The sequence below is a fragment of the Lepisosteus platostomus genome, chromosome 6, assembly GCF_059453375.1.
Source record: "Lepisosteus platostomus isolate fLepPlt1 chromosome 6, fLepPlt1.hap1, whole genome shotgun sequence".
Taxonomy (NCBI): Eukaryota; Metazoa; Chordata; class Actinopteri; order Semionotiformes; family Lepisosteidae; genus Lepisosteus; species Lepisosteus platostomus.
This window is the reverse complement of record NC_142616.1, coordinates 68,023,428-68,143,363: the sequence shown is the minus strand read 5'-3', so window position 1 is coordinate 68,143,363 and position 119,936 is coordinate 68,023,428. Positions and strand designations below refer to the sequence as shown.

The 119,936-nt window shown below is 49.8% G+C and overlaps 4 protein-coding genes and 1 long non-coding RNA gene across 21 annotated transcripts; 1 reads left to right on the top strand and 4 right to left on the bottom strand.

Moving 5' to 3' along the window:
• Positions 1-9,787: 9,787 nt before the first annotated feature.
• cidec (cell death inducing DFFA like effector c) lies at positions 9,788-19,294 on the bottom strand. Of its 4 annotated transcripts, none has more exons than XM_088637245.1 (6): positions 19,153-19,294; positions 15,311-15,386; positions 14,903-15,044; positions 14,626-14,775; positions 14,242-14,429; positions 9,788-12,917 (listed from the first exon to the last, which is right to left on the bottom strand). In XM_088637245.1, the coding sequence occupies exons 2-6, from the start codon at positions 15,361-15,363 to the stop codon at positions 12,743-12,745; spliced, it is 708 nt and encodes a 235-aa protein (XP_088493371.1). In that variant the 5' UTR covers positions 15,364-15,386; positions 19,153-19,294; the 3' UTR covers positions 9,788-12,742. The 4 variants fall into 4 exon arrangements, with proteins under 4 accessions (XP_088493371.1, XP_088493373.1, XP_088493374.1 ...); XM_088637247.1 differs by lacking the exon at positions 19,153-19,294 and adding an exon at positions 19,029-19,127; XM_088637248.1 differs by lacking the exon at positions 19,153-19,294 and adding an exon at positions 18,951-18,969.
• Positions 19,263-33,405, top strand: LOC148662277 (uncharacterized). 2 transcript variants are annotated; one of them, XR_015939705.1, is made up of 4 exons: positions 19,263-19,400; positions 19,732-19,856; positions 31,138-31,294; positions 33,190-33,405. It is a non-coding gene; the product is annotated as an uncharacterized LOC148662277 (long non-coding RNA). The 2 variants fall into 2 exon arrangements; XR_015939704.1 differs by lacking the exon at positions 19,732-19,856 and having other exon boundaries at positions 19,326-19,400.
• Positions 22,624-25,637, bottom strand: LOC148662278 (urocortin-3-like). 3 transcript variants are annotated; one of them, XM_088637256.1, is made up of 3 exons: positions 25,412-25,637; positions 24,373-24,570; positions 22,624-23,445 (listed from the first exon to the last, which is right to left on the bottom strand). In XM_088637256.1, coding segments are annotated over exons 2-3 (414 nt in total). In that variant the 5' UTR covers positions 24,374-24,570; positions 25,412-25,637; the 3' UTR covers positions 22,624-23,032. The 3 variants fall into 3 exon arrangements, with proteins under 3 accessions (XP_088493382.1, XP_088493384.1, XP_088493383.1); XM_088637258.1 differs by having other exon boundaries at positions 24,373-24,567; XM_088637257.1 differs by lacking the exon at positions 25,412-25,637 and having other exon boundaries at positions 24,373-24,640.
• LOC148662276 (uncharacterized) lies at positions 29,495-38,972 on the bottom strand. Of its 4 annotated transcripts, XM_088637255.1 has the most exons (7): positions 38,623-38,972; positions 38,443-38,505; positions 37,647-37,739; positions 35,234-35,353; positions 34,733-34,795; positions 33,538-33,714; positions 29,495-31,258 (listed from the first exon to the last, which is right to left on the bottom strand). In XM_088637255.1, the coding sequence occupies exons 1-7, from the start codon at positions 38,639-38,641 to the stop codon at positions 31,230-31,232; spliced, it is 564 nt and encodes a 187-aa protein (XP_088493381.1). In that variant the 5' UTR covers positions 38,642-38,972; the 3' UTR covers positions 29,495-31,229. The 4 variants fall into 4 exon arrangements, 3 of the variants coding, with proteins under 3 accessions (XP_088493381.1, XP_088493379.1, XP_088493380.1); XR_015939703.1 differs by lacking the exons at positions 38,443-38,505; positions 38,623-38,972 and having other exon boundaries at positions 29,495-30,065; positions 31,170-31,258; positions 37,647-38,436; XM_088637253.1 differs by lacking the exons at positions 38,443-38,505; positions 38,623-38,972 and having other exon boundaries at positions 37,647-38,436.
• Positions 38,973-39,002: 30 nt separating this feature from the next.
• col7a1 (collagen, type VII, alpha 1) lies at positions 39,003-111,114 on the bottom strand. 8 transcript variants are annotated; one of them, XM_088637225.1, is made up of 123 exons: positions 110,784-111,111; positions 105,886-105,952; positions 104,796-104,976; positions 104,524-104,680; positions 103,952-104,045; positions 103,122-103,280; positions 102,644-102,801; positions 102,001-102,130; positions 101,750-101,869; positions 99,406-99,561; positions 99,074-99,193; positions 98,488-98,634; positions 93,755-93,871; positions 92,772-92,918; positions 92,401-92,526; positions 92,032-92,178; positions 91,709-91,825; positions 91,372-91,515; positions 90,875-91,003; positions 90,643-90,786; positions 89,935-90,057; positions 89,286-89,555; positions 88,898-89,041; positions 88,056-88,175; positions 87,446-87,589; positions 87,039-87,170; positions 86,589-86,735; positions 85,809-85,937; positions 85,135-85,281; positions 84,884-85,003; positions 84,353-84,502; positions 84,116-84,252; positions 83,750-83,876; positions 83,289-83,432; positions 82,998-83,176; positions 81,779-81,817; positions 81,508-81,534; positions 81,231-81,275; positions 80,613-80,726; positions 80,321-80,392; positions 80,168-80,203; positions 79,946-79,999; positions 79,446-79,517; positions 79,045-79,158; positions 78,777-78,803; positions 77,346-77,399; positions 77,140-77,211; positions 76,894-76,953; positions 76,616-76,651; positions 76,262-76,306; positions 76,093-76,128; positions 75,590-75,634; positions 75,414-75,449; positions 75,139-75,174; positions 75,015-75,047; positions 74,773-74,844; positions 73,954-74,013; positions 73,646-73,681; positions 73,102-73,182; positions 72,892-72,927; positions 72,615-72,659; positions 71,760-71,831; positions 71,609-71,653; positions 71,265-71,300; positions 70,852-70,893; positions 70,619-70,699; positions 69,516-69,551; positions 68,901-68,936; positions 67,604-67,684; positions 67,484-67,519; positions 67,172-67,243; positions 66,787-66,831; positions 65,569-65,604; positions 65,006-65,041; positions 64,481-64,585; positions 64,199-64,264; positions 63,957-63,992; positions 63,758-63,793; positions 63,297-63,344; positions 63,153-63,188; positions 62,895-63,017; positions 62,088-62,297; positions 58,218-58,253; positions 57,649-57,693; positions 56,788-56,859; positions 56,421-56,465; positions 56,259-56,330; positions 56,045-56,089; positions 55,437-55,472; positions 54,408-54,443; positions 53,877-53,921; positions 53,425-53,457; positions 53,046-53,108; positions 52,279-52,314; positions 52,107-52,187; positions 51,956-52,024; positions 51,570-51,605; positions 51,373-51,432; positions 50,815-50,859; positions 50,113-50,148; positions 49,630-49,665; positions 49,447-49,506; positions 48,828-48,953; positions 48,592-48,663; positions 47,564-47,599; positions 47,108-47,167; positions 46,700-46,744; positions 46,363-46,398; positions 46,105-46,140; positions 45,738-45,794; positions 45,189-45,260; positions 44,819-44,890; positions 44,186-44,221; positions 43,309-43,389; positions 42,545-42,598; positions 42,169-42,222; positions 41,860-41,922; positions 41,673-41,735; positions 41,447-41,563; positions 40,880-40,957; positions 39,776-39,829; positions 39,612-39,660; positions 39,003-39,203 (listed from the first exon to the last, which is right to left on the bottom strand). In XM_088637225.1, exons 2-123 carry the CDS (start codon positions 105,941-105,943, stop codon positions 39,124-39,126), a joined length of 9,789 nt encoding a protein of 3,262 aa, XP_088493351.1. In that variant the 5' UTR covers positions 105,944-105,952; positions 110,784-111,111; the 3' UTR covers positions 39,003-39,123. The 8 variants fall into 8 exon arrangements, 4 of the variants coding, with proteins under 4 accessions (XP_088493351.1, XP_088493350.1, XP_088493352.1 ...); XM_088637224.1 differs by lacking the exon at positions 55,437-55,472 and adding an exon at positions 55,232-55,267; XR_015939699.1 differs by lacking the exons at positions 39,003-39,203; positions 39,612-39,660; positions 39,776-39,829; ... (5 more) ...; positions 42,545-42,598; positions 55,437-55,472 and adding exons at positions 44,452-44,613; positions 55,232-55,267 and having other exon boundaries at positions 43,338-43,389; positions 110,784-111,112.
• Positions 111,115-119,936: the final 8,822 nt, after the last annotated feature.

Genomic DNA, 119,936 nt, shown 5'->3' with positions numbered 1-119,936 from the left:
TCCTTATTTTCTCAGTTTGCTCAGTGAGCCTACAGTTAATTTTTTCTACCAACATTTCTGGGAGTCGCAGTTAAAGGGTTAATTATATAGACAGGTGCACAGGCATATTACAAAAACATCACATGGTATAGGTTTCTAATTAATCCCCTAATTAGCCCACTCTCTCCACCCCCACACACCGCCCTCGTGTTTGGAGTGGAGATCATTAAAGCTTGGTGGAAAAGGGACAGACCCTTGACAACACAGAGGCTTGAAAGGAGGGCTCATATACAAGGGATACAACACCAAGCATAAACAGGAGTTTACGTAAACACATACTTGAACTGGTACAGTTTGGTTTTGTGCAGATCCTGGCACCAACGCCCATCTAAAAGACCAGACCGTACTCAGAGGTGTGGGAGACCTGGATACGTCTACTTTGTTTCTGGGAAGACAAGGTCATGTACTGTACTTGCTGTGTAGGCTCAGGACCATATAATTACAGCCAAGGTGTGCACAGTTAACATCTGCTCAAACACAAGTGGCAGGGAGCAGAGAAGGTGGAAATAAAAAGACAAGGATGAGAGCTACAAATACAGGACAAGCTCACGACGCAAAGACAGAGATGGGGAGAGGGGGGCAGGAGACAGTTACTGGGAACTGGAGTATGAACAAGGAGCAAGAGGGCCGAGTGCATCAGCGCACAGATAATCTGAAGACACTGCCGTCCTGCGCGGAGAGAGGTGAGCTGAGTGACAGCGTGAGTGATTGGTGAGCGGAGAGGGCCGTGCATGAGGAATGAGGGAGAGAGCAAGGAGCAACGGATACAGAGAGAGAAGCAATGTAGGCAATTCCGGATGGGATTGGTGGTTAGCATTCCGGACAGGGTTCTCCAGAGAGCTACCGCACAATCCCAGAATACCGATGGGGAGGAGGAGAGCCCTGGAAGAACTGATCGGAGAGAGTGAGAGGGGGAAAAGAAGGCGGAGAGAGGTGAAGAGTGGAGTAGAAGGATGAAAGGTAAAGGATGGACAGGGAAGCAAAAAACACAGGAGTGACAGGCTGGGTGAAGAAAGAGGGAATGAAGCAGAGAGATGGCAGGTTGTGTGGAAAACAGCTGGATTCACACCTGTCCACCTGAATTTTACTGCAGATTTAAATATGATATTTTGTGATGATTAGCCTGATTATCAGCCTCTGGTACTTAGAGATATGTGATAAAAGTGCCACTGTTTACACAGGCTGTGTGCAGACACGCACGCACATATGCAAAAAGACCCATGGACACACATAGTCTCATGCACACACAGACATGCACAGAACCTTTCTGTTTATTTACGTTTGTCATTGGTGTTGCTGCCCAACACTCACACTTCAACTCTTACAAACGGATGGGAACTACAGCTGCCTGTCAGTCCTAACGGTCCCCTTGTCACTTTCTCTCCTCCTGCTCTCATTCTCCTTCTGAGAGGACTCCTCATCAGGAATTCCATTAATAAGAAATCAATGGCTTGTAGTTCACAGAGGAGGAGCAGAAACATTCACACACTCTAACCCACAGCTAAACACTCTCAGACAGACACAAACAGACTCTTACACACAACTGGACAACAAAAAGGTGTTTATAGAATAATGTGTGTCTGCTTTGTGTGTTGAATTTGTCCCTGGTTAAATGTACAGTAGATGTGATTTCTCTTGAGTTTGAGGCTGATAACAGTGCCTCCTTCCTACTCACTACCTCATCCCTCTCTCTCTGCTTGTCATGCGCTGCCTCTGTCTCCCTCTGTGAGCAGCAGCTCTTGAAGCTGTTTGGTAACAGTAGAGGATTACCATGCAGTGTGAGACACTGCAGCAGAAATTAGGCCAACTTTAGATGCTGTTTAAAAATAAAATCTGTTTCCTCTCTCCCCTCATTCTCAGCTCTGAAGTATTTCTGGTCCTCCCTGCCTGAGAGAGAAGGAAGGAGAGAAGAGAGATACCATGATACCAGATACCAAAAGGCCACTTTGCGTCAACTCTGACACTGGAGAACAAATCATCACTTGGCAGTTAGATATGCCCAATGCTGTACAGACATCCCCTTTCTTTCAAATTATGTATATATACTGTTTACATTTGCACAGCATAATGTCTGGATGTGAATTGATGTGCCTGTGTGTGAGATGTTGTGGGTAGAACTGTTATTTGAGTAAGAGGTGAAGAGGGAGGTGGTGACGTTGCTGGACCTCCTGGCACTGTCCTGGACGATGGAGGGCAGAGCTGGGGTGTTAAGGATCAGAGTAAGGTAGAGGAGGGGGATAATGAAAGGAGCAGGAGTTAGAGACAAGAGTGTAAAGTAACCAGGGGGATCAGAGTGAAAGTAGGAGAAGAGGAGATGGGAGAGACAGAATAAGAGGATGTCAACCCTGTAAACAATTAGAAATCCCTTCCTGTCTCCAAGTTACTTCTCTAGCCTGTTTCTGCCCAGAATCTTTCACCATATCAATTTACTTCAGCCTCTCTCTCTCTCCTTTGTATTTCTCTTTTGCTTTGGCATGAATATGTAAAACACATCCACTTTCTCTTCCCCCATCTTCTTCCCCTCTCTCACAGTGGCTCTTAGCATAAACATTTAGAATCATCCTTCCTCTGCCTTTATCCTCTGCCTCTCTGGGCCCCAGTGCAGCAACAGAGAATTCCTGCACAGTAATTGGCTCAGACTGCTGCAGCACAGAGAGGGGTTTAAGGATGATTTGGCTGTGTAGAAGCCTCTGCTCTGTCTCTGCAGAGGACAGTCACTTCCAGTGCAGCTTCAGCAGTCATGCAAACCCTGTGCTAAACACTGTCAAGTGCTACATAAGTGCCATAACAAAACAGAGGCATACTATTATTTGTTGATAAGTAACAATCTTGCAAACTGGGACAACACACTAAGATCATTCCAAAGCATTTAAAGCTATCCAAATGTTTTAAATCACATTTAAAACCCTTTAACACTAAGAAAAACAGGATATAAAGAGCCTGCAAAGGCCTGGCAGTGATGCCAGGGCATATGGGACACAAGAACTAGAGAAAGGTTATAAACTAGCGAAGAACATTCATCTAAGCTCTTCGTGAAGGAGGTCACAGTTGGGACTGTTCCAGACACTCACAACTCTTTGTGTAAAGAGGTTCTTTTTATTCTTCAACCTAAATGTATATACTTTTAGTTTACACTGCGTCCTTCTGAAATAGCACATATCAGGTTTCTTTGCTTTCAACTGAAGAGGATTTGTTCCTTTAAGTTGACTATATACAGCATAATAATACCCTGAGATTAAATAGAATTATTTTTGTTCTTCTTTGAACTCCCTCATTGCTGGTTGTGTATTTTCCATTTCCCTTATTTTGGTATACAGTTTGCCGACTGTATCAAAAATCGCTGAGAGAGATCCAGAACAAAATGGCACACCACTGTTAGAGCTCGTGCCCCTTAAGATGATGCATCGTTTCTTGTTCGCTAATCCATTTTTAATCTATGTGCATGCATTACCCTGGATTCCTAATGCTTTTAATTTCAGAATTAACCTTTTATGAATGACCTTATCAAAAGCTTTCTGGAAATGTCATGTCATAATTTTTAGATGTTTCAACTGTGCTGTTGTTTCTTTGAAGAATTCTGGTAAATAGGTTAAACAAGACCTTCCTTTTCTAAAATCCATGTGGGCTGTTTCTTAAATGCTCATTTGCACTTATCTGCAAACAAGCCATATGAATCATTTAATTCTGGGCTCAGACTGATACGCAATGCAGAGATTGTTAGGGGTACTAATGATTTACTGCTAACTGTTTTTTATGTCCTGCTGGACCTCAGTCATGCCTTTGATAATGTTGATCATATCATCTTGCTGAATAGATTAGAGAGGACTGTTCTGATCTGATCTTCCAAAACTAAAATGCAGGACTGTACCGTATTTAACCAAATATAAGCTGCACTTTTTTTTTTCAAATTTCAGGGTACAAGTGGCCCACAGTTTGTATTCAAATACAAGTAAAACAATGTTGTTGACGTATTTAGCACCACAGTGTTAAATAACAATTAAGATCTAAATATTCCATTAATTTAGCTCCAACTAAACTCCAGCTATTGTTTCCATAAACATACTAGTAACATTGACGGACAACAAGATTAACTGTTTCTGCTTCAGTTCTGTTCTGATTTAAGTAAATTGCTGACATACTTGCAGTTCTCCTGCCTGTGGGTACTGTTCTCATGCTTAGTGACAGTTAAAACATCCTAGTTAAATGTCTATGAATAACAGCCCTCATTCCCTTAAGTATGACTGGCCTTAGAGATTTATTCATTTTAAACTGTCCTAATCCCTGTAATACCTCAATGTCAGTTATACAAAAATCATTCAAGCTACTTCTATAACCAGGGGCATGATATTGACATCTTTGTAAAAATCTGCAAGAAATACAGTACTCACCGAGCTATCATTAAATAATTCCAATCGCTAATATTAATGGGCAGCAATGTGCTAGTGGTTATTATTACTGCCTGGATTCAATTCCTGAGATGCTGTCTGTGTGGAGTTTGCATGCTCTGCCTGTGTTTGCACGGTTTTCCTCCAGGTCATCTGGTTTCCTCCCACAGTCAAAGACATGCTGGTAGGTTAACTGGGTTCTGGTAAAAATGGCCCTGGTGTGCTTGTGTCTGTATCTGCATGTGCCCTACGATAGTACCATTCAGGGTACTTCCTGCCTTGTGCTTGCTGATGGCGCCACCCTGCTTTCATAAGTTGTCTATATGAAATTCGTACATGAGGGTGAAAGGGATGCTTTCCATGATGACGCCCAGGCACTCCCACCACTGTGCTCCCCAACAGCTGCGCCTGGTCTAAACCAGCTCTAAGGGAGTCAAAGATCTCCCAAACAGATGCTGCACAGAGGAGGACAGGCTGCAGTCATCTGTCTCAGGCCTCATCTTAAACAAATTAAACCTCTTCATTCTTTTCAAGAGAAGCACTTAATTAGCGATTAGATGAAGGGAGAAGACTTCTTCAGGCTTCTCCATCTGGAGAGTCAGAGTCTGGAGAGTCCCTCAGAACTCCCTGGGATGACAACATGTACAGATGGAAAGTGTCTGTAAACAACAGCATCCTCTTAGGGCCAGCAAATCTGTTCACCAAGTGTCACTCTGAACCAGTCCACCATGTCTCACTCTGACCCAGTCCACTATGAGTTACTCTGAACCAATTGTAAACTGGCGAATTCTATTTGGTGATAAAGCAAGTGGAAAAGGAAGTATTGCTCATGTGAAAGAAAGAGCACCTGTCCAGAAAAAAGAGAAAGAGAAGGAGACAGAGCACCCCTCCAGAAAAAGAAGGATATCAGGAGCAGTTTCATCCAAGTGACTGATGCTCCTCAGTATCAGGACTGAACGATGAGGAACTGCACCTCCAGCCCTCATTTTCTCTCTGCCCTGTTCTCTGTCCTGGCCTGATCTGGGAGTTTTTCCTCTTTCTTTAGGAATCAAGAAGGTGTTGATACCCAGTTTCTTTTAATTTCTGAAAATATGCTACTGCAACTCCAAGTTTAGGAAGAAGTTTCCTCGGTTGGCATCGGTTTCTTGTGTGAAGTGACACTGCTGACAGCTTAGCACTCATGCCATCCATGCCATCATTACTGCTGCAGTGTCGGAAACAGTGCTGTGCTGTCTTTAATAACAGACACGTCAACCACACAGCTCATGAGGTGATGTCAGAGATGTAAGGTTGAGGTGAGACAGAGTACACGCTGGTGCTGTCAGCTGTCAGCTGTCCACTGCAGATGGACCATGGGGGAATGGCTGCACTGTGCTGACCCTCCAGCTATGGAACACCTTAATGAAACCAGAATAAATGATAGATCTTCTGCTCCCTCTAGCTACTGGCAACACAGGCAGCCTTAACAATGCACCTCATTTAAAAAGCCCGCAAGGCATCTGCCAGCTTCCACAGCAAAGTTCCAGTCCTTCGCATCAGGCCGCTGCTTTAACAGCAAGGACAGAGTCTCCAGGGTCCTCCACTTCTCCTCCCAACACGGAGCTCAATTGCCTAATGAAGCTAATTATTACAACGAGAATCACCATCATCTTGATTAGAGGGACTGCAGCTCCCCACCTTCTTTAACAGTTTGTCTTTCTCCCACAGTCTATCAATGGGCAGAACTACAGTAGGAATAAAACAACAAGTCTTAAATCTTCACGAACATGGTAGCAGCCTCTACACATGTCTTCAGAACCTGAGAAAGGTCACTAATGAGAGGAGGCTAATTGGCCAATTTTACTTACTCAGCTGAAAAAGCCTAGTCTTTTATTGATTGAAGAATTTCATCTTCATAATGGTGAGAAATCTGCCACTTTAACTGAACCTTGTTAAAGACAGACTTTAACAGCATGATCACTGGTGTTAAAAGTAGAGTGTTGCTATTGTTATTATAAATGGTATGTGTTATTATAAAGATGTATGACTCAGTGTGTGCTATTACAACAGCATTAGAATCATTCTTAAGATATGACTCAGCTGGCCTGGCAGGGAGGGAGTGAATGATGCTATAGGAATAGGGAGAGCTACAGCACAAAACATATAGTACTTATATAAGTGACCACATTACATACATTACTCTTAGGTACCTTTAATACTGCTTGTTTGAGAGGCATGAATATGAACCAAGCTCTCTTCCTGCTCTTTCCCATCTTTCTACTGCCTCTCAGTATCTCTCCCATTACTACTATCTCCTCCAGCTCTCTTCCTCTCACTTTTTTTCACTCTTCTTTCACATCTCTCGCGACTCCCTCCCAGGCCATGATGTGATCTGTAAGGATCTCAGACATTTATCTTTTGATCACTCTTTCTCAGGCATGGCTGTCACTTTTCCAGTACCAGCCCACTGTGAGGTCAGTCAGAGAAGTTGGCATGCTGGCATTAGGTTAACAGTGAGTCTTTTGATGTTCTCTAGAGCTGCTCAGTTTCCCAGCACTGCCAAGAGCACCCTTCTGTAAGCCACCGCCCACTCTAGAACCACACCCACAGCCCCACCCTGTCATTCCACACAGTCAGAGACAGCAGCACCCCAGCTCCATTAGTTTGGTTCAGGCCCATTGTTTTATTGAGCTTTGAAACTTCTAAAATAATTTTGTTTTGCAAATTCATTTGTACAGTAACTTATTTAAAAAGATGTGCTTGGAAGGGAGTAGTCTGTTCCTCAAAAAGAAACAAATTTGTTATTGTCCATAACAAATGTGGGACAAAGAGAGAGAGGAGCCACAGATTTGTCAATAGAAAAGACCAACAGCACTGGGAAACTTGGCCACATTAATGAAGAACCAGCGTCTGCTGCTAATTGTGATTTTAATGACCCTTCTTCACCTGCTGGTGCAGACTGCCTTGATCCATACGAGATCCATTAGAGAGTTAATGAGCACAGAAACATGGAGACAGGCAAGCAACAGAGAAACCTTCACAGTAAAATAAGAGTAACTGAAACTAATCTAGACTTCCCTACCATTCCTGCAAATTTAAATTTTAAGTATAGGGAAATAGTTTGTTCAATTCTTTATCAGTTCGACGCTCCTCCGCTCAACTCACCTCAAATGAGTGCATTTTAAACCACAATAATAATAAAGTACACAGTAACTTTTAAAACCTCCAATAGACCGAAATTCCAGGTATGCGCAGAGCCATGTTCTGCAATTCAGACTGAGGCAAGAAAAGTGTCAGAACTTGGGCATGCATTGCCATCTCTGGAGCTGGCTCACTCATCTTTATTGATGTAATGTAATGGTTGTAGCTGTAGAATGACTGCAGAAGAGTACAGAAACAGCTTGTCTGTATACAGGAAAATACCTCCTCACCCATTAAAAATATGTCACACTTATATAGCGCATTTCCGGACACTGCACTCCAGTATATACACACAGATACACTCAGAAATAAAATGTAATATTCTGTAGTATTGCCTCCTTGTTTATCTTTTCATCTGAAATCCGTAAGAGTAAATAGCAAAAATAGCAATTTTGACTTTGCTGTCCCAATATTACGGAGGGGACTGTAAATATCTGCTACCTGCTATTACAAAACATAAGAAAGATTATTTGCATAAGACTTGAAAATGTATTTTGCAAGCAAACTCCTTACAAGTATTCTCAGTTACCCAAAATAAATGCTTATCAAGCCGGATCAGAATAGGAGATGGGGAAAAAGCTGCATCTGCTGAATTAAAATATTGCATATTGTGCTGCAATCACACACTGATTATCAAGCTATCAAACTCCACCTACAGTAGCTCTCATTAACATGCTCACAGCTCTGCGGCAAAACTAGGGAGAGCTCAGGGCTGAAGCTCTTCACGCGTTCATGTGATCCTTTTGTTGATTTTATTTATAATTCAGACTTTTGTAATGGGAAAACGTACTGCGTTGATTTGGAACAGGCTGTTATTAAACCGGCTCGCCAATGCACCTAACCCTCTGCCTCCACCTCTACTCCTCCTGGCCACGTGAGTTTAGAGGGCACATGACTGTCTCACAGACTGACTCTTCCTCTCACTTAAAATTAACTATTCTGCATATCAGGAAGTATATTTAAAACTGAAAACAAGCAACAATTCTTGCAAGAAAGAAGATGTAATCTGGTTTATATAGAGGTCACCTTCTCAGCGATCCTCAGCACCTACTTGCCCTTGTGAAAGCCATTTTCTTCAGTTCAATCCTCAGACTTATAGCGATACCTGTGCACACACACCTTCCGAGACTGCGTCATCAAGCCACTTCTCAGCCCCAGGTGAGAACTAGGAGCAGGACAGCAGATGCGTAAAGACCTGCAGTATAGTTTGGAGAATTCTCCATGTCACACTCTCTATTCCCTTGCTTCTGCAAGGAGCTGGAAGTTCCTCTCCTGATAGTGTAATTCAGTGAAGAAAGTCTTCAGCCCCCTGCCCCCTCCCAAAACACTGCCATCTGGGCTGGAGCTGCACATGCAGCCTGCCGGCCAGGGCAATTACCCTGATCCAGCTGCATCAGTACCGGGCTCTTCACGAGTCTCACGTCACAACTCTTCCTCACACAGGAACTGGGCTCAGAGACAGACAGCTGCAGAGAATGGCGTATATAATGATGATAAGCATGACCTGTTCTCTATTCGTGCCAGTCTTTAGCATGTGCATGCATCTAACTGAAAAGAGGCTCCAAGCTTTGTGCTGTAAACTTTTGTCCCCTTCTAATTGCTTTGTTAAAAAGTGGAATTACATTCTCGTCCCTCCAATCTCAGCTCCCCCTTTCCCTCGTTCTCACCCTCCCACTCCAATGTCCTTTTGTTTTCCATTTCCGAATCGGCCACATGGAAACCCAATTGCAGCTCCGAAGGCTATCATTTCCGCGGGAAGCAGTGGCAGAAGTAACAACGTTAGACCATAGGGGAGGCAGTGAAAAAAGAAACATCACTTATATTAAATTATAGAGATTAAATTGCAAGGGGCAACATTACACAATGTAATCAAACGTCTGACACTCCTGTGCCAGCATAAAGACTCCTGAAGCACAGCTGCACTCCAACCACATCTGCCTTTCTTTAAGGGCACCAATGCCCTGCCCAGCAGCCAAGACAGGATAAACCTCACTCGCATTAAAGCAGACTGCCTCCGTCAAGACAGCATGGATCTGAAGATGGGAGACAAGCCGACGTGATGAGTGAGCCAGACTGAGTCTCTCCCAGAATTTGCATTGTCTGAAATACATGAAAAAATGGTTATGGAAAAAAACAAATGTACAGTTGCCTTCCCAAGAAGAAAAGAAAAGGACTGAATGTGATTGAATTTACATGTATTTTTATTGCAGTACAAATTGTAACAGGACATTATAATTTTACTTTAAGGTTTACAGGCATACTGTAGCTATAACACAACTAAAGGAGTGAGAAAGACATTAAATAAAAGAGGAGCAGCTCATTCAGAGAGCAGACACTCTGGGTCCCCTGCCCAACACAGGCTGACACCCACACCTCTAAAGCTATGACAGTACTGCCAGCACAGGGCATCGGGCTTCCTGGTATCCATTAAAGCTATCACGTGCACAAAGGAACATTAAACGATCTCTGGCATTAAGGCAGTAAATAGAAGACTGTTCCACGCCCTGAGGCGTGGGGTTTCCCCATCTGTACATACGAACATATGCATGCCTCAAAGAGTGCTGCAACATGGCTTTCAGCATTAGCCAGATTATATCACAGACGCCAGACCTTGGACTCCTGCAGGCAACTGATAGAGGACAGGAGATTTGCTCTGCAAATGCAGGAATTTAAGCTGCTGGACACCAGAGTTAGTGACATCCTGATCACTGTATTGTGAGCCATTATGCAAAAAGTCCATGAGAGATGTACATTTTTACATTATAAATCTGAAAGCATGCTTCAGCATTGAGTTGCCAATATATTTATAAATTTAAGCTTGTATAAATGTTGCCTTTTAGACCTTTAACCACTGAACTAAATCATTTATCAACCTAACGCTTTTATACTGGATTCAGAGGAGTTTCAGGACCCTATACAGCCTGCAGTGCTGTGCTCTCCAGGGAAGAGGAATAGAGCTTCTCTACTCTCCAGCTCACATATTCATTATATTTTCATTAATGGATTGACCATTTATTAAATCATGGTCTGCCTGAGACAGATCAGGTGTATATCATGCTTTCCACATTCTGCAATTCAGCTCATCTCGCACAACTATACTTAAAACACCCATTGCTTATCTATAAACAGTTATTTTTTATATTTATCCTACTGACAAAACTTCTGGTTAGCTTATGCATTAGGATTCCTGTTGAGGAGGCTGCTCTTGCAATGCCTTCCAGTCCCAGCCCTCCACACACGCAACCACCAACTGCAACACAGAGACTGAAGCCCAACATACTCCACTACCGGGCCAAAAGAAACATCAGGCAGATCAGTGACACACACCAGGGCAGGATAAAAGTTTTTACACTTTGACATGAGCCCTATCCTTGTCCTAGATACCCCAACAGTAGGAATGCAAACTCTCCTGCCCTCATTGAGCAGCTTTATGTGCAGACTGGAGGACAGGGCTCTCTAAGACTTTGCACAGCAGCCCTGCACCACTAGAGCCCTTCCGTGTCAGACTGCTTCATCAACAACACAGTGGAACTGTCCCATTTCATGCCACCACAGCAGGTGTATGACCATCACAATTCAAAGTCTCTTTCTGTGCGAAAGTGTTAGCTCCTTCAGAACCTGCATGATGCTCGGATCCTCTCAAGCAGAGCAGTTTAGCTTAAATGCAGAAGGGCTCCACTGACCGTAATCGTTATAAAAAACATAAATAAAAGTCATAAACAGGATAAAGGATCTTCATTTGTTTTCCATGTAAAAATGAAAACTACAAGCTCTGAACTGCAGTCTTTAAATGTGCCCCCCTTTCTTCTCCCCTCGCTACTCCAGCTGCTGTGTGGCACTGCGGACTCCCTGCAAGACCACGAGCGCTCTGTGCATCTCCATGATGTGGGGAAGAAACGGATGTGAGGGTGCGTGTTGGACTGGGAAGCTCTGCTGTGATTGTGAGTGAGCGCTGAGCGACACATCGCAGTGAAAACCACCACCAGACACTGGAAAAGGAGAACAGACCGAACCCCCTAAAGGCACAGGGCTGCATCCGCAAAGCAATCACAGGCAGGCTGCTCCCCAGCTGAAGCTCAGACAGTGCTCTGTCCCCTGGCTGCGTGCAGCTGGACACACTGTAATGACAGAGAAGGTATTCGAGTGGGGAGGGTTGGCAGCAAAGGAACAAGTAGAGGGTTCACAGCTTTCCACACTGAAAAGCAGAAAGATAAATTCCTGCTGTGGAGCTTTATTCATGTATAACACTGTTTTTACTGTCTTTTTACAGTGGAATTACCCTCTACGTATTACAAAGTAATCCATATTTCTATTTTATTATTTTCGTTTTATCATTAGATCAAGCATGAAACACTCTTTGGCAAAGGAAACCACAAGGAGCAAAACCTGGAGCAGCTCCAACTGCTGGGCAATGGGAGTTTAAACTGCTGTCCTCAGAACTATTAAGACCAAAGTGATAAAACATAAGTCTCACATCTGCAGAGTAGCCCACATTTTGGAAAGACATAAATCAGCTGCCAGGACACAAACCCACACAGTACAGAGGCAGGAAAGAGCTTTCTTGTGAAAGAGTGTAAATCGCCAGCTGAGGACAGCTACAGATGCCATGCAGTGAGTTCTGAGAACAATCAGATTAATATAAATATATATACAGCTGGACGTTTTCTTCATTAATTAAACAGCACTGCTGCAGGTGCAACATCTTAATTCATAAACAGATACCACCAAATAAAATATACTAGAGACAAAAATCTATGTATATGAAATTAAGCTTGAGGCTCAATTTCTGAATACAACAAGCAAATAAATGGTACCAGGAATTTGTCAAAATTCCTAATTCTGTTAAACACCCCCCAAACACACACCTTCTACACTATCTCTGCCCCAAACTGCACATTCATGCAAAAACACCCTACACACTACAGACAAGGAAGGCAGAAATAAATACACAGCATTGAAGTATGAAGCTAGTCTGGTACTGAAACACAAGCCCCAGGTTCCCAACAGCAAGTCTGTGACATCATCCTTCATCAGGACAGAGCTGCATTGTGTTGCCTGGTAACAGGATTCCTCAACGGAGCTCCACCCCCAAGTCACTGCATTCAATCCCATGTGTATGTCTGCGCACTCCTCTGAGGTCACACCCCTGTCTTCCTCCATTGGATGGTCTGCACATGCTTGGGCGGGGCAACAGGCTCCTTAGATACAGCCTCTATTTCCTCCTCATCCAGTAGCTGCTGCATGTAACAAGAGGTGCCCAGCAGGACATGTCCTGTGGCCTGCATGACGAAGAGCGTCCATCTGAGGGCCTCTCTGTGCAGAAAAAGTCAGATTCATCATTAATGTCTGCAGTCTAACCTTTCCGGTCCTGCACAAAAACTACTTTTTACATTGCAGATCACACCTGTAAACTTGGAACTACTGTTTGACCTTTTGATTTAAATGCACTATCAAAATGATGCTCCAGTTCACCCTCGATGTGAAACAGCACGAAGACAGATTTGCACAAAGGCATTCTGCTCCTGATGCTCTGAGGTGTGGAGCAGAATGGCCGGAGAGGGAGGAGCTTGCCCAAGCACATAAAATGCTCCTCCTGCACCATTTAAAAAAAACAGGATAATCCTCAGGGGCTAGATAGCAAAAAGGTTTAGCTGAATGATCAAAGAGAATAACCTCAGATTAAAAGGCCAGTATTGTATTACTGTACTTTTAAGCACATAAAAAATACAAGCAACGTCACTGTTGGGTAACTAAATAGACAAGGGATTGCCTTTATAAATTCGATACAACCAAAGTTTTATCACCTGAATAGCATCTGACCCCTCATAATGATTATATGTAAGATTAACAAAAGCCAAATTGCTCCCATATATAAATGTTTTATTAATGAATACCCGAGTTTCCATGGCTTTTATATTCCACAGTTTTATTAAAGCATCATCTCCAACTCCAAAACACACTGTCGGCCTAACAACATGTTCAGAAACATTTTATATTTTAATATTGGTTTAAGAGCAGCCTTGATATTTATGTTTTATGCACAACATAAAGTGACTGGCTTTTAAGTGTAAATTCAGCAGGGCCCGTATCCTTTCGATATGAGTTCTTTCTTGATTTAAACAAAATATATTGATTTCTAAATAGTACTTTTCATTCTAAGGACCCCAATTTGCTTGGTCCATCACCGAGGAGCAGCTCCCCCTGCCGAGACAGCAGCAGATGTGCACTAGCTGAACTAAGAGGGAGCTTCAGTGAGGCCGGACTGTCCAGTCCACAGTGGAATTTAGCCAGAGCACCCTTACTCAACAGACATAAGATCTTTACTGACCAAAGGACAGAACCTCCTACAGCAGTATCCCTGGTCACAATGGGCAGTAATGTCCCAAAACCAACTAACAACAGCGGTCCCCAGAGGTTCTCTTAGTGGTTGCCCATCCCCACACTAATCTTGACCAGACTTTCTGAGACCTGACCAGATCGAGCCAGGTAACAATAATTTAATGGCGAGTCATTGAAAAACACACACCTTTGTATCTCTACCAATCACTCTCCCCACCTCCACCTCAATCCATCTCTCTTTCCTGCAACCACTTTTAGTCCCTGTCAATCTGTCTTCCACTCTGCCCCTCTTACTCACTTCAACATCTTCTTGGCCCCATGGCAGCGCAGGTCATAGGAGATCGAGTACATCCCATACAGAGTGGCCTTCACGTTCAGGCAGCCAATGAAATCGCGTGGGTTTGACTTGTAGAGGTCAAAGGTGATACGCGCCACATCTTTCCTGCGCTTGGGGCGGTCTGAGAGCTGCAGCCGGGTGTGACCACTCTGAGAAGAAGAGACGGACAAATGTGAGAGAGAAGACAGAACCGAGACTTGGTCTCCAAGTGTGCAGTTCAAGAAAAGCAATGTTAATTATGGATGTAACTAAAGCAAAAAGACTTCCAGAATAGAAGAAGCCGCTGCTTTTAAGGGCTGGAGATGAGGACTTCGGCTCTGCTTGTGTTATATCAGCCTTCCTCACCTGTGCAGGTGTCCACTTCTCCCCCTTATCCAGGGCCATGAACACGGTGTTGTCATCTAGAGTCTGGAAGAATTCCTCTGTGTCCACCACTGTCCCATCCTCATCCAGCACCAGCGCGCTCACGCAGAACATGTGCAGGGCATCTCTCACCTGGAGACAGACACCTGGATTAGCCAGACAGGCCGGCCAGTGGACAGACAGGCTCCGGGGGATTAAGGGACAGACACACAGGCACACACACATCCTCACAGAGCAGCTGCGCGTCTCCAGCACACACCTTGTCCAGGAGGTCCCGCAGCCCATCTGCCATGATGCCTTTCTTCACACTGCGGTCGGCGCTGGCAACCCGGAAGGGCCTGGGCCGAGCCGCCGGGCCTGCGAGCAGCTGCTGGGTCATGGACGCGCTGGCAGAGACACACCTGCGGAGAGAGGGAGGGAGTCGTACAGCTGCGCCGACAACCGCAAATCAGCTGAAATTGCAGACAGCCAAAAATCTTATTACAATACAAACACCAAGCAAGGCAGCAGACAACATGGTTAAATAGCTTTAAAAGTACCGTAAGCAGTTTCTGCCAGTTGCTTTGAATAAACCCCTTGATTAAAAACCTAATAATGCAGGTGATCATGAAAAATCATGACAGCAGCAAGCTGTGAGGCCTGCAAGACACTGGTAATTGGCCCTTACCTGGAGAGGGACTTGGTGGAAAGGAGGCTGAGAGATTTCATAGCGTACTCCATCTTCACTCACACGGCAACCTCACCTGCAACACACAGACAGGAGTGAACCAGTACGTCGCTTCCGCCATCAGAGGACAAAGATCTCCTCTTTGAAAAACAACGAAACATTACTGCCCCTGTGTTCCAGGAGCAGGCCTATGATGGATTCATGTCAGAACTGTCTGGAGGTTCTGAACAGGATGGGTACTAAGCCGAGTCAAGCCCTTTGTTCACACGAAGCGCCTCTCACACGTCAAGGTGCAACACCAAATAATTACCACTAGAGGGAGCTCTTGGCCTACAATTGCCAGTTCTAAAATTGCCCATTTTAAAATACTATGTCATAAAGGGCAGTTCAACTATCCTAAAATAAAGACTGCTATTCCTAAAAAATATTTTTAAGTGATATTTTAAATTAAATGCAACAAAAAAGGTTTTTGTTTTTTTTTAAAGAAAAACCCAAAGTAAAATCATCATAAAGCAGATTTGGCTTCAGTTTTTGTTTGGACAAACCGCTGTTAATTAGGCTAATAATCACAACAGCTACTAGATCAGACTTTCCATTTGCTACAGGTTTTAAGGGACACAGACAGACCTCTAATATACAGCAGATGTGGCACCAGCTGGTTAGAGAAAAAGACTCTCCAGTCCCCACTGTCTCGCTATAATCTACAGGTTTGGTAATGACATTTCATCCTCAACAGAACTGTGCTAAACTTCATCAGGTGTTGAGCACTTCAGACTTCTAAAAACATGTATATATAAACCTTTTTATCCTGATGTCTGTTCACACACACAGAGGGCAGCCCTGGGACAGAAGCGCAATTCTCGAATTCCCGTACGGACTTCCCCTCCTGATCGCACTGCTCAAACTCCACCCTTTCCCAGCTTTCTTCCCAGTCCTGCACGGAGACCCGACTGAGAACAGAGCAGCCTCAGTGCCTCTCTCCAGGCCCGAGAAACCGCGACAAGTGCTGTTTCTCGAGTCAAGTGCCGCTCTCACCCGGCCGCTCTAGTGTTCTGCTGCTGAACACCACCACTGGAACAAGACCACAGTACTTTCTAGTGAGACCTGCCCTCAGCTCACAGTCTGACAATCCCGGTAGACTCAGTAGACACCCCCAGTCTTTACGTCTCAGATGTTGGGGATCGTCTACAACTCCAGCTCCCTGTGCTGATGCCAACACGGCACCAGGGTGCTCTGGACACTGAGTGGAATTTCCGGATAACATTAATCACAGCCAGAAAAGCAGATTCTGCTCCCATCTCCTGCCTCACACCCTCGAGCTCATATTTAAATCACCAATTTAGAACAGATTCAAAATCTGTATTTTATGAAGCATGGAAAGAATGAACACAGCAGCGATACAGTGAACAGAAGCTGATCAGAGGCCCAGTTCAGTGAAACAGTACCTTCACTCAGTGCTTCTTTGCAATGATCCTGCCTGGTCAGTCACTGTGCTCACAGAAGAGTCTCTGTAGCTGTTCTAACAGCTGTCTCTGCTGCTCTCTTCCAGCTCTGCTGTGTCCTTTCACCTCAATGCAGTGATGTCAGCATTGATCAGTCGACTTTATTGAGCAACACTCTTCTTCCGTCCCTCCCCACCTCTTGCACTCCTCCCTCCCTTTGTGGGAAAGTATTTTAACTGCCCCCCCTCTTCCTCAAACAGCCCCTCCCTGCCACTTACACCCCCTCCTGATCAGTGAAAATATCAATGTTTGGCTTTTCTGCTCAATCTGAAAGTTTTTCTCCTTATCGCCCCTCACTCTAACTCTGTGATCAGTGCTTACGAAATCATTCCTGCTGTGGCGAAATCAAATCTATAGCGGCCAAATAAATTACATTTACAATATCAAAACAACATTTTAGTCATATGCAGGAACTTTTAAATTACCTAATGACTTGTGTGGCATTCTATAGCTTGATTCTTTTATGCCAGTTTTCATCTCAGAAATACAAGAAAATGCTAAATACAGGAGTGACTTCCTGTATGATGTTGTCACTCTCTACTCCTCTTTTCCCAGATTATTTATCCTTTCTTATCCTTCTTTCTCAATCCCCCTGTGTTATGAAACGGCAGCGTACAGCAAGTTCCTCTCTCTCCCCTGGAGTTTCTCCAGTCTGTCACCCAGTCTCTCTGCGTCGTGCACTTTCAACCCCTCTCAGGCATTATGTGAAGTATGTGGGTGAGAGAACACCCCAGGTCAGGATAAACCTGATAATAATGATAAATGTAATTTTATATAGCACCTTTAAAGGTGGCTTCTCGAAGCAATAAATTAAATAAATCCCAGAAGCGCCAGACACTAACAAATGCCTCTGTTCACACACATACACAACAGACCTTCAGCCAAATGCAACCTAAAGGCTAGTACAGCACAGGACAGAAGGCAACCTGGGACAAGCACCTAGCAGCATGTTTAATATTTGAAATGTTGAGGGAGGAAATGATTAAACTCAAGACCTGATGTAATTTATAATGAACAAACACATAACACATTCAGACACAGCATGACAAAACATAAAACACACTAATGAGAAGAAAAAGGGATTACTTACTGGCAACACCATCAACATGCTGCTGACTCATTAACTTGTGGATTGATTAGATTATTGATTGGTTTATTATCCACTCACACTATACAATGCCCTTGACCCCCCCCACCCCAGATCACATCATCCCCCAACTCTGTATCACAGCTCCCTGGTGTCTGGCAGGGAGACTGAGCTCAATTTCACATAATAAAGCCCCATTGTAGGTGTGACCCCAGGCCTCCTAATTTCTCAAGACAGTCCTGAGGCCAGGAGAGTGTGCCCAGCAATTTCGCCACCACCGTCTGTGAACCCAGGCGCTGGCGTCAGCAGAAGAGCCAAATACAGCATCCAGATCTGCACTCTCACCCACCTAATCAGCACTCGTTCACACACGCACATTCACACAGAGTGCCTAGGTCCATCCATGCTGAAGCACTTGTTCCTCCAAAGACTCTGTCACTCGTCTTGAAACACAGGCACTCTCAGGTGGGGAGGTGCAGCTTCAAAAGCACACAAGACAAAAAGTTGGCAAACACTGCTGACAAAAATAAACAGTCTGTGATCAAAAATAAATCGAATAGCCTTTTCTCTTTCCCTGCTTCTTGAAGACATTTAAGCAAACATTACCACATCTCCTGGAAGACAAGAGTCTTTGATAAGGCACTCTGAACACCAGCTGAACACACAACACTGGGGACTACAGAACCCCTCTCCAATTCATACACCTGCCAAATACAACCCACAACGATTTTGAAGCAAAAATATTTGCTGCCTGAGGATCTGGCTTTGCAAACGGAATGTTGTGTGTCCAAGGATTCATCCCGCAAGCCCGTGAGCTAAGAGAGACCGAAATAGTGGCTCAAAGTTTAAATACAGAGTTAATTATATTGAATGAAAACTCCAAGTAAGAACCAGCGATGAGCGTGACAGGCAGGAGAGGTGACTGTGGACCTCGGCTGTCCGAGAGGCGAGTACGCGCGGGCCGCAGCTGCCAGGAGCAGTCTTGACCCTTCGCTCTCGCATTAGTCGGGCAGTATTGCTTTAACCCTTTCAGGAGAGAAAACCCCCCTACCGTTTCCACCGGTCAGCGCTCGGGCGCTCCCCCAGCCCCCGCAGCGGTTTCAATGTGACCACGCACGGATTGCCTCACCACAAACCACGGTACCGGACTGTACAGGGTCTTTTACTCGGGTATGCGCACAGTAACTGCCCCTTCCCGCTCGGCACCTGTGCACCGTGAAGTAACGAGGTACAAATCAAAATATGGTACTCACTGGCTCTCCGGCCGCTCCTACCCCTGTCCACTGTACTGTTCCCACAACAGCAAACCTGTCCAGCTACTATCGACCCAAGACTGTGACGTCTGGAGAGGGGGGGGCGCAGGGAACGAGAAACAACCGACCTCGGTCATGTGACAGGAGCCCTAATCAGGGCAAAGGTCATTCGTGTGACTGGGTCAGCGTGTCTAGCGCACACCTGCATGATGTCACAACATCAGAGGAGCGGCACACGAGGGAATCAGGTATTTCTAATTTTCCTCGATACAAAATCTAAGATATATGTGGATTTTTATATGAGGTGAGCTGCAAATAATTAGGCAGAAGTTAGTCCCAGACTGAAAGGTAAAGGGGAGAGTTCCTAGCTTTTGAGAATTTGACGCGGTTTAGCTCGTTTTATGAAGAAGCGCTGGTGATGTAAAACTGACATCATTCGATCAAACTGAACGCAGCAGGAAACGCTCCTGGCGAAAGTTTTATGTGACAAAGAGCTCGTAATTGCGATCCTGGCCAGACGGGCGTTTCCATTTACACGCGAGAAACTCTCCCCTCCGTGTCTGCTTGCTTTATTTGTAGATGCGTGGAGTTTCTGAAGACTGAAGAAACTGCACTGTAGGCGAAAACAAATCGTTTCCGGTGTCTTAGAGCTCGTGGTGAAGAGGGCGGTCCGGTCCGGTCCGGTTACTGTGTCCCGTGGCCCGGTTAGTGTGCCAGCCGGGTAGAGAAGCAGGGGACCCGGTGTCGTATCCAGTTCAGAAATATCTTGCAGGAATCGTCCCGAGAGACGTTTTGTATGCAAATCCTTAGACTTAATTATAATTGTATGTGTCGCACGTTACCAGTGTTTATTTGTCTATGTTAATACCTTTCATACCTGAAGACATATATACTGCATGTCTCTTAAAAGGAAACATTGAGTTACGGGCATAGATAGAGCTGACAGGAAAGCTCTCTGAATTGACCAATAACATTACTAACAGAAACATGAGTGTTTTAGAGTAGCAAGTTGCATTGTGACATTTAACACTGAGAGAGAATGTGTGAGGCACACTACCAAACAGCTTTTGTATTGTAGTGTTTAGTTTTCATTTATTTGTTAAATCTTTCTTGTTTGCTTAATGATTTTTTAGTTACCTGCCAGCTGGTAGCCTAAGCAATTTTGTAAATTACAGTAAGTGGGCAGTCTAATTGTAATATATGATTTGTAAATATATTATTTTGTTTCTAGCTTATATACCCTCATATTGATTATTAACCTAACAGGTTAGAATATAAAAACAAAAGGGTGGTCATGAAAAACTTGTTTTATTGGGTAAGCCTTTCATAACATGACTGGAGGGAAATGTTGAGAGCTACACGATGTGAATGAATATGTTCTATCTGCTGTTTGGCTCATGTTTTCTCAGTAATATGAGAATTTCAGGAAGAAACAGATTCAAGATAATATAATACACATGGAAAAGGTATTCATGTGGAATTAATGTAATGTTGTTGTTAATCAGTTTAGTGATTCTGTTATTTCACCTGGTATAAGGCTAAGAAGTCCTAGTGATGGCACACAGTGAGCTGAGATAGTGAAAACTGCTCAGCTGTGTTGGAGAAACAATTTCACAGTTATACACAGAAAATTAATACTGATATTTTCTGTAAGAGTTATTTGTTGTTCCTGAGCACATGATCATCAGTTCAACATAACGGACATAACGGCACTGTTGAAGTACAGCAGCTGTACTGTTTTTTGTCTTTGTACTTTGGACATCATTTTTGTTTTTGTTTTTAGTATGTTTAATTCTATAGACATTGGGGGACAATCAGACAGAAATGATAGGTGAGGGATACTGGGATTCTCTGTCCCCTGCAGTGACTGTCCAGACGGAAGAGTAACGCGATTATAATTCTCGTGTGGTAAGAGAGGAAATTCAGAAAGCGCAGGCTGGCTGCTGATCGCAGCGTGCCAGTTTACGGTATAAAAGCTGCAGAAACGAGCTGTCCAAACAGTGTGAGCCCCTTTCTGATGTGAGCAGTAATCAGGCAGCCCAGCGCGCCCGAGGCGCCTGACTCGTCCCTCTTCAGTCACAGTTTATTTCCTTTCCTCTCGCCGAGTGGCACAGTATGTACTGTACGTCCATAGACCCAGTTTTGTCATCGGCTTGTTGCAGTTATCTGCGTGTCTGAGGTCCAGACTCGGGTTGTGTGACGCTGACACCTTGTCAAGCCTAAATCTCATCTGCACTCCAGGGCTCTTCACTGAGCCCAAAGCTGAGCTAATTGACCTGCTAATCGGAGCACCTTCACTATTTTCAGTCTATAGACATGGCAGATTTCAAATTGCATGTAAACAGTAATAGTTAACAGGTTCAAGTTAGGTGTTAATGGAACAGTTACACTTCCCATTAAGCAAATTAATTTAGTTAAAACGTATAATTAAGGACCTAGGACCTGGGTCGCAATGAGAAGCGGAAGACAGGGGGTCAAGATCCAGGACTGGGAAGCCTGGTCTACAGAGCTCCTTAGAGGGTAAAGAGTGGGATTCCTGCAGGGAGGAATCCGTAAAGGTTTTTACCTCTAAAGGAGAGAGAGAGATCAAGTGCTCATAAAGTTTGTTGGCCTATTCAGCAACTTATAATGAAGAATGTGGCCTCCAGCAGGGCAGTCCTTCACATTTCCTGAGGTTTAAGTGTCCAGGTCAGGGTGTCCAGATGTGAAACTGTAAATTGGTACAATAATGAGCTGATTTAATAATAACTTTTATTTATAAATCGCCTTTTCAAACCTAGGACAGCCAAACAGGAATAAAAACCCGCAGGAATGCCAGCCCTCCAGGGCTGAAGATTGACCTACCTGGCCCACACTGTGGAGCACTGAAAGCTGGACCATGGCCTATTATAGTACACACCAAGTGGCCCTGATGTACAGCAGTACCTCAGCTGTGCTGACTATTTGGTAGCCTGGAAACACACTGTTCACCCACTAGTGGACACTGTATAACTAAAGTTCACCATATTTGCAAAAGGAAAAACCTTATTGTCACAACAGTGCCAGGTGCCTGGGGTCTGCGAAAACCATTATCCTGAAAGATTAATATACACATCACTTCATAACAGCTTGTTTTGAAAAGGAGGAACAAATAGGTGAAATAATTCAGAGTGCTGTTAAATGATTTATGAACTCAGATGTTGTTTGATTAGCTTTTAGTTCATCCTTAATCAGGAATAGTAGACCATCCAGCACTTACTGTGCAACACCTCATGCAGCCCAAGCAATGCAACACTTTGACATCGCATTCAGACTCCCAGTCTTGTTTCTCCAGCCCTCTTGAGATTTGAACAGTTGGATGTGACTTTCCTCCTCCTCCACTTGTGTCACTGGAAGACATGTCCCACTCACTAAAGCGTCTTGGTTAGCTGTAGAAAACAATCAGTTTACTATGACCACTACTGAAGCACTAAAAAGATACCCAACACTGCATGGAGTAACAGGTTTAATTCAATAACTAATGGACCAGTAAATATATATATTATACAGTAGTCCAATAAAGAGCCCCTTGCTCCTGTCCTGAAGTGTGTGCCAGAGTAGTACAGAAAGATTAGAGTTTTATGAAACGTGCACAGAGCCCATTTTAAAACATGCAGCTTCAAGGGCAGTAGAATTATCCACTTTTCTCAACACGCTTCCCCTTTGATCCTGAGTACCTGCCTGCAGGCTGTACAAGTCCAGCTGTGTTACTGGCTGCTACGTTTTTGCTTAGTATTGTCCAGAGCAAAGCAGCTCATGTTCACTGGGCAGGGCTCTGTATATCAGCGCCCCAGTTTCCCACTATCCCCGTCACCCCTTTGCCACCCTCGTTCCGCACGTCCCTAAGTCTCCAGCCCTGTGGTCATTTCCGGCGCCCGATGCGTGCCATGAGCTCTGCGTTGGCAGCGGCCTTGGCCCGGAGCTCCTTGGCCTTTGCCAGGTCAATGAGGATGCTCAGGATACTGGTGGGGACGTCCAGGGAGAGGGAGAACCGTGTCCCCTGTGGGTTCCTCTTGGGGGCCGCGACCGATGCTCGGTGCTGAGTCCGTTTCCGAGGGCTCACCCGGGCGCTGACAGGGACCGGCACTGCGTCCAGCAGGGAGCTCAGCGCTCTGCCTCGGTCCAGGACGCTGATGGCCAGCAGGTCTCCAACCTCATACGCCTGTCTCCTGGCTGCGGGGAGAGGCTGCTCCCGCAGCTTCATGGCTTGGCCCAGGGCACCCCACAGCATCAGGAGCAGCAGGAGCACAGCCCCCCTCGCTGAAGGCGTGACCACTGAAGGGAGAGGCAGAGCAAGACAGGGGGTCCCGTTGCTGAGGGAGCTGAGAAAGCACATGCGCACGGGCTCTCAAATGAGAAAAGACAGCAGCAAGAGGACTCTGTTCATCTAATGCAAAATTTATGTTCAGACAAAGAGCCGGTGAAAGGATATAAAGACTGTATCAGTCAAGGAAAACTGGTAAAAACAGTCTGCCGTTTAGTAAGAGAACAAGTCTGCGACAGTTCAGCACCCTCTAACGCACTGTTTTTTTTTTTACGATCTCATGCAGCCCTAAGTGGATCTTTGCCCACTTTCTTAGAGAATTCTGTCATCCTTGTCGGAACGCCACAAAGTGTAGCATTTGTCATCTCTTCCTATGTGCAAACTGTGCTAGGAGAGAAATTTCCCGAGTCCAGCTCTGACCATAACACTGCGATATAAAAATGCTCCAGGATTCTCCATGAAAAATACATAACAGTATAATCGAAAATGTTAATTTAACGTGTGTATGTGTGCTTGTTTTGCTATATTCTGTACGAACTTTATATTAACATGTGCCATATGAAATTTAATCTTTTATTTTCTAAACATTCCAAAACTAATATTTCACTCTGTTAATACTCTGCTAATTGGAACCACAGTCATGGTTCTCGTCTGAGAGAATTTCTTTCTTTGTCAAACTGAGAGATCGCACCGCCGTGTTAGTGCCAGTCACAGTGTGAACACCTTGAAAATAGGAGAGAGAGAAGAGCTACGGTGTATGAAAAGGAAATTAAAACAAAAGTTTAATGATTTTTTGTGAGCTTGGTAAACCTTCCAAGACACAAATGTCAACTGACAGTACCTGACTGCAAAAGCAGTAAACTTGAACCTGTAACCACAGACAGTCCCATGGGCACTAGCGTTCACGTCTCCACACACAGGCTGCCTGACGCACTTACTTGGTGCAGCTCTTCCGGGCAGGTCTTCGTCAGCCGATGGAGTCCTTTACTTTTTCTTCGGGAATGCGGGAGGAGTCCAGCTCAGTGGCAGGCTTTGAGGCTCTGTCTTCCTCTCCTTCCTCTGTGTTGGTGTGTGTCTGTCTGTCCAGATGTGTCCAGCTGTGTGCTGCCCGTGGCTCTCGGCTCCAGCACAGTCTGCTGTGTGACAGCACTGATCAGGAGCCACTCCTCTCCTCTCCTCGACTCTCTCCCCCTCTCTCCCCACCGCCCTGTCCCCAGCATCATCTTCCCTCCATCCCTCCCATCATTCAGCTCTCCTCCCCATCCTCATCACTCTCAGCTCCAGAACATGTTATAGCACTTTTGCTTTCGCCCTATGAAAGCATTTGTACCCATTCTATCAGGCTGAAATTCTTCAAACTGAGACCAGTTCTCAAACAGAGCGTTTGACAACCTGCTCTCCAGCCATAATTCACCTGCAGTATTTCTGAATTAGCTAAGTCCTTCTGATGTCACAGTGACACCTCCTTTCAATTTCTGTGAGCACTTATTCAGCACAGCAAGCTTGACAGGGTATGAAGACCTATTGTGCAACTATAGTTAGCTCATTTGAAATCCAAGCTACCATGTGTTTGGAAGAGGCAGTGTTCAATAAACGAAAAAGAGGAATTGTTGTCAAGTATAGACTTCTTATTTATTCATTAGATATGTTAATGGTGGATGGAGCATGCCTGTAATCAGAACTACCTCGGATCTACAGCTTGTCTCTGTGTGCAGTACTGAACAGGTTTATTACAGCAGTCTGTTGTTTCAATTTGTTACACAGGAGAGATCAATCAGGCTTGACTGAAAATCCCTGAAGCATTCAGAATAGAGCCCACGGATGTAAAAAAAAGTGTAGAAGTGAAACAGGGCTCTGAAAACCAGGTACCAGAGACAGAGTTTCTCACAGCTCTGCTGGAGCTGTCCGTAAAGAAGATTGAGACCTGATCCTTCACACCCTGCTCAACAAAGTCCAGATTTACTGCTCAACAGTTACCTGCTGTCTGTCCCGTATGCAGTCCATCCTGTTCTCCGATTCCATACCTCTGCCAGGTGCTGCTGGGCCAGACAGATCCCCCGCACAGGGCAGTCCAGCCCTGCTACAGGCTCACTGCAAACCAGTAGCCTGCTCCGGGTCACTCTGGGTGAATGCTGACTCCCAGTCTGGGAATCGTTGATAAGTACACTGTTCACAAGTGTGCGTGGAGCTGGATATAACACTCCGATACCTGCAAAAATGGAGGTCTTTAATCAAGTTGGAGTGTTACTTCTCCTACTTTACTATATCTTTGTAGAATTAAAATGTGTAAGTCCTCAGGAACACCCTTAGAGGTGGAGGTCATCTCTCCGTCCAGTAGCTTGGCCGCGTGGCGGAGCACTTCTTCCTGAGCTGATCCACGGTGCGTGGGTGGCATCTGTCTCCGGATCAATGAGGCCTATTTATAACTGCGCTCATTATGGCCCAGCGAGCGCAGCCTCTTCCCATCACGGGGAAGAAAGTCAAAGAGCCTTAAAGCAATTAGTTCAATTTAATCAGTAGCAGCTCCACTACACACAGGGACTTTTAATCAGTGGAACATGCTGGCCGTGTCATCTGAATGCACAATAAATGCCGGTGTAATTACTTTGCAGCCTTACCAATAAATTGAGGACTTGCAGATAGTGAGATGTGGAGGCAAGGAGAGGGGACCTCGGTAATAATTAAAAAAGGAAAACAGCAGAAGTGAACTCTCTGGGCCTGGACTTGAGCACCATTATTGCACAAGGGAAGGAGCAGAGCTACAGTGAGACAGTGAGGCTTCTTGCCATCATGATTCCCATAGATTCCACTATCTTCTCCTCGTCTATGAATGATTATTTGTGTTCATCAAAGCGACTCTCCTAGACTAAGGGTGGTCAGCAAGGGCAATCACTGATAACAGGGCTTCAGTCTAAATTGCCTCTTCTGAAGACAAAGCAGAAGAAGGTTCAGTAACTCAGGGACTTGAGAGTCAGGGGCGACCAAGCAGCAAAGAGCCACAGAAACAATGTGCATTTCTCTTCACCTGTGCAACCTCGCATCATTAATCACAATTGCAAGTAAGATGTGGTCCATTCATCCTGTTGGGCTGTTTCTATCAAAAGAAGACAAGAAACCCCAGCCCCGTGATCTGTGCCCCCAACTCTTTCCTATCTAGCTTCCCAGAAAGCTGCACTGACAGCTTCACTCTATCTCAGAGCAGCATTGATGGGTGACTCACAATGATGAGCAATCAGAGCCGCTGAGCTCATTTTTTAGCCCCTTGGCCGTTACTCATTCACAAACGGCAGACTTGCTGGAGCTGCCTGTCCTCCATAAAATGTCCTGCCACCCTGCAGTCTGTGTGGCTCCTAATGCCCCTAATGAGGGGGACACTATAATGTTAAATCTGTGTCGTCCTCCGGGTGAGACATAAAACCGAGGTCCTGACTCTCTGTGGTCCTTAAAAATCCCAGTTCGTTTCTCCAAAAGAGTAGAAGTGTTTAAATTTCTCCCCAGCCTTTACAAATCATCGCCTCCTAATAATCCCCATCTCTGAACTGGCTTCACTCTGAGAGCTGGTGTGGGGAGCTTACTGGCGCACTCTTGTGGGGAATACACATTGGTGGTGGAAGGGGGTAAAGTGATTTGAGTGGAGTCTGCAGAAAAGCGTTAAATGAGTATTTATTATTATTAGGTGAGGGTCTCAGCAGGGAGGGAGTATGAAGCCAGGTGAGTGACTCACAGAGGGAGGCAGAGCAGGTAGAAGTGTTTTTCCTGTGAAAGGTGAGTGGTCAGTGAGGGAGGGGGTACGAGGCCATGTGGGGGTCTCAGCGGGAGAGCTGGTATGAGGCTGTTACGTCCCAGTGTGTGTTCTTTGTGTGTTTTTTCTGTTATGTCCACACTGCTGACCCTTGATTGTTCTCCCTCCCCCATTGGCCCACCATCACACCACTGTTTCAGTATGACGTCATCATCAATTAGCTCTCAGCCAATCAGAACACATCTTATTCAGCATATAACATGGAGGTTATCAGCAAGGAGAGGCCTTTCGTTTGACTTCAGTCCCGTTTGGTTTTGGTTATTGCTTCGCTTTTGGTTATTGCTTCGGTTTCGTTGGTTTGCTTTGTTTTACTTTGTGTGTGTGTATTTTCGTATAGCTTTGGCTTTGTTGTTTTGTTGGTTTTCTGTTAGTTTATTTGTACTTTTGTTTTTGTGTGTTCATCCTTGTTTTGCCATTATCTTGCCCTAACATGTTACATGTTCAACCTTTGTGTTCTTTTGTACCCTGTTCCTGTTGATTACTCTTGTTTTCCCTTTTTTTTTGTATTCCTGGTTCACTTGTGTTTTTGTGTGAACTTTTGTATATAAGGTTAGTTTAGGTTGTTGGGTACACTTTACACACTTAGTTGATTTTGTATTAGTACACTAGTTTAGTACGGGTGAGTGCCATTTGTCTTGTATGGTTTTGGGTAGTCAGTGGAGGTTAGTTTGGGTGTTGAAGATGCCGAAGACTGTGTGTTTCGAGTTTTCTTTTGCAGTCAGGTTAGCTTTCCCTCACAGTCCTAGCCAGCTCCATTTTGCAGGCATGTGTGACAGGGCTATGTGGTGCAGAGGGGACTCTTGTGCTGCTGGAGTCGCAGGAGAGGGCTGCAGACTGACAGCTGCCTGGGAGGCAAGGCAGCGTTGGGACGAGGAGCCCCTTTCCATCCTGGTCAGACAGCTCCATTACCGCAGTGCTGTTTGTCACTCTGATGATGTGGCCAGAGCAGGTGCAGTCTGCAGAGAGAGGCCCAGGGCTGCTCTCGGCACTGCGCTGCTTTAATTAAGACCGGGAAAGCTCCAGTCCCCTCGGACCTGTTTATTGATCTCTCCTCTTCCGTCTTTTTCAGAGTATTTATGTACTTCTTTGCGTGGGTGAGTTTTTAATCATTTAAGGCCATCGAAAGACAAGGGTCCACGAGTTCTTTTATCAGTCTTTTTGAATGTCATTTACTGCTTCTACTATGTCTGCTGTCCTGCCCTTCAAAGGCTTCACTGTAGTTCGGGCATCAGGCAGTCACAGGCAGAGTAACGCCTCTCGATGAGTCAGTCAGTCACTTACAGACTTCATGTTGTTTCTCAGATTTGCTTTACCTGCATTTGTCGGGTCCGTAAGTCCATAATTAAATTACAGCTCGCACATAATGACATGGAAAATCACATCTACTTTTATTTGAAATAATATGCATGAACGCTTTCAGTGAATTGTATGTGTATTTTATTCGAAAGTGAAAAATGAACAATTAGCACGTGTCTAGTCGGCTGTGCCTTAACCTGGCCATGAAGGAGACGCCCTAAACAAGGGGGCCCAATAAAAATAATTCAATTAAATTACAAACACAAAAAACATCCAGTAAATAAAGTAAATATAGCCTGAGCAGATGCAAAACAGTGCTATAATGATAGTTAATTTAATACAATCAAAATTTAAGAATGAATGATTAAAACAGCAATTAAGCAGAAGTACGCAGCTATACTGTAGATTTTAGATGAGAATATTAAAACCCTAAAGAGCTGAACTGTCGTGAGTATCTCTGGCACCTTAACCTTGATGGTTCTTAGCTGTTTTTCAAGTCCATATCCTAGGAAAGCTCTTATCCACACGTGTTGAAGTGGAACACAAGAGCAAGGTGCACCGCTTCATCACGAGGAATAGAGCCTTCAGCAAATACCTGTCATGTAATAAGTCTGTAAGCTTTTAGCATGAAGCCTCCTGGAACTTTACATCTGGCAGGGAAATCACTTCTCCAAGACAAAACACCCTCAACCACTCACACAGATGGCCACCTGCTCGGGCCTTTCAGCCCAGGGATGAGGGTTCGATGACAGGCATGGCTCTAGTCCGTCATTAGGGCTCCTGTGTTTGTGTGCATTCAGGGGGCATCATAGAAAGACGTGGAGCCTTTTGTCTACATGTTGGGGACCATCGAGCACAAGTGTCTAATTTCACCCTGGCAGTGATTTTCAACAACATACTTGTGAAAGATTTGGCCAGTTGTGCAGATGCTTTAGCTTTGAAACATTAGCCATCACACAACATTCAATTACTTTAGGTTTTTTTAATAATTTTTTTTTTTTACATTTTGAAAATAAGACCTGTATTTAATACATTGCTTTAAAATTCCACCTTCAGTTTTTACAAAAAATGGCAGATTCCATCTTAATTTAAAACATAAAAGCTTCAATACAAATAACATTAAATATAGCACCATTCATTTGTGGAGACAAACATGCAAAGTTAAAAAAACATATTTCAGACAAAAAAATATGATTTCCCAGGCAATATAAAAACATTTGTACATTATATCAGATTCCCTTCTCACCCTAACGTGCACATGTTTAGAATATCTGACCATACATTTTTAAAGCTGGTTCTAGGCATTGGGGAGTGCATATATATAAACTGAAATTCCACTCAACTGTAAGGCAAAAGAGACGGTTGTGGACATCCTGGGCTCCCTCCCTGTACTACTGCGCTATTCTGTGGGACCAGATTTCCCCATGTCTCTGCCTCTCCAAGAACAGGATTCTCGTGCAACAGGCAGCAGGAGAAGGATGTGGCCGGTGCCTGACTCCTCCTGTGAAGGACTGAGCAGCAGGAGGAGCTCACCTGGGGTGACACACAGGGAGCAGCTGGCTCAAGCACTCACCTCGGGTCATGTGCTGGCCGGGCGCCAGAGTCTGAGCAGACAGGCAGGCAGTGGGCGTGGCGGCAGAGGGCGTGGCATGGTATGTGCTTTCAGCCTCGCCATTTGGCCACAAGCGAAACAGGATTTGAGATTTTCACACAGGTTTTAAAAGAAGGTAAAAAGAGCAGAAGATGGCTAACACACATGAGAGTCATCACACACCCCTCTGAGAGAGACTCGGGCACTAGTCCCCCTTCATCAGGGAAAGACGAACTGTCAGAAAGAGAGGTGCTGTCCAGGGTGCTGGTTTAAATTGACTACTGCAGAACAGCATTGTGTAATGTAAGTTGTAGGCAACGGGTCTTTGTTCCCTTTTCTATAATATCTACATAGATCTTCGTCTGAGAATCTGTTGAAAGATTGGCTGTGTGTTCAGGAGCTCTGCTGCTGACATCCAGTGTTTTGCTCCAAATTCCTTTGAATTTCCAGCCAGCACTGGTTGAAAAAAGACAGTGTCCATGGCACTAAGCATTTTATCCATTCCCAAAGAATCAGTTCTGACTAAATCATATTTGGGGATTCTAGGATTCTTCCATGTGGAATATCTCAGGAATGACTGAGAATAGATGCTGCTATAGTTTTCTTAAAATATTTTTTGACAGTTTAATGGATCTTCAGTGTATATATAATTGAATTTGCCTGTGTGTAATAAAATAGTGTAAGGTTCAGTTTCCATAACACTAAATTTTCCTGTTTCTTTAGGAAAACTAAGTTCAGTTGTGAACACATGCTTAAATATACTTCTTTGATGCTGCATTTAGAGTTGGAACTGTCTGCTCTTTCAGCAGTTTAAAATCAAGAGTGTTTCAATTGTTAGTTTGTTCCTGTTCTGCCTCTTGCATAACAAATAGGTACGGCCAACACACATGGCACTGTTCATGTCTGTTTTCTATGTCAATCATTGTGTGTACTTTTCCCCAGTATCTTTGTGATTGTGTCTCCATCTGGCATTATTTGTGTGTGGCAGTGTGTGCAGCTCATTCCCCATTGCAGGGAGGGATGTGTCAGAAGTATGGGGTGCCTACTGCAGAGGTGAAAGGGAGTCCATTTTGTAAACTGCTCAGCGATGGATTGCTATGACCATCTCAGCTGTCCTTCTTCTCCAGCGCTGTGTCTGAAACAGAGAAACCCACAACTCAGCACACCGCAGGTAAAAGGCCGAACCCTGTTGGGGCTCAAAGGCAGAGTTTATGCTGTTTTCTGACATGGGAAAGTGCATTACAGTGTGCCACCCAAGTGGTTTTCCCACAATTACTGTATCCATCTGGACTGGATAGAGGAATACAGGGGAAGTACAGCACCTTAGTGTCCCCAAGGGGATTTAAAACTCCCACTCTCCAGGGAAGGCTCCTATACTTGGTTCACCCAGACTCTCAGCCCCAGAAACCTGGGGAAATTGATGTGGGAGTGTAAACATTTCTTTTGAAAAATGTTGGGGGGCCTGGGAGAAGCTGTAACCCCCCTCCCCCCACCTCAAAAAGCAGAAGCTGTCACTTAGATCTCAGTATCTGGACACAGATATAGTTGTGACTCCAGTCAGCAAGAACAGGAGCCTGTAGCTCCAAACACCCATCTGCCCATGAAGCCTGGAAGCGCAGGCTGCTGGACGTACGTCTTTCTTACTGTGAGCAGAAGCATGCTGGAGCAACAGCCACGTTCCCAAAATAAGGAAAAAAGGAAGAAGAGGCTGAAGAAGATGATATAGAAAACTGTGCCTTTTAACCTTCTAGGACACAGAAGAATGACCCATTCATACAAAGAATCTACAAAGCCCTGCTCTGCCTGTGAAGAGCTCTTCCCAGTGTCTGTGCACTGTTACTGGTGCAGATACAGGTTATGCTTTGTGCAGGGTTGTGTGCTTCACTTTCCTGCCTGTGTTCCTGTGTGCGTGTGAGAGTGTCGTGTACAGTGAAGAACAGAGACAGACAGTTCATATGCAGTTCTCAGCTGATTTTATTTATAGCCATGTGTGTCTGTTCAGCTATGATAGGAGGAGGAAGATTCTAAATAGCTCATGACCCCAAGCACTAAGCTGAGTTTTTAGACATCATCTACCCCCAAGATTTCAGAATGATAAAGTCAGCACAAAGCAATACAGAGAGAGACAAGGATGTAGAGAGAGAGGATACAGAGAGACAGAACACTAGAGAAGGATAGCTGTGGGGAGAGAGAAAATACAGAATGATCTGTGAATGCTTCACCATATTAATCTGTCCTCTCCGTAATGAGAAGCGACTCTCACACAGATACATAGCTCTTTTAAAACTCCAGTGCTTTACAAGTAGCATGCAAAAAATATTGAAAATAAAGCAGGGCCAAAATATTTTTCTTTGAAATTGGATGCCAGTTTATATCTCAGTATCCTAAACATACAATTTTAATATTAACTACAGTTCTAATCCTCAAGCCCAGCATGTCTCCAAGTATTTTGGGTCTCTTTGTCCCCTGAGAGCACCAGCATTTGAATAACAAACTGATTTAGGTCATTACCAGAAAACATGGAATGAAGACCCAGAGGCAAATGGACCCTTCCAGATCAGCCATGCTGGCTCTTGCCTTAAACATATATATCACATGCAGGCTCTGTCCTAGTTTTTGCTTTTAACCTGCATTTTTTCATACTTTAGAATAGCCATCTCCTCATCTTTTCAGCTGTCCTCACTACAAAACACATAAGATGCAGACTCTCAGCATGTCCTCATATACATGTAATTCCCAGACAATCCACAAATGTTTCACTCTGAGTTTGGGCTCTGTCAGTAGCTGACTGAGACTGTCTTTCTCTAGTGCTGAAGGGGATGGTCCTGTGTCATTAGCTGACTGAGACCAGGTTTCTCTAGTGCTGGAGGGGATGGTCTTGTGTCAGTAGCTGACTGAGTCTGGGTTTCTCTAGTGCTGGAGGGGATGGTCTTGTGTCAGTAGCTGACTGTCTGGGTTTCTCTAGTGCTGGAGAGGATGGTCCAAGTGGCTTTGGCTATTCCACTCAACAGTGAGCACTGTTCTTATGAGCTAGAAACTTCTGAGCCTGTGATCTCTCCACTGCAGGTCAGAATGGAAAGAAGCATATAGCTCTGACAGGGCATGCTTCACAGGATTCCATTTTGCTCCATGCCTCTTCAAAGGATGCTGCGTACCTCTCCTGTTCTGTCTGACAACTGACACTTCTGATTGGTAAATTATGAAACACAAATTCAACTTTTTGTTCTTTGGAATATTGCGTCAATAAAAAAACAGCAAGACATCCATGAAGTGCTGAAGTGATATTTTTGTACACTCATCTTCTTCCTCGCCTGCTCCTGAAAGGCCACTCAGGTACAATTCCAGCCTGACAACAGCAGGTCTCCAATCTCCACACTCCTACACACCTGCCACTGCAGGTGGCAATGCCCTTACCTGCCCGCTTGCCCTGGCAGTGGAGCTGACAGTCCTCTTTAGAGGTGAAGTGGTTGGCGTTTCCTCCGCACCCGCTGTAGATGAAGGGGCGGCAGTCGGACACCCGAGAGTTGAAGTACCAGCGCAGGGTGTAGCGTGAGCAGGTGCCCTCCTCCAGAGGCAACAAGCAGGAGTCTGCTGGGCAGGGGAAGGCAGCATGAGTTCAGCTCTGGTTGCAGCTCTGTTCTGATGGGTTTGCGTTGGAGCTATCTGGCAAACTAACAGGCTGGAAGTGCTGTCATACTGACTTGTGTAACAGGATGTGCAGGTTTTGTAAGCACAAGCAAGTACAGACAGGCCTCCAGCTCTGTCTCAGTAACACAGAAATGTCCAATATGCATTGGTCACCACAAACAAGACCTTTTCATGCATAAAACACCAGTTTCCAAAACCACCAGTCTGTACTGCCAGGTCATGCCGACATGCAGAACTCAGCCAGCACCACTGTCCCTGCGTGCACATGGCCCTGGAGGGATGTTAGTAAAACTTGCACCAGAAACAAGGCAAGACCTTGATGGAAAAAGCTACAAAACAAAAGGCAGTTTTAGATGGTTAAACCTAGGAAATTAAGCAGGACACCAGCATGGGCAGCACTTCAGATCTGTGCGTTCCTGCAGATAAAGGCTGCAGAGTGACTCGGACTGTGTCATGGGACTGTTTAAACTCATCAGACTGAAAGAGGGAATTCTAGTTGAGGCCTTTGCAGATCTCCAGTCTCACAAGTGCTTTGATCACTTAATTGATTCACTGGTACGTCTAATTAATACTTTGTTTCTGTCTAGTAGGCTGATAGGTTAGAGAAGCAGTGTGTCTCAGCATTAGTTTTCTTTCACAAGGGCTTTCACTTCATCTGATCACTTAACCACAATGTCTAAGTAACTCTTTGCTCAAATGCATCAACTGAATCTTTGTTCAGACTGGAGATCTGCACGCCTGCTGCGCTGCAGGAACACAGCTGGAAACCACAGACTCCCAGGTTGTTGCAGGGGCTGAAAGAAAAGAGAAGTGTCCAGCTGCCCTGAACAGAACAGGTCCTGACCACTGGGCCACACCCCACCCATCAGTCCCCCATCAGCTCAACCCTGTCTGCCAGAAGAAGCTTTTGAAAGCAGCCAGCCTGGAGCGGTGAGACGTGGTGCACCAGTAGCACCGTTACCTTCACCAGCGAGCGCTCGCCTGCTGCGCACGGCCTGCCGGGGGTCGATGGTACTGGTTTCGCCTGAGGAGACAGAACAGTACAATCACTGCTCAGACCAGCACACGGACCCACTGGCAAGGCAAGAGCTACTGGGCATACAGCGACTGAGGGGGAACACGGTCAGATCATCATCTTCATCTTCTAGTGACTAAGGACTCACATCATGACTAGGCACTTTGAAATCAAGAGTATTTTAATGCTGGTTAGCTCATTAATGCAGCATAATCCAATCGTCAATAATACTAAATTTCTCTTGTGTGAGCAGTGCCAATTTGGAGTAGCACAACCTACATAAAAAATGTTCCACAATTTTTTCCACTTTTCCATAGCAAGTACCATGCTTTGTTAACACAGTAACTTACCAGCCATACCAGCAAAGCACTTTGTATTTGAATCTGAATTTGTGGGAGAAACAAGAGACTGAAGTACAGAGAGGTGAGAGGAAAGGAGCATACTGACCCTCAGTTAAGGTGACGGTGGGAAACAGGTCTTCCTCTGTGGGGTCATCGTAGCTCTCCACAGAGTATACATGCTCGTAGTCAGGGTCATTTGTATTCACCACCACACGCAGCTCCCGCCCTGAAACATAGGGGGCGCCAGACAATCAGAGCCCCCTCTGCCCTACACTGCCTGCCCTGCTGACCTACAGCTGTCTGTCCATCAGGCAGTCATCACTCCATCAGCCCAGATTATCTGTAGCGTTCAGTTTGTCAGTCAATCAATGGGTCAGTCAGTCATCCGGTCCCATTAGGGACTCAGTACACTGGCAGTCAGTGTCATCCAATCAGACACACTGGCACTGAGTCCCCATTTCGTTCAGCCAGACCAAACAGCAGGGCAGGCTGGACCAGGCCAAGCTTTTCAGCACTGCTGAACCAGCCACTGGAAGCCGTGTCTGCAGAATGGAACTTCCTCTGCTGGACAGACCGGGACGAATTCACTCAGGGACCAGGCTGTGGGAAATGACAGCACCCCAACACACTCCACACACATTCTGTACACCCCCAAACCAACAGACAGCAGACTGGCTTCAAGCAGAGCTCAATGATGAGAAAGAGTGGCCCGCTACACAGTCCTGCCATGCTAAAATGAGCCTCTCATTTCCCCCACATTTCTTCTGCAACCTTGTTTTCTTCGTGACTTTGTGGCCCGCATCAGGCCCTGCAGCAAGCACAAGGCTCCAATTGTAGCCTTGGACACTGCTGCAGCTGGGTCTGCTCCAATGTGTGTTCAGGGTTGTGACATTATCTCACAGATCTGCTCATTTTAACATGGGAAGACTCTGATCTTCACGGCTTCAAACACTGCTGACTGATCTGCAGAAACAGGGCTGGCCAGAAAAAGCATTCCAAAGCAAGAAGCTAATATGATGTTACTCATATGCACTTCACCAAAGTGATCTCTCAGTTACACACAGGTACAAAGCATACACAGGAGTAAGTATGGCCCAGTAGTTGAAGAAAGGACTGATCTCATGAAACAACCTGGTAATTCTGTGGTTTGCCCTGCTGTTGCCCCTGTACAACACCTAGGATTGACATGTCCCAGAATGCTCCACTCTGCACCCTTTACTGAAGCTAGAGCTGAGCCCCCCAGGTGTTTCTGCAAACGGCATCTCGTGTTCCGACAGTGCTCTGCGAGCCTGCAGGCTCAGTGGGTTTTCTTAAGCCTGCTTGACTGTGCCTGACCTTGCTCACCGACACTGACAGCAGCAAGCTGATTCAGCTGGCAACCACAACAAGATTTTACAGGCCTTGAAAATAAAACCTTTAAAAATATGTACAAAAAACATTAAAAGTACAGCAAATGAAGAATAAGAGAGTGGCAAAATAACAAGGACAGGGACAGAGAGAGAAGATGAGGTGATCAGCACACTTGGAGCCCAGTGAATGTCAAAGCAGTGAACAGGGAGATGAACACAGAATCGCAACACAGCTCCCACCCTGAAAACAGTGGACCTGTGTTGTCACTGCAGGTCTATCAACTGCAAAGACTTGTGCATTAGTCCACAGCTCTAACTGTGTTGATGACGAGGAGGAGCAGGCAATCGGAACAGAAGCACTTTCAGTTACCCTCAGTGTAGCCTGTTTCAGTAACAAACACGTTTTATATCAATAGTTCACTGTGTTCATTAACAATGTTATTTCCATTTCAAGCAGGAGGAATAATGAACTGAGAAGCTTATTGATCGATCAGTATTGTTCGTGGATTGAAAAGACTGAGCTTCAGTTATGTAATTTCACAAAAATGGAAATATTTCCTACTGAATCCTATTGTTTACCTGATCTGTAGAGTATATTAAGATTTTGACATTTAAGTTTAAAATATTTGATACAATCCATCAGACCTGAGTTACATTTTTTGTAAAAAAAAAATCACTCTCTCTCTCTAAATATATAGGGGGAAGAGTGGTGGTACTGTGGCTAAGGATCTGCACCTGTGGCTGGAAGGCTGCCGGTTCAAATCCCACGGCCGGCAGAGGAATCTTACTCCGATGGGCCCCTGAGCAAGGCCCTTAACCCCAACTGCTCCAGGGGTGCCGTATAAATGGCTGACACTGCTCTGACCCCAAGCTTCTCTCCCTGTCTGTGTGTCTGTGTCTCATGGAGAGCAAGCTAGGGTATGCGAAAAGATGAATTTCTAATGCAAGAAATTGTATATGGCTAATAAAGTGATCTTATCTATGTTTTACACTGCATTGACACTCTCTTGAGATGACCTGGATAAAAGCATTAGAAAAGACACACTCACATGCAGAGAGAGTGAGGAAGACACTCACATGCAGAGAGAGAGTGAGGAAGATACACTCGCATGCAGAGAGAGACAGGTGGGCAGGCAGATGGACGAACAGCAGATGGACAGACGGACTCACCCTGCTCGCCTGACTGCGACAGCTTCAGTACTGGAATGGGCCGGGTGCGATAGGACTGGGCAGGCAGGCGGGATGGGGAGTCTGGGACAAAACCTGAGAGGGGCGGGGCAGTTGGGTGTGTGTGGAGGACATGAGCAAGACCCAAGGAGAGAACAGACAAACTCGGCTCGTTAGTAAACAACATAAGACAGTCACAGCAACAACATCAAGAAGACAGTCAGATGGAATCTTGGGGGTGACTTCTGGGACAAAGAAGCATTCACAACAGAGGAGAACAACACAGTACAACAGAAGATGGCACTCGCAGAGTTGTTATTCCTATTTGAACAACTTATTATGGAAAAATGACCATCTCCCATCCCCAGAAATCCAACGAAACATCACCATAGGAAACCAGTGGGTTAGAGACAAAGGTGTGAGTTAGTAAGAGCCACTGGCGCTGTCAGCTGGGGTCACATGACCCCACTGCACAGCAGATTGATCCAGTTCTGGTTTTTACTAACTGGCAGGCTGGATATTTTAAAATTGTTGGTTCAATGTGGGTACATTTTCATAAGCAAGAGGTTTGGAGTTACAGTACAGTACTGCTGTTTCTTTTTTTGATTAACAAGTAAAAACATCCTGTAGCTCATAATACTCAAAACGAATCAATCAGCTGTGCTGTAGGAGTCAATGTGTTCCCCTGGTGTCGGATTCTGTCTCCAAGGGTGTGCCGGTCTCTGAGTCAATGTGCCTGTGTGCAAGAGTACTTCTATACTGTACATAACCAAACACAGAAACAGAAAACAACAATTACTTTCTGACACCTCTGTCTCTGCTCCCAAGGTGTCGAAGACTGGCGGCTTCATCCTGTAATTCCCTGAAGCATAAGGAGACACAGACAACCTGAACAGACAGCAGCCACAGGCTGTCGAGAGAGCTCGCCGACAGTGTCAGGCTCCCATTGCACAGCAGTGTGAGCCACTCCAAGCTTTACCTGCTGCCAGTTCTTGCATTTAAGCCGAGTCCAGGAGCTGGATCTTTCACTCTGCGGGCTTATTCAGAGCAGACTCAAATACAGTCTGTTTTATCAACGCAAAGCTCCGCAGCTGGTGAAACTTGAAAAGGGTCAATGGGAGTCTACCTGCACAGCTGATGTCCTGTGTATTAAATAACATCCAGTCCAGCCTGGAAAAGGGGAAGTGTATGAGACTGTTGCAGAAATGCTGACAGGCTAGCAGGAAGGAGTACACCATTGTCCCAGTGAACAGTATCCACCAGGGAAAGGCATGTGATGCCTTAACCTCACTGTGCCCTCCTGCTCATGGTGCAGAACGTCAAAGCCCTACAAGAAGAGTCTTCACAGCATTTACTCAAATACTCAGTTTTAAGCATGCCCAATACAAAGTGGACTTTATCACCAGTTCATACTCAGTCACCTATGCGAGAGAAAAAAAAGCTCGGACGAGCTCCTGAGTGTCTCAGCCAGGAAATGCATTCAGTCGGAACCCTGTAGTCCAGTCTGGACAGAAAAGACAGTAGTGCTATTGTAAAGTGGTGGGTACTTACCCCCGCAGGCTGAAACACAAACAGACAGTACAGTGTTACTACAGCCTAAAGGCACACTAATATAAATCTCACCTCAAACACAAAGTCCCTGTCCCAACCCCAAGCCCTGAACAGGAAGATACTGCTCAGCCTGCCTGGTCTATCCTACAGCCATTAGGATGTCTGTGTGTGAGAGTGTGTGACTCCCTCTGCTGGTGTCTGTGTGTGAGAGTGTGTGACTCCCTCTGCTGGTGTCTGTGTGTGAGAGTGTGTGTCTGAGTGTGTGACTCCCACTGCTGGTGTCTGTGTGTAAGAGTGTATGACTCCCTCTGCTGGTGTCTTTGTGTAAGAGTGTGTGACTCCCTCTGCTGGTGTCTGTGTGTCTGAGTGTGTGACTCCCACTGCTGGTGTCTGTGTGTCTGAGTGTGTGACACTTACCGCAGTGCTGACTCATCTCTGAGCGGACATATGTGCGAATCTCATCCTCCTGGAAAAGATGGGAGCAGAGGGGACAGTGATCACAGTGTGTCCAACCCTATAACTGGTCGCTCCACAGTCTTGTGTCCAGTCCTGTTACTGCCCTGGGATGCGGAGAGACTCACCGTCATACCAGACTCCCCCTTATCTCCCTTTGGTCCATCAGGACCCAGATCGCCCTGAAATAGAGAGACACAGAGCTCAGACAGCAGGAGTCACAGGGGCCCAGACATGCTCACCGGCTCTAACAAGGACTGTACAAGCGGGTCTGAACTAAACTAGCCACCTGCTAAACTCCCAGGACTAACATGTGTGGCACTACACGCGAGGGGCGTGTTCAGTGTGGAGGCGGAGCCCTGGAGCCAGGGCGACGCCTTGCCTTTGGAATCACAGCTGCACACACTAATCAAAGACGAGCCGCAGCTGTGAGGGCTCTTTAAAGGCACACAGAGCACCAGCCCCCCAAAGAGGACGAGCAAGGCGACCCCGGAAGGGGAGGATCGGTACACCCTGTCCTGTGGCTCTACCGGGGCAGGCTGACCCTTTTCCACGTTTAGTGTTATTCTGGCCTCCCGCTCCCTGCCTGCTCTCCCAGACTGGACACCTCTAAACACGGCAAGCCCAGTCTGGTCCCTGCCGCCAAGCGAGTCTGCACGACAGTGCCGCGCCGCTTTACTTAATGGCGCAGTTTAGTATTTTTCCTTTTTGTTCTGTTTCCGTTTTCTCTCTGACCTCACACCAGTGCCTCCACCCCCTCAGACGGGGTGTCGACTCTAACTGGTGCGGCCGCGGCTCCTCCCTCTCCCGCCTCGCTGCACATGGGACACACGCTGGCACACATGACATTGCTACACAGCAAAGTGAATGCGCTTACTAATAAAGTGAGCTGTTGTTTTCAAGTAACTGTGTCATGAAACCACTGCAACACACAGCAAGGTCTGCTGACATGCAGAGAAATGTGTTCCTGGGGAACAGCAGCACCTCACGCCAGCGGGCTCTGTGTCAGTTCAGTGATAGCGTGAGATTTCCGAATGTGTTAACAGCTCCATATCTACAGGAAGGACGTGCACTCTGTACTCTTAAAAGACCAGGTGTTTGTGTACTGAAGCTCTAATGAGGATACATGCGGAAGGAAGGTGCACATGTACAGTGGCTCCTTCCTGCACAGAGGAACCCGAGGCTCAGACAGAAGCACAGGACAGGAGTCAAACAGGAAGACTGCAGCTCACCTGCTCGCCTCGGTCTCCTGGTATGCCTGGGATTCCCCTGGGGCCCACCATCGAGGGCCCTGGAGGGCCACGCTCACCCTGAATTGGAAAATGTATTAAACACACTGTACATTATACACGTTATACTTCCTTTCATTGCCAGCTCAGAGCAGGCGAAAGAGTGCCCTGCCTGCTGGGAGTGAACACAATTGGCAAGCGGAGGGCCGGACAGTCTGGCTTGGGCGTGCCGGTCTGCTCCACAGGGACTGCAGCTGGCCTTGGCGTCTGGTGGATTGTATGGGACTGGAGCTGAAGGGGACAGCCAGAGAGCAGAGCTGTGCTGCAGTGGGCTGGGAAACTGGATTCAGGCTGGACTAGGGTGTGAATGAAGGCTGAAAGGGATCTGAAGGTTTCTAGGAAAACTGATCTGGGCCTGGAGGTAGTGCTCAAGAAGAGATCCTAGTCTTGATCCAGCCTAGGGCTGTGGACTGACTGTGACTGACTATGAAGCCTTTACTGCTCTTGAGCTACGCCTGTGTTGGGGCAACCTGCTGTCTGAAGTTAGAAGAGGACAGAGATGTGCGATACCTTCTCTCCTTGCAGCCCCTCAGGGCCTTTCATCCCAGCAGGCCCCTGGGGTCCAGTCAGTCCAGGTAGGCCATCATTGCCCCTGGGTCCAGGGGGGCCGGGCACACCGGGGGGGCCCTGCACACAGGAGAGAGCACAGGGATCACAAGGAGAAGGGGCTGAACGCGACCGGAGAGACGGAGACAGTAGATAAAGGATCACTGCCCCCCTCAGGGGCTCAACTCACCCTCTCGCCCTTCTCTCCCTGTGCGCCCTTTGGGCCCTGCAGCCCATCAAACCCCCTGTCACCCTGCAGAGACACACAGAGCAGCTCTGAGCCTGCGGGAACGCCACGCACACACCCTCCTCTCTCCCCACGCAGCTACTCATCTCTCTGATAGCCTTCATCCAAGCAAGCTCTCCCCCCCCCTTACCTTGGGGCCAATCAGTCCCTCCTTCCCAGGTGTCCCCGTGACTCCTGGGGCCCCCACCTCCCCCTGGAAGAGAAAGTGAACAGTGCAGAGCTGACCGCTGGAGTAAAGTCACAAGCACAGCTGGAAAAGGATCTCCAGCATCAACACTTTGGAGGATATAAACAGAATATGTAACAATATATTTATTATTTAAAGATAATAATAGTGCATTTAATAGTGCAATAAACAATCACATTAAATTATTTATTTTTATATATATTAATGTATTAACCCTGTCCAGACCCCAGGCATCTGCACAGGATGGCTTACCGACTCTCCCTTCCTCCCAGGCAGGCCAGGCCGTCCTGAGATCCCTGTGTCACCCTAAAAACAGCAGAGCACACGACACAGAGTTATAGACTCACTGCAGGGGAGAGCACACGACAGAGTTATAGACTCACTGCAGACTGAAAGCACTTATACCAACACAGAGTTAAAAACAGGCTCTGCAGAGCACAGGGGTCATGACACAGTGTAGTGGATAAGGCACAGTGTAGTGGAGTCGGGAATAAAACCAGTGTCCCCTGACTCTGGAATCTGACTTCTCCATAGCCAAGGGGAAAATCAGGCTTATTACACAGTCTGAGCTGCAGGGATAAAAACACACATCAACAAACACAGACGGCAGCAGCACAGTCTCTCTCACCTTGTCACCCTTCAGACCATCAGTCCCACAAGCACCCTTGGGGCCCCGGTCTCCCTGGAAAACAGACAGACAGGTGTCAGTCAGACGGCTCTTCAGTCAGACAGACAGGCTGTCAGTTAGATGGGTTTTCAGTCAGACAGACAGGCTGTCAGTTAGACAGGTCTTCAGTCAGACAGACAGGCTGTCAGTTAGACAGGTCTTCAGTCAGACAGGTCATCAGTTTGACGGGTCTTCAGTCAGACAGACAGGCTGTCAGTTACAGGTCTTCAGTCAGACAGACGGGTCTTCAGTCAGACAGACAGGCTGTCAGTCAGACAGACGGGTCTTCAGTCAGACAGACAGGCTGTCAGTCAGACGGGTCTTCAGTCAGACAGACAGGCTGTCAGTCAGACGGGTCTTCAGTCAGACAGACAGGCTGTCAGTCAGACGGGTCTTCAGTCAGACAGACAGGCTATCAGTTAGATGGGTTTTCAGTCACACAGGTTATCAGTCAGACAGGCAGATACGTATTGAGTAAGGCAAACAAACACATCTTCATGCAGATGGTCAGTCATATAGTCAGTTAAGTAAAGCAAAATCAGAGAAATAGTCAGGCAGATAGTCAGTCAGTTGGACTATCAGGCAGGAAGTCAGTTGGGCGCTATCCTGTACTGTATATCTGTCGGTTTTAGGATATCCCAATCTATTATTAGGTACACAGAGAGCAGAAATTTCTGTCCAGCTGGGGTTTCTGTTACCACACAGACACAGAAAAACAGACAGACCTTGACTCCTCTTAGTCCCATGATCCCAATCTCTCCCTTCTCTCCTCTTGGTCCCGGGAAACCGTCTTTTCCTGGTTCACCCTGAAAAGGCACAGAAACACTTTACAATAAAGAGAGAATTTACACTGAGCTAGAGTGCCATTACAACATTACAACAGTGTATAGAAATATTCCTGTTATAGTCCTGTTATTTTGGGGAGCTATGGGAACAGTGCAGTAGACCAGTCTGTTATAATAGGGGCTTCAGTCCCAGTACAGTAGAACAGTCTGTTACAATACGAGCTACAGTCCCAGTGCAGTAGACCAGTCTGTTACAATAGGAGCTACAGTCCCAGTACAGTAGAACAGTCCTGTTACAATAGGAGCTTCAGTCCCAGTGCAGTAGATCAGTCTGTTACAATAGGAGCTACAGTCCCAGTACAGTAGACCAGTCTGTTGCAATAGGAGCTACAGTCCCAGTACAGTAGAACAGTCCTGTTACAATAGGAGCTACAGTCCCAGTGCAGTAGAACAGTCCTGATACAATAGGGGCTACAGTCCCAGTGCAGTAGAACAGTCCTGATACAATAGGGGCTACAGTCCCAGTGCAGTAGAACAGTCTGTTACAATAGGAGCTACAGTCCCAGTACAGTAGAACAGTCCTGTTACAATAGGAGCTACAGTCCCAGTGCAGTAGACCAGTCCTGATACAATAGGGGCTACAGTCCCAGTGCAGTAGAACAGTCTGTTACAATAGGAGCTACAGTCCCAGTACAGTAGAACAGTCTGTTACAATAGGAGCTACAGTCCCAGTGCAGTAGAACAGTCCTGATACAATAGGGGCTACAGTCCCAGTGCAGTAGCAGCAGTGAAGAAGAAGAAAGGAATTATTACTCACAGGCTCTCCAGGGATTCCTGGCTGCCCTGCCTCTCCCTGTATACAGAACACACAGGTACAGTCTCTCAGTGCCACAGGCTGCCTACCTTTGTCATTCATGCAGGGTTCAGTTTTTAATTTTCTCTCCCTTTTTATTTCAGCTTTTCTTTACCTTTTTCCTACACTTTCTTTTTCTACTTTTGTAAACTAATTTATTATCAGTGAATAAATTAATACAAGATTAGACATGAACGTTCAATTCAATTCAATTTATTTTTATATAGCACCTTTCACAACAAGGTTGCTCCAAGGCATTTAAAGTGGGAGACAGCAGGTGAGCCCTAGTGCTCCCAGTCAGCTCTGGACTCGAGAAACAGACAGTGAAGATTTGAGCACCAGGCTGCTGTCCCCGTCAGTCAGCTGTGTTCACACTAGTGCACAGGAAGTATCTAGAACAGAAGCCACCAGATTCTCTGAATTACAGCGTCAGTGAAAAACCTTTACCATCCCTGCAATATGGTACTACTAAACCAGGACTACCCATCTTGGTGAACTTATTACTGTATTTAAATCAAACTGTAATTTAGCCCAATACAAGATGAACCCCGAGAAGCTTGTTGAGAGAACGGCACTGATCAAAAGAATGGGGGTCACCTTCTGTCCGCCAGGTCCACGGGCTCCCTGGAACCCCATGGAGCCCCTCTCGCCTGCCTCACCCTTCGGACCCTGTGGAGACAGAACAGCTCAGGTCACCCGTCTAGGAGTCTGTTCAGTCGCCTTCTGACCCCAGCGTGAGAGAGACCCAGCAGAAAAGCCCTGTGCTCCGGATCGCAGGAGGGGACTTGTGAGTGAAGATGTGGGGACACTCCCGAAGAGTTTTCAAGAGGAAGAGCTGCTGCATCTGCAGGAACCTGCTAGTGCCTATTGCACCATGATATAACTGCCGCCCTGCGAGACAGTTCATGCACAAGACATCGGTCATACCTGTTCATACGATCAAAGAGCCAACCCCCATCATCCTCACCTGCTGCCCTGGTGGTCCTTCCTCACCCTTCACCCCCTTCTCCCCCTGCAGGCCCTTCGGGCCCCGTTCGCCCTGCAACACAGACACGTGTGACCCCAGGTGACCCTCAGATGACCCCAGGTAACCTCTGGTACTCAGTAGAGCTCAAAACAGACACAGCAGTGCACTCCGTTGACATCTAATTACAAAAGACTGGATTCAGAGCACTGAACTTCAACACATGAAGAAAAAAACTGCAACTGAATGTAAATACATAAGATTATAAAATCGTCCCTGTTGTATCACAGAGTTTTCCACAGAGGTGGCAAGCAGACACCCATAGCAGGGCATCTCAACCTTTTCCAGGTTCTGTGCATTGTGTGCTCTTGTACACACAGTACTCGAAGAACAGAAAAGCAAATAAATGCACATATACTGTCTTTTATGGGCTCAACAAGGAGCTTAACTCACAAAGAGCCGTTAAGTATTTAAACTGCAGAGGCTCAGACTGCTGTGAAAGTCCTGGCTCTGTCCACCCCTCCATCACTCCTGAAACCGGGTGACACTCACATTCTCGCCTTTGTTGCCCCGGGGTCCTGCCGGTCCGCTGACTGACACCGTGTCGCCCTGCGTTAGACACACAGAGGCACAGTTACAGTCCCGCTTGTCCAAGAGCATGTGACTCAGGGGTGCCACCATCTGCTGTGCATCAAAGGCTCGGACAGCATGAGCAGACACTGGTCCTGTCGCAAACCCTAAGCACAGCTTTCAGACAGGGCTCAGCTTCTGCAAACACCCACATTCCCGGGGAGCTTCTGGGTTCGTCGACAGGTGTGTGTGTTAGGAGTGGCTTAACAACTGAGCAAGGGTTCAGCATACAGTGACCAGTTTACAACAGGGACTTAGCTCAGATGGGATGTAGCGATCGTGCAGGTACCTTGTCTCCTTTTTCACCTAAGGGCCCAACGTCGCCCTGGAGCAACACAAAAAGAATTCAGTGTCACCACAGTGTCTCAGGTCACACTGCTGTGACACAGAAGTGACACAGAACTGCTGTAGATTCACTAGTCATGACATCTACTCCTCTCATGCCCAGTCTACTCCTGACCAGCACGTATTACAAGTGTTACTAAACATTTGTTACCACAGAACCTGGAATTCAAATGCGAGAGAGCAGATCGACTGTTGCTCTTACCTTCTCCCCCCTCTCTCCTCGACTGCCTGGCGGGCCCTGGAACACACAGGAGAGTCACTGCAACCGCTGGCCACGTATAGTGTAACACAGTAATAACAGTGTAATACAGGTGTAAGCCAAGACAGTGACAGTAAGACAGTGGGATTTCCAAAGCTTTTGGCTATAGACCAGAACATGACAACACTAGAATGCAGAAATGACACTAGGCAGTATGACAGCGCGTCTGGAGAACTAGCTGCGGCGCACTCAGAGTCAGAGTCATTCACAGCATCTGCCCTGCAGCACAGAGCTGTGATGAGCTGTGATGTGTGACAGAAATCAGCAAGAGAATAATTACTGTGGGTCCTCTCTCTCCATCCAGGCCAGGCCTGCCCTCTTCTCCCTGCAGCAGAAAGATTCGATCAATCTTCACTACCGTCAGGCAACAAATACAGACTGCTGGGATACAGACAATACCATTCAGCACAAAAACTTTCAGAAAAGGTTTCTGCTCAGAAGTCTTCATGGAGAGCTGGGCTTAGTAGAGAAAACCAACCTAAAGGAAAGCAGTGCAGTACCTCCCCTTTGCTACCTTCCACCCACCTGTATCTTGATGTGCTATCGCCTCAGTAACAGGAGAGGTTACACAAGGAAAAGAGGCAGCGGTGGTACAGTACACTGAATCTACACTACAAGGCCTCAACCGGCTGTCCAAATCATGTCAATTAATTCATCAGTTAATGAATGAGTTTGATAAGTAGCGTACCCGGCTACCCTGGTCTCCCCTCTCTCCCCGTGGTCCTGGCAGACCGACTCCCACATCTCCCTGATGGGGGAACAGAAAGGCAGCAGAAAAAATCATTCTTGTAAGACAGACAGATAGAAAATCAACGATTAACAAAATAAAGATCTTCTCTTGCTCATGAAGACTGATCTCTCTAAGGCCCCTCCTGGACTCTGCCTCTTGCATGTTGAAACTCTTTCATAGAGCTGGCCAACGTTCTGAATTACAAACACACTCGTGGGTTCAGCACTCAGTCACCTCCAGCCCTCAATCAGACAGCAGCACATGGAGCATGGCTGGACACGGCCTAGAATCAGCTCCCTCTGCCTCATGTGTGACTCTTTCAGTGTGATTCAGGGCTTGAGCCTTGCGACTGTGTTGAGAGCGCTCAGTGCGTTTACCATGTCCACATGGTGCAGGAGCAAAATGCAGACTCACCTTGTCTCCCTTCGGCCCTGCAGGTCCTGAAGAGCCCTGAGAGAAAAGCAAGGCACAGTTTAGAGTCTGGCACTGCATTGGGCTTGGAACCCGTGAACCCCACTGCCTTGAGAGGTACAGCATGTAATGATTTAATAGCTGGATGTCATAATTTATGCATTCTAGAATCTAAGATTATTTGAACACTTATGGCCAGTGAGAAAACGCAAAGTGATAAAAACTGTTGCTAGACCACATTTTTACCACTTGATAAATGCTTTGTAATTAAAATTTCTGGTACGTAAGTTGGTCTTGTTAGTGTTTAGAAAATGTTAATAAATGCTATAATACAAACCTCAAAAAGGAGCTAACTCTACTGGAAGTGTAGATGCCCATAATTCATAAATCATTCTCCACCACACTAAGTTACAATTTTCTAAAAAGGAAAGAAAGCTCACAACATTTGACCTACCAACAGGAAACACCAGGGGACAGTGTGGAGTAGTGCTAAGGTTTGTGGAAGCAGAACAATCTCAGTTCACATTGTGGATCACAAATTCCACCACCAACTGTCTGGCCTGCAGACAGCACCGCTCGGTGCACGAGAATATAGCTGTACCCCAGTTCCAGATGTGTGGGCACCAGCACCTCTGGAGAGTTTACCAGTGTTGGGGGGGCACACAGCTGAAGGGTTCACCAGTGTTGGGGCTGGAGAGTTCACCAGTGTCAGGGGAGCACACAGCTGGAGGGATCACCAGTGTTGGGGGGCACGAGCACCTCTGGAGAGTTCACCAGTGTCAGGGGAGCACACAGCTGGAGGGATCACCAGGGCACACAGCCAGGCACCAGGTGAGTCTTGCAGTCTCAGATCCCCCCTGCTGACCCGCCCAACTTCTGAAGGACATCACTGTCACCTGAGGCAACCCCAGGAGGTGGATTGGACACTTTCCACATTCTTAGTGGGTTTTTTTAGTAAGAAAAAAACAAAAGAGGTGGAAACGGTGTGCAGGAGAGTGACCGCGGAGTCCAGACCGGTATGGGAGACTCACCGCCAGCCCAGAGGGTCCTGGGGGCCCGGGCTGCCCTGTGTTTCCGTCTCGTCCCGGGAATCCCTGCAGGCCCTGCGCACACAGAACATACACAGCAGACGTGGAGTCATGCCAGGGAGGGGTCCAGAGGGAATTTCACAGAACTGCAGTAAAGCACTTCAGAGAACAGTTTCACATAAGTGGAGGCCAAATAGCCCATCCTCTCAGGATTCAGGTGGGCACAGTGCCCCTCTTACCCTCTCTCCCAGGGGTCCTGGGGGACCGGGCTGCCCTGTCTCTCCCCTCAGCCCTGGCAGCCCAGGGTTCCCTGCGATGCCTTGGGGCCCTGGGGGACCAGAGGGACCAGGAAGTCCTGGGTCACCCTGGAAAAACACAACAGCAGTACAGTGCAGGAGTACTGTGGTATCACTGTCCGTCCATTAGTCCTAATCAGGAACAGTACAGAGCTCCTGTAATGACTCAGGAACAGTACAGAGCTCCTTGAATGACTCAGGAACAGTACACTGCTCCTGTAATGACCCAGGAACAGTACAGAGCTCCTGTAATGCTTCAGGAACAGTACAGAGCTCCTGTAATGCTTCAGGAACAGTACAGAGCTCCTGTAATGACCCAGGAACAGTACAGAGCTCCTGTAATGACCCAGGAACAGTACAGAGCTCCTGTAATGCTTCAGGAACAGTACAGAGTTCCTGTAATGACCCAGGAACAGTACAGAGCTCCTGTCATGACTCAGGAACAGTACAGAGGTCCTGTCATGACTCAGGAACAGTACAGAGCTCCTGTAATAACTCAGGAACAGTACAGAGCTCCTGTCATGACTCAGGATCAGTAGAGTGCTCCAGTAATGACACTCACCTTTAATCCCTGAGGTCCAGGTTGGCCTGTGGGTCCAGGCAGTCCCACTCCCCTCTCTCCCTGGAACACACCCAGGAACAACAATGTCGCGTCACAATATATCGCACTATTGCAACACAGAATGTCCCACTGTGACATGACAATATACTGTATCACAAGAAGCCTGAACCATCCATCACTGACCTTGTCTCCTTTGGGTCCAGGCTCTCCTTTTGCTCCCTGAGACACAGAGACAGGCTCATTAGCTCACATCACAGCCACCTCTCCCAGTATGCCAGTGCAGGCACCAGCACAAGTCCCAGCTCACAGCCCAGCAACAGGCACCACCTCCGGCAGCCCTGGGCTCTCAAACATTTCTAAAACTGTGCAAACCTGTGTCCTTTTCTGTATCGTTACCTGGCTACTGGCAGCTTTACAGTATGTTGTCACCAGCATGTACGTGCACACACTCGAATGCTCTTACCTGAGCTAAGAGCATAAGGAAGGCTAAAAAGGCTATTCGGCCCATTATCCTGTTCGGCAGTAATAAATGCTGTTGTCCTGTACTGCTCCCTCACCTGCGCTTCACTGTGTAACAGGACTGGTGAAGCTTTGTGAGCTTTGTAAAAAAATTCAGATTGTTAGTTATGTCTCTAAAATGTTTGATTTATTAGTCAGTCCACTCACATCTTCTCCCGGCTCTCCAGCTTCCCCCGAGTCTCCCTGAAAAACACATAAGCAGACAGGTTTCAGACACCCTGACACTGAGCTTCCAGAAGAGTGCCAGTCAGACAGGAAGCAAGAGCATAACACCATCCAAAAACATCCAGCTGAGTAACAAGGAGAGGCTGCTCAGAACCCAGCACTGCTTGTCGCTTACTGGCTTGAGAATCTCATCTAGCGGTTTCCTGAAGAAGCTGGACTGTTGATTGCAGAGCTCCATAACTGTAAAGAACAGTGCCTCCTCTTCACAGGAGAGGCCCTAATCCTAACCCTAGCCCTGAATGCACACCCTGTAATTTCCAATAGTGATCCCGGACCTGTGCTTTTCTGCAGGTTCTGACTTTGTCAATACATTTAATTTTAAAAACTGTGCAGTCTGCTCTGTCACAGACTAAGAGCTTCAGTTTGTTTAGCCAGCCCGTGTGTGAGAAGCAGCTGTCCTGCTCACTCTTCTCAGATCTCTGGACAGCTCTGCCCTTTCAGAAATGTGATGCACAGTCTTCACAGCAAGGTCTTACTAAAGCTCTGGATAATTAAAGTAAATAAATGACTTTGTTTATGCTAGAAGACAATAACAACAGTGTTAAAAGCCACCTGTCTTCACACTGTAATTATAATGACTTTTACCATCAGCATCATTGATATTGGTAGAGACACTGTTCTTACCCTCTCTCCTTTGTTCCCAGGAACTCCTTTATCTCCCTTTTCACCCTGAAATTAAAAAAGCAATTAACAAAGCGTAACACAAAAACCGGACTAATGAAAACTAGTTACAGGACGGCACAGTGGTTTGATGGGGAGCAACGCTGCTTCTGTGCTCTTGGATGTGGCTCCTGCCATTTCAGAGTTTGGATGTTCTCCCTGTGTTCTCAAAGTCAGTGGTGTCTCTAAACTGCCCTTGTGTGTGGCCTGTGGTGGACCGGGCCTGTGGTCCTGCACTGTGTCCTCTGTCTGCTGTGCTCTTGCCAAGCCAAGCATAAAAAACCAGAAGCCTTTGACAAGCAAAGCTGGCAGCTGAGCTTTTCCCTTCACAGCACTGGGCGCAGTTTAAACAGGTTGGTCCAGTTGCAGGAATCACTGCAGAGTCCAATCATGAAGGGACTGGAGGCCTGCTAAGATCAAAGTACAGCAGCAGAATGGGATGAACATGGCTGCCTACCCGTGTGCTCGGGAGACAGCTGCTCTGTCCTTGGCCCAGCCCCCCTTTCCCCACTGAACTCTCACCTGCTCCCCGGGGAGACCCCTCTCGCCCGACAACCCTGGCAGAACCAAACCTGCAGACCCCTGGAAAGACAAGCCCGTGTTTATCACATGTTCATGTTAAGTCCAGTATCTTTCATAGTGGCAGTAATCTGTGATCCAGTGCCATTCTAACATGCTCCTGAGGATGAGGACACCAGCTGCGAACGTCTCACTCTTACCTTCTCTCCTTTCGGTCCCTGAGGGCCCACTATGGACTGCAGAGAAAGGAGAGAGCAGGAAGGGAGTGTTGGTTAGATGTTTGCCTGTTATATTCATGAATAACTCCTTCTCCTGCTGCTTCTCCTCTTATTTAGATCTGCAGATGCTTTTCTATGTGGAAGGCGTCTGGGGCAGCACTACAGTATGTATCTGGTTACAGTCTGGCCACGGGCTGGCCTGCCGAATCAAATCAACAGCACCAAGACCAAAGCAGCAGGAACCCAGGAACAGGCAAATCCGTCTTTTTCTTCACGAGGGTGTGGAAGACAACAGGCAGCTCTAAGGACAGTGTCTTTCCTTCAGCGCAGTGACATTTCTAAAGCAGCTGGACACATGCGTCACCCACCTCTCCTGGAGGACCAGTGTCGCCCTGCTCGCCCTTCAGGCCTGGAGTACCCGCTGGGCCGACCACACCCTGGGAGAGGCAGAGAGTTAGGGAGAGACAGAGAGAAGGACAAAGCGCAGGAAAGCTCTCTGCACTGGTCTCTCCTCCTTACCGGCTTCCCTGACAGACCAGGCTCTCCGTCTTTCCCTGGCACGCCGTCTCGGCCGGGAACGCCAGGCTTTCCCGATTCTCCCTGAGGAGAGCAGAGACACATGGGCCTGAGAGTCCCGCCTCACACACCTGAGAGCCCCTCCCCTGCACCTGCAGCAGAGCTCTGTACTCACCACCTGGCCCGGCAGCCCGGGGGGGCCCGGAGGACTCTGGAGAGAGACAGAAAGAATCACTCGTTTCGGACTTCCGCTGCACCTCAGCTTCCAACATTCACGTTTTATTTTCAAATTACTACAAGCATCACATTGATCAATATAAAGAGAGCTACATATATTAAAGTTACATACTGTATATTGCAGTTAAAGTTACACATACTACACCATGATGTAGACAAGGACATTTAAATGCATAAACTCAAATACACTTACAGTAAATATAATATTCTGGGTATATATGCGGGATGTGTGTTAAAAATATTTGCTTCACCATTCTTCTGCTTCACATATCGTTTATAGTTTTCACACCTGAAGAAGGCTCCACAGCCAAAACGTGTTTCTTTTCTTACCTTTTCAGCACGGAATAAACCTTTACTTGTTCCCTTGTTTATGTGTGTACAGTATGTCACTTACTAAATAACATTCTGCTTTGGTAAAACAAAGTCTGGTCTCAGGACAATAATGCAGCTGAATGTGAGAGAATGAGACCTGGACAGTGGCGACTCCAGAGGAGTGAGGGCTAGCCTTCAGCCTCCCGTATTGTGCTGCAGCTTCCTAAGGCTGTGGGAAGCCTGCAGACTGTGGGAGCTGCTCACTGGATTCAATCAGCTCTTTCAGCTCCCAGCACAGCCCAGACCCAAGACCCAAGTGTGGCTGTGGGGGAACCGTTGAGACATGCCCGTGGTGGGCTCTGATGCCCGTCAGGGGAATTCAGTGCCACTTACTGCAGCTCCTGGAGGCCCTGGAGGACCTGGCAGTCCCATGTTGCCTTGTGGCCCTGGCAGTCCCTGGCACAGAAAACAAGAGCAGTCAGAATGAGCTCTGTGGTCTCAAGGCCTCCTTCTTCCATACAGTCAGATACAGCACCACTTACAAACCTGTTTGGCCTAAATTCATTTTACATACTTGTAAGTTCAAAACAGATTTCTATCTAAGTGGTATCTACGACTGTTAAACAAAATGTCACCACTAACCATAACAAGAATGACATAATTAGAGAGGATACTGGATCCCAGTATCTGAACTACTGTATGCTGCGGGTAGAGGTGTGTAGAATATTACTGGTCTTACTGGAACAGAACATTTCATTCCTATAGGCCTTACCTGAATCCCAATGCCTGGCTCACCCTGGTTACCCTGCAGACAGAGGACAGGCAGAATTATAGTAAATAAGCACAGATGCCAGATGTCTTAAGCAGCACACGACAAGCAAACTGAAGTACTCTAGTGCACTAGTGTAAAGGACAGCACACCATAGCTCAGGACATTCTACTAACATACAGGTCAGCAGACTACAGCACTGTAGAAGACAGCACAGTGCAGCACTGTACAGAATAACACACTACAGCTCATGGTTGTAAACTACACATTGCTATTGTGCAGCAAAGCACACTACTCTATACAGTACTGCTGGCACTAGTAGAATCTAAGCTGAATGAGTCTGTTGAGCAGAGGGATAATAACACTGAAAAGTATTACCAATAAACTGATTGTCATTCCTGTTCTTCCTGTTTGGCTAGAAGCTCAGGATCAACAAGAAGAAAAAGCAAACCAACCTTTAGTCCAGGGGGCCCCTGTGGACCGCTGGGGCCAGCAGGACCCTGCAGAGACAAACAGAATCTGTATCAGCTGGGAGACACTGTCCCACCTGTTCACAGTCCACTACTCCACAGCTGTTCACCAACATTCACCACTGGAGCTGGAGCAGTGTAAAGAAGTGGGCAATACAGACAAACTGCCATCAAGCAGCTCAGTGGATTGCGCTCTCTCCTGGCGCTGGAAAGACCCAGCCCTGCAGGAGCTACAGGGAGCCAAGAGGCTCCTGATCCAGAATCAGGGAATTCAGGACAATTTAAGTCACTGATTGATTTAATGAAGCTATTAACAGCTCAAATTGAGTGGAAACCAGTGGAATATATATGTAATGTAAAACACTTTGTCAGAGTGACAATATTCATGGTATAAACAGGACAGTGGGCAGCTCTGATCCCCCTGATGGTATTAAGTGGGCAGTGGGCAGAAATGCTGATCTTTGTAGCCATTCAGTGCTGCTGGCAGGTGCTGCAGAGACCGTGTAATCTACTCACTGGGGGTCCTCGAGTTCCTGGTTCTCCCGGGTTTCCCTACAAAACAGATCCAAGTTAATCTCAGTCCAGCAGTGAAGAAGTGTCAACAGAGCACAGTGATACTGACACACTTACACATTCACACTGACATCGCATGCACACTCACACTGACACGTTCACACCGTCCCACTGGCACACACACATGTACACATTGACACTGCATACACGCTATCCACTGACACATACACACTGTTACACAGACATCTGTGGTGCACAGTGTTGGCAGGCTATTTCAAGTAGCACTCTGTATGCTACTTACACTATAGCAACACACTTGCAATTGTTAATAACGGTGCTGATGCATGTGCAGAGAGCTCACAGGCAGGACTGGATGATTCAGCAGGGCGGCGTCTCTCAGATGAGCTTGCATGGCTCAGGTGCAGCATGCAAGGTGGAGCCGGTGCAGGGTTCGATTTAGAAAGATGTTCTGCCACTGAGAAAAACAGTCTTGCAGCTCTGGTCTCGGTCATGTGTCCCTGTCCTCTCGACACCAGAGGGAGTCTAGTGCCAGACCTGCCAATCTAACCCACTGCTGGTGTTTGATACAACCTGCTGCTTATTTACACTATTAAACTTGATCATCAATTAAGGATACCTACTTCTTAAAGAAACCATTAATCAGATTAATAATTATTTTACACAAATATCTGAAAGTTTTATTTAGAAATAATGTGATTTTTTCAAAATAAATGAATAACCTGCTGAGAGGTTAAATAAGACACAGAGACCAAGGCTGCAGCCTCTGTCTGCAGTGTGATGCTTCACAAACAGCACTGAGCACCTACCGGTCTGCCCAGCACTCCGGGGAACCCAGGCAGGCCCTGCGAGAGAGAGGGAGAGAGTGCAGCCACAGGGTCAGACAGCGCTAGCAGGAGCACAGGCTGCGGACAGAAGCAGTGCGGACCGTGCTACAGAGACCGAGCAGCCCCGCGCACCAGTGCGCTTGCAAACAGACCCAGGCACAGGCCCAGCGCGCCTACTGTTACTCACTGGGCGGCCCTGGGGTCCGATCTCCCCCTGCCAGCCCTGGACGTGAGGCAATGAGAGAGTGTTAGAGGAGGACTGCCTGAGCCCTCATCCTGCCCCCCGGACCTCCGTCCACCCCTGTCCTGAAGACTCAGAAACATTCCCTCCCCCCCACTGGAGAGAGTCTCCACCTACACCCCCCCCCCTGGAGAGAGTCAAGAGTCTCACCTGCCCACCGCTCTACCCCATTGGAGAGTCTCCCCTAATTCTAAAATCTAATCCTGCAGCAGTTTTACCAGTTTTGGCAAATAGAGAGTGAAATTTCCCCCAATTCCCTCTGTCGGTCTTGCTCCTCTCATCAATTCTACCACCACCCTCAAGTACCCCCAAGTCATCCCCTCCCACTAAGGAGAACACAACCATTGAGGTTCCATTTTTCCATTACTAGCTCCACTCACCCATTCTACAGCCACCCCATTGGTTCCTAGTGTTCTAATCCCACCCTTTCATTTAACCACACCCCTCATTTCCAATCTCCCCCCCTCGTTGTCACCCTTCCCCACAGCAGCAGCTTCCCCACTTGACCATGTAACCTGCACCCAAATTCTGACCCCAGCTTGTCCCCTACTCACTGGCTTCCCATCAGGTCCAGGCTGCCCTGGTTCACCAGGAGACCCCTGAAAATAATCAGATATTTTTAAATTTTACACTTCATCCTGTTAGTTGAAGACAATGAGTATACACCAGATTTACTATAAACAAAATCACAATCCATTCAATTCTATGTTCATTCATATTAATCACCCAGACCAGCCTGTTAGCATAGGTCAGGGGCAACAAGCTTACCGAAAACCCATCTCGTCCCTTCTCACCCTGGTCACCTCTCTCGCCCTTATCCCCACGTGATCCTTCTGCCCCCTACAGGACAAACATGAGCACTGCATGAGCACACATCTGCACATCTCAGTGTGAGTGTAAATACCCGAGGGCAGAGATAGGACCACTCACCTTGTCTCCTTTGGAGCCTGCTGGTCCCTGGAGCCCTGGCTCCCCCTGCAGGAGACCAGAGACACTGCGTGAGGCACATATCACACACACTGATAACACCATTGCAATCATCACTCATACTGCTCCTGCCACCATTCCTGGTATTATAAAACTGTAACTGCTTCTCTTACTGATCACACTACTGCCACTGTTACTGCTGATAATACTCTACCTACTGCTAATAATAACAATAACTGGGTCATGAAAAACCTTTTGCATTGGTCATTGAATGTTCAAACTACAACTGTCTGAAAGCAACACCCTCACAACAGTCCATCCAAGAACTGCCCCTCCTGCCCCTGTCCTAAGCCCAGTGAATGACTCTCACCTTCTGTCCAGGCAGTCCAGGTAGCCCCCTCTCTCCTGGGAGCCCTGCACCTGACATATCCACAGGATCCCCCTGGAACACAACAGGCAGAGAGGACAACTGCTTTCAGCTCCCTTGCCTACATTTTTACAGCAGAACTCTGATCAGTCAAACCAATGGGCACTGACAGCTTTGTGTAACTCATGTCTCAAGACATCAGTTATACACTGTAAGTCACAGCATGTATATTTTGTAGAACCACCGCAGAGGGATGTGTGTGACATGAGGACCACTGCGTCCTACAGGTGCCAGCTGTGATAAAACTCAGGTTTGACTTCTGTCTCCAGCAGCTCAGCCCCTCATGCAAGGAAGCGACCAGACAGAGAAGACAGAAAAGGTCTACATTAAGTGGTGTTTCCGTTTTCTAAAATGATGCTGTCACAGAACAACTTTCAGATGAGCGATTTCCCCAAACTAGGGAATTGTGCAATGTGTTGTGGGTTGCATATTCATATTGTCTGTTCCCATTGTAACAAGGCCCCTTTCACTAACAGAAAACTCAATTTGTTGTCTTTTTCAATTTTTAGACACAAATTCTCCTGAGGCACCGTTAGACACACTGGATTCCCCTGGCTGTGTCACAGAGCTGTAGCTGCACAGCGCAACTTACTCTTCTACATTTCACAATGTCGACTGCTATCTCTACAAGTGCCGGTCACCAGGATGGAGATTCTCGCTTTACTGTTTGCAGACCAGAGCACCTATTCAATATGATGATGAAAAGGTGCACGACAGGCTCTCTGAGGAGAGAAAGTATAACAGGCAGAGGACAGGCTCAGACTGCTGGACAGAAAAGGTGTTTAGGGTGCAGAGGGGTCTCACCTTGGGTCCTGGGAGGCCAGGGGGCCCAGCCTGGCCATCTTTTCCCTGCAACACAGAAAGTAATCAAGTCCTGCATTTCCAAACATAGAAGTATGACGACAGACAGCACAAGCAGGAGTTTGTATAGCTGTCTTAGTCCCAGGAGCCACCTTCATCATTCCGGTGTTTGTAAAAGTACAGTACAGGAAATTCTACATAAAATCTCCCAAATTTCAGACAAAACTTGTTTTTGAAAACTGAGGTAGAATGTGTAGAGTGCCACATGAAATTGCTCATAATGTCCCTACTGGTGATGTGTCCAACTCTGTCTCCCATGATCAGTATAGCCCTCTCTAATGTGCCATTTGTCTAATGCAATTTAACTGTGCCTAATGACATTCCATTGTGCTTAGTATATCAGAGTATACCTAGTATAGCAGAGTGCATCATGTCTCCTGTCTGGGATAGTTATAGGTACAAGCTATCCTGTGTGGGACAGTTACAGGTGTAGTGTCTCCTCTCAGGCTGCCTGGGGTGTGAGTGCGCAGTGGCTCAGTCCAGGCAGTCAGAAGTGAAGCAGCTGTACTCACCCCACTGCCTTTCTCCCCTTTCTCTCCACGCTCCCCCTAAAAACACACATAGACAAACACACAGCACCGTGAGGATACACACACAGCACTGAGAGAACACACACACAGAGCTGTGAGGATACACACACAGTACTGAGAGAACACACACACACAGAGCTGTGAGGATACACACACAGCACCGAGTGAACACACACACACAGAGCTGTGAGGACACACACACACACACACACACAGAGCTGTGAGGATACACACACACAGCACTGAGAAAACACACACACACAGAGCTGTGAGGACACACACACACACACACACACACACACACACACACACACACAGAGCTGTGAGGATACACACTCAGCACTGAGAAAACACACACACACAGCACCGTGAGGATACACACACAGCACTGAGAGAACACACACACACAGAGCTGTGAGGATACACACACAGCACTGAGAGAACACACACACAGAGCTGTGAGGATACGCACACAGCACCGAGTGAACACACACACACAGAGCTGTGATGATACACACACACAGCACTGAGAGAACACACACACACAGAGCTGTGAGGATACGCACACAGCACTGAGAGAACACACACACAGAGCTGTGAGGATACACACACAGCACCGAGTGAACACACACACACAGAGCTGTGAGGACACACACACACACACACACACACACACACACACACACACACACACACACACAGAGCTGTGAGGATACACACACACAGCACTGAGAAAACACACACACACAGAGCTGTGAGGACACACACACACACACACACACACACAGAGCTGTGAGGATACACACTCAGCACTGAGAAAACACACACACACAGCACCGTGAGGATACACACACAGCACTGAGAGAACACACACACACAGAGCTGTGAGGATACACACACAGCACTGAGAGAACACACACACAGAGCTGTGAGGATACGCACACAGCACCGAGTGAACACACACACACAGAGCTGTGATGATACACACACACAGCACTGAGAGAACACACACACACAGAGCTGTGAGGATACGCACACAGCACTGAGAGAACACACACACAGAGCTGTGAGGATACACACACAGCACCGAGTGAACACACACACACAGAGCTGTGAGGATACGCACACAGCACCGAGTGAACACACACACACAGAGCTGTGAGGACACACACACACAGCACTGAGAGACCACACACACACAGAGCTGTGAGGATACGCACACAGCACTGAGAGAACACACACACAGAGCTGTGAGGATACACACACAGTACTGAGAGAACACACACAGAGCTGTGAGGATACACACACAGCACTGAGAGAACACACACACACAGAGCTGTGATGATACACACACACAGCACTGAGAGAACACACACACACAGAGCTGTGAGGATACACACAGTACTGAGAGAACACACACAGAGCTGTGAGGATACACACACAGCACTGAGAGAACACACACAGAGCTGTGAGGATACACACACAGCACTGAGAGAACACACACACACACACACACACAGAGCTGTGAGGATACACACACAGCACTGAGAGAATACACAAACAGAGCTGTGATGATACACACACAGCACTGAGAGAACACACACACACACACACACACACACACACACACAGAGCTGTGAGGTAAACGCACAGCACTGAAATAACACACACACAGAGCTGTGAGGATACACACACAGCACTGAGAGAACACACACACACAGAGCTGTGATGATACGCACACAGTACTGAGAGAACACACACACAGAGCTGTGAGGATACACACACAGTACTGAGAGAACACACACAGAGCTGTGAGGATACACACACAGCACTGAGAGAACACACACACACACACACACACACACACACACACACAGAGCTGTGAAGTAAACGCACAGCACTGAAATAACACACACACAGAGCTGTGAGGATACACACACAGCACTGAGAGAACACACAAACAGAGCTGTGATGATACACACACAGCACTGAGAGAACACACACAGAGAGAACTGTGAGGTACACACACAGCACTGAGAGAACACACACACACAGAGCTGTGAGGATACACACACAGCACTGAGAGAACACACACACACAGAGCTGTGAGGATACACACACAGCACTGAGAGAACACACACACAGAGCTGTGAGGATACGCACACAGCACCGAGTGAACACACACACACAGAGCTGTGATGATACACACACACAGCACTGAGAGAACACACACACACAGAGCTGTGAGGATACGCACACAGCACTGAGAGAACACACACACAGAGCTGTGAGGATACACACACAGCACCGAGTGAACACACACACACAGAGCTGTGAGGATACGCACACAGCACCGAGTGAACACACACACACAGAGCTGTGAGGACACACACACACAGCACTGAGAGACCACACACACACAGAGCTGTGAGGATACGCACACAGCACTGAGAGAACACACACACACAGAGCTGTGAGGATACACACACAGTACTGAGAGAACACACACAGAGCTGTGAGGATACACACACAGCACTGAGAGAACACACACACACAGAGCTGTGATGATACACACACACAGCACTGAGAGAACACACACACACAGAGCTGTGAGGATACACACAGTACTGAGAGAACACACACAGAGCTGTGAGGATACACACACAGCACTGAGAGAACACACACAGAGCTGTGAGGATACACACACAGCACTGAGAGAACACACACACACACACACACAGAGCTGTGAGGATACACACACAGCACTGAGAGAATACACAAACAGAGCTGTGATGATACACACACAGCACTGAGAGAACACACACACACACACACACACACACACAGAGCTGTGAGGTAAACGCACAGCACTGAAATAACACACACACAGAGCTGTGAGGATACACACACAGCACTGAGAGAACACACACACACAGAGCTGTGATGATACGCACACAGTACTGAGAGAACACACACACAGAGCTGTGAGGATACACACACAGTACTGAGAGAACACACACAGAGCTGTGAGGATACACACACAGCACTGAGAGAACACACACACACACACACAGAGCTGTGAGGTAAACGCACAGCACTGAAATAACACACACACAGAGCTGTGAGGATACACACACAGCACTGAGAGAACACACAAACAGAGCTGTGATGATACACACACAGCACTGAGAGAACACACACAGAGAGAACTGTGAGGTACACACACAGCACTGAGAGAAAACACACACACAGAGCTGTGAGGATACACACACAGCACTGAGAGAACACACACACACAGAGCTGTGAGGATACACAACACAGCACTGAGAGAACACACACACAGAGCTGTGAGGATACACACTCAGCACTGAGAGAACACACACAGAGAGAACTGTGAGGTACACACACACACAGAGAGCTGTGAGGTACACAAACAGCACTGAGAGAATACACACACACAGAGCTGTAAGGATCTACACACAGAACTGTGAGGATACACACACAGCACTGAGAGAATACACACACACAGGACTGAGAGAACAGACACACAGAGCTGAGAGGATACACACTCAGCACTGAGACAGAGGAGGCAGACAAACAAAAAACACCAGATAACAGATGACAGAGAGGAGAGAGAAAAGGGGAACAAGAGAGGAGGGAGAGAGGAGACAAGCAGGACAGACGGCAGGACAGAAGAAATTAAAAAGTCCCAGAAGAAAGGGACAAATGTGTAGTAGAAAATAAAGAACTGCAGGCTTTACCAAGTCACTCAGAAAATAATGAAGATCTCGGGGATATAAAGGAGCTGAAGTTAGCAGGAGACTTAGAGGAGGAGAGCAGCTCCCCTCTCACCTTGTCGCCTGGTCGCCCCGCCTCGCCCAGCTCCCCTGCCCGTCCTGGGACCCCAGGGATGCCTGGCTTGCCTGGCTCCCCTGCCTGTCCTGGGGGCCCCTCTGGGCCACGCTCCCCAATAGCACGACCTGGGGGTCCCTGTGGCCCAGCCGGCCCGGCCTCACCTGCCTCCCCTTTCTGGCCTCTTTCTCCCAAGTCACCGCGAGGACCCTGAAACACAGACAGCAAGCCTGGTCTGATCTCCACCTGGCCTCTCTGACCAGTGGATCAGTACCACTCAGCCCGGCCCTGCCTGATCAGTACCACTCAGTCCAGCCCAGCCTGATCTCCACCTGACCTCTCTGACTATCGGATCAGTACCACTCAGTCTGGCCCAGCCTGATCTCCAACAGACAGAACCATCAGTCCAGTTCATCTGGCCCCTAAAACACTCCTGCACTGAAGGCGCTGGACAGTATGCAGTTTTCTATATACAGTATATTCATTCACAGAAGACTAGTAAAGGAGTTTTACCAGCTGCAGGGCTCTTGAGCACACTGTACTGGCAGGGCAGAGAGAGAGACTGTGCAGAACCATTACTGCAGTGTCCGCGTATCCGAGTGTCCGCTGCTGTGACTGGACGGGTCGGGCAGGTCCAGGAGAGGAGGCGCTCACAGAGCACACCCGGCTCCGTCTGCCTGGCACTGCAGCGGGATCGGAACGGATCGGAATGCAGTGACGACGAGTAGAGACCTGCAGTCAGCAGCTCGAGGACGCACCTGGACCACTGAGGACTGACCACGGCCGGAGCATCGGCGCATCTCTAACCTGTGGCCCAGGAGGACCTCTGTCTCCTGTGTTGCCCTTCTCCCCCTTCGCCCCCTTCTCCGCTTCCTTCACCCTCTCTTCCCACTTCTCCTTCTCGTCCACCACCAGCTTCAGATGCAGGATCTGGAATGAAGGAGAATCCATCACAGACGCCAGCTTTAACACAGATGGTGGCAGAGCAGCTGGGTTAGCAAGCCGGTCTGGGGGCTTCTGGATCCACAGAGTTATTTCAGGAACTCCTAAAACAGAGGAACCTACCTCAATTCCATATTCAGACAGGGCTTTTTTGACATCCTGAAATAAAACAGAAATAAAACCGACTCAGAAAACTGACAAAAGACAATGCTGTCTGTTTAATCACCCACCCCTTCCGTTTTCCCTGCATCAGGGATTTCCTCTTACCACTGGTGTCCCAGGCCGGCCAGGTGTCCCATCCTCACCGGGGTCCCCCTGCAGAGCACAAGCATCCAGACAGTGAGCAAAGACCGCAGCGCTGGCCTCGCCGACAGACCGCAGCGCACACGGGGCACAGTTGTTTATGTTTTTGGTGATTCCTTTAATGTTTTTGTATTGAAGCATACATGCAATAAGCATTTCATTGCACAGGTTCAAGACAGTAAATTAGATCTGTCTTGCTGCAGGTGTGAGGCTCACCCCCCGCAGCTGGCACAGGCAGAGACACCACACACCACACACACCACACACACCACAACGCACTGTCTCTGGGGGCTCAAAGGCAAACTGCCCACCTGCTTGACCACGGACCAGGCCTTTGAAGAGCCGTATCTGCTGGGAGCTCTATGGCAGAGGTAGGGACTAGTGTCAAGAGCTAAGAAAGGACTGACAGATGGACAGACACTCACCGCGTCTCCCTTGGGACCTGGGGCTCCCTTTTCACCCTGAAAACACAGAGACACCCGTCAGCCAGGCCTGGCCACAGCGCCGTCACTGGACATGTACTGAACCAACATTCCTCTTGCATGAGAAGCACAGTCACAGGCAGGCACTGCCGAGAAATGGACTCAACGTGTGACAGGCGGGTGCCCACAGGCACAGACTTACTCTGGGACCGGCAGTGCCAGGAACTCCTGGGATTCCCTGCAGGACGGAGAGAGAAGAGGACAGTGGATGAGACACAGGCTCAGGACAGAGCCAGAGAAAGAGATGGAGGGAAACAGCAAGGAAGGCAAAGCAGTGCGGTCCACCTTGCTTGTCCGCGTTCTCCGTGTCTAATCGATCGAAGGATCTGATCCAGCAACCTCATGAAGGGCTGCAGAGAGCCAACAGTTTTTTGGGTGACTCACCGGAGTGCCAGGAGGACCCTGAGGTCCTGGGATAGATGTGGATTCCCCTCCTTTCACATAGACTGTCTACAGGGGGAGACAGAGGAAAGGACAACAGTGACACCTTCACAGACAGGCTCGTTAACTGCGCTTAGATCTCTCACTCAATTAGGAGACAAAAAGGGGCAGGGAGAGAGAGAAGAAACAGACAAGTAAGGAGAGAGATTTGCGGGGCAGCAGGCAGGAAGAGATGGACAGAGAGACTTGAGGCACAGGGACGATGGGCAGAGAGCAGAGACTTACCTGTCCGGGAGGTCCAGGATTGCCAGGGACTCCAGGGAGACCAGAGGAGCCCGGAGGACCTGCAGGCCCCACCTCCCCCCTTTCTCCTTTCACCCCGTCCCGACCCTGAAACAAAGACACTGATCACAGCCTGCACACCTGAGAGAGAGAGGAGAGACAGGAGAGAGCGGAGAGAGGGGAGGGGAGAGAGACAGGACAGGAGGGAGTGGAGAAAGAGTGGAGAGAGACAGGAAAGAGTGGAGAAAGAAACAGAGAGAGAGACATGATGGAAGAGAGAGAGATGGGAGAGAGTGGGTAGCACAGGGATTATAATCTGCAGAAAGGAAAAGAGCAAAACAGCAAAGTAGTAAAGAGAAAGGAAGACCATCTGATAAAGGCAGAGGGAGAATGAATCATTCTTAAGCAGAGAGAGAAGACATGCGTGAGGAATAAAGTGACCAAGATCAGGAGTGGAGGAGAGACTGACCACAGTGCTGAGAAAGAGAAATGGAGGGAGAGGGCAGTCTGTCACCGGATAACACTCACATCTCTCCCAGGGCTTCCTGCCTCCCCTTTATCACCCTGAAAAGACACAACACAGGGTTCAGACACTGCTTCAGGGCACAGAGCGCAACACAGGGCCCAGACACTGCGTCAGGGCCCAGAGCACAACACAGGGCCCAGACACTGCTTCAGGGCACAGAGCGCAACACAGGGCTCAGACACTGCATCAGGGCACAGAGCGCAACACAGGGCTCAGACACTGCGTCAGGGCCCAGAGCACAACACAGGGCCCAGACACTGCGTCAGGGCCCAGCGCACAACACAGGGCTCAGACACTGCTTCAGGGCACAGAGCGCAACACAGGGCCCAGACACTGCGTCAGGGCCCAGAGCACAACACAGGGCCCAGACACTGCATCAGGGCACAGAGCGCAACACAGGGCTCAGACACTGCATCAGGGCACGGAGCGCAACACAGGGCCTAGACACTGCATCAGGGCACAGAGCACAACACAGGGCTTATTTAGCTATAGTTTAAAGAGATGGAATGATTAAAAAAGAACGTGTTTCACCCTCAGTCCAGTAAACCTCTGGAGAAGCACTAACCTTCCTTCCATCTTCCCCAGGAGTGCCGTCCTCGCCCTGCACACAGACACACGTGTTACACAGGACAAACAACACGCAGCCTCCTGAGACTGTCCCGAGTCAGAGGGCACAGAGTTCCCTTGTTCCCAAGGTCCACAGCCCAGCTATCTCACAGCTCACTAGTGGTGCTGGTCCCAGTCTACTGGAACCCAAGTGCTGGTGATGATGTCTGAGGGGTGTAGGAACGTGACTCCTGTGTCTTTGTTGGTCAGGCTTAAGGCCAGACACACAGACTTGGAAAGGACAGGGTAGGAGCATCAGGGCACAAACTGGACCTCTTTTCCTGCCTCCGAGTGCACACATGGGCTTGACACTGAGATGTCTGCATGTACTGTATGAGCAATAAACATCAAACACCTAAATATAACCTCTTTGAATGAAAATATATATTTATGAAGATGGGCAGGTCTGGGTTCAGGTCTGGGGCTGCTGGGCGCTGGTGCCACTCACACACCTGCACATCCTGCTGTGCCCAGAACCAGCCTCCAGACTTTCTTAATGAAAACCCCAGAGAGGCGCGAGTTGAACTGACTCATACGCTACAGCAAGAAGCAGCCCGTCAGTGGTGCTGCCCTGGAAAAGGTACGAGGAACGTGCTGACAGCTAGGAAACAAGAGCTACAGCTGTGCCAGACTGTCTTTCCTGTTTCCTATGTGACACACCCCAAGATGTTGTGTTTCTTTTCTTCTCTTTTCAGCAGGGAACAAACCTTTACTTTACAGCAGGGAATAAACCTTTACTTTACAGTCTGTGCACACTGATACAGCTCCTGCTTGAACTACTGTCTTTCCTGGTGCTGTTTAACAGCTGAAGCAGCGACACAGAAGAATGGACAGGCCACCGCGGCCTCATGCTATATGTGTTGCCTAATAAACTGGGTTTATCAGAGAGCAGAATTTATTCCAAATTTGGCAAAAGAAGGTGCACCACTGATCCAGGACTGGTGCTGGAACAAGAGGCATTAATTCAAAGCAATAGAGAAGACCAGGAATCTGGAATAGAACAGGGATCTGGAGTAGAACAGGGGTCTGTAGCTCAGTAGATCAGGAGTCTGAGACTGAGACTGGATGTGCCTTTTGGAAACTAGAGGAGTAATCAGGGCTCAGCAGAAATCACCCCTGCCTCCATGACAACAGGACACAATCAAAAGGTTGAAGGAACAGGAGCTGTGAGACTCACATTCTTCCCAGGCTGTCCAGGCTTCCCATCCTCACCCAGTTTTCCCTGGAAACATAACAAGAATAAAGATTAACCGAAGAGAAGCAGGAGATGTGTTTTGTCCTTCATTGTAAGAACATAAGAAAAAAAGAAGAATCAATCTTGCCAGTTCAGAAATTTGTACTTAATTGAGCCGAGGAAAATAAAGTAAAAAAATAACTTTGTATTTGATACATTTTTTAAACTGCATGTGTTTCCCTAGCTGGGAAGGGCCAGTGTCCCAGCAGACGACACCAGGTTCCCTGCTGGTGACAGGTGGAGATGAGCAGGCAGCTGTGTGGGTCACAGCTCAGGAGTGATCAGGGGTACCAGGGATTAACAAGGGTGTCCAGCCAGCTATACTCACAGGTGAGCCCTGACTCCCAGGGGGCCCCGCAGGCCCAGGAGGTCCCTGCTCCCCCCGCAGTCCTGGGAGACCCTGAAAGAGAGTGAACATGCTCAGATCAAAGTTCACAGACACAAACTTTCAGACAGCGATTATCATGTTACTGATTGACAGCTCCAGTCAGCTCCGGGCCTCAGGAGCTGCAGGAGCTCAGGAGCTATAGGAGCTGCAGGAGCTGAGGAGCTGGGGGTCTGTGCTCCCCTTAGCCCTCCGCCCCCTGGCTGTCAGGGATGGACAGTAACGTCAGAGAAAGCCAGAGGGAACTCCACTCACATCCCGACCAGGGTCCCCCTGCTTCCCCGGATCTCCCTGGAAAGAGAAAGAGAGGTCAGGACTGTTCAGTCTGCTGTGCCGTAGTGACCGCTCACTCTGGTCACAGTGCACTGTACTTACCCTCAGGCCTGCGGGTCCCAGAGAGCCTGGCTTGCCGTCCAGTCCATTGCGCCCATCCAGGCCTGGAGGCCCGCGATCTCCCTGCAGAGACACACACACTGAGCACCTGATCACACTCTCATACACACCGGCAGACTGGCGTGGGCCGGCCTCAGTCTCATCCACAGTGTGGTCTGAGAAGGGCTGTCGCAGCCCCAGCAGAACGCCAGCCTGTCACATCTGTCACACCTGTCACAACGACAGGAACAGCCAGTTGCTCTCAGCAGGTGGCCTGCTGCAGGGATCCTGCGGCCCAGGACACTGCTGTGCAGGGTGGTGCTCAGTCAGGGGGCAGACTCGCTCCCCGGAAACAGATGGTGCACAACAGCCTGGCTGGCAGCTGCTGTTGCTCAGCGCCCGCCATGCTGTGCCTCATCCCACTGGGAATCTGCAGTCAGGGAACAGGATCCGGTGGAATGAAGGACAGCAGGAAGAGCCGATCAGCCAGCCAGTGTCGTGGCAGCTGCAGAGCACGCAGAGGGTGCACAGTCTGACGGCCTGCTGGCTCTGGTAGGACTGTAACCTCACGACAGGCAGACACAACACAAACAAACTGCAAATCCTTTAATCAAGTGTATCCTGCTTCCAGCACATGGTGCTAAGCTGTGCTCCCCTGTCTCATTGCACCTTCGCTAGGCTTTACCATAATCTTCAGTATGTAAACATATATAGATATGCATGAACACAGACAGGTCCTAATGCCCCAGTATAGTGATGGGGACACTATACTGTAAACAGGCGCCGTCTTTCGGATGAGACGTAAAACCGAGGTCCTGACTCTCTGTGGTCATTAAAAATCCGAGGGCATTTCTCGAAAAGAGTAGGGGTGTAACCCCGGCATCCTGGCCAAATTTCCCATTGGCCCTTACCAATCATGGCCTCCTAATAATCCCCATCTATGAATTGGCTTCATCACTCTGCTCTCCTCAACACTGAGAGCTGGTGTGTGGGGAGCGTTCTGGAGCACTATGGCTGCCGTCGCATCATCCAGGTGGATGCTGCACATTGGTGGTGGTGGAGAGGAGTCCCCATTACCTGTAAAGCACTTTGAGTGGAGTGTCCAGAAAAGCGCTATATAATAATAATTATTATTATTATTATTACTACTGCATCCCCTGAGTGAGAAAAGACTGTGCTGCCTCTAAAGGCAGGGAAACAGAGACCTCCAGTGGCACATTGCAGAACTGCAGGTGTGTTGAGCCGTGTGTTTAACCAGTCAAATATTTTCAAAACTTATAACGAACAATAATCATCTTACCTTCTCACCTGGGCTACCTCTGTCCCCTGTGTCACCCTATAATAGAATGTAATAAGAATACAATGTAAAGTCACACACAGAAATCTTTCAAGAGCTGACCTGTGCAAACACAGCAGATAAAGTAATATGGAAATATGGAATATATGAACAGATAGATAGTGTCAGGTACTCAGGAGAAGCAAAACATGCAGAAGATCAGAGAAGAAGATTGAGACGGACAAAGAAAACCGGACAGGTCCAGATCTGTAGAGAGAGAACCGGAGAAGTCCAGATCTGTAGAGAGAGAACCGGAGAGGTCCAGATCTGTAGAGAGAGAGCTGGTCAGGTCCAGATCTGCAGACAGAGAGAGAGCAGGACAGGTCCAGATCTGTAGAGAGAGAACCGGAGAGGTCCAGATCTGTAGAGAGAGAACCGGAGAGGTCCAGATCTGTAGAGAGAGAGCTGGACAGGTCCAGATCTGTAGAGAGAGAGCTGGACAGGTCCAGATCTGCAGACAGAGAGAGAGCTGGACAGGTCCAGATCTGTAGACACAGAGAAAGGTGGACAGTGGAATAATCTGTAGACACAGAGAGAGTTGCTACTCTCTCTTGCTCTCACAGTTCAGTGTTTACTCACCCTGGGCCCTGGCTGACCTCTTGGTCCTTCAAGCCCCTGCAGAAACAAACAGACTCAGTTCAGACCAAAGCTCACATTACAATGTAATAACACCTCTCACCTTACAGCACACACAGCAATAGGTAAACTCACACGCCACACCTTACAGCACACAAGCTTCACAAACCTCACCATAAAGGACAGCACACACAGTTACACACACTTCACCACACAGCACACAAGCTACACATGCCACACATTACAGCACACACAGTTACACACACACCACACAGAAGAGCACAGATAGCAATAGGTAAAAACGCACCTCACCACACAGTACAGCACACACAGCTACAGGTATACACACAACACACGTCACCATAGAGCATACAAACTGCACACACCCCACACAGTTACACACACACCACACAGTACAGCACACACAGCTAAAGGTATACACACAACACACCTCACCTTACAGCACACACAGCTACAGGTATACACACAACACACCTCACCTTACAGCACACACAGCTACAGGTATACACACAACACACCTCACCTTACAGCACACACAGCTACAGGTATACACACAACACACCTCACCTTACAGCACACACAGCTACAGGTATACACACAACACACCTCACCTTACAGCACACACAGCTACAGGTATACACACAACACACCTCACCTTACAGCACACACAGCTACAGGTATACACACAACACACCTCACCCTACAGCACACACAGCTACAGGTATACACACAACACACCTCACCTTACAGCACAGAAGCTGCACACACCCCACACAGAACAGTACACACAGCTACATACACTCGCCACATAGAACAGCAAAAAAAAATGATAAAGATTATGATAATTATAATTATTAGGATACTAAAATTATTACTTTGTATTACAATATTCATTGCACTGTTACTCATTTCACCGAAGTCCCGCCAGACTGTGGAAATGAAGATGCGCACATGCCGAAGTGACTGTTTGGCTCATTGGCTGGGATTTCTTTGGACTGGAAGGCAGGCCGGAGTGAATAAAGCACAGAGATCACAGAAAGGTGCAGAGGCCTACAGCCATACAGAACAAGACAGAGAGCGCTCACTCGTTCACCAAGTTGCCCAGGGGGACCCGATTCCCCCTTCTGACCTTTGGCCCCATGCTCCCCAGGATCACCAGGGTCGCCCTGGAAGAAAAACATGAAGACATACAGGAAATGACATTGTGGTAGGTGTGCAAGACCGGAATAAAGATCATGGTCTGGCTTTCTTTTTCCTCCTCCTCTGGGCCAGAAGCAGGAGTTTCTTCATTTCTAGTGCAGAAGACCGGCTCCCCTACCTTTTCCCCCCTGTCGCCCCTCAGCTCTCTCTCCAGGTCAATCTGCCAGAGAGGGGAGACACAGTGGGTGAGTGGGGAGAGGAAAGGGGAGACACAGCAGGTAAAAAGGAAAAGGAAAGGGGAGACACAAGAGGTGAGCAATGAGAGGAGAGGGGAGACACAGCTGGGGAACAGAGAGAGAGAGGCGACACTCAACAGGCAGCAATGACTTAGTCCAGCTTGTCTTGCTGTGAATCTCATGCCTCCACAGTAGGTCTGTAAGCATTTTATTATTTTTTTTCTTTCTGGATAAACCGGGGTCTCTGCTGCAAGAGAGCCCAGATTAGAGGGGTCACCCAGACAGAGCTGAATGAGAGCCCGGGGCAGGAGAGCTGAACACAAAGGTCTTGACACGAGCGAAGCGGGGGACTCACCACCCTGCCTGGGGGGCCGGGGGGGCCCTCTGGGCCCTAGGAGAGGGAGAAACGAGAGGGTTAATTAATGCTGAGCATCCCTACAGCCGTTCTGAATAAAGGCTGTCCCAGACTCCACCACACTGTGTTTCTTTTACTAAAGGTTTTCAACTTTTAACATCGTCCCTGGACTTGTATTCTCACGCCAGGAAGGGTTTAGAATGAACGTCCTGTGGCTGGGCTTAGGCAGCAGCCCTGCACGGCAAACGGAGCAAGCGCCCCCTGGTGCTCTGGAGGTGCAGTACTTGGGATCCCTGAATATCTGCCTCTCCAGATGAGCTTGCTGTGGAAAGGCTGATTCTCACCCGGTCTCCCTTATCTCCTCTGGAGCCAGCAGGTCCTGGGCTGCCCTGTGGGGAGAGACAGGCAGCAGGTAGTTGAGGTCATCGCTGGCACTACTATGACTAACTGTCTATCAGCATTCGTATTTAAGCCAATGTCTGATCAAGGGCTCACATTTCGTCCATTTTCTCCAGGGTCGCCTACGTCACCCTTCTCTCCCGGACGACCCGGCTGTCCTCCCAACCCCTGAAAAGGCAGAGGAGAACCAATCAGAGCAGCCCAGGGGATGCAACTGTCCAATCAGCAAGCACCATGCGCCACAGAGAGGTCGTGGTCTTTTTGTCTGACATGAAATACGTTGTCATTCGACAGAATCCTCACTTCGCCTAAAATCAGACGGCTTTCCCGATTACACTTTGCTCTACACACACAGCCCCTGCTTGGCGCATTCCTTTTCAGGCACTATGGCCTCAGGACCTCAGAGCAGGGTGCGAGCTGGCAGCGCGAGGAGACACCTGGGCACGACTATGGACTCCTCTCACTCCCAGGCACGGAGGCGAAGCAGAGCCGCTGGGAGGAAGCTGAGCTCCCCAGGGTGTCCTGCAGTGCCAGCTGGAAGAGGACATGGCACAGGCTTCACCCTGCTGTGCACGTGGGCACGACAGCTGACTCCCACTGACTCCGTGACCCTACAGCTCTCTGGATAAACCCGTCAGCTGAAGAGCCGTGCTGGAGGAGAGAGACTCCTCTCAGCCGAGGAGATGAGCTCTATGGACAGACGTAACTTCGACTTCAGTCCCTGGATGTGGCGGAGGTTCCCAGTGAAACGGACCCCTCGGCATGGAGAGACCTGATGAGTGAACTGGGAAGCTGGTTCTCGTACCGCAGTGAGTCTGTCAGATGTACCACACACCCTCTAGACCCAAACAGCCTCAGACTTCTACACCATCCGAGACTACAGAATGAGCTCAGGAGTTCTGCACATGCGTCCAGCTCATTTATTTCTTGGGCAAACAGGAAGACACTCACCCTCAGGCCCCTCTCTCCTGGCTTCCCTGGCAAGCCCATCTCACCCTGGAAACAAAGGCACAGCGGTTAGACAGCAGAGCTCAGGACAGCCTGGCACTGAGGCCCCAGCCAGCAGGGCCAGAGACAGAGCCAAGCTAAATGTAGAAACCCCAGACCAGATCTTCAGCGCTGCTTTTTTACCCCTCTGTGTGAACATCGCTCAGTCCACGAATGGCCAAGCCCTTGTTTTGCTTTACAAATAAACACACAACACATAGCAAAGAAGCAGGGTGCTTACCGGGGTGCCCTCGTCCCCCTTGTCTCCTTTCTCCCCCTTCAGAGAAAAACAAGACAGCAGTCAGTCAGCTGGCAGGCAGGTCAGTGTAGGTGACTCAGAGCACACAGAGGTGGACAGAGGTGACACTTTCATGGCTGCAGTGGGAGAAGCTGAGACTGACGAGCTGACAGTGGTTTTTCCAGAGGTCTGCAGTAGGACAGTATCTCTCACCTCTTTTCCTCTGAGTCCAATCTGTCCTGGAGGACCTGCCCTGCCTGGGTCCCCCCTCTCTCCTGGATCTCCAGGGTCACCCTGTAGCACAGCAGCAACAGACGGAGATACACTGAGATAAACTCATACAGCTGCAACACACTGATACAACAGCAACACACTAAGACAAACTGACACAGCAGCAACACATTGAGACACACTGAGACAAACTGACACAGCAGCAACACACTGAGATATTAATACTGACACTACACATTCTCGCACAACGACACACTGGGGGCACACTGGGACAGTACTGGGGCACACTGGGACAAACTGACACAGCAGTAACACACTGAGACACAAACCCTGACACTACACACTCTCGCACACTGGTACAGGCCTGCACACACTCTCACACAACGACACACTGGGGAACACTGGGACAGTACTGGAACAGTACTGGGACACACTGGGAGAGTACTGCACACACTCTCTCACACAACAACACACTGGGGCAGTACTGCACACACATACAATTCCACACAGAACCCAGGAAACTCACCTTCACTCCAGGTCTCCCTGTCAGGCCGATGTTCCCCTGCAGAGGGATGGGATACGCACAGATTACACTCTGTATGGGTGTGGCACTGAATTCCCAGCATATTCCCAGTAATATAAACCAGCAAAGCACTGGAAATCATACAGCAAAGCACTTTATTTACACACTGCAGCTATGAGGCTTCAGCCTCTAGCACAGTTCTGCTTGTGCACCTGTCTCCCCCGAACACCTCAGGAGACGCGTGTTATCTTTTCCTGGTGTATAAACAGCATGCTGATTCTGTTCAAGTACCAGTATAGAGACAAACTCACCCTCTCTCCCTGTTCGCCTTTGGGTCCAGGCTGTCCTGGGACACCGTAGCCTGGTGAGCCCTGCGTTCACACAGACAGGAGAGTCAACACCATGCTGCGCTGTTCGTACAACATAATTACTCTAATTACTTGGCCTCCTCTTCTTTGAAAACGTATGATTTGCAAGCAAAAGAATTCTGCCCGACAGGCTTACTTGAGTTGCATTATCTAACAGATTTAAGGATTTCATCAAGCCATTTATTGAAGAATCCCAGAGTATGAGCTTCAACAACATGGCTGGGCAGTTTGTTCCACACACCCACAACCCTTTGTGTAAATAAGTGTCTCCTATTCTCAGTCTTAAAGGCACCTTCTTATGGCTTTCTCTTTTTTCCATTCTTACATGTTCTAACTCATGGTCAAGCAAGCACAGCTGCCACAGAGAGCAGCTCCTCTCCTACTGACACTCTTAGCTCGGAGAGCAGTGTCATCAGACAGGAAGTTATACTGAAGAGCCGAACTCTCACACTGCTGCTGCTGAAACACAGAACTCATGTCCTTAGAATTGAACCAAACAGAGAGCCAGAGAGCAGAGCTCTGAGTTATCAACTTCTAAATCAAGTGAAACTCAGAAAATCCCCCAGCACCTCCATACCCATTGGATAAATAAATATCAAGCTCCTCAAATACCCCAGAGCGCCTGAGCAGCGGCCCTGAGCTCTGGGCTGAAATACCCCAGAGCCTGACACAGCAGGGCAGGAGGCCGTGACGTTGTCAGCTCTGTCAACATCTTCCAGCAGAGGGCGGCACAGAGCACATCAACCTCAGGGACCAACTCACTTTTTCACCTTTCTCCGCGGGGTCACCCTTCACACCTTTGGGGCCCTCTGGCCCTGGCAGTCCCCGTTCCCCCTGAAAGAGAGGGGGGGGGCAGAGAGGGAGTGTGAGAGAAAGAGGTGGAGGCAGAGGCGAGCAGAAAGGAGGGAGGGAGGCAGATATGTGCTTTCTCTTGTTTTCTCAATGAGCACTAACAGGGTGAGACAACTGCTCAGAGCAATGAAGAGTGTAGAACAGGTCAGTACCTTGTCTCCTTTGTTCCCTGCTGGCCCTTGAATCTGTGAGGACAACAGATAACACCAGTGTGAAAATGACAGAAAAAGCACTTTCCTTATTCGAGAAAAACAATGAATTCTCCAGTAGACTCACAGTTCTTCCAGGCTCTCCACGAGCTCCTTCATTACCCTGGAGACAGGACAAGGAAGAGACAGAGGAGGAGGAAGAGGAGGGAGAGAGGACATGGTCAGTGTCACTTTGTGACAGACATGTGCTGAAACACTAGAGCAAGAGCTCAGCAGATCATGAGAAACACGACACAGTCTGGCCTGAGAGACACACTGGAAATAAAGCACAATCTCATCACTCCTGCGGGCTCACGCCTCACTGAAGACCCATTGGTCACCCTGTCGCCCCTGGCTGCCTACCTTCTCTCCCGACTGGCCTCCGGGCCCAGGCAAGCCCTGGACAGGACAAAGACCACAGAGCATCGTTAACACACAGAAGACAGCTCTGGAGCACAGACACTGAGCCGCCTCAATAATAATAATAATAATAATAATAATAATAATAATAATAATAATAATAATAATAATAAACTCACTCTGAGTCCTGGAGGCCCAGGTGCACCAGCTTTTCCTGAATCCCCCTGGAAGAAACAGCACCACCCAGTGGTAACTTGCGGTATTGCACCCTCCTACTTGCCCACCAGCCCAAAGCTCAGACAGATGCCCCAGACTCACTCACAGGCCTGTGCACTGAGAGCTGATTGCTGTAATTCCATATGAGGGTGCATTTTACATTCATCTTCAGTTTTATAGGATATTTATTGTGACACAGAAAAGTTTTCCTCTTGATCCAAAAACACCACTAGACTTGTTTCATTCTAGCTGAGCTCTCAGTTAATTCTAATTCAATTGTTTTTATTAGCTGTCTACCATTAAACGGGCATAGGTTTTAAGATAAATACTTAAAAGGTTCAATTCTTAAAAGTGTTTTGCAATCTGTCTCTGTCACGGCATAAAACCAATGTTTTTTTTAGTCTTGACCTGGAGCTGCTGGATGAGTTATGCAGACGGAGTGGGCAGCGCTGGGCAGTGTCCTTACCTTCTCCCCGGGAGGTCCAGAGAGGCCCCTCTCTCCCTGGAACACACACAAGGCAACAGGGTGAGCCTGAGCCCCACTGCCGCCCCACCCCGGACACGCGGGACAGCAGCGGAGGAGGAGACCCTGTCGGTCTCTGAAACACGGGTAAGAGGAGGGTCTGGAGACTCACTCTGTCGCCCTGGATCCCTGGCTCACCCGCCTGCCCTCTGTCACCCTGAGCACGGAGAGAGGCGAGTGGTGGAGGTTAGTGTGGTAAGATCATACACTGTCGAGCTCAGACACACAGACATGGACTCTGCACACAGACAGACATGGACTCTGCACACACACACACGCGCACACACACACACACACGCGCACACACACACACACACACGCGCACACACACACACACACGCGCACACACACACACACACGCGCACACACACACACACACGCGCACACACACACACACACACGCGCACACACACACACACACACACACACACACACGGAGCACTTCTCTCGAGGGGTAGTAACTCACCTTAGGGCCGCTGTCTCCTGGAGGTCCCCGCGGGCCCTGAGGAACAGAGCACACTGTCAGCACAGCAGTGTGAGAGAGGACAGAGGACAGAGTGTCACAGCAGTGTTAGAGGAGTGTCACAGCGGTGTGAGAGAGGACAGGGGACAGAGTGTCACAGCAGTGTGAGAGAGGAGTGTCATATCGGTGGGAGAGAGGACAGGAGCAGACAGAAGGAACAGGACTAGATCAGCAGAAGGACGGGAGAAGAAGACTTCAGAAATGCTGAAGACGGCTCGTACCCGGTCCCCTGGGTCTCCTGCACGCCCTGCCATCCCTGGTAACCCCTCTCCTGCATCTCCCTGGAACAGACGGGCACAGAGGCAGCAGTGAGTCCAGGGCACCAGCAGTGGCCACCCAGCCCTGCTACAGGACTGCGGCAGAACCACACCGCTTTACCAACAGCAACACTGCAGCCCTGTACTGCCCAGGCCCGGGTCTCCAGGGAGCAGAGTCCCAGCCCGACGGTCCGGCTGGCGCTCGCTCACCTTGTCTCCTTTCGCCCCTGCCTCTCCAGCGGGCCCACGGGGTCCAGGGCTTCCTGTGGCTCCAGGGGGCCCCTGAGGAACAGACACGAGTCCAGCGTCAGTTAGCAGCCCTGCCAGCTAAGGGGGCGAGTCAGCTGCAGGAATCGCTCGGCCCCGGGGCAGCGGTCAGGCTGCGGGGCTCGATGAGAGAGGAGGTCAGTACTCACAGGCAGTCCGCGCTCCCCCTTCACGGCCTCGCCGCTCCCCACGCCCGGGGGGCCCTGCCACACAGGGAGAGACGCTCAAGACACAATCCGCCTTTCAGGGTGATACAAGCTTAGTGTGGTGATCAAACCTGCTGCAGTGGACTGTAACAGTGTCATTGCCCAGAGAAACTGTAGGTGGTAAAGATTTCACACACTTAATAATATCTAATTGTTCCGGATTGTGGGGAGGGTCACGTGGGGTTTTGGTATGTATAAGAGTGTGTCTGTACACCAGAAGGGTAGCAGCTGTGTCAGTTACCATCTGAGCCACAGCTTTTTTTATGAAGGAGACAGTTTTGATTTGTTTATCATTTTGTGTCACATCTTAATAAATCCAGGAACTGCTCCAGGATCCCTGGGAATCTCTCCTGGAGTCAAGAGACTCCCAGGTGTATAGGTGTGATATTCCCCAGTGTGGGATCCTGCACACCGGCCAGGAGCGGAGAGATCAACTAGGGCTGATCCTGCAGATGCTGTTTCTTAAATAGCTCATGTATTGTTGTAACCACTGGAAACCATTTCCACATCAGCTCTACAGGGACGCAGTACAGCCTTGATTGCTATAGCCTGTTATAAACTGACTTTTACTAACCTTTTTGTGACTAAAATATTTTAGGGCACATTAAGGCAGATATCACAGCCTTCTACTCAGACAAACCAAGAAGGAAAATTCACTTCAAAAACATCTAGTGAGCTGATTAATAAAACACTAGTAAAAATGAGAAAAATCATAAACACAACCCTATCTTCATGTGGGTGAATCCCTTAATTAATCCTGAAAAAATCAACGTCCCAGTAATCCTGTCATCATCAAGAAATCTGTCAATCCCTCACTGCAATAAAGGTCTAACAGCGCCCCCTGCTGAGGGCAACGAGAACTGCTGCTCCTCGGATCACACAGACGAGGGCGGCCTGTCTTGTTCTGGGGGAGCCCCAGTTTACTGGCAGCTCCCCCAGGTTTCCACCCTGTCCTGTGGGCCGCTGAAGGCGGTGAAGGTGCTCGCCTGGAGGCACAGGCAGCAGCCCCTGCAGAGAGGAGCCCGAGAGGGACAGGCTACAGGACAGGGCTGGATTGTGGATCATTTTCAATATCACAGGTGTAAGATGCAGTTTATTTATTTATCATGAAAAGATTTGTTTTTATAATTTGCTGGTGGTCTTGCACTTTTCCACATTTTTACTGACTTATGCAACAAATATCAAACCTTCTCTAAAACCAGCTTTCAGTTACATTGTGCCGAGGGCAGAAATAAATCTGAAGCCGACTGTATGTGGCCGACATGAGCAAAATAGTTACTAAATTATCGAGATTATCCATCACACAACCCACACACACAAGGGGGAAAACCAGGAGAAGATTCCCAGTTAATAAAACAGAAAAAATGTGCTCACCCTCTCACCCCTCTCTCCTTTCTCTCCCTGCAAAGACAGGAAAGGCATCAAGTTCACTGGTGCCAGAAACATTCCATAACACACCAGCACTGGGAATGAAGCAAACTCTGCTGGCTCAGACCTCCAACAGCACACACCCCCCAGAGCCCAGAGCTGCAGCACATCCCCCCTCACACTCCCTCACAGCTCCTCAGGGTCCCCCAGAGCTGCAGCAGACACCCCCTCACCCCTCGTCACAGCCCCCCAGAGACCAGCAAATGTTTCCAACCTTGACTGAGACCCCTGGGCTGCCTGATAACCCTGGCTGGCCTGGCGATCCTGGAGGTCCCTGTGGCCCAGTGGCCCCTCTTGCTCCTTCAGCTCCTGAGCGCCCAGGAATGCCCTGCAAATTCACGACTCAGAGTCACCCAACACAGCCAGTGCACTGCTGCTACACAGCCAGGCCACACTGCAGCCAGTGGCTGCAGCAGTCACATCACACTGCAGCCACCTCACAGTCACATCACACTGCAGACACTGCACAGTCACATCACAATACAGGCATTACTTGTGCAGGCAATCTCAAATACATTTTCTGCCATGCTGTTCGATGTACCTGGCCGAATGAGCACAGTGCCCAGCTAGGCTCCACATGTGCTTCCCTGTGTCCATCCGGGACTGGTCACTCACCTGCAGGCCTGGAAGTCCAGGTTCTCCTTTACGTCCAGGCAGTCCACCACCAATTGCCACACCCGGATCCCCCTGCAGGAATCCGGAACTCCGTTACAGCAGTGGACAACCTCACTGGGAATCCAGTGGGATACTGGGAGCACTTGGATTGCGGCCAGTGTTCCAGCCTCTGGAAAGTTACTGTGGCTCAGGGGATACTGATAAAGCACTGGTAGTCAGGCTGCATGTTTTCAGAAACACCAGCATGGGAATATAGCTAGATATACAGCTTCACCTCTAATGTGATGAGATTATGGTAACTGTGGGAACACTGGCACAACCTGCAGGAGAAACAACATTAAGGACACTGCTACAGTACAGCTCTAGGAAAAGTTCATAGGACATTACTATCCAGCCTAGAGTGGGAATGGTACCAGGATACTGGTAAGTCATTACCAGAATGAGGGCTTTAGGAAGTTACAGAACAGAACTGCCCACGGGCCTGGTTCTGACCCACTCACCCTTTCACCCTTCTCGCCCTTCAACCCCACTGGCCCTGAAGCACCCGGCCCCCCCTGTAATAACAGAAAAGAAGAGCACAAGAACATTGTGTTTTAGTGCACAGTTACAGCAAAGCTAACAGGCTTGAAATATCCACCTGTAACCAGCAGCAGGTAAAAACAATCTCAAGCAGATCAAAATCTTTTGGAAGATGTAAATTAATAAATATGGCTAAAACTCACAGGGTCTCCTCTGCCTCCAGGCAAGCCCTGACTGCCCTGCAAACAACAGAGGTAAAGAGTCACCTTGCAGCCAATAGAAACAGAGCAGGCATGAAGAGATCCCACCCACTCATATCTGGCCCCGCCCTCAGCCCAGCCCCGGTCAGTACTCACAGGAAGTCCAGGTGGCCCCGGATTCCCCGGTCGTCCAGGCGAACCAGGTGCCCCACTCAGTCCCGGGAAACCCTGACGAGAGAGGGAACAGTGTTTGCAGTGATTCAGACTTCGCTGTACAACCCCCCCCGTAAACTCACTTGAATGCTGTCGTACGGCTGACATAATGACATCTAGTCGGACTTAGATGCAATGTGCTGTACATACTTAGAAGTAATGTACCCTTTCAATACTGCCTCTACTATGCTACACTTTTCATTCAAACACTCCGCTGGTATTAAAACACACTCACCCTCTCTCCCTTCTCCCCAGGCTGCCCGGTCTGAGACCCCTCGCTGTTCCCTGGCAACCCTGGGGGCCCAGGGGGTCCACGTGTTCCATCCCTTCCTGGAAGACCATCTCGACCCTGAAATACAGACAGGCAGCAACACACAGACACAGACAGGCAGCAACACAGCACAGACACAGGAGGCAGCAATACACATACACAAGAGGCAGCAGCAACACACAGACACAGGCAACAGCAACACAGCACAGACACAGGAGGCAGCAACACAGCACAGACACGGGAGGCAGCAGCAACACAGCACAGACACAGGAGGCAGCAACACAGCACAGACACAGGAGGCAGCAACACAGCACAGACATAGGCAGCAGCAACACAGCACAGACACAGGAGGCAGCAGCAACACACAGACACAAGAGGCAGAAACACAGACACAGGCAGCAACAACACAGATACAGATACCCAGTCAAATACACATAAAAATACACACACAAAAATAGAACTATGTTAATGAGGTAACTGCTGTCCATTAAGAAATTCACAGTAACCCCAGCTCCATGTCTTTCATGTACTTGTGTATTTTGTTAAAACCACTGTTTAACTGGGAGACGGACGATCACTCACAGGCTCTCCTTTCTGCCCATCAATCCCATCTCTGCCTTTCTTTCCCTGAAGGAGAGATCAATACAGCCCATCACTGATCCACAGAATCAATTAAATCCCCAAATCAGGAGGTGATCGACCAATATGCTCCACGTTCCAGAATCAAAACACTTTTAATAATCATTTTAACTGCAGTGTCGTAAGAGCAGCAGTGGCTGAACACGGGCAGCTTCCGCCTCATGAATCAGTGATTCTGAACGTGGTTTAAAGAGAGAAACAGGAGAACGGGGCTCCTTACCTTTTCACCTGGTTCTCCTTTCTCACCCTGCAAGAGCAAAGGGGATAAAGAATGTCAGACAGCAACAGACAGGGGGCGCTGTTTCCTTTGCAGCACCTACAGAAGAAGTACAAACATCCCGGCAGAACACAATACTTGACGTGACGCCACAACACAGACAGCCAACACAACACACAACACAATATACTGCATTTTACAGCCTGGCCACACGCACCAGACATCCAACGCACTTTCCGAAATGGGACACTGATGACTCCATGCTCCAACTCACCTGTGGACACTGCACTGTGCACTGCTCCGGCCTGGGCACCTGCAACACAGACAGCCTTTACTGCAGCCTCCTCCCCCCACCTGGCCAGCTGCCCCCTTCGAATCGCCCCTCTCTCAGGCCACATCCGTCATTCTACTGTCACGTGCCTCCGCCAGCCGACCCCCTCTGCCCCCCTTGAACTTATAACCCCCTCTAGCCCCCCCTCAACAGCCCTCCAGCAGGATGCTCCCGCGCTCAGGTTCGAGTGCAACCAGAGGGTAAGAGGGGGCTTTGCAGAGTTCAGCTGCTGTGGAAGTAGGAGTAACAATGGAAAAAGTGTCTAGAAAATGAAACAATCAGACTCTCCCTTGTGGGGGTTGGGGGTGATAAAGCCAGTTTATTTGAGGAAAGGTCTCCTGGGGGTCCTGGAATCTGGAGGGTTAGTTTGATGCTTTTCTACTCTGTTTCCATGCACTCAGATACCCAGCCCGTCAGCCAATCAGATCCCTCTCCTGCACGACCTCCCTGAGAGGTCACTGGGACGCGGAGAGTGTGGGCAGCTCCCAGTTCCCGGAATAAATCCCGGCACATGGATCCCAGCCAGGCAACAGTGCAGGGAGGGGCTCTGGGTTGCTCAAGGCTCTGGAGCAAAAGCAAGTCAGCCTTGCAAAACCAGCTTCTGTTCCTCCGGAGTTAGGAACAGTGAGAGAATGGCCGTGGAGACCGAGTGAGGACAGAGGCTATGTGAGCTGTCCAGCTCGGGGTGGACTTCTGATGCAAAGTGGCCCAAAACGCGGGAGAACACAGGCCTCACACCAGGCTCACACCAGTCCGGGACCTGCGGTCACTGTGGTCACTTAGGTCAGTGTAATCACCGCGGTCACTACAGTCATTGAAGTCACTGGTGTCATCATAGTCACTGTGGTCACTGCTGTCATCATGGTCACTGCGGTCATCATGGTCACTGCGGTCACGGCGATCATCATGGTCACTGCGGTTACTGCGGTCATCATGGTCACTGCGGTCACGGCGGTCATCATGGTCACTGCGGTTACTGCGGTCATCATGGTCACTGCGGTCACGGCGGTCATCATGGTCACTGCGGTTACTGCGGTCATCATGGTCACTGCGGTCATGGCGGTCATCATGGTCACTGCGGTCACTGCGGTCATGGCAGTCATCATGGTCACTGCGGTCATGGCAGTCATCATGGTCACTGCGGTCACTGTGTGAAACTAACCTGTCCGCCACCCTGCCCCAGGGAGATCTTGCACACCAGCTCTGCCAGGTCGCTATGGAGACGGGCCAGCTGGGCCGTGTCGCGGGCGAACAGGACGTTGCTCGGGCTGCCGCCGGTCACCGCGCGGCGCAGCTCCTCCGACTCAGCCTGGCCCAGCCCCACGGCCAGCACGGTCACCCCTGCCACACCAACACACCCACAACAGTCTCAACGGCACGATCTGGGACGCCGGACGGCAGACAGAGACTCCGGCGGCAGGGCGGGGGAGGCCGGCTCGGCCAGCGGACTGACCGGCAGCCCTGATGGCCTCCGAGGGAGCACCGAGGTCGTCCGCTGATCGTCCGTCGGCGACGATGACGAGGACACCGGGGACTTGGAGACGGCGGCCCGCAGAGGCAGCAAAGACAAACTGCTGAGCGAACTTTACTGCCTCGCCTGCAGGGGGCGACAGCACACTCACACATGGCTCGTATCCCACACGAAGCTACACAACGCTGCAAATCTTGACAAGGCAAGGGAAAGCATCACGATAAGATACCAAACAGCCGGGTGCCTCATTACAAGACAGTAAACACTAGTCGGCTCGGTACTGCACCCAAAAGCTCTGTACAGTGACACAGCACAGCTCTGCGCTGTAGAATGTGAGCAGCAAAGTTTAATACAGCCCAGAGCAGCTGAGTAGATGGTGTCCATGGGGAGCATGCTGGGGTACCACATGGCATCTGGGGGGACGTGCAGGGAGTGTACCCTACCAATGCTGTTGCCGGGGGTGTCGTCGAAGGGCACAGCCTCGATATCCTGCAGCAGGGTCTCGCGGTCGCTGTGTCGATTCAGCAGGAACCACACCTTCCCCCGCGAGCCGTACACTACCACCCCCACCTGGCCAGAGACAGGCAATGCAGATAATTACGACAATGTGACATGAGCGTTGTAACTCTTTCCATTATCGTCATCATTGGTTATTACTGTACAAGACACTAAGAAAAATGTAAAAACACAAGCACAATTAATTAACAATGCTCTTTTTGATCTAACATTCAGGGCAGCAGGAGCACATTTCCCAGTGTTTGGGACACATCTGGATTTCCCAGGATTCGGAGGGGCAGGTGTGAGCTCACCTGTGTGTCTTGCACTCCGATCCGGGAAAAGGAGGCAGCAGTGCTGTACAGGAGAGAGCGGATGGCCTCTGCATACTGGACACTGTCTCTCGAACCATGGACCAGAAACACCAAATCCACCCGGCCATCAGTGCACGCTGAAAGAGAGAGATGGGAGCAGTCAAGGAGGCAGAGACAGACAAATGGGAACCAGGTGAGAGAGGAGAGAGTTCATTCCTATGATGCAGTGTGACTGACCTGTTCTCCCCTGGACAGTTGTCTCTGGTCCCAGGTCTGAACCGAACACAGGCTGGATGGTGACGCCGTACTGCTGGCCCAGGCGCAGCCCTGTGATCCGGTACGACCCCACTGACCCAGGCAGTGTGATCCTCTGCTGGTCCTCTCCATCTGACCCAAGAGAGACAGCAGTGAGGTCAGTCAGCTTCACTCTCTCACCGATCTCTCCCTCACTCTCCACACTCTTTCATTCCTGATCGTCCCCACTTTTCCTCCTCCTCTTTCAACTTTTTTTTCCCTCTGGTCCCAGATCTGAGCCAAACACAGGCTGGATGGAGACAGCTGTACCATACTGCTGGCCCTAGTCTTTTTATATCCAAAGCAAATCAAGGGATTTTTAAATACCAATGAGAATCACAGCCACCTCTGCCCTGCAGATTTTACTAGCACTAATTTGTCCCAGTATCTGATACCTGATCTGACTCTGCTGTTTCCTGCATAATTAAGCCACACAATCCAGCTACATCCAGCTGTGATGCAACATGGACTCACCTCGGGAATCTCTCCAGCTCAGGACGTACCCGCTGGCACTGGGCACCAGGCTCCAGCTCAGCAGCATTGATGTCTGGGTGACGTCAGACACCTGCAGTCTGGAAGGAGGCTGCAGGGGGGCTGTGGGGCAGATCGTACCACACCAACCAGTCAATCAGCACAAACGACTAATGCTGCCGATCATGCCGCCTACCAGACTGAAGATCAAAGCAGTGAAAGAGAAGAAGAAGACAACGGCAGTGTCGCGGTACCTGTGCTGGCCACGACAGACACTGCATCCCCCTCTCGGTTCCCCAGAACCGCTGCAAACCGGATCGTATAGGTCAGCCCTGGCTGGAGCCCATCCAGGTCCAACGAAGACGCGTCTCCACCAATCAGACGGCTCTTCTCTGGCTCCCCTGCCAATCACAGACAAGGTCACGGGGGGCAGGTCTCCCCAGTCTATCCAGTAAAAAAACGCTCCATTTTCTCACAGCAACTGTGAATATTCTGAAGTACAGAACTGCAGTAGCCACTACTGCTGCCTCAGAGATCTAGGTTTTCCTGGACTTTTATTTTCTTTACAATATTTGAAGCTTTAAATACAAGATTTTAGCAAGAGTGACTAGGTAAATCGCTCAGACTGAGAAAACAATCCCCTTTTATTTAATCTCTTAAATGACTGAGGCACTGCTCTGTGAAGAGTCTGCATGTTCTCCCCAGGTTTGCTCCAGTTTCATCCCAGAGACAGGGTGACTGGCTTTTCCCAGGTCAGCCAGCTACTCTGAACTGACCACTCCATGGGGATGGTAGCTGGTTACTCTGCCCTTGTCACGTCACCACGCAGCTGTTCCGAACCAGAGCGATGGCTTCAGGCACAAGAGCCACAGCCGCTTCAGTGCGGATCAGAACAGCTAGAGTGAGCACACTGACACTAGCACATTACCTGCAGAGGATCTCCAGTAGATGCGGTATCCTGTTACCCCAGGGACTTGTGTCCAGATAAAGCGCAGCCTCCTCATAGAGGTCTCCACCACTCGGAAACCCCCCACCCTGTTGATCTCTGGCTCCAGGGCTGCAGGACAACCAGCATCAACACACCATGACATCAAACACCACCTCTATACAACATGCCATCATCATCAACACAACAGAAGCACACCATGACATCATCATCAACACACCATGAAACAACATCTATACAACATGAGATGACATACACAACATGCCATCATCATCAACACAACAGAAGCACACCATGACATCATCATCAACACACCATGAAACAACATCTATACAACATGAGATGACATACACAACATGACATCATCATCAACACAACAGAAACACACCATGACATCATCGTCAACACACCATGACATGAAACAACATCTATACAACATGACATCATCATCATCAACACAAGAGAAACACACCATGACATCATCATCAACTCACCATGAAATAAAAACACAACCTCTGTGCAACATGACATCAATATCTACCTCAAGACTTCACAGTATCAACAAAATATGACAGCATCACAGAGTCAGAACAGTATGTCAACATCATCACAACACGACACAACACCACCAGCATAACACATCACAACAAATACATCCACACATCACAACATTGACACAAGCACATTGCAACATACTGCAATACCGTCAGCATGCACACAGGTGCAGTCCCACCCCTCCTGCGGGCGGCGGCTCTGACTCACGCGTGGTGACGCTGATGGTGACTGGCGGCCCCTCGCGGTTCTGGACCAGCGCCGTGACGCGCACCTCGTAATTGGAACCTTCATCCAGACCTTCGAGGTCCACGGCTGTGACATCCCCTGGAACCACCCGGCTGGACTCTGGGCCTCCTGGCCGGGCGGAAACACAGAGAGGAAGTGAGGGACCTGAGGCAGACTGCAGTACAGAGGCACTGAGGCAGACGGGAATACAGAGGGACTGAGGCAGACGGGAGTACAGAGGGAGTGAGGCAGACTGCAGTACAGAGGTAGTGAGGCAGACTGCAGTACAGAGGCAGTGAGGCAGACTGGAGTACAGAGGGTCTGAGGCAGACTGGAGTAAAGAGGGAGTGAGGCAGACTGGAGTACAAAGACAGACATCAACAGAGAGAGGGAGAGACGAACTGGGGACACAAGGGCACCATGCCCACATACCATCGGTGCGTTGCCACACTATCCTGTAGGAAGTGGCTCCCTGCACTCCAACCCAGGTCACCCTGGCAACATTAGCGCGTGACTCCAACACCTGCAGCCGGGTCACTGTCCCCACCGTGTCCTGCTCCTTGGCTGGGGGCACAGCAGAGCACAGTCACAGAGCAGTCGCAACAAGGCAGCAGACCAGCCCAGCTCCCCGACTACTTGGCAAAGCATCGCCCACCAGGCGGGTGTGAGATCGCGTGAGCGCCAGCTTCAACATGATGACACCACATCGGACTTTTGAAGCTTTTAATAATTCATCTGTTTCAGGTGGCATGTCCTGAGACAAGTCCTTCTGCCCAGTGTTGTCTGTGTGCCCGTGTGCGAGCAGGTGGCCACAGGACTGACCAACATGTCTCCCTGACCTGTGCGTCCAGAAATGGTGGCTGCCGTGCCGTCCCGGTTTCCAAACACAGCGGCGACACGGATGCTGTAGGGGGTGTCTTCCTGGAGATTCTCGATGGAGAATGTAGTGGTGTCAGCAGTGACCACACGAGAGATGTCCACTCCTGATGTTGGGAGAGAAGCAAAACAATACAGCCAATCACAGCGCAGAACTACAGCAGACCAGCCAATCAAAAACCAAGCAATACACAACCTAACCAATGCCAGCAAAGATAAGAAAAATATCTCACCAATCACAGCACAACATCCCCAGTTAAAACAATATGAGAAACCATGTGTTCAGCAAGATCAACAATAATCTCACCGATGACAGTGATGACAGTGATGCAGTAAGGTAGCAGAGCAGTGGTACAGTCGCCTGTGACTCTGTGTCACCGACCTTCCAGAAGAAAGATGAAAGGCAGAAAAAAAAAGGAGGAAAGTGGAAACATTAACACCTTGAGTAAAGGAGAGAGAGGCAAAGAGAAATAAAGAGGAGATACAAAAGAGAAGAGGGGCAAGGAGCGAGACAGGGCTATAGATAAGTGAGTGAGAGGAAGTGGTGTTTGCTTGTCAGTTTAGGAGTGCTACCATCTCTCTTCCTCCAGGTGATCCTGTATCCCGTTGCCCTGGCGACAGGTGTCCAGGCGATGCGGATGCTGCTGCTGGAAGCATCCAGGGTGCTCAGCTTAGTCAGTGTCCGTACTGGCTCTGAACAGAGAGCGAGGGGGAGGGAGAAGGAGACATAAAGGGGGCAGAAAGAGAAGAAGAGAGAAAGGTGTAAGTGTTGGTCACCACACACTCACTGCCTCAAATATTAGGAACCCCTCAGGCTGGGCCTGCAGGCAGAAAGATGCAGTTTGTATTCCAAATGATTCTAAAACACATCCCCCCCAGTCCCAGTCCTGAGTTTCTGAAGAGCTGTGAAGGTCTCTAGGACTGAAAACACCTCCTGTGCCACTGGTTTCCAACAGAACTGAGGTCAGGGCAGTGCTCCAGCACTCCTCTGGCTAGGACAGTGAGGAAAGTCACCCTCCTGCTCCCAAAACAATCATATTCCCACTGACAGTCTGATCAGCTGACCCAACTGGAGATCCTAATATTTTGGCCAGGGCATTTCATCACACCAACAGCAGTAGGAGCTGCGAGTGTCCTCTGCTCGGACCCGGAGCCAGAGAGCGAGCATGCTGCTCACAGCGGTCTCCTCACAGGAGGGGCAGGGCAGACAGGGCCTGACAAGCCCAGCTCAAGTCATGGAAATTCCAAACCACAGCAGATTAAACACTCGAAAGTGAACTAAGCATCTAAAACCAGCTATCTCCTTAGTCACCAATTCCCAAAATCCTCCTTATTCTTGGATCAGGTATCAGACATTCTGACTTCTCTTCTGGCTACAAGATGTGTTGGAGAGAAAATGTGGGATGAAACCCTACCTGTCCTGGCATTTAGAGAGGCAGGACTTCCTTCCCTTGAGCCAATTAAGGCAGAGACTGAAACTCTGTAGGCGGAGTCTTCCTGAAGTCCATCAACGGTAAAGGAAGTGACATCACTGCCTACCCTGCGGGAGGACTCCTCTCCTACAGAGAGAGCAAGAGAGAGAGACTGAACAACAGGGGACAGATTTATTGGGCAAGAGCGTGACATTCACAAGCCACCACTTCTGAATTCCACCTTCCACCAGTGACTGTCTGCATGTCCATGTGGGAGCTAAGTCAGGTTAAAGAACAATCAGGCAGTATAAAGGGGAAACATGGCAATTTTAATTTAATCTGAGTAAGTATGTCCTTGACACAGCACTATGGAGGCCCATGCTGTGCCTACCGTCGTCACGACGCCAACTGATCTTGTACTCTGTTGCCCTTGGCAGTGGAGTCCAAGCTATCCGGATCCTCCTGTTCCCCGTGTCCAGTACCCGCAAGCCAGACACCCTGCCCACCAGCTCTGGAGCTGTCCTGGAGGACAGAGTGACCGCACTGCTCTCACGCTGGCCAATAAGAGTGTAGACAGCAATGACCAGGGACTCGTCAGCCACCAGCCCCTCCATGGTGAATGAGGAGGAGTCGCCTGGCAACAACCGGGACTGCGCTTGTGCTGGAAAAACACAAAATCTGTCAGAATCCACTGCAACAGTGACTTCGCCACTCCAGCATCAGTGACATCACTGCCACAGCACTGCCACAGCATGAGTGATATCACTGCCACAGCATCAGTGACATCGCCACTCCAGCATCATTGACATCACTGCTACAGCATCAGTGACATCACTGCTACAGCACTGCCACAGCATCAGTGACATCACTGCCACAGCTTAAGTGACATCACTGCCACAACAGCCTTACTACAGCTTCAATAGTCACACCAGTGTTTGAATTGTATTGTATTATTAACACTGCACCAATATACTATATATAGTTTATAGAAAGGTTTGCACTCTCCAAAAACACACCCAGAAATAAAAGACGCCACCTACCACTGCCCTGCCTCCAGGTGACCCGGTAGCCTGTTGCTCCAGCAGCCCTGGACCAGGCAATGCGCACTTGATTGCTGCTGGTGTCAGTCACCCTCAGGTCTGTGACCCCGCCCACCGATTGCTCTGCCAGCAGGAACAGGAAGTGCTTCACACACAGGGAAATCCACAATGCCCACAGCCCACTGGCTGAACAGCAACACACTGGCTGAACCGCAGCCCACTGCTTGTCACTCCACTGCAGCCCTCTCCCTCTCACTCCTCTACACCTCACTCCCTCTCACTCCCTCCAAAATACTGCCTCTCACTCTCTCACACCACTACACCTCACTCCCTCTCACTCCTCTACACTGCTGCACTCCCTCTCACTCTCATTCTCATTCATTCCCACTCACACCACTGCAGCCCTCTCCCTCTCACTCCTCTACACCTCACTCCCTCTCACTCCCTCCAAAATACTGCCTCTCACTCTCTCACACCGCTACACCTCACTCCCTCTCACTCCTCTACACTGCTGCACTCCCTCTCACTCTCATTCATTCCCACTCACACCACTACAGCCCACTCCCTCTCACTCCTCTACACTGGCGCACTCTCTCTCGCTCACTCCCTGCCAGCTGCGCACCATGCCTCCTCACGTACTTGTACCTCAGTATCTCACTCCACCAGGACCCCCTGACCCTGTCCGTCCCCTCCCCCAGCCCAGCTCACCGGTCCTGGTGCTGACAGTGGTGGGGTTTCCTTCCACCCCCCCGACCAGCACCGCCACGCCCACTCGGTACCCCTCGTTCTCCCGCAGGCCCACGATTTCGTAGGAGCTGGCGTTCCGGGGTAGCGTCTGACTGAGCTCCCTGCCTGCAGCACAGAGGCAGAGAGACATGGGAACCGGGTCAGTGGCCACGGCCAGGGGAACCGCAGCAACAGTGGCAGGACCGGGACTGACCGTCACCGCTGCGCCAGGTGACCCGATACCCCGTGGCCTGTGCGATGCCAGTCCAGCTGATCCTGATCCGGTCACTTCCTCTCTCCAGGATTCGCAGGTTGGTTATGATGGGCTCGGAGACAACCTCCTCTGGAAAAGGACACAGGATTGCAGTGTCGCCGCATCGCAGGAGGGCTGAAACTTGTCTGAGCGCTCCATCCCAGAGAGCCTTTAACTGGAGTGATTCTGCAGTTTCTGCTGCCTCTTCCACACTCTCGTTGCTCCTACTGAACACGTCCCATCTGTCCTCTCCTGCATCCCACACCACTTCCTCACTCCCTGCACAGCTGCCTCTGTCCCTGCTTCCCTCCTCTTCTCTCCATCCTGACTCCCGCTGCCTCCCTGCCTCTCAGTGCGTCTCTCCAGGCTATGATCCTTCATCCCTCACACAAAGTTCCTCCTTCTCTTATTCTGCAAATCTCTCCTTCCTGTCCTACGATTCCTGTTCCTGCTCTCACCAGTCCTGATGCTGACAGACACGGGGCTCCCCTCCTGGCTCCCCACAAGCGGTGTGACAGTGATAGTGTAGGTCACCCCAGATGCAAGGTCGCTGAGGTCGATGGAGGTGCGGTCTCCCAGGAGTTCAGACTGCTCTGTCCCATCTGGAGTAGAAGACACAACCACAGCACAGAGTTACAGCACAGAGCTGCAGCAACAGCACAGAGTTACAGCACAGAGCTGCAGCACAGAGTTACAGCACAGAGTCAAAACACAGAGTCAGAGCAACACCATAGAGGTACAGCACAGTGATAACTCACTGAGTTATGGTTCTCTCACAATCAGGAATGTACTCACCCTGTGTGTTGAGAACAGTCACTCTGTAGCCTGTGGCTCTAGACACTCTGGTCCAGGTCAGTCTGACCCGGCCTCCTCCCAGATCCTGGACCTGGACATCCCCCACACTCTGCACCTCTGTAAGGACACACAGGCTGGGGGTCAGACACACAAACACTCACCAGTGCACTCCCGACAGACACTCCAGAGACACGTGTGTCAGACCCCCCCTCCCCAGAGACACGTGTGTCAGACCCCCCCTCCCCAGAGACACGTGTGTCAGACAGACAGTGGATGTGATCCCCCTCCTGGTGGCTCGCGGTACTGTGAGGAGTCCCACTCACCTGCCCTGATGGTGACAGTGACGGGGGTCCCCTCCCTGCTTCCCACCAGCGCGGTCAGACTGATCCTGTAGGACACCCCCTCCTGCAGGTCCTCCAGGTCCAGGGTGGTCTGATCGCCTGGGATGCTGAGAGAGCGCTCCTTCCCGTCTGCAAGAGCAGAGAGCGGTCAGTTACAGCAGCCTCCTCCCACAGCCCAGAGCAGACCAGGCTCCAGCTGAAAGAATCTTCACATGAGGCTTACAAGCTTAGCAGCAAACTTTCTGGGGACAATGAAGAGTCAGAGCAGGCAACAGGAAGAGAAGTGTGTGTGTCCTGATTAAAAATATTGAGCACGCGCACGGACACTGGTCATGTCCAGGTGGTACCCACCCTCGGTGTTGATGATGCGAATGAGGTATTCGGTCGCCCCGGCAACGCCCGTCCAGCCCAGCCTGACCGTTCTGCCCAGAGTCTCCAGCACCCGCAGGTTAGACACGCTGCCCACAGGCTGATCCACTGCACACACACACAGCAGTTAACACCACAACACAGGGAGCAGAAATCATTTTCCTCAATGATAACTTCACTGCACTGTCTTAAGACAGTGCAAGTGCTTAGCACACCGGGGCAAGCTCCACAGAGAAGACACCAGGAGTCCCCCGGCTGGGGCGCAGTGCTGGCCCAGGCTGGGCGGCTCGAGCTGTACAGGTCAGCTGTGCCACAGCGCCGTCGGGACAGCGAAGCTGCTCTCGAGAGCTCACCTGTCAAGGAGGTGGAGGCGGGCGTGGCCACTTCCCGGCCCTCGTACAGCGTGTACAGCGTGATGACGTACTCCGTCCCAGGCTGCAGCCCAGTGATCTCGTATCTGTTAGTGCTGGTGGGAAATGACAGCCTCTGCGTTTCGCCCCCTGTGGGCCGGAGGACAGAATTGCAGGCATTATTCCACAGGCGCTGACGAGACCAGAGTGACCTCAGGATTTCATTCCAAACCAGCTATGAATGGCTGAATTGATGGAATGATCAACTGACTATTCAACAATGATTGAGAACCATTTATTTAATTTATGTAATTAATTAATTTTATGTAATTAATTTTAAAAAATGTTTTCCTTTTCATAAGTTTTGGTCACTGTTTTTGATATATTATTGATATATTGATATACCAGACCGTCTTAATGGAAAGAATGATAATTCAATACACTTTCAAGGGGTATTAGTGACATGAGCATAGTTCAATAAATCACATTTATTATAATAATACATTAACGAGTCAGATTAAACGTGCTGTGGTATAAAAATATCCTAACTTTAAGTGTTCTTTTAATAAGAAATTATACTAACATCTTGCTTTTGTATAGTGTTTTTCCTTTCAAAGCATCCTAAAGCATTTCATCCACACTAAAGTGCAGCCATTCCGATCAGGTAGGGACCTGAGATATTGCTCTATTAATTGAATTGCGGGAAACTTTTAGGGAGGCTTGATTTTCATGTCCAGACTGGACTTTATCCAGGAGACCAGAGGAAACAGGGGCTTCCTTAATGACCAGTACTCAGGACGTCAGTCCAGAACAGCGCCTCCTACAGCACAATGTCACCACACTGGGCCACTGGTCTGCACAGTGGTCTTCCATCCCACAGCTGACCAGGTCCCTGCGACCTGCAGGAGGACAGAGCTGCTGCCCACTGCAGTCCACATCTCTGTGCCGGGACACTCATTTCCCCAGGTCACCCAACAGAACCTCACCTGCAGCCCGCCTCCACTCCAGCCGGTAACCCTGTGCTGACTGGATCACGTTCCAGGTGACCCGAATGGAGCTGGGCCCAATCGTGAAGGTCCGGAGAGTCTGCTGCTCTGATCTCTCTGAGGGGGAACAGAACCAGAACAGTGCTGACTTTCACACTTGGCTATGACATGCTGACGGGCAGACATGGGGTGAGAGGAGAAGCCGGGACACACGGTCCGCTGGAGGTCAGGGCACAGTATGAACAGCTCTCAGTCCGCTGGAGGTGAGGGTACAGTATGAACAGCTCTCAGTCCGCTGGAGGTGAGGGTACAGTCTGACAGCTCACAGTCTGCTGGAAGTGAGGGTACAGTATGAGCAGCTCACAGTCTGCTGGAGGTGAGGGTACAGTATGAGCAGCTCACAGTCTGCTGGAGGTGAGGGTACAGTCTGACAGCTCTCAGTCCGCTGGAGGTGAGGGTACAGTATGAACAGCTCTCAGTCCGCTGGAGGTGAGGGTACAGTCTGACAGCTCACAGTCTGCTGGAAGTGAGGGTACAGTATGAGCAGCTCACAGTCTGCTGGAGGTGAGGGTACAGTATGAGCAGCTCACAGTCTGCTGGAGGTGAGGGTACAGTCTGACAGCTCACAGTCTGCTGGAGGTGAGGGTACAGTATGAGCAGCTCACAGTCTGCTGGAGGTGAGGGTACAGTATGAGCAGCTCACAGTCTGCTGGAGGTGAGGGTACAGTATGAGCAGCTCACAGTCTGCTGGAGGTGAGGGTACAGTATGAGCAGCTCACAGTCTGCTGGAGGTGAGGGTACAGTCTGACAGCTCACAGTCTGCTGGAGGTGAGGGTACAGTCTGACAGCTCACAGTCTGCTGGAGGTGAGGGTACAGTCTGACAGCTCACAGTTTGCTGGAGGTGAGGGTACAGTCTGACAGCTCACAGTCTGCTGGAGGTGAGGGTACAGTATGAGCAGCTCACAGTCTGCTGGAGGTGAGGGTACAGTATGAGCAGCTCACAGTCTGCTGGAGGTGAGGGTACAGTATGAGCAGCTCACAGTCTGCTGGAGGTGAGGGTACAGTATGAACAGCTCACTGTCTGCTGGAGGTGAGGGTACAGTCTGACAGCTCACAGTTTGCTGGAGGTGAGGGTACAGTCTGACAGCTCCCAGTCTGCTGGAGGTGAGGGTACAGTATGAGCAGCTCACAGTCTGCTGGAGGTGAGGGTACAGTATGAACAGCTCTCAGTCCGCTGGAGGTGAGGGTACAGTCTGACAGCTCACAGTCTGCTGGAAGTGAGGGTACAGTATGAGCAGCTCACAGTCTGCTGGAGGTGAGGGTACAGTATGAGCAGCTCACAGTCTGCTGGAGGTGAGGGTACAGTATGAGCAGCTCACAGTCTGCTGGAGGTGAGGGTACAGTCTGACAGCTCACAGTCTGCTGGAGGTGAGGGTACAGTCTGACAGCTCACAGTCTGCTGGAGGTGAGGGTACAGTATGAGCAGCTCACAGTCTGCTGGAGGTGAGGGTACAGTATGAGCAGCTCACAGTCTGCTGGAGGTGAGGGTACAGTATGAGCAGCTCACAGTCTGCTGGAGGTGAGGGTACAGTCTGACAGCTCACAGTCTGCTGGAGGTGAGGGTACAGTCTGACAGCTCACAGTCTGCTGGAGGTGAGGGTACAGTCTGACAGCTCACAGTCTGCTAGAGGTGAGGGTACAGTATGAACAGCTCACTGTCTGCTGGAGGTGAGGGTACAGTCTGACAGCTCACAGTCTGCTGGAGGTGAGGGTACAGTATGAGCAGCTCACAGTCTGCTGGAGGTGAGGGTACAGTATGAGCAGCTCACAGTCTGCTGGAGGTGAGGGTACAGTCTGACAGCTCACAGTCTGCTGGAGGTGAGGGTACAGTCTGACAGCTCACAGTCTGCTGGAGGTGAGGGTACAGTATGAACAGCTCACTGTCTGCTGGAGGTGAGGGTACAGTCTGACAGCTCACAGTCTGCTGGAGGTGAGGGTACAGTATGAGCAGCTCACAGTCTGCTGGAGGTGAGGGTACAGTATGAGCAGCTCACAGTCTGCTGGAGGTGAGGGTACAGTCTGACAGCTCACAGTCTGCTGGAGGTGAGGGTACAGTCTGACAGCTCACAGTCTGCTGGAGGTGAGGGTACAGTATGAGCAGCTCACAGTCTGCTGGAGGTGAGGGTACAGTATGAGCAGCTCACAGTCTGCTGGAGGTGAGGGTACAGTCTGACAGCTCACAGTCTGCTGGAGGTGAGGGTACAGTCTGACAGCTCACAGTCTGCTGGAGGTGAGGGTACAGTATGAGCAGCTCACAGTCTGCTGGAGGTGAGGGTACAGTCTGACAGCTCACAGTCTGCTGGAGGTGAGGGTACAGTCTGACAGCTCACAGTCTGCTGGAGGTGAGGGTACAGTCTGACAGCTCACAGTCTGCTGGAGGTGAGGGTACAGTCTGACAGCTCACAGTCTGCTGGAGGTGAGGGTACAGTATGAGCAGCTCACAGTCTGCTGGAGGTGAGGGTACAGTCTGACAGCTCACAGTCTGCTGGAGGTGAGGGTACAGTCTGACAGCTCACAGTCTGCTGGAGGTGAGGGTACAGTCTGACAGCTCACAGTCTGCTGGAGGTGAGGGTACAGTCTGACAGCTCACAGTCTGCTGGAGGTGAGGGTACAGTCTGACAGCTCACAGTCTGCTGGAGGTGAGGGTACAGTCTGACAGCTCACAGTCTGCTGGAGGTGAGGGTACAGTATGAGCAGCTCACAGTCTGCTGGAGGTGAGGGTACAGTATGAGCAGCTCACAGTCTGCTGGAGGTGAGGGTACAGTCTGACAGCTCACAGTCTGCTGGAGGTGAGGGTACAGTCTGACAGCTCACAGTCTGCTGGAGGTGAGGGTACAGTATGAGCAGCTCACAGTCTGCTGGAGGTGAGGGTACAGTCTGACAGCTCACAGTCTGCTGGAGGTGAGGGTACAGTCTGACAGCTCACAGTCTGCTGGAGGTGAGGGTACAGTCTGACAGCTCACAGTCTGCTGGAGGTGAGGGTACAGTCTGACAGCTCACAGTCTGCTGGAGGTGAGGGTACAGTATGAGCAGCTCACAGTCTGCTGGAGGTGAGGGTACAGTCTGACAGCTCACAGTCTGCTGGAGGTGAGGGTACAGTATGAGCAGCTCACAGTCTGCTGGAGGTGAGGGTACAGTATGAGCAGCTCACAGTCTGCTGGAAATTCTCAGCTCATGCTGTAACTCACTCATCCGCCCACATCCTGCCAAGATCTGGCCATGTGCTGTTTACACAGGAGGATTCACAGCTCTGTGTGAAAATCTCTCCTGGACACTCACTGTTGAAAGGGGCAGGACTCTCACTGCAAGCTTGAACTGGTCGACTTCAAGGAGGAGTGTTCAAAAATTAAAGACTACAAAGGAAGAGTTTTCCAGGCATCAGACGTTCAGAGAATTAAACTCCTGATGACTAGAGATGTACTAGGAAAGTGAGATGTGAGTTTATCTGCCCTGCGGCAATCTAAATATACGCAATGGTGTGCAGGTACCATCACTCTACATACACAGCAGTTGTGCAGGTACTATCACTCTATACCAGAACTGGATGAAATAAGGCCCGCAGGCCGGTTCTGACTGGACCGCCGTGTCCAAATCAAACCAACTGTATTTTACAAATTTGACAAGTGCATAATTACCAAGGGCACAGTGTTAAAATTCAAAGAAAAGGTTCCGCTAATGAACACCAATTAATACTGTAGCGGTCTCCGTTTCTTCAGCTGACGAAGATGCGTTGCTGGGGCAGAAGGGGAGGTTGACGCAGTGAGCTATGTGTTTCATGCCAGACTCATGCAGGTAGAAGACTGTCCTGAACAACTTCTTTTCTTTTATGGCTTCTTCACCAGTTTGGTTTGTAATAAGATAATTGTACATCACCGCATCAACCTCAGTCACTCATGCTACAGTACTTTCACTGTCAGTCGCTCAGGGGACTTTTATTATGATACTACTCTTACACTGCCACCGCATGTTGCTATGGCTACAATACAGAACTGTTTGAATGGCAGGTTGACGTGTTTTTTGCAAACTCTAAAATGGTTCTGTCCAGAAAAAGAAAAGGAGACACTGGCTGCAGTGTGTTTAATCAAGAATGGGCAGTAAAGTATTTATTAACTGAGTGGAACACACTGCCCTTGTCCAAGCCCATCAGAGACTGCACTCCTCTGAGTACAGTTTTCTTTGTGTTACATTACAAAACTGAGCCTGAAGTGTGGTTGCTTTTCTCTGTAGTAAATAAAATGATTGAATATGACTGTCGGTAGAATATTACTAAACAGTAGGCTTATATGGACATGGAATATAGTTTGAGGATTCTGTGGGACACCTCCATTGACTCATAGTTTGGGATAAAAAGTTGCATGTGGCCCATGGACACATTGTGCATTCATCATGTGGCCCTCAAAAGAAAATAACTGCCCAGCTCTGCTCTATACACACCAGGAGTGCAGGTATATACTTTAGTGTACAGGTACTGTCGCTGTATATCCTGTAGTGTCAAGGGGTGCAGGTACTGTCAATGTATCCTGTAGTGTCAGGTGTGCAGGTATCGTCACTCGATACACACCAGCTGTGCAGGTATATACTTTAGTGTACAGGTACTGTCAATGTATCCTGTAGTGTCAGGTGTGCAGGTGTTATTTGGAGCCAGTGTTCTCGCTGGGGCGCTGTGCCTTACCTATCTTGAAGCGCGCGGTAGCTGCAGGCCCCTCTGTGGTGCCGTACAGAGCGATGACAGTCACAATGTACTCGGTGTCAGGCTGCAGGTTGGAGATGGTGTGGGCCTCCGTTCCCACGGGAATATTGAGCCGGTCCACCTCCCGGCCTGAGAGAGCAGGAAAACTGTTAGAACACACAGCAGGCGGAGCAAGGAGTTCGCCAAGGAGTAGAGGCAGTAGGAGGCAGCAGTCCTGCAGGGTGCAAATCCCATGAGATTTCACTACCTCCGCACTCAGTGACCTCACTGGGCTGATCATCATCTTAACAGCACCAGTTCCACACTTCTCACCATCCTCAGATGGTACCTTGAACCAGGCCCTGCCCCTCACCTGTGAACGGCCCCCAGACCAGAGGGGTCTCTGTAACCAGGCCCAGCCCCTCACCTGTGAACGGCCCCCAGACCAGAGGGGTCTCTGTAACCAGGCCCAGCCCCTCACCTGTAAACGGCCCCCAGACCAGAGGGGTCTCTGCAACCAGGCCCAGCCCCTCACCTGTGAACGGTCCCCAGACCAGAGGGGTCTCTGTAACCAGGCCCAGCCCCTCACCTGTGAACGGTCCCCAGACCAGGCGGTACCCTGTGGCTCCTTCTGCTGCCCTCCAGAGCACGCGGACACTGCGAGGAGACACGGTCTGCACAGAGAGCTGCTGCACGGGCTCCAGACGCACTGCCACACACAGAGACACATGGTAAGACGGCCTGATGCAGACCGCACAGCCTCAGATAAACACCTGATGCAAAATCGCCAAGATGTCATATTGCCTTTTTAAACTTCTGGGATACAGCAACATAAAAGGCAGAGGCCATAAACTGCAGTACAGACATCCTCCCCCAGGTGGCGGCATGACTGCCTTTGCACAGCGCTTCGGGGTCACTCACAGGTGCGTGCTGTAGTGGAAGACGGCGCAGCAGAGCTCTGGGTGTACAGTGGGTACAGGGTCAGGGCGTACTCAGTGTCAGCCTGCAGACCCTCCAGCGTGACAGATGAGGCATCGGGCAGAAGAGTCCGTTCCTCCAGCTCAGCGTCCGTGCGGCCTGAGACACACGGGCAGAGGAGAGACAGAGGGACAAGTGGACACACAGTCAGAGACATGCGGACAGGCCAGTGGGAACACACTGGGAAGAGACTGCAGGCGCCAGTGTGGTCCACCCTGTCAGTCTGAGCTCCGCGGACAGTGCCAATCTGCTGTCAGCTGGCATGAAGCACCTTTCACATTTCTGCTTCTGTGTTTTAGCATCGTTCGCTTTTGCTGGGTCCACTCCTGTCCCACAGCTTGTCGAACCCGTGTTCAGTGCTAAACCAAGAAGGAACAGTGTCCCCAGCAACGCAGATGAGATACAAAACAGAAGCAGGACTGAAACCTCAAACAGCCATTCCTGTCTTGAGTGGAAGATCTCTTTACCACTCGTTCCTGCTCGGTGGGAAAAACCCAGTAAAGAGAAACTCACCAGCCCCCGCAGAGAGGCTCACACAGCGGACCCCTGCCCCACCTACCCCCCTCAGCCAGACATGAAACAGACGTGCGCCTCTTTCCCGCGATGGGTTCAGGCAGGGAGGCCGGGACGAGACTTGCTGCGGAGCCGGGAGACGCTGCCTAGCTGTTGCTGTGTTCATGGCAGGCAGCTGGCTGGCCCGCGTGCCTCCAGGCGCTGCATTTTTCCCGGGCTGGCAGAGAACTGAAGCAGGGCGTGGCACAGGGTGGGGGCGGCCGGCTGGCACCCAGCCAGCGGAGCAGCAGCATGTGGGGCGGGGGGGACACGCGGACTGACACACCTGGAAACACCTGGGCACGTTCGTGCACAGCAGCAGCACACTCCTCGGCTCTGCCTGCTGCGCTCCGCTCCCACCGAGAGTGAACACGCACTCCTGACGCAGCTGAAGAGCTCACACTGCTCCCCGGGAGCGCAGTCAACAGGCACTACTGCACTGCTGCCGTCTCTGGCTGTTCCTTAGGAACAGCCCTGCAGTCAGCAAGAAGCAGCATAGTGCTGACAACAGTTCCACACTGCACAATAGGCAAGAAGACAAAAAGCAGTGACTTGCAATGCTTTTGTACTTGGTTTATGGTTGTTGTACACGACTGCATTTAACTCATATGCAACACTGCTGCACAGAAACTTGTGAGAGAGACGGGCAATATTGACAGGCAGACAGGCAGACAGGCAGCACTGTGGTCGCCAGCCCAAGCAGCTCACAGGGCCTGAGCTGAGGCTAGTCTCTGGGTCTTAGAGAAGTGAGGCTGGAAGGCTTGAGGGGTGGCACTGTGGCGAAGAATCTGTGCCTGGCGCTGCAAGGGTGCCGGTTCAAATCCCATGACCGGCAGAAGAATCCTACTCCATTGGGCTCCTGAGCAAGGCCCTTAACCCCAACTGCTCCAGGGGACGCTGTACAATGGCTGACCCTGCGCTCTGACCCCAAGCTTCTCTCCCTGTCTGTGTGTCCATGTCACATGGAGAGCAAGCTGGGGTATGCGAAAAGACGAATTCCTTACGCAAGAAATTGTATATGGCTAATAAAGTGATCTTATCTTATCTTCTGTGCAGGCACCCAGTGCAGAGACCCAGAGACCCATGTACACCATCTGGTTGAATGAAGCAAGCAGGCTGAAGTCACTAAAGCACCAGTCTGCAATCCTGCAGGCCCTGGTAGCCCCGGCACACTGTGCACTAGCACTCTCAGGCCTGTCTCGGGTCTCAGCCTCAGACTCAGCCCCATGCAGGCATGCAGCGATGGGTGGTCATCTTACTGGACTTGCGGCTCCATGATCATGAACCTGCCTACAGCACTGCTGATCCAGGCTTCTAAAACCCTCCCCTCCCACTTTACCATGTTCCCAGCCTTTCCTCTGGTTCTAATCCTCCCGGCTGTGAGCAGGGGGCGAGACCAGGGAAATGCCTGGGGTCAGGTGTCCCCCTGTCTGCAGGACCTCAAGGGGATTAACAGGGTTGTTCACTGTTTAAACAAGTGTGTTTTAAGCACTGTTTGTGAACACAAAGGGCTCTTTCATTCTCATCTGCCCTTTCCTGGGGCCAGAACCACATCCGGACAGGAGGCTCCAGTGAGCAGGGTGAGCAGGGTGAGCCCCCCAGCGCCTGCAGGAGTGGCCAGCCTGGCGATGTGCTGCCTGCAGTCCCTCCTCCGGACTCCCTGACTCCCGGACTCAGCTGAAGCCACAGTGAGAGCGGAGCACTGCCGGACCACCTGCGGAAAACCGTCCCTCACCTCTGGGCCCGTACGTCAGCCTGTACCCCTGGGGTCGGGAGGAGGGGGGGCTCCAGGACAAAGAGAGGGAGAAATATCCCCTCCGGACAACTCGGAAGTTCGTCGCGCCCGGCAGGGAGTCTGAGAGAGGAGACGAGAGAGAGGGATGTGAGAGAAACCGGGACACGAAGGAAAAACCAGATAAAGACGGAGAGCGATGGAGCAGCTCTCCTGCTGTCTTCCTCTCTCGGGCCTTGTACTGCAGTACTCACTGGTCCTGGTTTTTCCAGACACGGACTCGCCCACGCTGTTCGGATACTGAGCAATCACTGTCACCAGGTAGTCCGTCGCCGATTTCAGCCCCCGAGCCACATGGCTCCTTTCCGCGGATCCCACGTTCACCTGCGCACACACAGGAACCAGCAGGGGCGCTGTTACGGCTCTCAGGACTGAGGGTGGGGACACAGTGACCACAGCCAGAGAGCTGGACCTTCTGGATGCTGTGACTGGCCCTGGCAGAGCCCAGAGCCGCCTGGACTGCTCCGACAGAGGGACCTCAGAGCCCCCTCCTTCATGCATGACGTTCGCCACAATACTACGTAACTCTGGCTTGAAAACCTGGAGAATTAATTTCTTTTATCCAGATCTACACTGTCTCAGGTGTTCAGCACCTTCAGAATTTTACCCTTTTCAGAAAAATAGAAGCAAATTCTACTGTAAAATGAGAAACAAATCTGTCATTTTCCAGTCTTTACCGTTTTGCTGTCATACTGCTCATACTGTTGCACTTATCCGGTCTGTTGCCTATATCCAGTCTCCTACACTGCGCTAACCTGTGATTTATTACCTCACAGTCTACCCTGGTAAATCAGCCCGACCGATAACTCAGTGGTGTAGAAACAAGTCCTCCCCCACCTCTCGAAGCTCAGCTGTGATTGGCTGTCCCAGCCCAGAGAGGGGTGTGTACTGAATCCTGTAGCCAATCACGGGGCCTCCAGCAGGGCTCCACCGGAACCGCACAGAGTCGTATGTCTCCCCAGAGAACTGCAGGCCGGATGGCCCAGTGAAGACCTCTGAGACACAGGGAGGAGAGTCACCATCACAGCACTGTCACAGTCTCACACAGTAACACTGCTAAAGCCTAGCAAACTACTGCACAGCATCACTTGCTAAAACCTGCACGATTTTCCTGTTTATTCTGTTTGTTTACTGAACTACTCAAGGCTGTAGCTCTTTAATAGGGACATAACCCCCCTTGGCCCCCTTCATGTCCGACTGCCACACCACCACTCACTATCTCCCAGCAAACTGGCTTGAAGCCCCTTCTACACAAGGAAAAGGGAATGGCTCCAAACAACGTCAAAGCAGGTTCACATGGCAACCGGGCCCATACCGTCGCTGACGTAGGTGCCACCGGAGCTGGAGCAGACCCGCGGCGCCACCAGGGGCAGCAGAGTGTTGAGGATCTTGAAGTCGCCGATGTAGAAGGAGAATTCGTTCCGCGGCTGAGAGGCCAGCTGACCCAGCTCCCTGCGGTCCGCGTTCTTGATACCTGAGTGAGAGAGGCTGGGTTAGGCGTGGGGCTACAGGGCTGTGGCTAGGGTGTCTGGATTTGGAGTGGGGCTACAGGATTAGGGGTGGAGCTACAGTGGTGAGGTTAGGATGTCTGGATTAGGGGTGGGGCTACAGGATTAGGGGTGGAGCTACAGTGCTGAGGTTAGGATGTCTGGATTAGGGGTGGGGCTAAAGGATTAGGCGTGGGGCTACAGTGCTGAGGTTAGGATGTCTGGATTAGGGGTGGGGCTACATGATTAGGGGTGGGGCTACAGTGCTGAGGTTAGAATGTCTGGATTAGGGGTGGGGCTACTGGATTAGGGGTGGGGCTACAGGGCTGTGGTTAGGGTGTCTGGATTAGGGGTGGGGCTACAGTGCTGTGGTTACGGTGCCTGGGTTAGGTGTGGGGCTACAGTGCTGTGGAGAGGCTAGCAGTAATGTTATGGGATCAAAGTTGATGGCAGAGTTATGACCTGGCCTTTTAAACAGTCACCACTTCCCAACAGCCTTTGGTCTGCAGTCAGTTGTGGCCATTGTCGCAGTTCAGCCTCTGAGAATAGACAGAAGCTGGAGATACTCCTGCAGATATCTGAAGAGGACAGATGGAGAACCTGTTCCTCCAAACCCACCTCAGCCTCCAGATGAACTCCACGTCCCGCAGGGCCTTACCTACAGCGAACACCTTCACCCCCAGGTCGCGCAGCTTCTGGGAGGGCGGCTCAACGTTGTCCTGAGACTTGCCATCCGTGATGAGGACAGTGACCTGAAATACAGCAATTACACTACTCAGTCCACATCCCTACTGTCCACACCCCTACTCAACACTCATGACCCACTGTCCACAACCCCAGTGTCCACACCCCTACTCAACACCCATGACTCACTGTCCACAGCTCTGCTCAACATTCAACACCCACTGTCCATACCCCTGATCAACACCCAGCTACAACTGTCTACACCTTCACTGTTCACACACCTGTTCCAACACTCAACACCCACTGTCCACACCCCCACTGTCTACACCCCTGCTCAACACTCATGACCCACTGTCCACACCCCCACTGTCCACAGCTCCTAGTGTCCGCAGCTCTGCTCAACACTCAACACCCACTGTCCACACCCCCACTGTCTACACCCCTGCTCAACACTCAACACCCACTGTCCACACCCCTGCTAACAACCCAACCACAACTGTCCATACCCTCACTGTCCACAGCCTCCCCCCCCCGTCTCTACCTCACCTTGGGCACATCCCGGAGTGCCGCCCTGCTGAAGAAGTTGTCTGCGACGTACTTGAGCCCTGCGCCGGTGCGCGTGTTCCCACCCTTGTAGTTGAGGTTGCGCACGGCGCTGATGAGCTCGCTGCCATTCTGGTGCGTGGCGAAGGTGAACTCCTCCCTGCGTGTAGACAGACAGGCGTAACCACACTGGCAGAGGCGGGCAGAGAGGCGTCAGGCCCAGGCAGGGCGGGGCTCGCCGGGGACGGGGACGGAGTGGGGCTCGGCGGACAGACCTGGAGGTGTCGCTGTACTGCACGGCTCCGAAGCGCACTCCCGTCCTGCTCACCGCGCTGGCGAACGGGGCCACGATGCCCGCCATGAAGCGCTTGACTTCCTGGAAGTTCGATCGGCCGATACTGGAGGAGCCGTCCACCAGGAACACGATGTCCGCCGCTGCCACATTCCTACATGTCCCTGAGAGAGGGGAGGGACGGAGACGGGAGGAAGGACAGAGAAGAGAAAAAAGACAGAGGAGAAAACCGACAAGGACAGGAGGGACAGAGAAGAAGAGAAGTAAGGGGTCAGTTTGGAGGACAGAGAGGAGACAGAACAGGGTGGACAAGGAAAGACAAGGAGGAGATGTAAAGTGGGGATTTTCTTCTCCTTCCTGACTCCTTTCTTTTTTGCCTCCCTCCTTCTACTCTACATGCCTTAAACCCTCCTTAGCTAATAATAATAATAATAATAATAATAATAATAATAATAATAATAATAATTGCTTATATAGCACTTTTCTGGACACTCCACTCAAAGCACTTTACAGGTAATGGGGATCCCCTCCACCCCCACCAGTGTGCAGCCCCACCTGGATGATGCTCCAGTCCTCTCACACACACCAGCTCTCAGTGGGGAGGAGAGCAGAGGGATGAAGCCAGTTCAGAGAGGGGGGTTATTAGGAGGTCATGATGGGTAAAGGACAGGGGGATATTTGGTCAGGACACCAGGGTAACACCCCTACTCTTTTCGAGAAACACCCTGGGTTTTTTAGTGACCACAGAGAGTCAGGACTTAGGTTTTACGTCTCATCTGAAGGACGGCGCCTATTTACAGCGTAGTGTCCCTGTCACTATACTGGGGCATTAGGACCCACATAGACCACACGGTGAGCGCCCTCTGCTGGCCCCACTAACACCTCTTCCAGCAAAAGCCTTAGTTTTTCCCAGGAGTTTTCCATCCAGGTACTGACCAGGCTCACACCTGCTGAGCTTCAGTGGGCTGCCAGCTGTGAGTTGCAGAGTGATATGGCTGCTGGCACAATGTCTAATATTACAGTGTAAAGAGCACTTCCCAGAAGCACCCTTGTGATCAGGTGCAGTACTGTACCTTGGCCTTCAGCATGGGGTAGTAAAGGGAGCAGGACAGCCAGCACAAGAACCCACATCTTCCCAGCCTGTAGACACACAGACACAGACATGAAGAGACAGACTACATGATACAAATGAGGAAAATGTTCACTAGTTAATAAACAAGGTCTGCTGTTCCATTACTTAAAATAATCTTAAATGTAAATTTTCAGCAACTGTTTGTTTTATGTCAGTGGCAGGTGTTCTGTCCAAGTCTCAGGCTAAATCCCATCTCCAGGCCACATCCTGTGCCCAAACACTCCCACACCTGGACTCAACAGCCACCTTGCTGTGCCCAAACACACAGCTGTTGGGCTGTTGCTGTGCCCAACAGCCATCCTGTGCCCAAACACTCCCACACCTGGACTCAACAGCCACCTTGCTTCAGAACGAGGTCAAAAACAGATGAGAGGAGTGCTTTCACCCCAAGAATCTACAAGAATTCCATAGGGAGTCTGAAAGGGTCCCGGAGACACGCCCACACCCAGCAAAGTGTCTTGGGAGAATACTGCTCAGAACTGGAATGTTAGAGCAGCAGGACAAGGCTGCGGAGAGCCTCTTTCAGACAGACAGAAACTGGAGGAGAAGCCCCACCTGGGCCCGTTATTAAAAAGAGACAAACAGGTCCTGCAACTGGGAAAGTGACTCACAGACACACTGCAGAGAGCTCTCTCTTACTCCCCACACAGCAGAGAGCTCTCTCTCACTCCCACACACAGCAGAGAGATCTCTCAGTCCGACACACAGCAGAGTGCTCTCTCACACACTGACACACAGCAGAGTGCTCTCTCACTTCGACACACAGCAGAGATCTCTCTCTCACTCCCACAGCAGAGAGATCTCTCAGTCTGACACACAGCAGAGTGCTCTCTCACACACTGACACACAGCAGAGTGCTCTCTCACTCCGACACACAGCAGAGTGCTCTCTCACTCCGACACACAGCAGAGTGCTCTCTCACACACTGTCACACAGCAGAGTGCTCTCTCACTCCGACACACAGCAGAGAGCTCTCTCACCCCATCACACAGCAGAGTGCTCTCTCACACACTGTCACACAGCAGAGTGCTCTCTCACTCCGACACACTGCAGAGTGCTCTCTCACTCCGACACACTGCAGAGTGCTCTCTCACTCCATCACACAGCAGAGTGCTCTCTCACTCCCACACACAGCAGAGTGCTCTCTCACACTCTGTCACACAGCAGAGTGCTCTCTCACTCCGACACACTGCAGAGTGCTCTCTCACTGTCACTTGCCTAAATATTTAGAGCACCAGTTCAGCTGCAGGATGAGTGATTCACCAGCCCTGCAGCCCCCCACAGTCTGGGGACTCCCACACAGAGAGCTCCCCATGGCGTGCCGATCCAAACCACTCCCCCCAGAGACCACCCACTCGTGTAAGCAGACACTCCACGAGGAGACAGGAGATCATGGAAAACAAGGATCTTAAAACATGGGAAAGGCTACAAAAAGCACAGGCCAATAGGCTCTTCTTTCTCTAACTGATCCGAGAAAACTGATCTGAAAGATTCCAGCAAATCAGCATCATCAATATAGCTGGATAGATTGTTCCAGACCCCCACAACCCTTTGTGTAAAAAAAGTGCCTCCTGTTCTTGATCTTTAATACCCTTTTGTTTCATGTCTTCTTATGAACTTTTTGACTGGGCAGTGTGTTGATGGTAGTCTCAGTGGTCAGTGCTCAGTGTGCTGAGAGTAGATCTGTAGTCAGTGGTCAGTGTGTTGAGAGTAGGTCAGTAATCAGTGGTCAGTGAGGGTAGGTCAGTAGGCACCCGGTCTCCCTGCACTGAGGCTTCTTCAGTCTGTCCCTCCACACGCCTGACTGTTCTCTGCTGCTAACCCTGAGCCTGCCTGCGCCATAAACCCTGGGATTACAGCCCTCCATAAAGACACCGAAAAGGCGCGCGCCCTCTCACAGGCTCTACGGACTGTTCCTCTGACACTCCCATAAAACTGCTCGCCGCCTCTTGAAAGTCTTTGTTCCCTGCAGAAACGCCCTGCATGCAGCTCCATCGCAGCACAGAGAGGACCAGGATGAGTCAGAGTGCTTATCAAAAGGGTGAGAACTCATTCCCTCCTTCCTCACTCATCAAACCAAGCAATTTAGGGAACAGCTGAGTGCAGTGCAGCCACAGCCTCAGGGCACCAGAAAAATTCCTTAAAGAACGCAATAATACTAAAGCTTAGCGTAATTATACCAGCCAGTAAGTACTTGTACTCTCACCAGCGGCTGGAAGCGAACCCTGACTACACTTGCCTACACCTCACTGCAGCAATACCCAGAGTTTAACTCTCATCTCACCTTGTTCAAAACCACAGTCAAGCTCACCAAACACTCAACCAGCACAAAGGCTCCCTTTCAAGCTGCTCTCAGTGGTGTGTAACTCCTGTACCGGCTCCACTGCACTCGCTCACTGTGAGACTCAGAACCAGCTGGAAAAGTCTCAGAAAAGTCTATGTTCAAGGCACTGAACAGCTCTACACCAATGTATAGTGCTTTGAGCTGGGTGTACATGAAATTTTTCACACTCGAAGAAGGCTCTACAGTCGAAATGCTCTTCTCAGCATGGAATAAAACTTACTTGTACATGAAAGATGCTATATATGAGATTATACTGTAGAAAAACAATATCAATCACAAAACCATCAACTTCATTTTACCTAAACATCATTACTACATCAATAACTGACCAACCTGCCATTCCACCAAGCAAACTAACCACTCACCACAACCAACAACCAACAAAATGAACTCGTCTACCACCTGAATAACTAACCTGCTGGCCAACATGGTAGGTTCCCTTTTAACACCCCAAAACTGATCTTGCTTGGATAGGATGACCTAACTGACACAAGGACACCATGATGGACAGCCTGTGCAGTTTAGTTCCACAATCAGAGCTATTTCTCATGTTGGTGACCAAAGGTACATGGCTCTACTACAGCCTACAGGCTGGGAATCATTCATCCACCGAGCCTGAGAAACGTGGAATTGAACAGCCAACCCAGTGACCCACCTGGTGCATCAACACCAAGCAACTCAACAGCTGACCACAACCCACTCAACACTCAACTGGGCCATCACACCACAGCCCAGCCCCACTTTACTAACAAACCAGCAGATCATTCACCCAGCCAGCCACTAACTAACCCACTAGCCCAGTTCTGTCCCGTCCTGCCTCCAAACTCACTGACCCTCCTGCTCGCCAGCCTGCCCAGCCCTGTGCACCTCACCTCCTGACCCTTCTGCTGCACACTGGCAGTTCTCACCGCAGACACTAGGTGGTGCCAGTGAGTAAAACTGACCCCGACCCGACCTGCGGAAACACAGGATCCTCCCTGACAACCAGCACACCTGTGCTGTGTTCACTTTTGCTTCCTGGCTCCGGGATTTCCCAGAGAAAACAAGCACCTTCCCTCTCTGTAATTACTGCTCCCATTGTCTCCCAGCCGCTGTGGCTCTCCCCTGCGGCACTGTAACCTCACACCCGCATGCCTCAGCCACAGCTCCATTCGCAACCCCGTCCTGTCTTCACACAGCTGCTCTTCCAGGCTGGCAGCAGGAGAACCTCCCGGCCCGGGCTGGCGCAGGCCTGGCAGCCTCCACGCCCGACCCGCGTCCTCCCCTGTCCGTCCCCCAGGCCGCCGCTAAAGCTTCTCCTTCTGACAGAATGGTCCTGCGACTGGAGCTGTTTCTCCAGGCTTGGTGATCAGTGGCCAGCAATCGTCTGGTCTGCACAGCCATCTTCCCACAGTCCCCTTAACCAGCCACTGTGTCACCTGCAGGTCCACATCCAACCTGTCCCTATCTGTCCCTCCCTGTCCCGACCTGACCCCACCTGACCCTCCCTGTCCCCACCTGACCCCACCTGACCGCAACTCACTGCACCAGCGCATTGCTGGCAGTGACCTCCCATTGACCATGTCAGAGAGTGAGAATGAAGGCCCCCCACTTTATTAGGGAATCAAAGCACCTGTGCTAGAAGGACATCAGGAGTCTCTGAGTTTCCCCATCTGGCCTGGTTGGTATTGGTCTGAGATCTCATCCAGCTGCTTCTTGAAAGACGCCAAGATATTGGTTTCAACACCATGGTGGAAGCAGGAGTTTTCCAGGACCAGGACATATTGAACAGGAGCCCTGGTTTGGGATTCACCAGGCCCAGCTACAGGGCAGCTGCTGAGAAACACCATCACCAGGGACGGGCACAGAGCACTGATACAGGCACACAGCACCATCACCAGGGCTCTCAGGAGAGGGGCACAGAGCACTGATACAGGCACATAGCACCATCGCCAGGGCTCTCAGGTGAGAGGGCATGGCATGCTGATGCTGTACCCCCAGGACACACAGGATCCGGGTAACAGACCCTCCCAGAAGTGTCTCCTGCCCATGATGTTAAAAGTGACTTCACCGGCAGGTTTCAACAGCAGGACAGCAGCACAACTCCAATACTAATGGACCACAGGTCCTGCCAGCGCGTTTCATAACTGCAAATTTAAATGCATCTTATTATTTATCTTTAATGCCGGCCTAATGCCCATGTTGCGTGCCGGCCGCCCTGTTGCGCTTTCCCACTTCAGATAACGGAAACGCGACAGACGGACAGGGAGACGCGTAGGATAATCGCTGGTAACCGTAAAACAAAGTTCCTGCAACCCTTACATGTGGTGCTTAAATATCGTCACAACAACGACAATGACAATAGTAATGATCTCCCCTCGCAGCGGAATTGGTATGAACCCGCTGTGTACCCGCCGGACCAGGTGAGCGCCGGTCACTCTGACCCCTCAGCCTGTCCGCAGCCCAGTCTGTCCGGCTGGACCGCAGCGCCGCTTCCGAACCGACACCGCACTCACCGCTCAGATGCTGCTCATGCTCCAGACCGCTCTTCCTCGCTACCTTGGCCGCCTGGGAACTTTCTATAAACACGGATCTGTTCACAGCAGCGTGCGTCCACCCCTCTCGAGTTCAGCGCAGCAACAGCACGGAGCCCCGGACCATCTCCAGTCCACGCAAATGTGCAACCGGGCGGAATCTATTTTTCTTTCTGCGTCTGTTATTTTAGTATTACTCCCCCCCCTCTCTCTGTCGGCTCAGGCTCTCCGCTGCAGTCCCAGGCTTGCCCGACCGCCTGAAGCGACTTTTCCTCTCTGTCTCTTCTCGGCTCTTTGAGCTTCTTGTAAGGAGGTCGCGTTCCTCCGCACCCCCTCCTCCCGGCCGCCTCGCAGCCAATAGGAGCTCCGAGCTGGGCCGCGCGCCCCCCGCCCTGCAGCGGCCCGCAGGTGAAGCTTCCCCTGTTTGCCAAAATCCCGGATTACAGAAAATGCGAGTCTTCCCGAGGATGACGCCCAGCCCCGCGGGGAGCAGACACGCGCCCAGCCACTCGTCCTTTACCAGGATTTCCCCGACCCCACGCGTGTGCTCCTGGCCCCGCACGAGAAACATTGCCGGCACGTCTGAAAGTGGCCGTTCAAACACGAGGCAGAGAGCGGCTTTCCGGGGGGAGTCACTCTGCGGGAAGAGTGTTGCTGTCACCTCTGAATAAATTAACTCCAGCTATCCACTGCCTGTGCATAGCTGCCCAAAACACAGCCTGGACACACACACACTCCTGACCTGACCAGAAACACAGCCTGGATACACACACACCCCTGACCTGACCCGAAACACAGCCTGGATACACACTGCCTGCACCCCTGTGGACACACACACACTCCTGACCTGACCAGAAACACAGCCTGGAAAAACAATGCCTGTACCCCTGTGGACACACACACACACACCGACCTGGCCTGATCTGTGCCCCAGGTACCCCTATTCTGACCAGCAGTTATAGAGGTGTTCCTCAGGCTGGTGCAGGTCTGGTCCCTTTACAACCCATAAATATACAGCGACACAACAGAGGGTCACTGGCAGCTGAGATCAGTTTCCTTGGACATCGTTTTCCTAAACAAAGACAGCTGATGGTGTTACAGCTGATACCCTGGCTTCTTTCAAGAAACAGCTGGATGAGATCCTGGGATCATTTAACTGCTATCTACCAAACAGCCCAAGTGGGACAGCAGACTCCTGTCCTCTCTCTTTCTCTTTCTTCTGTTTATATTTCAAGTGTCGTGATCAGGCTGGTTGAAGTACTGTCCACCTCGCACTGCTGTCTGAACAAGCTCACAGGCGACACTCTCCATCGGTCCTGGGCTGCAGGATTCCAGGCCCACAGGGCGCATCCCGCAGAGGAAAGCGGATCTGGAGAGAAGTTACACTCACTCAGTCTGCTCAAGACAGGTTCTGTGATTACACCAGGTGCTCCCGATTTTAATGACTTAATGACGTCATTTTTCCTTCCCCTTTCCCCCTGAGCACTTGCACCAGGCAATCTCACCACTGAGCATTAAACCCTCTCTTCTACCTTGATCTCTGTTAGTGTCAAGGACAGGGACACACTGAAAAGGCTGCAGTTATCCAACCCATTCCAGACTAGAGCGGCTCAGCTCATTCGGACCAGAACCAGAACCAGGCCCAGTTGTCCTGCTCCTACAGCAGCAGTGTCTTTCCTGTAGCATGGGGACCTGAGCTGAGCTCATTGCTCCATGTGAGGTCTAACCAGCACAGAGTATCATGATTAGAAGATTATTCCCTTGATTTGAACGCCACACTCCTCCAGGCTCTTACTTGTTTAACCAAAAGCATTGTTGTCCCTTGTTGTGCTGCTTCTTCTAGTTCAGTATCACCCAGTATCTTCTAGTTCAGTATCACCCATCTGGGTTTGGACATTTTGCAGCTGAAGCAGTTAGTTTCTCTGCCAGTGTGGCAGCAGGGCCAGATCTCTTCTTGCACACAGGCAGCGCAGTGAGGCCACATCTGTGAAATGAGGGAGTTCCAAGATACTCCTTTGATGCTCTTTTTCAGACAAAAACAAAACACAAAACTCTCAGTATCTATGAAAGAATTTGAGGTCCTGACCTCACAGTGACCCCCCATAACCACCACCTTCTCTCCCAAGAGGCTTCCTGGGTCAGCTGACCCCTGACAGGCTTGTGCTGACCAGTGCTGACCCTTGGCCTGGAAAGGGGGGTGTACAGGGGTGTTCCTCAGTTTTCACTGGGACATCCTGCCACTTTCTTCCTCCTGGAGCTCAGCCTGCACTGTCCTCTCCTCCCAGAGCTGAGGGTGAGAGGCTCGTCCATATTGAAGTACTGTACATCTGCACACTGTGTCGAGAGCAGCCAGTGTTTGGCACCTGCAGCACAGAGCGCAGATGAAGCTGTCAGTGTCCTCCTGCAGCGACGTGCTCACACTGGTCTGTCGAACTGCACTCTGTGATTTTCCTCAGACAAGTCTTGCTCTCTCTTCTGCAGTCGGGCTTCCCGAGCTGCTGTTCTTCAATAAAAAGGCACTGAGTGTGTAATTGTCTGATATCAAACACATTGCTGCTGTACTGGGTTGCCCTGTAATTAAATTATTTAAATACCATTTTCTTCTAAAATAGTTCCACAACACCAGAAGGCATAATCAACATGAATTGCTAATATGAACATTAAAATCACGATTTAGGAGCTGCATCTCGGCGCTCAGTGGGAGATTATAACCTGCTGCAGCGTCTGTATGACATTGATGGTTCACAAACAGCACTTTCGCTGTTGTGTCTGCTCATCCTGCAGGACATGAGTTCTGCCCGGAGCTGGAAGACTACAGACTCGCTTCAATCAGTCACTCATTGTCTGGAGCCTCCTCCCTTTAACGCCAGCGATCCGTGACTGCCACCAGGCTGATCCGTGATTCCAGGGAGGATGGACAGATGGATGCAGGGAGACAGGTCCAGGCAGAGCACTGGCGGATGTGTGCGAGACTGTTTTCCAGAGTTCCTCAGTGCAGGCCTGAGGCAGCGTTGACAGACTGGGCTTGGAGGCAGCTGGCCGCACTATAAGAACTCTGACCCAACGGAGCTGTTGGTTTCCCAGTCTTCATTCTGGCTTCTAGGAAAAAACCTGGGCTGCTATGGGCAGGGGCCTGGCCAGCTCACACCTGAGCACAGAGGCACCACTATCAGGCAGAGCAGTCCAGGGTCTCCCCCTGACTTTAGGCTCTTCTTCAGGGCCTCTGTGATCCTGAAGCACCGTGCATGATAAGTGTAGTGTCAGAGGAGTGGGGTCAGTGTCCACAGTGAGTGTGTCGAAGAGTGGGGTCAGTGTCCACAGTGAGTGTGTCAAAGGAGTGGGATCAGTGTCCACAGTGTAGTGTCAGAGGAGTGGGGTCAGTATCCACAGTGAGTGTGTCAGAGGAGTGGGGTCAGTGTCCTCAGTGTAGTGTCAGAGGAGTGGGGTGTTAGAGTGGGCTGCTAGAGCAATAGGATCCTATGCAGGACTCTAGAGTGGAGAAAACACTGAGCAGAATCGCAAGGCAAAAAACGAAAACCAGGAGGCAGGTGAGTAAGTCGGTACACAGGGTGGCGAACAGGAGGCAACAATCCAAATCACTAGGCAAAAATCCAATCCGGGAAGCAGGCGAGACGATCGAAACACGGAGGCGTAAACGGGGAAGCAGCAATCCAAATCACAAGACGAAAGAGTAAACGAAAGACAGACTAGGAATTCGAAAACCTGAGACAAACCAGAAGTAAACCGCGCACTAGGGAGCTCTAGGAGAATCCGCAATAGTGAGCGGGGAAGTGAGGAAAAAGGAGAACTAAAATAGAGACGGAAGAGAAGGTGATAGGCGTTACTTGCGGCGTGAGCTTGTCTTACCGGGTGTGTGCGTGGGAATGCGAGAAGGGAGAGCGGCACGAGTGGAATGCGTAACAGTACCCCCCCCCACAGGGTCGGCTCCTGACGACCGGATAACCGGCGCGGGATGGGTGTGAAGGAAATTTCGAATAAGGTTTCGGTCCAGGATATCCACTTCAGAAACCCAGGAACGTTCCTCTGGGCCATAACCCTCCCAGTCAATCAAAAACTGGCGGATCCCTCTACGCCATCGGGTGTCCAAAATCTTATTCACCGTATAGGTGGGAACTCCATCCATCAGTCGGGGAGGAGGTGGGCGAGGTTGCCGAGCAGAGAGTGGGGATCTGTGGTAGGGCTTCAAGAGGGAAACATGGAAGGTGGGGTGAATCCTGAGGGTGGGGGGGAGGGCGAGGCGGTAAGAAACAGGGGTAACACGGGATAGAATTCTGAAGGGGCCAATGAAGCGAGGACCCAGCTTGCGGGAAGGTTGCTGGAGTGGAATATTCTTGGACGACAACCAGACGAATTGGCCTCGACGTAGACGGGGAAAGGGACGTCGCCGTCTATCAGCAGAAAGTTTCTGTCTCCTAAAGGTCTTGAGCAGAGCAGTCCTGGCCTTTTTCCAGAGTTCCGGGAGGGAAGAAAAATATGCCCGAACAGCGGGGACATCAGAATCGGGAATAGTGTCGGGGAAGAGCGATGGTTGATAGCCCAGTGAACAGAGGAACGGAGACATATTCGTGGAGGAGGTATAGAGAGAATTATGGGCATATTCAGCCCAGGGGAGGAGGGAAGCCCAGTTATCGTGGGCGGCAGAGACATAGGACCTGAGGTAAGTCAGCAGGTCCTGGTTAATCCTCTCCGCCTGACCATTGGCTTCGGGGTGGTAACCAGAAGTGAGGGAGGAGGATGCCCCTAAGGTCTGACAGAAAGCCTTCCAAAATTTAGATATAAACTGCGGGCCCCTGTCAGAAACAATATCCTTGGGAATGCCATGGAGGCGGAAAACATGTTGGACAAAAAGGTCTGCCATTTCCCGCGCTGATGGGAGGGCTGGAAGAGGAACAAAATGCGCAGCTTTAGAGAAACGGTCGATGACCACCATGATAGTCGTTTTACCGTGGCTGTTTGGGAGATCCGTCAGGAAGTCGACCGAGAGATGAGACCAAGGCCTTGAAGGAATAGGAAGAGGTTGTAATAGACCCGCCTTCTTCTGTCGAGGGGTCTTGCTCCTAGCACAGGTGGGGCAGGCTCGTACGTATTCGGTTACGTCAGACCTAAGAGAAGGCCACCAGAAGTCCCTGGAAATGAATTCGATGGTACGACGAGTGCCAGAGTGAGCAGCGAAGCGGGAGTCATGGCCCCATTGAAGAACTGCGGAGCGCACTGCATCAGGAACAAAGAGACGGTCTGGGGGGCACTGGGGAGGGACAGTGAGGTTCTGGAGAGCCCGTCTCACTTTGTCTTCAATGTCCCATCGTACAGCTGCGAGAAACCTGTCAGACGGCACAATAGGCGCTGGCGGGTCTTCGGAGTCCAAGGGGTCGTGAATGCGGGACAGGGCATCAGCTTTGATATTCTTGGAGCCAGGAGTATAGGTAATGAAAAAACGAAATCTGGAGAAGAACAGGGACCACCTAGCCTGGCGGGGGTTGAGGCGTTTAGCAGATTGCAAGTAGGCCAAGTTCTTGTGGTCAGTGAGGATAGTAAAAGGATGGATGGCCCCTTCCAGCCAGTGTCTCCACTCCTCCAAGGCAAGCTTGATGGCCAAACGTTCCCTGTTCCCAACATCGTAATTCATCTCGGCAGAGGATAGGCGTCTTGAAAAAGAAGCGCACGGATGGAGCGTGCCCTTAGGACCATAGCGTTGAGATAAAATGGCGCCGACCCCAAGAGCGGAGGCATCGACCTCGAGCACAAACGGAAGAGAGGGATCGGGGTGACGGAGAACTGGGGCTGAGGAAAAGTTCTGCTTGAGACGACGAAAGGCCCGATCAGCCTCTGGGGTCCACCTTCCCTGTCCAGGGCCTTTACGAGTAAGGGAGGTGATGGGTGCTACAACAGAACTAAAGTTTCGGATGAAACGGCGATAAAAGTTGGCAAAGCCTAGGAAACGCTGCACTTGTTTCAGGTTCTTGGGTGTGGGCCAGTCCAAGACAGCAGAGACCTTAGCAGGGTCCATCTCGACGCCCAGAGAGGAAATTATGTATCCTAGAAAGTGGATCCTGGACGCATGGAAAGTACACTTCTCCAACTTGGCATAAAGACGGTTGTTGATGAGTCGGGTGAGTACTTCGCGGACATGAAGGACATGATCATCCATGTTGGGAGAAAAAATTAAAATATCATCGAGGTAAACCAAAACATACTTCTGAATGATGTCCCTAAAAATGTCGTTCATAAAACCCTGGAATACAGCAGGAGCATTAGCCAGGCCGAAGGGCATGACCTGATATTCATAATGACCCAGAGTAGTAATGAAGGCAGTCTTCCACTCGTCACCTTCACGGATGCGAATGAGGTTGTAGGCACCCCGTAGGTCAAGTTTGGTGAAGACGGAGGCTCCCTGAAGAGATTCCAGTGCAGAGTTAATGAGTGGAAGGGGATACCGGTTCTTGATGGTGATCTCATTAAGACCTCTATAATCGATGCAGGGCCGCAGGGATCCGTCCTTCTTCTCGACAAAAAAGAAACCTGCACAGGCCGGAGAAGTAGACGGGCGAATGAAACCGGATTCCAAGGAATCACGGATGTAGGACTCCAGGGCGTCAGATTCATTAATCGACAAAGGGTAGATACGTCCTCTCGGAGGGAGGGTTCCAGGCAGTAGGTCAATGGCGCAATCGGAGGAACGGTGTGGCGGCAAGGAGAGTGCTCTTTGCTTGCTGAAGGCGAGGTGCAGGTCCGAATATACAGAAGGGATTCCGCTGGTGTCCTCCTGGGCGAGGTGCACAGAGGAGCATCTGAGAGGCAACTGCAGACAGCGATGATGACAATTGGGTCCCCAGGCGAGTAGTTCACTGTTGGACCAGTGAAAATGGGGGTTGTGCATCTTCAGCCAAGGGTATCCGAGAACCAGGGGGTGGGAGGGAGAGTGGAGGAGTAGGAACTGGATGCTCTCAGAGTGGAGGGCACCAATGCGGAGAGTGAGGGGAATAGTTTGCCATTCCACAAGAGTGAGAGGGGATCCGTCCAGGGTGAGAAGGCGAATAGGGGGAGAAACAGGGACGCGAGGAATATTCCAAGTGGTGGCGAGTCCGGAGTCTAGGAAGTTTTCTTCTGCGCCTGAATCAACAAAAGCCAGAAGAGATTCTTTGAAACCATCCCCAGAAACGAGAGCAGGCAAAAAGAGGCCAGAAGGGGCAGCAGAGGAAAGAATACCGACCTTGACAGAGGGCAGGGAAGTGCGGGGGGGGCAGAGAGGGCATGAAGCTCGGAGATGGTCAGCAGCCCCGCAATAAAGGCAACAACCCTGGGAGAAACGGCGGCGTCGCTCCTCAGAAGACAGCCTGGAGAAGGTGGTCGGGCGGGGGGTGGCAGGAGGGGGAGGGAGCCGGGAACGTTGTTCTTGGAGCCTGATGTCAATTTCAGCCAGACGGGAGATGAGGTGCTGTAAGGAGGGAAAGTCCAATGGAAGATATGTGAGGTGGTCCTGTAAAGCAGAAGACAAGCCCTGGCAGAACTGGTGAATAAGAGCCTCTTCATTCCAGGGAACTTGGGAGGCCAGGAGGCGGAATTCCGTGGCATATTCTTGGAAAGAACGGGAACCCTGAGTGAGAGAGGTGAGACGGGAGATGGCAATGTGGTGGGAGTGGAGCTGACCAAAAATGGACTGCATGGCAGCAGCGAACTGGTTGACATCGGCAGTCACGGGGAGATTCTGAGCAAGGAGGGAGGTAGCCCAGTCCAGGGCGCGACCGGAGAGGTGGGAGACCAAGAAGGCAATCTTCTCTCTGTCAGTGGGAAAACAGTCTGGTCGAAGGTGGAAGGCCATCCAGCACTGGGTTAAAAAGTTCTGGAGCTTTGCTGGGTCACCCTCAAATTTCTCCGGGGTGGGAGGGGGCAAGGGGCAAGCAGCAGCAGCAGCCAGGGGTGGGACAGGCACGGGTGCCACTGGAGGGGGTGGCGGCCGGGTGGTGTGGTCCACTAGGCGTTGAACAGCAGAAGTCAGTTGCAGAAGGGCGTGGGACTGCTGTTGCAAAAAGGTGGCAGTGGAGTTCTGGTCCGCTGGATCCATGTTGGCTCACTATTCTGTTAGAGTGGGCTGCTAGAGCAATAGGATCCTATGCAGGACTCTAGAGTGGAGAAAACACTGAGCAGAATCGCAAGGCAAAAAACGAAAACCAGGAGGCAGGTGAGTAAGTCGGTACACAGGGTGGCGAACAGGAGGCAACAATCCAAATCACTAGGCAAAAATCCAATCCGGGAAGCAGGCGAGACGATCGAAACACGGAGGCGTAAACGGGGAAGCAGCAATCCAAATCACAAGACGAAAGAGTAAACGAAAGAGACTAGGAGTTCGAAAACCTGAGACAAACCAGAAGTAAACCGCGCACTAGGGAGCTCTAGGAGAATCCGCAATAGTGAGCGGGGAAGTGAGGAAAAAGGAGAACTAAAATAGAGACGGAAGAGAAGGTGATAGGCGTTACTTGCGGCGTGAGCTTGTCTTACCGGGTGTGTGCGTGGGAATGCGAGAAGGGAGAGCGGCACGAGTGGAATGCGTAACATGGGGTCAGTGTCCACAGTGTAGTGTCAGAGGAGTGGGGTCACAGTTCTCATGGAAGAGACCTGGACTGATTAAACATTCGTCATTTCAGCAGACAGAAGAACAGAAGAGCTCAGTCAACCAGCTGGACTCCTGAGCTTTTCCCCAGGAGCATTTTACAAGAAACAGATGTGAGCTGTAGCAGCGAGGATGAGAACTGACACAACAGAATAAAGACTTGAACTTGAGTGACACTGGTCCATCCTCACATCTGTAGGAATGAGCACTGACCAGCCACACCCCAGACCTGAGCACAGACTCCTGGCCTAAACAAGTCTCCTGGCCTGAGCACAGACTCCCGGTCTGAGCAAAACACCAGACCTGGAGCACAGACTCCTGTTCTGAACGAGACCCCAGAACTGAGCACACCAGCATAGCCTGAGCAACACACCAGACCTGAGCACACCAGCCTAGCCGGAGTGACACACCAGACCCACAGACTCCTGGCCTAAACAAGTCTCCTGGCCTGAGCACACCAGGTCCACAGACTCCTGTTCTGAATGAGACCCCAGACCTGAGCACAC

Coding starts and splice junctions, on each gene's coding strand:
- cidec (XM_088637245.1), bottom strand. CDS start 15,363: ATGGAGTACGCTATGAAATCTCTCAGCCTCCTTTCCACCAAGTCCCTC. Junction 15,045..15,310: donor TCCACCAAGTCCCTCTCCAG/GTAAGGGCCAAT, acceptor CTCTCTCCGCAG/GTGTGTCTCTGCCAGCGCGT. Junction 12,918..14,241: donor GGGGCCAAGAAGATGTTGAA/GTGAGTAAGAGG, acceptor TTTTCTGCACAG/AGAGGCCCTCAGATGGACGC.
- LOC148662276 (XM_088637253.1), bottom strand. CDS start 37,830: ATGTTGTTTACTAACGAGCCGAGTTTGTCTGTTCTCTCCTTGGGTCTT. Junction 34,796..35,233: donor CACCGTCACCTTAACTGAGG/GTCAGTATGCTC, acceptor CTGTCTCCTCAG/GCGAAACCAGTACCATCGAC. Junction 33,715..34,732: donor GCGAGCGCTCGCTGGTGAAG/GTAACGGTGCTA, acceptor TCCCCTGCCCAG/CAGACTCCTGCTTGTTGCCT.
- col7a1 (XM_088637225.1), bottom strand. CDS start 105,943: ATGTGGGTTCTTGTGCTGGCTGTCCTGCTCCCTTTACTACCCCATGCT. Junction 63,018..63,152: donor TGTCTGAATATGGAATTGAG/GTAGGTTCCTCT, acceptor CCTTCATTCCAG/ATCCTGCATCTGAAGCTGGT. Junction 53,458..53,876: donor AGGGGCCCCCTGGACTAAAG/GTTGGTTTGCTT, acceptor CTCTGTCTGCAG/GGTAACCAGGGTGAGCCAGG.